General features: G+C 35.0%; 1 protein-coding gene across 2 annotated transcripts; it reads right to left on the minus strand.

The window, feature by feature from the left end:
* Nucleotides 1-16,949: 16,949 nt before the first annotated feature.
* KYNU (kynureninase) lies at nucleotides 16,950-107,560 on the minus strand. 2 transcript variants are annotated; one of them, XM_082658331.1, is made up of 14 exons: nucleotides 107,379-107,560; nucleotides 103,271-103,452; nucleotides 93,546-93,666; nucleotides 85,649-85,731; nucleotides 76,227-76,288; nucleotides 74,362-74,433; nucleotides 73,081-73,155; nucleotides 70,147-70,293; nucleotides 50,464-50,562; nucleotides 49,583-49,656; nucleotides 27,089-27,141; nucleotides 25,144-25,229; nucleotides 19,348-19,578; nucleotides 16,950-18,037 (listed from the first exon to the last, which is right to left on the minus strand). In XM_082658331.1, the coding sequence occupies exons 2-14, from the start codon at nucleotides 103,437-103,439 to the stop codon at nucleotides 17,891-17,893; spliced, it is 1,419 nt and encodes a 472-aa protein (XP_082514457.1). In that variant the 5' UTR covers nucleotides 103,440-103,452; nucleotides 107,379-107,560; the 3' UTR covers nucleotides 16,950-17,890. The 2 variants fall into 2 exon arrangements, with proteins under 2 accessions (XP_082514457.1, XP_082514458.1); XM_082658332.1 differs by lacking the exon at nucleotides 103,271-103,452.
* Between the last annotated feature and the right edge of the window lie 36,619 nt (nucleotides 107,561-144,179).

Genomic DNA, 144,179 nt, shown 5'->3' on the forward strand with positions numbered 1-144,179 from the left:
ACTCTAGCATTTATTGAACTATTATTTATCATGATATCCATTAGATACCTATTAGACTAAATAATGAAACCTATTATCATAGGTAAACCTAAAATAATTGGAAGTTTTTAACTTCTAAGAACTCAACCGAAATGAATAAGAAAGAAACAAAAGTAATTCTTGGTTGGACAAGAGTTTATTTTCACTAATGGAATTCTCATTTTTTCAGATAGTCTCCATATCTCAGAGATTGATCATTTGTCCTACTGTGATTCACTCATTCATTCATTCAGTATTTAAGCTCTGTGTTATCATTCCCAAGTGAATGACTGTATTGTAGAAGATACTCAACTTGGCCTAGAAGGAGAATCTTCCAGGCAAAATAAAGTCTCTATTGATCGGTGAAAGTGAATTGAAATTAACTAAAGAGAGAAAGGTAAAAGAGCAGTATTCCAAGGTATGGATATACCACAGTTTGTTTAACCATTCATCCATTGAAAGACATTTGAGTTGTTTTCAGTTTTTCTCTACTATAAATAAAGTTGTTATAAATATTTTTGTACATGTCTTTGCAGTAACATAGGTTTTAATTTCTCTGGTATAAATTTCCCAAAGTACCATTCCTGGGTTGTATTGTAAGCACATTTTCAGTTTTAGAAGAAACTGCTAAACTATTTTGCAGAAGTAGATATATCATTTTACATCTTAACCAGCAATGTACAGGTGATTAAGTTTCTCTGCAGCCTCTCCAAAAGTTGATATTATCTCTATTTTTTAAATTTTAGCCATTTTGTACATATTTTTGCATTAACATAGGTTACACAGCTTAGGTTTTCAATATATAGTGGATATGATAAAAATACCTACAGTATGCAGGATTCTATATTAAGAAATGGTTCTCTACTAAATTCCTAAAAATTCTAAGTAAAATGAATTCAACTTTCTTTATGACAAATGTTTCAAAAGAAAAGAAGCAGTTTACTTTCTCAGTCCTTTTAATCCATCTTCCTTTCTTTTTTCCTATATTATTCTTCTATTTCTTCATTTTCTCTATGTAATAAAACTATGAATATGATTTTAAAGTATTCCCTAAGCTATAACTAACTAAATACACTATGAGTTGAATGAACAGAAGGCTATAAAGATTTTTTTTATCATACAGTTTTCCTGTACTCAAACTTGCCATAGTAGAAATGTCATTAAATGTTGTCATATGTTTGATAGCAATGACTGGATTAAGTTTTGTCCTTCAGTCACTTCTCTCTTTCAGTCTTCGCATACACTTATATACAAACTCACTCAATTTAATCTTTTTTATAAAATGTATATTATTCAAAATTTTCAGGATGTACCTAGATTTGCAGAGATAAATATGTCTCACTGTGATTCTTCCTTGAGTTTCTGATATTCAGAATAAAAACATTTCTATTCCTGTGCTCAGATGTATGATATTGTACATTATCATTCCATATCTCTCCTCTTTTTCAGACTATGTATGTTAAACACATAAAGGGAAGAGTAGGTTTCTATTTATACGACACCATACCTCCTCAACTTGCTCAAGCTTGGATTACAGTATGTTGTCTAGCTTCTCCAGAAACCTTCCTTTTTCATTTACAATAATAAAAATTCAATTTTTTGTCCACATGTTTAAAATGTTTTAAAGCTGCCATTCACTAACAGCCTTAGTTTAGTTACACACAAACTGTTTGAATGTCATCGGAACTTCTTAAGTTACAGCTTTCTTCCAAATTATGAGCCATACATTATTGTCTATATCATCTATGGGATAAACAGCTTTTGTGTTTGCCAAAAGAATATCTGGAGGTATTCTAATTTACATCACATGTTGAAACTATAAATAAAAACAAAAACATGGTTTACTATATGTTACAATTAATAAAACCACCGCACTCAACACATTACCTGTTGTTTCCCCACTTAATAGCATCTTTTTAAACACAGTTCGTTTTTGGGGAAAAAAAAATATGTCCTTAATCTCTACTGAGGAGAAAAAGAAAAATCAGTATCAGTTTTGTTGAAATTTTGGACTCACTAAGTGTATATGAAAGAGTAGCGACATATCTTAAGATATATTGAGAATTTAGGATTTTCTGAATATTAAGTTGAAGCATAGAGGGCATACCTGATATTATGTGAAAATATCAAAGCAGATATAGGACCAGTGTTCGGCCAAAAAGAAGAAATGTTCGCATAAGTATTAATTAGTCTTCTGACAAGTTTTTATTTTATTTTATTTACTTTATTTTATTTTTTGGCTGCATTGGGTCTTCGTTGCTACTCACGGGCTTTCTCTAGTTGCAGGGAGTGAGGGCTTCTCTTGTTGAAGAGCACAGGCTCTAGGTGCACAGGCTTCAGTAGTTGCGGCACATGGGCTCAGTAGTTGTGGTGTGTGGGCTCAGTAGTTGCGGCTTGGGGGCTTAGTTGCTCCGTGACATGTGGGATCTTCCCTGACCAGGGATCAAACCCATGTCCCCTGCATTGGCAGGCAGATTCTTAACCACTGCATCACCAGGGAAGTCCAATGAATGTTATTATCAATTTTACTGTCTTCATTTCTTTCAGTGAATGAGCTTCTGATTTTTAGAAGCCAATTTCAATTCATATCTTATGCAATATGTTCATATACTGATAGTTACAATAGACACAAATTAATCTTTCATACGAAGCATAATTAATGAAATGCTCTTGTTTAGATATTAAACAGTAAGAAACATACTTTAGTAGTTTAAGATAGCTTTATTCCATTGATGGCAATTCATCAATTTTTAGTTTTTAAATATAATGATTCTTATTTCTTGACTAATTTCTATGTATTGCACAATGTGTTGTGTTTTCTTTTTAATTTTTTTTTTAACCAAAGTAACTCATGTAAATACTTAACAGTTACCTAGAACTGCCAGCACTAGTAATGTGTGCCACATACTATTTAAATGATTTTGTTTATTAAACTACTTAATCTGTAAGACAACCCTGTGAGGTAACGCTATTATTATTTAATTTTACAAAAGGGAAATGGAGGCACTGAGCATCTATGTCACAAGATCATATAACTAGTAGGTGGTAGACCCAGTATTTGAGCCCTGTATCTTGGTTTCAGAGTCTGTGAACGTAACTCTTATACAGCATACTTCTCTGCATGTTTCAACTTTTACGCCCAAAACAGTAGTCCTCTGACCCACCCAACACCTACCTTTAATTCCTGCTAACCAAAAGGCGACAGCTCTCAACTATTTTAGCTATTTCTATCTATATTTAGCCCCAAATTTTTAAATAATATGAATTTATAGCTATTTCTTCATCTTCAAATTCGCAACATTATTTTTTCCTACTGTGAAAATTGAGGATTTAGTTGTCATAGATCTCCCTCTCCCCCATGGCCCACAGACACATACATACAAACAAATACATATTCTCTTCCCCTATCCTCCACATATAGTGAAATTATTATTTAGATTGCCTCAATAGTCATTGTTTGCATGTTTATAACCACATAAATATTATTTACAGCTGGTGTTGTGTGCATATGAAAGAATCAGGACATATGTTAAAATATATTGAGAACATAGCATTTTTGTAATATTAAACTGAGAAATAGAGGGTATGTCTTCTACACCGCACGTTTTACTCTAATAATGTTTCTTTTATTGTACAATCTTATGTTTTAGAGTTAATAATTGCCTTCTTTTACATTTGCTCAGTATTGTTGTCTGTTTACTAATTTGAATTCTCAAATTAGCTCTGACAGAATTTAAAACTCTTATCAGAATAATGAAAAATATGAGGCATTAGGTATTTCATCAGTTTGTGTGTGTGGTGGAAGGACAGAGAGAGGAAGTAAATATCCACCTCCTGCAGCCCTCTGAGGATTTATTCCAGTCTGGAGTGGTTCTGCTCTAGGGCTGTCGGCATGAGACCTCTCTTCATGCCCTCTTTGGGAATCCTATTGCCTCAGTCTTTTCCAGTAGCTTCTGAGAAGTAGTACATGGAAAGTAAACATTCTAAAACCTTGCTCACCTGAAAACATCTTTATCTTCACATTTAATTGATAGTTTGACTTGCAGTCAAAGTCTTAAATGGAGATAATTTCCCATCTGAATAACAAAAGTATCCTCCATTGTTCTCTGTCTTTCAGATTTTGTAGTAAGAATTTCTGCATCATTATAGTTGCTGATTTTAATGTAACAATTATTTCTATAAAAGTTTTTAGAATCTTCTTTATATCCCCAGTGTCTTACATTTTTTCCCATAATGTGATTTATATTTTAAAAAACAAAACAAGTTGATCATGTTTAGTACTTACTAAGCCTCTTTCTTCTGAAAGCACATCTTTGTTTTGGGAAAAGTTCTTGGGAGGAGTTTTCTTTTTTGATAATTTTTCTATTGGGTTGGCCAAAATGTAACATGGAAAAACCCAAACGAACTTTTTGGCCAACCCAATATTTTCTCTGCTCTTTTATTTTGCAGCCACTGTTAGATGGGTGTTGACCTCTAGAATTAGCCTTCTAATTATCTAATCTATTTGTTCTCCTTTTGAGACAGTTCTTCAATTTTATATTCCAAATTTTCCTTTGAATTATTTCTGATATCATATTTGTTTTCATTTTCAAGAACTTTTTCTTGTTCTCTGAACCCTGTTTAATTGTATAGTATTCTTGTTCCAAGATTTTTCTTTTCTCTTGGAAGACTTTTAGCTGTAGCTTTTTTTTTTCCTTTTTCTCCTCTTTTTCTTCCTTTTTCATTGTATTACTTATTTCCTGTTTGTTCTTTTGGATTATATCCTGCACTTTAAATGTTATTGTTCAACGTATGGTGATACTCCATGTCTATTCATTTTAAACTTGGAACTGTAAAAATCAAGTGTGAGTATTTTGTGCAGGGGTGGAACTTTTTGATTGGTGGGTGACACTATACCACAATGAGACCCATGTAAAGATTTGTAGTTCGTATCAATTGGACTAGACAGTTTTCCCAGAGAGAACTCTATAATCATATTCCTGGGGTGGGCTGGAGGGTAGGTGGACATGGCCCTAGGCACATGCATAATTTCTTGGGAGACAAGTTAGGGGAAAGGAGTAAGGGCTTTCACCACTTAAAATGCAAAATTTTGCTAAATCATTCATCATTTAGTCAAATGGCTCATCCATCTCCTCAGCTGTCCTCATGGCCCCACGTCTAGAAGTACACAAGTTCATCCTTTCTAGAAAGTGAACTCTTGTCTTTGTGGTTGTGGGGAAGGTGTAACATTCCAGTTGCACAGGCTGAGGAAAGAATCTGTGGTCCAGCTGCGAATTATATAGACTTTCAACCATTTATTTCCCATCCCACTGTGTATCCTGATCTTCAGAAATAACAGGTACCTCCAATTCCTAAACATTTCAATGGCTTTGACCTGAATTAGATTAATACTCTTTGATAGCTTCCCCTCTCATGTTGGCAGTTATATTTCAGTTTTCTTTGTCCTGCTAAGTCAGTTTACTTTCCAGTTTTGAAAGTGTATTGACATCTTCCATGCACTCTTGACTCTTGTCATTTTAGGGGTATTTCTATGTTTATGCCACATTTATTCATTTACTATCATTTTTTGTGAGATAGGTGACTAATATTACCTGGAAGTATAGATTACTATACAGTAAATTTGCTCCCCTAAAATGATTGTCAACTTTCCCAGAGAAATTAATTTAAAACATTTAGTTTTCTTTTAGTCTTATTTTATTCTTATGTTTCTGACACAAATACACATTGAAATATTTAAGGAAGATGAAATTTTCTGATGGATAGGTAATCACACAGGTACTGGATATTGAACTGCACAGAAGTGCATGAGTTGATCACAATAAACGTACCAGGTCTGGCTGGATTGAAAGTCATTCAAAGGAAGTGTTCTGTAAGCTTTAATATGCTTTTCTTCAATCCTCCTAAGTATTGTTGAGAGAAAGATACATAAGAAAGAGAAAGATAACAAATATAGTATGTAAAAATATATGTAACAAGTTTGTTACAAAGTAAGTTAATATGGCCATCAATACAACCAAATAACAGTTATGAAATAGCAATATTACTTAGAATTCAGTGAAAAATGTGACATTTGGAGTCAGTTACCAGTTTCAAACAGTCTGGTTCTGTTGTTGCCACCTAAAAAAAGACTGTCTGTGATTCTCTCTTTCTGTTCTTTTTTTTCCTCTTAATTGCCGTTTTTTCCCAGACCAGCTGTAGCATCTACGTCCTGACTTTGATCCAACTACTTACTTTAACCCATAGAGAAAATGTCTCCCATAGACTCTGCATATATCATTGCAATGTCTCCATTCTTGACAAGCTTGCTGTTTTAGCACAATAGAGTGCAAGGAGAGCTGCATGAAATGAAGCTCCCACATACTGGGAAAGAGTAAATTAAGACCTCTGTTTAGTAAATATTGGCACCCAAATGCAGTTCTTTTCACCTAAAATAATATTATGAGTATATGTGATTGAAATTGCAACTGAGGCCCAGGAATCCAATGTTAGTTAGTTTCTTTGTTTTTCATGGGAAGTCATGCTTTAAAACACTATTCTCATTTGATTGAGGATATTAAAGTAGGAAGAAAAGACAAATATGCAAATAAGTGTGTGATATATTGTTCCTTTCAAAATCCATCATAAGGAAATTATGGAAACAACTCTTTGACACGTGGAGGCAGAAGGGATTGTTTCCATCATAAGAATATGTGGTGGGAAATATTATATACATGATACAATAAGAAACTCTTTCTATTTTTTTGGGGGGGGGAGAGGGAGGGAACAAAGGAATTTTAAAGCAAATTCCAGACTTCATCATTTTATTCCTATGTACTTGGTATATATACCTAGATATACTAACATCTTCTTACATCCACAGTAGCTATCACAGCTAACAAATTGAATAAAAATTCTTTTCTCATTCAGATGTCCTCAGTTCTCTCAGCAATATATTTTTATAGTTGGTCTTTGAATCAAGATCCAAACTAAGTCTACACATTGCATTTGCTTGCCGTCTCTTCAGTCTCATAATCCAGAATAGTTCCTTCTCCCTCACCTCTTCCCTATCTTATTCATGCTATTGACTTGTTGAAGAAACCCAGCCAGTTGCCATGTAGAATGGCTCATATTTGCTTCTCTGTGGGGTCTGTGGGGTCATTTAGCTTGTTCCTCCATTCTTCATGTTGTTATAAACTGGAAAATAGCCCTAAAGTTTTATTGGATTCAGGTTTATTATATCCTTAGTAAATAGCCTGCATCACAGGCACATAGTTACAGGTTGCTCCATTTTTACTGGTATTAGTGATGATCAGTGAGTTTAGGTGGTAACAATCCAATGCCCCCACTATGTACTTTCTCATCAACTTTTCCTATAATGTTTGATCTTTGCCTGAACCAATTATTCTAATAAGAATTGAAAATGAATTATTTTCTAATTCTATTATTCCTTAAGTATTAACTATAATTTTCTATAAAGGAATGCTTTTCCAAAGTGGAAGCATTTGTAACATGCTACTATATTTATTATATATTATATAAGGAAGGAGATATATATTTATATATATATTTACCTATATTTATATCTATATGTAAAGTAAAAGAAAGGATAAACCAAAGCATGAAAAAAAAATGTATAAATACTGGGAGGAAATAGGGTGAAGGGAATAGGGACAGAATCTAGAGTTTTCTGAGTATACCTGGCTTGCAGATTTGAAGTTGAAATTGTCCAATTATATGACACAATTCTGAAATAAATTTTATATTTAAAATGAAGTTTATAAAGATTGAAAAGATAATTCTAAAGTACTGAACCTAAATATGTATACAATTGGTGATGGAACCATACAGAGAAGAGTTATTACAAGTGCCTTTAAAACACAGTAATCTGACTTACTGTTCCTAGTCAGATGTATTCTAAGGACAAAAAGAAGTTTCCAAAAGATCTTAAACTGTTTTCATCATATTGTTTATGATAGCTTTAGTATTACTAATTCTGAAACTATATATATAATATATATGCATATATATGATAGTGTATATTATACATGATAATATTATTAGAACAAAGATTTTCAGCACAAGAGATATAAAATAGATTAAGTTAAATAAATACTCTGTTATCCTAAATTAAATTGAATGAATATGAAATAAAGATATAATTTCTCATAAAAATATATATTTCCTAATGCTTTTACTGAAAATCATGGATATAATGATCAACCTAATTATAATGAGCACTTGTACTGTTAGGATTATAGTTTCTAAATGCCACTTTTCTCCAAAAGAAATTGAATATTCTTAAAGAAATGAGTGATATCAAGTTTGAGGTAGGAAATATACAAAGTAAGCCTACATCTTGTCAGACCAAAAGCAATAAAGCTATCAAAAAATAGCTGAGGTAATGTCAAAAGGACTCAGGAGCCACTTTAAAGAGTCAAAAATCGGAACACTAGATCATTAATAAAAAGAATAATTGCAATAAGCCAAAACCACATCAGAAATGTTTAAATCCATTATAATGATCCTCTTTATCATTTTGTTCTTTGAGAGTACATCTTGCCGAGATTAAAAATACTACTACTAGAGGGCTGGGTACATATCCTGTACCTTTCTCAAACACATAGTGCAGATGCTAATGGCCCACACAAGCATCAAATCCATCATCTCAGTAATAGGGTGCCCTAATCCAGTGATTACCATGTTGTGCTTCATGGTGTGCTTTCAGGGTGTTTGCAAGTTTCTTTCTTAAGATTATGCCAAAATCCATTTACTTAAAAACCAATGCTCTAGCAACTTCAACTTGTGAAACAAAGACATAAAAAAATTTGAATGTAAACCCGTATAGTTTTGAACTCAAGAATAAGTAGAAAGTTATTGCGCAGAAAATAGCTGTAGAAAAAGTTTATTTCTTTAATTTGAAAATAAGTTATTGACTTCACATCCAGCTTTTTCTCCAGTAAGCTTTGTATAATAATTTCATGTTACACAAACAGACCTATGTATTACAATAGCACCCAAGGGCATCGCTATAAAAGAATTGACATTTATATAGATGTGCGTGAGTTATTGAGAAAGTGCAATTCATTTTTCACACATTCTACTTAAGAAAACAGGAAGTATATATATATATATTTTGTTTTGTTTTGTTTTCAGTCATAATCCATTTCTTGACAGTTTAGCATGTTGTAGGGGATTAGATACCAGAAAGAAAAAAAAAAAAGAAAAACGACAACAAAAAAGCCTTTTAAAATGAGATGGCACAGAAGTGAGAAATTCTCAGAACCCCAAAATGAAATAAAAGCAGGAAACTGGGAAGTAAGAAAAGATCAAAGTAAGCTTAGGATCAAGGCATGGCTTTCATCCCCAGAGTTTCTGCTGAATCCCAGAGTCACTGAGCTTCAGTGTTGATAACTAAATAGGACATGAGACAAGCCTAGGATTGGCCAAGGTAAGTAAGCTGATAGGAGAGCCTGGCATAATGTTGACAACCAAAGGCTATATAAAGGATCAGCAAGAAAAATTAATAACTTGTGAAGATTTGTAACTATTAATTGGTCCTCACATGGATTAATATATCTAGTTACATGCTGTTCATGTGATTTGAAAAACCTGAAAACAACTCAGAAGTGATCCTCAGCAACTGGCAGAAGCAAATGTGAATACCTTTCAAATAACACACTTTAACCCAGTTCTCAAAGAACGAGCACTTTAAAGTTAAGAATTACAATATATACAAGGAAACTAGCATTATATGTGAAAAGCAACAGAAACAGAACTGTAAATTCATTATATATTAGATATAGAATATAAAATACTTATGATTATTAAGACTAGTAAGGAAATGGTGTCTTAGATTTGGTTCCCTAGGAACTTGAGACAGGAATTTGGATAAATATGTTTTACTGAAGGAATTATACAAAAAGCCTGTGAAGGAGAGGATAGAAAGGAAAAGAGGCTGATCAAGTATAAAATTCAAGTAAAAATCTAGTTTTGGCTTAATCCACAAATTAAGGATGGTGTCCGAAGCATAAACTGATGTGTTTGTGTGTGTGTGTGTGTGTTGTGTGTGTCTTCATTCTTTTTTCCCTTTCTTCTCGTGTGGAAGTTAAACATTTATTCTCTGTTATTTTAATAATCACCTTGGCTATTTTTTTTTTTTTTGTGGTACGCGGGCCCTCTCACTGCTGTGGCCTCTCCCGTTGCGGAGCACAGGCTCCAGACGCGCAGGCTCAGCGGCCATGGCTCACGGGCCCAGCCGCTCCGCGGCATGTGGGATACTCCCGGACCGGGGCACGAACCCGTGTCCCCTGCATCGGCAGGCGGACTCTCAACCACTGCGCCACCAGGGAAGCCCCACCTTGTCTATTTTTATATGTATACTACTGACAAGGATAAGGAGCAAGGGAACCCTCATGTCCTACTGGTTTGGCGTGGAAACTGGTACAACCACTTTAGAAAAGTTTGACAGTACATAGTGAAGTCGACCATGTCTGTGGCCTATGACCAAGCACTTCCACAGTTATAGGTCCTGGACAAACTTTTGACCGTGTGCACTAAGAATGTTAATAGCAGCATTGTTGCAATATTACAAATATTTGGAACAACTCACATCTTCATCAGTAGTAGAATGAATTATAATTCTAATTATACAATAGAATACTGAGCAGCAATGAAAGTGAATGGAAAGCTATGTGTAACACATGAATGAATCTCAAAAAGCAGGATGCTGAGCAAAAGAAGTAGAAGAATATATACAGTATGATTACATTTATATAAAGTTCACACACAGGCAAATTTAGCTAATATATTTTTATGGGTACATGCATAGTTATAAAATTTTAAAGAAAGTAAGGGAATGCTTAACACAAAATTTAGTTCGATGATTATCTCTGGGTTTGGGGGAGGAGGGGGTGCAAGTAGGAGAAAGCAAGTTTCTTTTTTTTTTTTAATTTTTATTTTACTTATTTTTTTATACAGCAGGTCCTTATTAGTCATCAATTTTATACACATAAGTGTATACATGTCAATCCCAATCGCCCAATTCATCACACCACCACCACCACCCCCCTGCCGCTTCCCCCCCTTGGTGTCCATATGTTTCTTCTCTACATCTGTGTCTCAATTTCTGCCCTGCAAACTGGTTCATCTGTACCATTTTTCTAGGTTTCACATATATGCGTTAATATACGATATCTGTTTTTCTCTTTCTGACTTGCTTCATTCTGTATGACAGTCTCTAGATCCATCCACATCTCTGCAAATGACCCAATTTCGTTCCTTTTTATGGCTGAGTATATTCCATTGTATATATGTACCACATCTTCTGTATCCATTCATCTGGCGATGGGCATTTAGGTTGTTTCCATTACCTGGCTATTGTAAATAGTGCTGCAATGAAAATTGGGGTACATGTGTCTTTTTGAATTATGGTTTTCTCTGGGTGTATGCCCAGTAGTGGGATTGCTGGATCATATAGTAATTCTATTTTTAGTTTATTAAGGAACCTCCACACTGTTCTCCATAGTGGCTGTATCAATTTACATTCCCACCAACAGTGCAAGAGGGTTCCCTTTTCTCCACACCCTCTACAGCATTTGTTGTTTGTAGATATTCTGATGATGCCATTCTGACTGGTGTGAGGTGATACCTCATTGTAGTTTTGATTTGCATTTCTCTAATAATTAGTGATGTTGAGCAGCTTTTCATGTGCTTCTTGGCCATCTGTATGTCTTCTTTGGAGAAATGTCTATTTAGGTCTTCTCCCCATTTTTGAACTGGGTTGTTTGTCTTTTTAATATTGAGTTGCATGAGCTGTTTATAAATTTTGGAGATGAATCCTTTGTCTGTTGATTCGTTTGCAAATATTTTCTCCCATTCTGAGGGTTGTCTTTTGGTCTTTTTTATGGTTTCCTTTTCTGTGCAAAAGGTTTTAAGTTTCATTAGGTCCCATTTTTTTGTTTTTATTTCCATTACTCTAGGAGGTGGATCAAAAATGATCTTGCTGTGATTTATGTCAAAGTGTTTTTCCTATGTTTTCCTCTAAGAGTTTTATACTGTCTGATCTTATATTTAGGTCTCTAATCCATTTTGAGTTTATTTTCTGTATGGTGTTAGGGAGTGTTCTAATTTCATTCTTTTACATGTAGCTGTCCAGTTTTCCCAGCACCACTTATTGAAGAGACTGTCTTTTCTCCATTGTATATCCTTGCCTCCTTTGTCATAGATTAGTTAACCATAGGTGTGTGGTTTTATCTTGGGGCTTTCTATCTTGTTCCATTGCTCTATGTTTCTGTTTTTGTGCCAGTACCATATTGTCTTGATTACTGTAGTATAGTCTGCAGTCAGGGAGTCTGATTCCTCCCACTCCGTTTTTTTCCCTCAAGACTGCTTTGGCTATTCAGGATCTTTTGGGTCTCCATACAAATTTTAAGATATTTTGTTCTAGTTCCATAAAAAATGCCATTGATAATTTGATAGGGATTGCATTGAATCTGTAGATTGCTTTGGGTAGTATAGTCATTTTCACAGTATTGATTCTTCCAATTCAAGAACATGGTATATCTCTCCATCTGTTGGTTTCATCTTTATTTTCTTTCATCAGTGTCTTATAGTTTTCTGCATACAGGTCTTTTGTCTCCCTAGGTAGATTTATTCCTAGGTATTTTATTCTTTTTGTTACAATGGTAAATGGGAGTGTTTCCTTTATTTCTCTTTCAGATATTTCATCATTAGTGTGTAGGAATGCAAGAGATTTCTGTGCATTAATTTTGTATCCTGCAACTTTACCAAATTCATTAATTAACTCTAGTAGTTTTCTGGTGGCATCTTTAGGATTCTCTATATATAGTATCATGTCATCTGCAAACAGTGACAGTTTTACTTCTTCTTTTCCAATTTGTATTCCTTTTATTTCTTTTTCTTCTCTGATTGCCATGGCTGGGATTTCCAAAACTATGTTGAGTAACAGTGGTGAGTGTGGACATCCTTGTCTTGTTCCTGATCTTAGAGGAAATGCTTTCAGTTTTTCACCATTGAGAATGATGTTTGCTGTGGGTGTGTCATATATGGCCTTTATTATGTTGAGGTAGTTTCCCTCTATGCCCCCTTTCTGGAGAATTTTTATCATAAATGGGTGTTGAATTTTGTCAAAAGCTTTTTCTGCATCTATTGAGATGATCATATGGTTTTTATTCTTCAATTTGTTAATATGGTTTATCACATTGACTGATTTACCTATATTGAAGAATCCTTGCATCCCTGGGATAAATCCCACTTGATCATGGTGTATGGTCCTTTTAATATGTTGTTGGATTCTGTTTGCTAGTATTTTGTTTAGGATTTTTGCATCTATATTCATTAGTGATATTGGTCTGTAATTTTCTTTCTTTGTAGTATCTTTGTCTGGTTTTGTTAGCATGGTGATGGTGGCCTCATACAATGAGTTTGGGAGTGTTCCTTCCTCTGAAATGTTCTGGAAGAGTTTGAGAAGGATGGGTGTTAGCTTTTCTCTAAATGTTTGATAGAATTCACCTGTGAAGCCATCTGGTTCTGGACTTTTATTTGTTGGAAGATTTTTAATCACAGTTTCAATTTCATTACTTGTGATTGGTCTGTTCATATTTTCTGTTTCTTCCTGGTTCAGTCTTGGAAGGTTATACCTTTCTAAGAATTTGTCCATTTCTTTCAGGTTGTCCATTTTATTGGCATAGAGTTGCTTGTAGTAGTCTCTTAGAATGCTTTGTATTTCTGCGGTGTCTGTTGTAACTTCTCCTTTTTCATTTCTAATTTTACTGACTTGAGTCCTCTCCTTCTTTTTCTTGATGAATCTGGCTAATGGTTTACCAATTTTGTTTATCTTCTCAAAGAACCAGCTTTTAATTTTATTGATCTTTGCTATTGTTTTGTTTGTTTCTATTTCATTTATTTCTGCTCTGATTTTTATGATTTCTTTCCTTCTGCTAACTTTGGGTTTTGTTTGTTCTTCTTTCTCTAGTTCTGTTAGGTGTAAGCTTAGATTGTTTGAGTTGTTTCTTGAGGTAGGCTTATATAGCTATAAACTTCCCTCTTAGAACTGCCTTTGCTACATCCCATAGGTTTTGGATCATCGTGTTTTCATTGTCATTTGTCTCTAGGTATTTTTTGATTTCCTCTTTGATTTCTTCAGTGATCTCTTGGTTATTTAGTTACGTGTTATTTAACCTCCATGTGTTTGTTTTTTATATGTTTTTTTTCCCTGTAATTCATTTCTAATCTCACAGTGTTGTGGTCAGAAAAGATGCTTGGTATGATTTCAATTTTCTTAAATTTACTGTGGCTTGGTTTGTGACCCAAGATGTGATCTATCCTGGAGAATGTTCCATGCGCACTTGAGAAGAAAGTGTAATCTGCTGTTTTTGGATGGAATGTCCTATAAATATCAATTAAATCTATCGGGTCTATTGTGTCATTTAAAGCTTGTGTTTCCTTATTAATTTTCTGTCTGGATGATCTGTCCATTGGTGTAAGTGAGGTGTTAAAGTCCCCCACTATTATTGTGTTACTGTTGATTTCCTCTTTTATAGCTGTTAGCAGTTGCCTTACGTATTGAGGTGCTCCTATGTTGGGTGCATATATATTTATAATTGTTATATCTTCTTCTTGGATTGATCCCTTGATCATTATGTAGTGTCCTTCCTTGTCTCTTGTAACATTCTTTATTTTAAAATCTATTTTATCTGATATGAGAATGGCTACTCCAGCTTTCTTTTGATTTCCATTTGCATGGAATATCTTTTTCCATCCCCTCACTTTCAGTGTGTATGTGTCCCTAGGTCTGAAGTGGGTCTCTTGTAGACAGCATATATATGTGTCTTTTTTTCGTATCCATTCAAGGAGCCTGTGTCATTTAGTAGGAGCATTTAATCCATTCACATTTAAGGTGATTATCGATAAGTATGTTCCTATTACCATTTTCTTAATTGTTTTGGGTTTGTTTTTGTAGGTCCTTTTCTTCTCTTGTGTTTCCCACTTAGAGAAGTTCCTTTAGCGTTTGTTGTAGAGCTGGTTTGGTGGTGCTGAATTCTCTTAGCTTTTGCTTGTCTGTAAAGCTTTTGATTTCTCCATTGATTTTGAATGAGATCCTTGCTGGGTAGAGTAATCTTGGTTGTAGGTTCTTCCCTTTCATCACTCTTAGTATATCATGCCTCTCCCTTCTGGCTTGTAGAGTTTCTGCTGAGAAATCAGCTGTTAACCTTATCGGAGTTCCCTTGTATGTTATTTGTCATTTTTCCCTTGCTGCTTTCAATAATTTTTCTTTGTCTTTAATTTTTGCCAGTTTGATTTACTATGTGTCTCGGCGTGTTTCTCTTTGGATTTATCCTGTATGGGACTCTGCCTTTCCTGGACCTGTGTGGCTATTTCCTTTCCCATGTTAGAGAAGTTTTTGACTATAATCTCTTCAAATATTTTCTCAGGTCCTTTCTCTCTCTCTTCTTCTGGGACCCCTATGATGTGAATGTTGTTTCGTTCAATGTTGTCCCAGCGGTCTCTTAGGCCCTCTTCATTTCTTTTCATCCTTTTTTCTTTATTGTGTTCCGCAGCAGTGAATTCCACCATTCTGTCTTCAAGGTCACTTATCCGTTCTTCTGCCTCAGTTATTCTGCTATTGATTCCTTCTAGTGTAGTTTTCATTTCAGTTATTGTATTGTTCATCTCTGTTTGTTTGTTCTTTAATTCTTCTAGGTCTTTGTTAAACATTTCTTGCATTTTCTCGATCTTTGCCTCTATTCTTTTTCTGAGGTCCTGGGTCATCTTCACTATCCTTATTCTGAATTCTTTTTCTGGAAGGTTGCCTATCTCCACTTCATTTAGTTGTTTTTCTGGCGTTTTATCTTGTTCCTTCATCTGGTACATAGCCCTCTGCCTTTTCATCCTGTCTACCTTTCTGTGAATCTGCTAGTATTGGAGGGTCTCCTGTAAAGGCGGGGGGTGGCTGTGGCTCACGGTGGGACAAGGACACTGGCAGCAGAAGTTCTGGCAAGTACTCCTTGGCATGAGCCCTCCCAGAGTCTGTGAGAAAGCGAGTTTTTAATGCTTTTTCTTCACCTGGGTGATGAGGACAGAGTGCTGATGATGCTTTGAATGGTTTATTTACATAATTTGATGTAATTTTAATGTGATTAACATCAAATATTTTAGAACTTTAACTGATAGGCACCTTCATATACCTTTCCTTACTCAACTATCTAGTTAATACCCTTAAGATTTTTCTCTCATAGTATCACCGTTTATCTTTAATAGAAGAACTTACAGTTTGTAAATATATATTTACTTGGATGTTTATAGGTTTACTCTCTGTTTCCCCACTAAGCTACCTGTTCCCTGAGAGCTGAAATTATGTCTTTTTTGTTTACCACTGTGATGTTCAAAAACAATTTCTTCTAGATGAAGTCATGTATGGTCAGATTTTAAGGTTTTGAGAATTTTTCCATCTATGAAAGATGAGTTTTGCCAAAAGTGGAGATGGGAAAGTTTTCTAAAGCAATTATGCAACCACTCAATTAAGTGAGATAACATGTAAATAGAATAGCACAATACATGGTACCTGGGAAGTACTCAATAAATATCAGTAGTTGCTGGTGTTGGTGTCAGAGCTCTGCAACTTTTTATTTAACTCTACCACTCAAAGTGGTTGGCTAAGCTAATACCGTCATAGTCACTCTTTCTTGCTGCTTATGTATACAAATGTAGAGTATTTTGCCAATTCATGAATAGTGGTTATGGCATCAACAGCTGAGAACTAGGGGAATTTTACAGGGCTGAATGTAACTGTTGTGTTTTCATAGTGATTAACAAAGGTCCATAGATTTGGGATAGAGGTTGAGTGATGAAGCACTTATTTCCTAACCTTAATCCTCAATCACAAGTATCTTAGAGTGATTTATTTCATTATTTTAGAAACATAGTAGCATCTGAAGTCTTTTATCAGGAGAAATTCCCATTAAACAAAACCAAGAGATTATGATAACATTAAATAAGGGGACATCCTTGAAAAATGGATTAGGACCCTAGAGTGAGTAAAGAAATCAATTTAATGAGCTTCAACCACCATTAGTTGTAATGAGATAAAATAATAAATATGAAAGCACAAGCAAATAATTTATGCAACTTTTGTTGTTGCTATATATACCATTTTTAAAACCAGATCTAGGATGATATCTACTCACTATGAAAATCATGGTAATGTCAGGGAAGATAACATGAAAGAATGGCCAATGGCAATTGTAAGAAGCTGTGGAATGAAAACTGAAAGACATTTCTTCTTTACCAGATGTTAACATACGATTAAAAAAATTGTGTATTAGAATCAATGAAATAAGGCTTGTACACAAATTAAACTCTGATATTAAATGTATTCCTTAGTGTGGATTGTGACCAAAATATTTGAAAGCCACTGCCCTAGAAAATGCATTTTCTGTTCCTCAGATTGGAGTTAGATGGAACATTGTAAAAAGCATACATATATCAGACTGTTCAACTACAGTGCCTATAAGAAACTCTTTGGTAAATTAAAATTAAAGTAATATTTCTAAAATTGACACAAAAATTTCCACGTACATTGTGAAGTTGTCAGTCAAATTATAAATTAAACCAACAAAACACATTTCATTAACAATGAAATATGACAGCTAATCAAGACTGTGTACATAATACTTGCACCAGTAAAGACTTTGATCCACCAAACACCAAGAAATTGGACAGCCATGCAGATATCTCAAGGCCACAGACCCTTAAAAAATTGTCTTGTTTTTCTGTAAAGTATACAATTCATTGCCAGTTATGTGTAATCAGTTTTGAAATAATTAAAACTTGAATAATAGTAATAAAATAACCACAGGCTTTCCATATTATTTGCTTAAGTTGCTATGGAAAACTCGGCTATTTTTGTTTCTGCAGAGTCAAGTGCAGAAATGAACAGATTGATAAATTTATAAACATCATGGAAAGAATTGTAGAGAGGAACTGGAGCCACTCGAATCCCATTTGGATCCCGTTTGTCACACTGTAGAGGAAACAAAAAGTAAAACCACAATAATGTTGGCATCATTCATATAATGGAAATCCACATTCAAGAGAAACTTACATAAAACATTCATACTGATTTCCCTAAAACTTAATATATAAGCAATTTTTTTCACTTTAAATAAAGCATAGTGTTTCTATGTTATTTGAAACTCCCCTCTTAATAATAATTAAAATATTAATGGGTTGGTACATGAATATCCTAAGTACTTTCCTGAAGTCCAGTCAGCAATGATCCTTTTTAAGCAACCAATGGATCGAGTATACAGTTTATCTGTGGAGAGACCCTGGAGAGACTGGAACCCTTGCACACATTTCAATGATTGAGAACCTCACTGAGATCTGGATAGTTTTAGTTATATTTCCATTAAATTCAGTAATCCCTAATCTCATGAATTGGGCTCAGATAATTCAGCATAGTCTGAAGATCACTATGACTATCTTTAAGAAACACGCCCTATGGGCTAGACAATATAATAAATGGTTTATGTGTGCTGGCACATTTTATTCCATAACAACTTTTGAGGTAAGTATTTTTGCAGCAAAAATACAGATGAAGGATCTGAAGTCAGTAGTTGTTTACTAACTTCCCCAGGAGCACATGGCTTGTAAATGGTAGAGTGTGATTTGAAATGCTGATATTCTGATTTGTGTCTTCAGACTCTGGGGATACCTCTCCTAAAGGTTTGGAAGACTGAGTGCAGCAGTTTCTAAATCTGGAAATAGATATGTTATCACCATTTTTCCTGAAATTACTCATTAAATACTTATTAGTTCTCTTCAAGAGACTAAGAGGGCTACTTAGGCCCAACAGTTAAAAAAAAATTCCATACAACATTAACACTCTTAAGATGTGTCTACATATCTTTCTTGACTGAAGTGAAAATGTTGAAAATAATTTAGTTCAATCAAACAACTAAGTAAGACTGATTTCCTTTTTCTCCCTCTACTATATTGTATGTTCTTTAATTCCACTTATTCAATAAATATATAATATATTAGGGTTTTCACTAAATTTTTTTCTGCCCAAACTATAATGAAAATAATGGATAAATTACATAAAACTCTTTCCTGCAACCAAAATTTGTGGTTTCTTCCCTTTTTTCAGAAATGACAGATCTCTGTGCCCTTCAGTTAGCACAGTGCTGAATACTTAGTTGGCATTTAACTTATCCTCACTGACTGATGTGAAATAACATGGAAAAATGAATAAACAAAAAAATCCAAATTTTGTCCTCAACATGCAACCCATAGAGAAAAACCTGGTAGCAAAGCAAGAGATATACGTACAACCACTCCTCTTTTTTCTAGTTCTTGGAAAATATATTTAATTGGAATAGAAAATGTTAGGGTTAGCTGGCAGCCGCGATCCTCTATACGGGATGGAGTAATTATGTTCACAACTGTTTTCTTGGTTTCTGCTTTATCCTGGCTGAAGTGATGCTTGATCATGTATTCCAGATAACCAGTTAGCAAAATAGATTTCCTCCTCAGTGCTTTCATAGTTGCTTGCCTAAAGATCTGCAGAATGAGAAGCAATCAGGTTCACGGTTTCTTGTTGATTTATAAAGAAGCAAAATTTAACTGTAAATCACACATAAAACAAGGGAAATGCCCACTTTTGACCTTTCCAATAAAACATCCATTTTAGATAATCTTTTTGTGAAAACATGTCCTCTTTTAAGTGCTTTGCCATTAAAAATTAAACACAAAGTGTCCATGACAGAAAAACTGTACAAATGTCATTTAAACAATACTTGCAAAAGCAGAAAAATATAAGTGAACATAATGTTCCTTCAGAGTTATTTTAAATTAGCTTCATATAATTAGTACAAGTAAAACATACCTTAATAAATGCATTTAACTGTTATAAATGTCAAAAATTTTCCTCCAAACATTTTATACAATCATAATCAAGATTTTTTTCTATTCCCATATAAAGTTTGTTTAATCCACAAAACGGTGCAATAAGAGCTAAACGCTTATGTGGAAGGCAATGTTACCAATATTATTTATATTCATTTTACCAATTCCTAAATCTCCTTCAGTTTAACAGCAAGAAAACAAGTAGTTAAATAGTGATGGCTAAGTTTGGTCAGAAAAGCAAATAATGTTAGATAATGCATGTATTATTACTGAAGCATTTGGTCTTTCTTTTTTTCTTCTTTCATCATTTTCTCCCCTGCTAAACTCTAACACTGGTGTGAAAATACTGCCAGTTGCTGCGTGAGGTGTCTTATATTAAGATGAGTGACAAAAGGGCACAAAATAACTGGTATTGGAACATTAGGGGTCAGACAGACATGCTTTTCTAGCTTATCTCTTAAGGTCAAATAGAGTTTAAAAATATATTCTACATATAAGAACTGAAATAACTGCAAACAGAGAATGATGCACTGGCAAGCCACTTAATGTCCCTATTCTGTATCATGTTATGCCACTGAGCAAACATAGGGTCATTTGGTGATATCTATACTTTATGAAGTCTATGAAAATAGTTTTTTCTCTATATACACATGGCATGTGTGGGCAGGCATTCTACTAGAACTCAACCATTCAGGCATAGATTTTCTTGACCTATTGCATGGAAGCTATGGATGTGGCTGAAGGAGAGGATGGGAGTTGTACGTAAGGTAATGTCTTGAAGGAAGAGAGGAAAATCAGAGGATAGAAACCTATCTGCCTCTCTTCCCAACCAGACCTCATGGACTGTGTCTGCAGCCTGGGAAGAGTTCAGCTGCAAATAGAAGCTGAGGTCTTTGAGGTCCATGTCAAAAGGCATCTGACATATTCAGTGCAAAAAAATGCTACTTTAGGCCAGTTACATGGACTTTGGTAAGAGGCATCTCTTCATTTCCTGTGTAAAAAAAATGTCCATAGATTTGGCACAATAAAGACTCAAGGGAACACCTCCAAGTTTTGGATCAAGAGAGCCTGATCCAAGAATCAACATTTGTACAGAGGGCAGGAGCAGGGACAGGTAAGGTGTAGCCCACCAGTGGTTTGGCTGTCAGGTTTGGAATTAAAAAAAAAAAATGTGACAGGAATCTTTACAAGCTTCTCTTTGGAGATTAATAATAATTTGAGGATATTTTAATTATTTAAATAATTCTAGTACACTTTCTGGATCTGCTTTGGGACCCATAAGATGCAGATGGGGACAATGTGTAAAGTAGTACTTTTAATGGTATTTCATTTGTATTCATAGGTTAGTAAGACTTTGGGGAATATTAAGTTTATAGGGGGGTTTTTTTAATGAAGTTTTTTGCTCTTGCAGATTTGATAACAAGCAACCAATTTTTTTTCATGACAAATGTGTCAATTTTAACATATCATGACTCTTTGTTAATAATAAAATAACTTTTAAATGTAAAACTAATTTCCACATTACAACCACAACAAGAGAAGCTGCATTCTGAGGCGGTCGTAAATTCTTCTCAGAGTGTAAAAGTCTCTACTGAGGCCTCAGATAAAAATATCAAGAGGGGATAATAGGAGTTAACAGTGAAGTAGAATAAATGTCCCTTTTTTTTTTTTTTTTTTGCTTCTCATTATTTTCATGCTTTCAGTGCTGTGGAATAATTTTTTTTTAAATTAGGAAAAATGAAAAGTGTAGTTTGAAAATATTCAGCTTATAACAGAATTCTTGGCAGAGTTTCCATTATTTGGGTGAGTTTTCTTGCTAACTAAAATAAATGCAAAGCTAGAAAAGTTAGTTATGTTTAAATAGGAAAAATAAGTATAGCATGATGTTTTCAATTCTTAAAATTGGCTCCCTAATAACTCTGAGGAAAGACAGAGTACATTTCTTCTGACTTGCCCTGTATTTTAATTGAATGCTCTAATTTTATATATTTAAGCTATTTAATTATATATTTATGTACTGAAAAAGTCTAAAATTGTCTATATGACCCTTCAAAATACAATATAAGTATTGTTTAATTTCAAGTTAGTAATTAGAAGGTTGAGGTGACCTCCAAAGTCCAAATCTGGTCCAAACATCTTCATTAAAAAATTGAGGCAAATGAATTCAAGAGTAGTTGTCACTTGTTGAAGGTCACACTTAGTGTCCCAGTGAGGGATAGAGTATTTGCCTCCTGCTTCCTACCTTATTGCTCTTTCTCTTGATCCACAATATTTTTTAAATTATTGTACAAAAGATTAAATAGGCAGCACTATGAAGAAACAGTTTGAAACTAATTATAAGGTGCTATTTTTCATGGTATCCATCAATCAATCAAATACACATTAATTGTGAACAAAGCTATAATTAATCTTTTTTAAAAATTCTGTGTATTGCAAATCCGAAATCATATCCATGTACATTGATTCTTAAGTATAGAATCTCTTCTTCGGTTGGCATTTGACTGTGTAAGAATATTTTTTGAAAGGGAAGTAGAGATAACAAAGAAAGGTAGCTTGATTCATGTATTTATTTCTTTCATTTACTCAAACTTCAGCTACGTGTCTCCTATATGTGTAACTTTTAAATAAATTAGGTAAGTACTGAATAGGTTAATTCACTGACACATGGCAAACTCAGAAACATCTAGAAGGTACAGTGTTTTAACAGTTAAGTAGAGAATGGGAAACAATGAAATGTATTATTTTGTAATTTCAGAATTTTGTAATTTATAATAGGAAGCAAGAATTTCGAAAACACCTTCTTTAACACAAGGTTTGATTACTTAAAGATAATTTTGGTTAGAACATAGCCTCGACAGTGAATGATATAATAAGATATCTCCAAGAGGATGCAGAGAAACACTTAAGTGATAAGAAGCTCCAGAGCAGTGTACATACCTCTTCTGTGGCATTTAGAGTCTTTTTCTCAGGTTTAAGTTTAGATATTAAAGGAGAAGATAAATCAGTCTTCAGATTCCAGCTGAGAATAGAAACCATGTCTAGGTGACTATAATACAGTGTGGAAGAAAACTATTGGTAGGGAAAATAGGAATAAGACTTCCTGTGGCAGAAGAGGTGAATACTGAAGAACAGTCAGTCCACTGCAGAGAATACCAAAGTGATAGTGTCTAAAAGACATTTTCTAGATACGGCTAGGAAGTCATTTGCAAAGATAAAATCAGAGGAAACTTTAAGTACTAGTTTTTCCTAAGGTATTCCTTGGTGCCTTGTTTTTTCTTACTATAATTCATCTTCTCCCTGATATAAACTTTCAAAATAAGCAAAACGTTATCTTCTTTTAAAATGTTTAACGGGGGACATCCCTGGTGCTCAGTGGTTAAGAATCCGCCCGCCAATGCAAGGGAAACGGGTTCGATCCCTGGTCCGGGAAGATCCCACATGCTGCAGAGCAGCTAAGCCTGTGTGCCACAACTACTGAGCCTGCGCTCTAGAGCCCACAAGCCACAACTACTGAGCCCTTGCGCCACAACTACTGAACCCATGCACTGCAACAACTGAGCCCGCATGCTGCGACTACTGAAGCCTGCATGCCTAGGGCCTGTGCTCCGCAACCAGGGAAGCCACCGCAATGAGAAGCCCGCGTGCTGCATCAAAGAGTAGCCCTGGCTCGCCGCAACTAGAGAAAAGTCGGTTCGCAGCAGCAAACACCCAATGCAGCCAAAAAAATAAAATAAAATAGAGTAGAATAAAATAAAATAAAAATGTTTAACGGAAGTGTTCCTCAGGTTGGATATTTTGAAAGCAAATCAAATATCATTATTTGATTTGCCGAGTAGATTTCATCACCCCCCTTAAAAAGATTTTTTAAAATATGTATCACTGCCTGTGAAATCTTGTTACTGGGTCTATTTCAACTTAAAAAAAAAAAAAAAAAAAAAACCTGCCCAAAAGTGAAAACAGCACAAGCTCCATCTAGTGGTCATACCGAGTATGTGCTCTTTAAATTGGGATGAAATGAAATGAGTTGATTACTACTATCTAGTGGTGAAGCTGTATAAAAACAGCGGAACTTGACGCTGCTGTCCAGTGGCCAAAATGAGAAGCTGCTGTGAATGTTCACATAATTCTAGAATTTTAAGTTTGGAAGAGATTTTGGAAGTCTTTATCCGGTCACTCATGCCAGAATACGCCACAGTAGAATTTCCTAAACCTAGATGATTTTAGGAGGCTTTCAATTTAAAAAAAAACAGAAAATCAAAATTTTATTTGAATATCTATATATTTAAAATCTCTATTGGAAACATATGTGTATTTACTTAAAATATATTTTACTTAAATGTATGTATATAAAATATATTGCCTTAATATATGTATTAATAGTATTATTATATAGATATAATTATTAACAATATATATTTACTTAGATAAATTTAGTCTTAATCGGAAATTAATGAATATCCAATATCCAAATAATTAGTTAGGAGACATATATATGCATTATATGTGCGTAAAAATGAATAGATATAGGTAAGTACCCTATTATTTAGGGTGAGACTAATTTTAAGTAGAAGCATGAATGGACTTAAAGAAAAATATTGAGCCAATAATAGTAGAAATTAAACATGGATATAATGTTATAGAAACCCCAGTGAGGAAAAAGAAAATCCGCCCTACCTCATGGGACAACCTTACTCATCTTTGGTTTACTCTGAGTATTCATACTCTCCCCAACCCCCTGAAGTCTTCCTATAGTTTTGTCACATGGCAGTTTGTCAGTTCATTGACTCACAGAACTAGAAGAAACAGAGTCCCCAGTAATCACAACATCGTCCAGCACACAATAATTTCTTAATAAGTAAGTGTTTGAATGAGTGAATTAATCAAGACTTAAATATTGCATGTTTGTTTTGTATAGAGAGAGACCAGTAGAAGATTAAATAACTTGTTCAGGTTCACACAAATTCTAAGTGGAACTAAAAATATGTCACCCCATGTAAGTTTCATTGAACATTTATTAAGTGTGCCAAGCCTTGGATCGGGGGCTGAATATATAAATAAAAAGTGACATTAGCACACAGTCACTGTCCTAATGGAGAACCCTGCCCTTCCTCCATTGTTTATGCACATTGCATATTAATCTAGCTGATTAGCAGATAAACAACATGTCTCAGGTAAAGAGAAAGGTAAAGATGTGGGAAGGCTGAAGCATAGATCACTTACCTCTAAACTAGCATGTAAGGAACAGACCAATAGAATGGGAGGATTTGAAATTCGGAATCCATTGACCCCAGGGATTAACTGCAGTTCTGAAAAATTAATATCGTGTCATTTTTATAGAATGTGCCTAAAAAGGTATCCTTTATGGATTTTTTTATGACAGTAAAGTAGAGAGGAAAAATATAAGACTTAAAAACTTTTCTTCCTGAGATTTCTGAGATATTTAAGAGAAACGCCATGGACCTAAAATACCGGCATATTTCTCCTTCACCTACAACTTCCATCTCCTCTGCCCCCACCTTCATAGCAGCCTACCAAAAATTAGAGCCCTTAGACACAAGACAAACATAATGTCATCTAGAAGATTTTCGGCACCCCATCCTCTGCCCTCTCATCCCCAGCCAGCATTCCTTGTTCTGCTCCATGCTTTGCCTTTCTATTATGAAACCAGGTCAACAAGGGGAAGATATCAATATTCGAATGATTTGTAATTGTAATGTCACCCAAAGGCAGAAATATAAATGAAATGACCTAGGAAGGTGACTTTTAACATTAGGATTACTAGGTCAAGTAACTTCTCTTGGGAAAGAAGAAAAAAAAAGGCTTTAAAAAAAATGATCTGCCTAAATATGATACATTAAAAAGGTAAATTAATATCAGACATTATCCTAATTATAATTAATTAGATTGAATAGTTGCAAGTTAAATCCAAGAGTTAAAACTGCTAGTTAGAGATAAAGTTAAAAACTAATACTAAGAGTGAGAGAATTTTCTGGGTCTTTAGAGATGCATCTAATTAAGGCTAGTCAAACTATATCCAGTGGGTCAAATCTGGCCCACCACTTGTTTTTGTAAATAAAGTTTTATTGGAACGTAGCCACATTCATTCATTTATGTATTTTTGTGGCTGCTTTAGCACCACAATGGCAGAGTTATGTATTTACCACAGAAAAAGCATAGCCCCAAAAACTTAGCATATCTCCAATCTGACCCTTCACAGAAAATTTTTGTCCACCCCTGATCTAATCCAGCTCCCTCATTTACAGATAAGAAAACCCACTACAAACAATTTAAATAACTGGCATAATAACAGTTCATTATTTCAGCAGCCAAGATAAAACACAGCTTTCCTGATATGACTGAAGAGCCCATCTTTATTCTTTGCATCTTGGTTGGTGCAAATGTGAATATATTTAAAATCCTATCTCAGGGTTGGAAGCAGTCTGAAGGATCAAATTTAAGTTTAATTCTCACATTTAGGAAGTTCTCTGTATCCCATGTGATGGAAGAATAAAGTCACTCAGGAAAAAGAAATAGTGCAATTTGATAACTCCCTGTTCATGGTGTACTTTCATTTCTACCCATTGGGGTTACTATTTGGTATGTGATGAAAGACACAAAAGAAGGAATATTTGGGAAAATAGAGGGATAAAAATGAACATTTATTAAATAGTATGCTACTTGGTTTATAGCTTAGAATGTGTCCTGCCCTCAAACGAAACCCTGAAATAGTTATTATTATTCACATTAGATATGTGAGGAAAAAACCCCAAAAATCCAAAATGATAATTATGTGCAACATCACAAAACTATTAAGCAGCAAAGTGGGTTTGATACCTAAGTCTCTCTGGGTCTGACTCCAAGCCAACAATTCCTTCCTGTTTTCCCTGCCTGATGTTTTAGGTACTCCATATTGATGAGATCTGAGTACTTTAGATTTCACTTTTACTTATTTCCCTACAAAAGGATAGGCTCAAAATCATGCTAAAATCTATGAACACTTAGTCTTACACTGAAGAAATGTCATTCCTTATTTTAAGAATTCTCAGTGGCATTTTCAAAGTGCACTCTCCATGAGGCATGTATATTACATATCATACAAAGACAGACGAAAATTGAAATAAAGTTAAGACAAAGTGACTTGTGAAGTAAAATTGAATACACTTACTGTTATCCATCTTAAATCTGGTGCTTAATTCATGGCCAAACCATCCCACTAACCTGAAACATAAATAATAACATTTGATATTTTGGTCTATAAAAATAGTCACAATTAATATAGGACTCTAGGGCCTGCATTTTAAAATCATTTGTGATACGAGTCATCAGATACTTAAGCATATAAATACTATATGATATCATAAGGGAATTAATATTTATAACCTTCTTGAGATTGAGTATAAAATCAATTTATTCTTATTAGTTGTATTACCTTTGCAAAGTTAAATCATCTGGAGACCTGTACTTAATGACCTTGTTCTTATTTAAAATTAAATAAAATGAGCAAAAATGTTGGTTATTTTAGATTTTAAAACAAAGGTGAAAAGAAAGCTCCAAAAAAATGTGATTAATACAATAATGTATTTTTCTTGCAGTAAGCTCTCTAAGGAGAAATGGCATAAAAATAACCTATATAATTTTTGAAAAATTTTAAATAATTTTCTAAAGAAATTGTTACTTTCAGATTTTAATAAGAATGTTAATTAGCCAGATATAAAATACAGTATATATAGGAAAAATCATATGTATGTGTGTATGCTTATTAGATAAAAAAAATACAAAATATCTAAAGAAAAATATAAAATTTGAGAAAGAGAAATACAATATTCCTGATAATCAATTCTTCCTAAATAAATTGCTAGTTTTAATACTGCCAAAATTAAAAATTCCAAGTATGTTGTTTTTGGATTTGGCAAAATGTTGTTAAGTTTATATAGAATATATGAGTGAAAATAATAAATTTTGAAATAGAAGAGTATAAAGGTGAATATGCTCTTTATTATACAGCATATTACGAAATTCGTTAAATGAATGAGCACAATACTATTAAAAGAAGCATCAGGGAGACAAATGGAACATGGCAGAAAATATAAAAAACAGTCCTCAGATCATACAACAATTTAATAAGTGATAATTGTAACATTCCAAAAAATGCAGAGATGAAGAACATATGTTCCTATATTTATATGATTCTTAAGAGTAAATTTTCTAACTATGAAAACCAAAGAAAATATAAAGGAACATATCTATATATTCAGACACATTTCAAATTCTGTATTACAAAGAAAAAACAAATGAAAAACCAAAAGAAAAACCAATGATGGGGAGAAGGAAGCTGTTTGCCACATTTAAAAGAGTTTTCACCAAGAGTTTTTTCATCAGAGAAAGGGCAGTGCCCCCAAAACCACACAGCCACGAAGAATGGACAAGGCATTTATAAAAGGAGAAATGCATATGCCCCATGAATTCTGGGGGGAAAAAAAACCCTCAATCTCAGTAATAATTAAAAATATGAAAAAACAAGAAGATCAGACCATGCTTCACATATCAAATTGGCAAAGTCATTTAAAATTTATATGTCTATTTGTATCAAGGATTTAGTAAAAAGGAAATAAGCTCTTTGTCTAATAATGAATATATAAGTAATAAAGCCTTTATGGAGTACAGTTTGAAAATATAAATTAAATATTGTATAGTTTTCTGTCCCAGTACTTTTACTTGTTCCAGTTTATCCAAAGGACTGTTCAGATTACACTATTTGTAGTACGCTAAGATGTGTGTGCTAGGACAGTGAACACAGTACTATTTACAGTGTCACAGCAACCCCAATATCTTGTAACAGAGAAACAATAAAATAAATTATACAACTTTTATATGATGGAATATTATGTAGCCATTATAAAAATCATATTTGAAAGAATGTATATTCAAAAAGAATAAAATGGAGATAACAATATTTAAACTATGTTTCCAATTTTAGGATAAAATATATTGCATGCATTTATATGTAATTATGGCCAAAATGTTAAAATTTTTAATTTTTTCTTTATTCACATCCAAGTCAAACTTAGACGAAATGGAGAAACGCCAAAGTTACTTTCATTAGTACTAAGATTTTACAGTTATAATAATTGAAAAAAGAGGTAGTAAATTGTCAATTTACTACCAATTATACAATTATACAATTTTGTATACAATTCCAATTCCAATTATACAATTCCAATTATAATACAATTCCAATTATAATACAATTCCAATTATACAATTTTGTAGCTGGTATGAACAAAAAGATAATTTAGTCTGGTAATCTGGTACAAAATTAATATGAGAACTAAATATCTGAAGTTTACAATTTCAACAAGCTGATATAATAATAAGAAATATTCCAGACCTACATAAAAAAGTTTAAATACTTCTGAATCTGAACAACAAGAGCAAAAAGACTTGAATAATTTTCAACATCAGGAAAAACAATAGGACTTCCCTGGTGGTGCATTCATTAAGAATCTGCCTGCCAATGCAAGGGACATGGGTTTGAGCCCTGGTCCAGGAAGATCCCATGTGCTGCGGAGCAACTAAGCCCATGTGCTACAACTATTGAGCCTGTGAGCCACAACCACTGAAGCCTGTGTGCCTAGAACCCGTGCTCCACAACAAGATAAGCCACTGCAATGAGAAGCCCACGCACCGCAAGAGAGTAGCCCCCCATCGCCCCCCAACTAGAGAAAGCCTTGTGCGCAGCAAAGAAGACCCAACACAGCCAAAAATAAACAAATAAAGAAATTTATTAAAAAAGAAAAAGTCAGTTCTCCTCAAATTGATGTATAAATTTATATAACCCCAGTAAAATATACAAACAGATTTTATTTTCATTTGGTACTTGCAAGCTGATGCTAATGCCATATGGAAAAACAAATAATATTAAAAAATCCCTAAAAAATAACAGCTATGACATTGACATAACAGCTACGACATAACAGCTATGACAAAATATTACTATATTATAAAAATTCAAAATGAAAACAATGTGGAACTGTGTTAACAAATCAATTAATATACCATTCATCATATTAATAAAGCTGAAGAGAAAGTTATAGAATCATCTCCATAGACCAATGAGTCATAAGAGAAAGTTCTATCAAGTGATATTTGCAACTTATGTCACAAGAGGTTAATCTTTGTAGTATAAAAATATCTAGAGATAGGGCTTCCCTGGTGGCACAGTGGTTGAGAGTCCGCCTGCCGATGCAGGGGACGCGGGTTCGTGCCCCGGTCCGGGAAGATCCCACATGCTGCAGAGCGGCTGGGCCCGTGAGCCATGACCGCTGAGCCTGCGCATCCGGAACCTGTGCTCCACAACGGGAGAGGCTACAACAGTGAGAGGCCCGCGTACAGCAAAAAAAAAACCCAAAAAACTCTCCACTTAACTAATGATAAGAAAAATACAAATGAAAGCTACATTGAGATACATTTGCTGTCCTCTTAGATTAGAAAAAAATTCCAAAGTTTTATTAAGGACTCTTTTAGTATTAACATGTTTTATAAGTAATGCTCATGTATTATTGTGGGAATATGTATTATTGATGCACCCCTCTAGAAAACAAATGAGTAACAGCTATAAAATTTACAAATACATGTATTCTTTTACCTGGCAAATTCAATTCTGGGAGTTTTTTCTCCAGTAGAACTTGTACAAGTATGAAGTGAATTATGTATAAGTGTAGCCATTGCCTCCCTTTTAGTAATAGTCCAAGATTGAAAATAACCTAAACTTCCTTCAATAAAAGACTAGTTTTATAAATTATGCTAAATTTATATTATAAAATATCACATAGTCATTATATCAAAAGTGAATGAGAATGAGTTCTGGGTCCTGAAAGGGAATGATTGCAAGAGATAAGAAACCAAAAAATAAAGATATACAATAGAACATGTAGTATCTTTTATGAACTTGATAATTATCTTGCTTATCTTCATTTTTCTCCCCCAACTAGAATGTAAGCTCATGAGATCAGGGACTTGTCTCCTAGTGTTTGTAGAAGAGTGTTTGTAATGTGGATGTGTGACGAATGGTAAAAGATTGTTAGGAGAAGCATGAGTTCGGGCAACTGACTAGTGTGGTGATGGTCAGGGGAGGCTTTGACAAGGAAGCTAAGCAGAAGAATGAGTATATTTCAGCAAAAGAGGAAGGAAAAAGTGTTCCAGATAGTCAAATAGCATATTCAAAGGCCCAGCACATATGAAGATTATGAGGGCAAATTTCACACCACCTCCCTTTTCAACTTTTATATTTTTGTGTGTGTTATACTGTTTGACTTTAAATGAATTCTGCTGATGTTTTTATTGAGTTTACTAAATTTCTAGGTGTAGACTTAATATTCAACTTCAGAATTGTTTTCAAATGATTTTTCCAGAATAAAGCTCTAAAACTTATTAGAAAACTGATGATCCAGTTTGGGTTCTGCTCCTGCTATGTATGATATTTTTAGTCACATATTAATTGCCAGTTTCTCTTGACTTGAAAAATCTATGGCTTCAGGGACAACTACTGACATAATATTGTTTGGGAAAAAATGTTTGGGGTGGTAAAAAAAAAACTTTGAAGGTATTAATTAAAAATTTTCTCATCATTTGCAAATAATTTTCTAAAACTTTCTTCTCCACAATGAATCAATAAATTTTATTACTTCAGGGTCATTTGTTAAGTGGAGAGCACCAAAAGATGTATACTCCTTTTAGCTTTGAGTTCAAAACAAGCTATTGAAACTTATAGCAGAGTCAGTAGTCTTTAAAAGCCAAGGCTTTTGACTTGCAGTAGATAGACATTTTGGAATTCTAATTATCAAGTGTCTCATATAATAGCCTAGCATAAAGTTTATGCTGTAAGCAGCAAAAAGAAAAGAGAATAATAAATCTAACCCATGAATCAAATGACCTTTGTGAGTGCTGAGGAATGGGAAGCTTCAGAAAGGAAAATAGAAAGACTGGATTCATATTCCTAATACAGAGCTGGGCTGCACTCCCTACCCCCAGTTAAGTTCTAGGGGATGGGAGTTGGGATGCTTGAGAGGTCAGTGGGAATTCCAGATATGTTTGGGAGGATCTAATGATAGGAAATTCCTGAGCCATGTTCCCTCAGTCCTACGTGGCAATCCAAAGGGTTTGTAAGAATCCCTCTATGCCAGGTTGGTACCATAATCTTCATACAAAAAAGGTTAGCAGAAGGGCCTGTGATAGCACCTCCATTTATAATTTAGGATCATACTAACCCAAGAGACCCAAGAGAGTATCCTGAAATTCCTGTTTCCCCAGAGAAGGAAATCGAAGTGACTGAGAAAGTCAGCATCCCCATTGGAGCTTGAGATAAAGGGCATAGGGTCATGGTAGCTCCACAGACATCTTGGAGGATGTAGCAGTAATGGGAGCAGATGACCAAGGGAGTGCCAGGTACATTTTAATGGATTCCAGGAGATGGCTATAGACAAGATGCCTCTCCTTTATCTATGTCTGGGCACTCTGTACGTCACCCATCGTGCAACCTTAGATGCCATCCTAAGGAGAGAAGGACAAGAAAAGAACTCTGAACTGACAGAGCTTAAATTCTGAATTTACTGAGAAAAGTCACTAAGTATACCTCAAAGTTATAAGACTGAATTTCCTGAATCAAATGAGTTGATAGATGAAAATAAAGAAAATAAAATTATTTGTCCACCTAAGTTTATGGTCTGGTGACATTTACATATGTAACTTACTAAAAAATTATTAAATTTCTGATGACAACTGAAATCAATTATAAAATGAAAAGTATGTTTATCAAAGTTCTCATATGTTTTTGTATTAAATATCCAGAATCAGAACCTTTCTTTAGTTAATCTGAACACATAACTGAGCTATATGGATGAGTTAAATTGAGTGGGAAAACAAATCAGTGTACAATGTAATTGTTTATTTGAGGTGCTTATATTTATCATGGTGTATATTTATTGAAAACCCATTCTTTCAGCAGGCATAAAACTGTGCTGGGTACTGAGGGGAACTCAGTATCACCTTTTCTATTGAGGCTAAGATTATGTTTGCATAAAAAAAGAGGAATAAAGAAAGGAGTTCTAGCCTGAATGAATTAGATTCATTCACTATCATTTAGTACAGAGGCATATACTATTTTTTTATGTTATTTCTATCTTTTGAAAGAGAAGAAACATACTACAGTTTGTTAAAGAGAATGATTTCTTCTGTAGTTACAAATCAAAAACATAATGTATGAGCCCTTTTGCATGTAATGCTTTCTTTGGAAACGGATTCAAAATTTTCCTCTTGGCATTTTCTTTTTTAAAAATCTGAGGCAAATACAGTGGCTATGAGACAGGGTAATGGAAAACTGGGAATTTTTTTTTCCATCTTTTTTCAACAGGTTTAAAATAAAAATTGGGAGAGTACTTCAATACTTTTTTTCTTATTTAGCAACTTTTCCTTCATTTTTGTGTATTCATTAAAAAGACTAGGTATTTATCATTTCTGTTTGTGGAGTGCTATTAAAAATTCAGGAGTATGATTTATGATTGCTGGGCATATCTGACAGAAACATCAAAGACCTAGATACATGGTATCCAAAGATACCATCAAAGACCTAGATATGAACGTGGTATCATAGGAGGAAATTATAGTTCATGCTTAAAAGTACTGATGGCACGTTCATAGCCCAAATATAAAAGGAACAAGTAAATACACGGAGGGAAAAAGTTTTCTTCTTTAGGGGAAAAAGTACTTGGACCTGAGTCTATAACTGAGGTCAAGGCATCATTTTTTATGCTTTATTTACTGAGTCCATAAAAGTACTTTAACTTTTTATCTGAAAAAGTACAAATATGATATTGTAATTTTTTCTGAGTTGCCTCATTATTTGATGATAATATGCTTCTTTTGAATTTATTCACTAAAGAGATTATATTTTTCTATCCAATGGCTTAGTACAAAAGATACTGGGAGACTAACCTTTGGGCCAGCCGCATTGGAGATTCTAATTGTTTGCCATCCATCACCCCTAGCCACCACATCTATGTCACTTCTGGATGGGAATTATATAATCCTATAGAACATTTCGGAGTGATCTATCAAATCAAATTGCTTGTTCTTATGCCAACAGGAAATCCTATTCAAAAGGCATGGTTGGGCAAAGCTTTTGCATATTGAACTGCTAAGGGAAAAAAAGGGCAGAAACAAAGATATGTTTGCTGGAAAATGGGCAAGATCGTTTCATGTCATCTTACTTATTAATCTTTGCAACAACATTCTGAGGTTGGTATTGTTTCCATCATTTTATATTTGAGAAAAGTAAGGCTTACAGAGTTTGAGTGATCATCTAAAGGAATGTAGCTAGTTAAGCCCACATCCTGCCCAGTAAGTGAGCAGAAACACTGACCCACAGTGAGAAGCTGTGGTTGATATAACATCATCAGAAGGAAGTTGAAGGAGGGGGTTCAAAGCAAGTATCTTAACAAACCAATAAGCAAATAGAAGCTGAGATGGTCAGTCCCTGGAAGCTGAGTAGAAGAGCAGATGCTAAAAGTAGACTCAGGTAAAATAAAATAGTTTAATGGAAATTAGTGTGAAGTTAGAGTAAAGTTGATGCTTGTTATAAGGGACTCTATTTCTATCATTTATGTGACTAATTAAATTACCTTTCTTTTATCAAGCTTATTAGAGTTTTCCTACATTTCACTCTATAATTCTTCAAAAATAGTTGAGACACCTTGATAGAAGCAAGAGATAGAAATAGTACAGTGAGCTGTACTAGAAATGGTTCCTGCCCACAAAGAGCTTAAAGTCTATTGGGTGTGGGTGTGACTCGGGGTAGAAACTAATTAAACAAATATTAATTCAACAAAGGGTGGGTGGGTAGCCCCCCATCTCTGACTCCTGGTGTTCATGCCTTTATGTGGCTCACAATTAAGAATTGTGGGTGGGACCTGTGTCTCTTCCTCAAGAAGAATGGATTCAGGTGACATAGCAAAGTAGAAAGAATTGAGAGAGGGAAAATGGACTCAAACCTAGATGTCTGATGTTAAACAAGAGCTAAGGAAGACAGAGTTGCTGACAGATTCTGTTAGAAGTGAGACATTGAGTGGATTGAAACCCTGAAAGAAATGAAATTAGAGACTCAAAAGGTAAGAAGTTTCAGTTTCATCAACGTGAATATTGAACTCATTAAGAGAAGAAAAGTGGAGTAGGAGAAACAGAAGAAAGAAAACACGGCTCTTCAATAGAGGCTATTTATACCATAATTCCCTAACAAGTAGTAGTAAATTGGGTGAGAGTGCTCCAGAGCAGGAGGATAATATATATGGCAGTAAAGTCTGATATCTAGATGTGACAGTGACATCACTGAACTCTGTTACCAAAGCAATTACTTGAAAATTTTCATCAAAACAACTCAACAAATCATAGTACAAATACTCTTACAGTTATGAAAAAAGAGGATAGAGGAGCTATTCCATGTTGTATGTGCTTCAAATTCCTGAAGCCAATAGTGGTTAATTGTCCCAAACTGTCACTGATTTTCATGTGATGCTTTTCTTCCTCTATGTCTTTATTCTGATATAAAAGATTAATAATTACCATATTCTTTTAATCATTTGTGGTGTCTATAATCTTAATGAAATTCTAAATATTATTTCTTGTGGAAATAATTACAACTTTCTAAAATTAATTGCTCTATACTTTCACTTGATAAAAAGTAATAATTTAAATGGGGTGTTACAACAAGAGAATGACATTTTTATCGTATTAAAATTTATTTTTACCCATAATTCCTTGTAAAGTAAAAGGATCTTAGAATCTCTTCTTTAACTCCTGACATTTTTCAGGTTATCCTGAATATTTTCATGATAAATAACATCAATGATATATGTTAATATAAGAGCCCATACTAATATAACTTTTACCATAACTAGATTAAAATTTTGAAAATCATTGTTAATTTAAATAAGAAAAGGAAAAAGAATTCTGTTTATTAAAATAGTATGTTAAAAAGATAAAGTCTTTTCCTCATATTATTTTCCAATGCTGGAAAGTGAACAACATGAAACCAGGTGACTGACTCCTCAAACATCAAGCAAAGATCTTGTAAAAATACTCAAAAGAATTTGATTTGATTTTGTGGGTTCGTCCTGATTTAGGTTCTTGTAGTTGTTTTATTAATTTTGAGAGCAACAAAAACAAATGTTAATTGAGATTTCATTATGAATCAAACATTGTTCTAAACAATCAATCTACAAAAGAATCCTGTGATGTAGATATTATTATCATCCTCATTAAACAGATGAGAAAATTGAGGTTCCAAGATGCTGGATAAATAGTCAAAGATAGGGGAATTCTCTGGCAGTCCAGCGGTTAAGACTCTGCTTCGACTGTCAGGGGCGTGTGTTCCATCCCTGGTCGGGGAACTAAGATCCCACATGCCTCACGTTGGTGGCCAAAAAAATTAATTAAAAAAAAAAAATTAGTTGAAGATAATACAGTTATTAGTCCTTGAAGCCCAAATACAGGTATAGACCATCATGACCAAGTATATTCACAAACACATGCAAAATCGCCTGGGCAGTCTTTTTTTTTTTTTTTTTTAATTCATCAAGGAGTCTAAAAAAACCCCAATATTCCTTAGATTACTTAAATACTACGCTTAAGGTTCTGACCTGGCAAAATGCCAGGCTAGATGACAGCCACATTTTTTTATACACAATGTTTTTCCTTCCTCAAAAAAAAAGTTTTTTGACTCTGTCCTTTCATAATCACTGTAGTCAGTTTCTTTTCTTCAAAATGCATGGACCTAGGTATCTAATTTAATGAATCTGAGTATGTGTATCGATCATATATTACACCTTGAAGTCTTGACAGATGGAATGGGGGCTGTTTAAAGTAAAATAAAGAAATGATTATTTCAAAGAATATTTATTCAAACTCAAAATACATTTCTAAGAACCTAGGGGAAAATTAAATTCATTTTAAGACTCCACCACTTGGAATGCAGGAAAGGGAAAATCAAAATACAAAAGAAATGTAATATAAATGAAATCGTGGCATGAATTCTAAAGACAAATATTCTAAAGCTAATGCAGTAAAATTAAAAACCATTAAATTAGCTTATAAGTAGCTATTATCACAAGCTCATAAATCATATCTACAAATTGAATATGAACAATAACAATCAAGATGCAATCTCATCATACTAGGATAGAAATTTGAATCTTTTGCCATCAAAAATTAAAAATCAAGCAGTGAGTAAATTTACTTAAAATGAGGATGTTAACAGAATTTTGAGAGAAGGTGTTGGGAGAGATCCAATAAATAATAAAAAGTAAAGATTTTAATATGCTTTTTGTTCTTGAACATCATAAATTTCCTAAAAGGAGTTTCAAATAAGTATTATCAAATGGAAAGCATCACTTACAATAAAGGCATCTTTGAGCCATGATATTCAGGTTCAGTAAGAGGAAGCCACTAGGGATCCAATCAATATGATTTTGGATGCTAAGAGTTATGAAATGAAATATCAAAATGCTCCTTGATCTCCTTAGCAAGACTTTAATGGCAGAATCTCCAGTATGAATCCCTAAATATTTCATGCACTGAATTAATTTAACTTATTCTGCAAACCCCTTACCTCTCCTCACCCCATACCTCACCAAAACTAAACAAAACAACTTATCCTGGTTTTCTTAGCTTATGTTAAAAGTGCAATTATTCATTGGAGCAAAATCCCACATATAAAGAAATAGATCACAATCTTTTCTAAGGAAGTACATTTGCATTAAAAACTGCTTTCATGATGTCCTTTAATTTGGCAATTTATCACCACACATTTAATAATTTAAGTCTGTGCTTAGGAATATAAACCTGACTGGGAGTAAGTTTCTTTTTTTTTTCTTTTCCTTTTCCTCTTCTTTTCCTTCTTCCTCTTTCCTTTCTTCTTCCCTCCCCTCCCCACCCCTCTTCTCTTATTTCTCTCTCTCTCTCTCTCTCTCTCTCTCTCTCTCTCTCTCTCTCTCTCTCGGGCACAACTTAGAACTAAATACAATTGTCTTACTGCTTTCATGGTTTCAGAAAATGTGTTGAATCAACAAAACTGTTATAGCATTACAAAAAAAAAGGAACATTTGGGGTACAGCATAATTGTTTATTTTTAAACAAAATCTGTAATAGCAATTGTGAATAAGTTTGTCTGTTATCTCATATCCTAATGTCCTCTATAACCGAACCTCAAGTGAAAGTATATTACTTAAAATCCTCATCAAATAATCAGGTTTCACAGAATCAAAAGTTCCACAAAGGTTGTTTTATTGAGGATGTAATGAGAAATTTATTCATTCAAATAGCTTTTATATAGTCTTAATTTTCATAATAAAAAATTTGGTAGCTGAGCTTAGGAAATGTGAACATGGTACTCTTTCATACTTGAGAAAATGAAAAAGATGAGAAAGTTACAGTAAAGTTTGTTATAAATTTGTCTGAACTTACTGGGCATTACTGTATCCACCTATTACAAAAAAACAGAAGGGAAGAGGGTCATCAAACTCAATATAACCGATGATGCACAGATTTCCATTAAATTGGTTTTAATTTCTGAGTTATCCCTATCAGCAGTTTACCTTATTCGAAAGCTTCATGTTTATTACTGAAGAATCAGAGAGTTTGAAAACTGGAAGGGAATCTTAAAGATGCCCCGGCCTAACTATTTATTTTTCCCATAATCAAACCAATACCTGGAGAGGTGATGAGACTTGAATTTGCAGTCTTGTTCCATATGAGCAGTCAATGGCACCCCTTTGTTTTTAAGATAAAAATCAAAACTCCTTAACTTGAAACACAAGGACCTCGATGATCCTGCCTGGAACACCCCACCACTGCCTGTTCCCTTTCAGTCTGACTAAGAGTTAGGAGACTTTCTCCAACGTCTCTCTTCCTTTTCCCTGTCACACAGAATGATAAATCCCAAGAAAACAGGCTTATTCTTGTCTGTATCCCCAGGGTTTGCATACTGCTTTGCCTGTAGTAGATGCTCAAGAAATATTTTTTTAGTTGATAGTTGAAATAACTGTATGACATTTGAGTATTTTAGTATCATTTGGACAGACATCAGTCTGATTCTCCCCTCATTCTTGTCCCTCTAGCCAAACTTTTCTCTATGTCCTCTAATTTCCTAATAACTTTTAACTCTGTCCTGCTTTCTTTATCCCTCTTGCCATTACTATATTTTAGATAGTGAGTGGCTCACTTCTGTGTGATTGCAAACATCACTTAACTGACATCCACATTTCTGTTTCTGACCTCCTTCAGAGTGCTGCCACCTATCTTTTGTAATAAATCTAGAAGCCTACAACTTCTCATCACCTCCTTTGCTGCTCCCCTGCTTTGAATTGTTGTCACCTCTTGTCTGCATTCCTTAATGGCTCCCCAGCAGGTCTCCCAAAGTCTCCCAAAGTAAGGTGTCCCTTACCCTCCTACAACCTATTCCCAAGAAAGCCACCAGAATTATCATTTTAAGTTTGCTGTCATGTCACTTTTCAGCAAAATGGGCAATGTATCCCAAGTCTTTACATTGCCTTATAAGGGCCTGCATTTTCTGGACCACTTTGTCTCACTCATCTCAAGCTTATTCATTCTATTCCAGCCATGCTGGCTTTCTCAACACACTCTTGTCTTTGAGCTTTTGATAAAATACTCCCACTGCCTGGAGCCCTCTTCACCAAATAATTATTTGGTCCAGTCTCCACCTCATTCACCTCTTCATCCATATTATGTTTTCCCAATGGTGAGCTTTCCTGAATGCCTTTTTAATACTGTGCAATGCCAAGGATTCCACAGAGTATTCTTTTTCTTTTTTTCTTTTGTCTGCGTTGGGTCTTCATTTCCGTGCATGGGCTTTCTCTAGTTGCATTGAGCGGGGGCTACTCTTTGTTGTGGTACACGGACTTCTCTTCGCGGTGGCCTCTCCTGTTGTGGAGCATGGGCTCTAGGCATGCGGGCTTCAGTAGTTGTGGCACGTGGGCTCAGTAGTTGTGGCTTGCGGGCTCTAGAGCGCAGGCTCAGTAGTTATGGCTCATGGACTCAGTTGCTGTGCGGCATGTGGGATCTTCCCGGACCAAGGCAAAAACCCGTGTCCCCTGCATTGGCAGGCAGATTCTTAATGACTGTGCCACCAGAGAAACCCCACAGAGTATTCTTATACCTCCTTTTAATGTCCTGTTTTTCCAATTGTCTATAGGACTTATCAACTTCAAACATATCATACAATTTGCTCTTTATTATGTGTATAATCTATCTTTCTTTACTGGAATGTAAGCTCTATAAGGGGAGGAATCTTTGCTTTATTTGTCCATATATCCCAGACACTTAAAAAAAATGCCTGGAATATAGTAGATGCTCCATAAATATTTCTTTAATGAATGTAAATGTGGTACAAGGACATTATGCAGCTGTGCCTTAAAAGATTATAAGTCAAAATTCTTCCACAATGTTCAGTGACAATATTAACTTCTTTTCATGAACAATTGTATACTTTTTTCCTCTTTCTTTTTGGTTAGTCCAAGCTCTATTCATCTATAATCAGCCAAGGTGTTTCTTCAAGCCTCCACTGACAGTCTTTTCTAAGCAAGCCATCCAATAGGATGACCAAATGCAAACAAGGGTGACTTTGAGCATACTAAAATACTGCCTTCAGGGAAGTAATATCAGTTGGGTGGAATATGGGCAGGTTGCGTGGGTACATAAGTATCCCAGAAAGTCTTTAGGCCATTTCTCACAATGAGGCATTAATATTGCTAAACTACCATGCAGAGTGAGAAGAAAGGCTTGGGAAACAGGAACACAATTGCTAAAGTTCAAGTAGATATTGAAATTCAAAAATAACAGTAGTTCAGGCACATATAGGAAAGGTGGAGCTACAGCATAGGAATAAGGATCAGAGAAAACAGATATAAACTATAACAAAAGGCAAAAAAACAAAAGCTCAACTAAAAATGAGAGAAGGAGCAAGGAAAACCTAAATCCAGGCAGTTGGGGAACAGCATATTTGAAGGAAAAGTAAACTTACGGCTAAGTGATAGAAGCAGATTCAAAGGTGCTAGTGACAACAAAAATCTTGACAAAACAGGATGTTTCAGCCCGTGAATTGTGCATTCATCCCTTGATGTCAGCAACTAGTCCCTAAGCATGACCATTATAAGGCTCAATATGGCCATGACATTAGACAGGTAAAATATTACCAACTCACTCTTAGTAAAGATCTTTATCAGTTCCTATTTTCTAAAAAAATTCATCTATTCACAATTGCTCTGCTCTGTTCTAAGTCAGCTGATTTAACACTGCTTTGGAAAGGAGTTGTGGATGTATGGGGGTTCAATTCCTTTTCCTCCACTCATTTGCCCAATCATAATGTAAATATCATTAAGATAGAGTGCTTTACTTGGTTCTGTTACATATTCAATTACATCTTCAAATCTTACTCAAAAGGAGGCTTGTTAAAATATGTTCAGTGAGCTAACAGTATGATAAGCATAGTTATAAGAAAGTACTTCCTGTTATTGTAAGTTTTGGTTAATGAAAATTGTTTCCTGAAGATTCAGAATAATATGCTGTCCTTACAAGAGCTAAATCAATATTTTCTTGGTGTGAAAGCTTCATTAAGAAAAAATTTCTGCATATGATTCATTGAAATGTATTATTACTATAAAATATTGGTTTATAATCTGTGGTAACATTGATGCTAAAAGCACAAAACACATCAAGAAGATGTCTGAATTTAGGACTTTAGAAAGAACTATTTGCAATGTTGATTAAAATACTCATGAAGGACTTTTGAAGTTGTATATAGCTGGTTTTCATGGATATATTTGGTCTTTGTAGAAGCATATGGAAATGCATATTTAATTTGACAGTATTTTGCAAATCATACCCACTTCAGAATACCTTGCAAAGTAGAAATGCTTCCATATGCTAGAAGATGGTTTGTCTGTTATGCTGAGAGTAAAGAAAGAGCCATATATCCAACAACAAAATTTTAAAAATATTTTCTTGGGCGTTGTGCATTATGAAAGTAAAGGAAAATTCAAAGGACAATGTCCTTGTACTTAAACATTTAGAATTAATTTAGTCAATTTTTCAAACAATCACATTGGACATACTAAGATGAATTCTCACAAGGATCACAGGCCCCCTTTAAAAAAAAAAAAAAAGAATCAAATGGGCATTTTCTGCCTAGGTTTCCACGCCTGTGCCAAATCTTCTGAGACTCTGACGACATCTGATTGGAGCAAGGATTTATAAGAGAATGAAGGCAAGCTATCTCTACAAGACGTTACCATGATGGGGACAAACCTCCATCCTAGAGAAAATGATAACTCCCACTCAATCAAACCCTCTCCTCTGGGGTAGAGTTAAAAACAAGTGACCAAAGAGAAAATGGATCATAGGAATTCAGACCTCTCTTCTGAGTAATGCATTCCAAGTATTCCTGTGACCTGTGAAGTTGGCACAGCTCAGTCTTGGAAGCACCAGGACCCAGTGGGTCTGTGTGTGATGAGCAGTTTCCCAAGCTGCCCCGCACAACAGTATCATTGCACCGTGGCTGTTTTGACAGTCATAAAAAGTCAGATGGATACATGTGTTTTCTCAACAAGAACAAATAAAAGTTTAGCAGTAGCTCTCCATAGTTTATATTAAAAACCCTTGCAGATTCTGAAGGTTACTTTAGGGACAAAACTTGAAGTAATTAAAACAAGAGCAGAAGTTCTTTGACAAGTTTTACTTTTTGTGTTTAAAAGGTTCACTGACCTCATATATCTCCAGGGACACAAGTCTGCAATTTTCAAAGAGAAAATAAATTTTGAGGTTTCAAAGGACTTCAGTTTTCTCAAATTAATCTTTATGTCATCATTATCTGAGAATAGTGATTTGCGAGCAACAATGGCTTTAATGTATCTTTTTATACTGATGATTACTATTTTGGTTTTCTTTTAAGAGCCAGGATTCCTTTATCTCTTAAATTGAGAAAATCAGATTATTTACTGAAATTATTTTTAACTGTGATCATGCCTCAGTGCATAAACGTTATTTTTATGATCCCAGCTTAAATTCACACAGGAAAATTGTCTAGATGATTATGCACAGTAAAAAAGTGTCAAGCCAAGAAGATGAGGGATCCTTTTAGAGTTATTGATCTAAAATGGTTTGTGAATGAAGACAGGTATAGGTTATATGCCATGAATCCATAAATGAGTTTTCTTCAATCAAATTGTCTTCTTTTGGATCCCTTACAATGAGGCTTTGGGGACTAGGATTTGCAATAGGTGTAACCCACTCGTGAGCATGGCTCTGGAACTAAGTGTATGAAGCATACTTGATTTTACCACTGTTTATAATTTCTAAAATATTGTAGAATAGAGATAAAGAGCAATTTTATGATAATCGGCAGACTTTTAAATGTTAAGTCAATAACTCAGATTCCATAAAAATTCTACTAAAGAGTATAAAAAGATAAAGATCACCTGACATATCCCTTAAAGAAATGTCATTTAAGTAACTCTTCTTTATACTTCCTTAAATTTATGAAACTAATCAAGTGAAATCTCCCTCATAGGCAACAATTTCAACTTTCAAAGTAACAGAGAGAAAATTTACTCAGTTAACATAGCATTCCATTTTGCAGAGGAATTGTATCTGTAAGTTGGTGGTGAACCAACTTCTTCAAGCTTTTCCAAAGCAGCTCTGAGTTAAAGTTATCTATTCCTTCACTGTTCTATGGCAATATCTGAAAATTCACCCAGCAATTATTAAGAAATTGCCTTGTGGCACATATTCTATCCCTGTGTTACCTGTTATTTAAATTGTTTATTCAGCTATTGAAATGGCATCTCTCCAAATAGATTGTATGATTTAAAAATCATATGAAATATCCTATATTTATTTCTATCTATTAAAGTTTCTTGTACAAAAATCTATGTTGTTTATATTTGCTCATGCCTCCTCAATTGACTCAGGAACATTCTCTTTACTTGGTAAAGCAGTGAGCACCTTAGAAAGGATACTCGTTTTGGAGTAGGATAAAATGGAAGGTTCATCATGTTTAATTCCTAAGATTGGAAAGATGTATGAATATATTGGAAGTCCTCATTATTTGATTACAAATGGAATACTGGGAAAAGGCCATTTAAAATACATCTATTTTAAAACAGTAAACCATACTTTTTGAAGTAAATAATGGAGGAAAAAAGAATAAAAGATTTGATTGAGATGCTCTTGAAAATAAAATTTTAAATTGTAAAATAAATATAATTTGACAAAACTTACATTAAAATTATAATATGCTAATTATTAAAAAGAATAATAAATTGTGGGGTTTTTGTGTGTATTTTAACAAATGTGATAGCAAACTACAATCTTTTTTGTATTACATTTAACTTTTTTAGCATGAGCATAAAGATGATCATTTCCACAAAATTTTTGAAGCATTCATCATTTCCTTTTAATCCCTGATATTCTAGTCATTTGCTTTTGAAGTACCGTGTCTAATTTCGTCTACTTCATCTGTTAATGGTTCTGACTCTGACATATTCTCATTGTCCATGATTTTGTGATTCAGCAGTTCTTCAGTATCACTTGCATCATGAAATCCTGAATCTCTTGCAAAATGTTACTTTACAATTCATTTGCGTTAAGTTTTTATTGTGTTATGCTTATAACATTCTATAATCAGCAAGAGTCTAAACTTTTTTATGATAACATAGAGATAAATGCTAATACTAATTGGGAAAGGGTGTTTAGAAAAGGCTAATTTTATAAATGGGTAGTTCATTAGTGAAAATTTCCTACTATGACAGTTTTTGCTTCCCTACATTGTCATATATCTTGGGGACTGGAATAATGCTTTGGTAATCAGGAACTCTTGCAATTTGCAATCAGATGAAAGTAAGGGCTAGAAAGTAAGCAAGTGGTAAAGCTGGAAATGCAAATTGGTGTCTTCTACAAATGTCTGTTGTTGACATAATGACTGTGGATGAGAAACTCCTGGGCAAGAGGACCAATGGTTGAGGCATTGAGAGAATCAATGAAAAAGTGAAAGAGAAAACCTTATAAAATATAGAAGAATAATCACATACATTGGAGCAGAAGCAAGGGAAAGTAGCACACTAGAAGATTAGGGCTGTGGGAGGTACACATTAAGGACAAAGGGGATGGCCAAGTACATTTAATATGGCTGTCTGATAGGGCAGGAAGTTGTGGCTGAGAAGTCATCCATCTTAATTCATACTGAACATCTAACTCCAGAAACATGCTAAATGGGTAGAACAGATGCCCTGGGAGGTCTAGGTCATAGATCAACTAGGAATTCTGTGAAAACTCTCACTGAGAAATCTATTGATACTGGCCTGTTCCATTTGAAAGCATTTGGAGTCTTGTGAATTCACACACCTACACTTCCTTGTTCTCTCAGCGTTTAACAACAAGACCTTATGCAGGTAGTAGACAAGGATGTGATAAGTAGTAAGTCAGAAAGAATCACAGAAACCAAAACAAGGTTTAAATTATAGATGAGTTTTGGGCTATGGTATTCTCCAGTATCGCCTGGAGAAGTATGTAGAATCAAATATTTCAAGTCAGCACTCCCTAGAACAAATGTGCATTAGATGCTCTCTCCATATAACATTAATTGTACAGTTGGGTCACGCATGGTACCTGCTTATAATTTTTTAAGTCTTTTTTTCTAAATTTTCTTGATGCTTATTATTATCCTTTCTTAGACTTCCCTATATTGTTTTATAGGAAACAATGTTGTTTTCTTTTATTGTTCCTCTTTTTTTAAGTTCCCTAATAATAATAACAGCCTACATTTCTGAGTTCTAAAATATGCCTTAACCATGCACTGATGTCAGCCAGCCTCTTCTATTGGTTCTTTTTAACCTGCAAATGACTTATTATAATAAAGGAGATGACTCAAGTTCTCAATAAAGCTTTGAAAATGTTATCTCTACTTAAAGTCTTCAATCAAATACTTCTAGCTGTTTATGGAAATGTGTTGGCATGATTTGAAATTCCGGCATTTAAAAAAAATTATCAGTTGGCCCCATTCTTGGCCACTCAGAAAACTTAAAAAAAAAAAATTGTAGGAGAAACTAGCATTTCAAGAGATATATGAGACCATTTGGAGGTTTTTTATGCCAGCATGGAAAGTGAGGAACAGCAGTTTTCTTGTATGTGTTATTTCATTGGACAGGGTAAAAAAGTAAGCCATGGAAGGAATCTTAATAGCTCACATAATCCACTCCTGTTTTCATGCTAGAGTCTCTCTAAAAAAAAAGAAGAGGTGGGTGGTGGTGTCTTGAATCGCAGTCTATAGGTTCTCACAGAAGAATCTTTTTACGGTCCTCAGATATGCTTGAATCCCCTAAAACTAAAAGGTTAAATATTGATCTGAAGTCTATCAGAAAGGTCAACACTTATAAAGTTAAAAAGAAAAATTCAAGATTTTGAAGTATATTTTTTAAAGTGATACATTTCTGATTGTCAAATTCTTATAATTAAAATATTTTCCTTCATATTTCAGAGCAATAATTAACTGTGTAGACTAAATTGAAGTCAGCCCTGAAGGAAGAAGACACAGATAACATTTACTCACAACCAGTTCTAACTTTGTATAATTCTTAGCTACAGACAAGGTTTAGAATATGACACTGGAATGAGAAAAAGTGATGATAAACTAGGAAAAGGTCAAATTCTAGTTGAGAATGATAGCTTGAGTTACAATGCTTAATGCAGTGGACTGACTCTGGCCTCTACTCATTCTTTTTATTGACAAAGGTTCTTGGAAAAAGTCTTAGGTCATCATCAGGTTTGAACAATGGCCAAAATGCCTATTTAAACAAAAGAAGGAAGTGAAGTTTCTTGGTACAGATATAATTTACCAGTTGCTAATGGGAACATCATATAAAAGATACTTTGAAATTATATAATGAATATTAAACTTTTAGAATGCAGGATTACATGTTCCGGGATCCACTCACTATAGCAGGTAGGCCAACCGCCAGCCACTCCCATAATGCCCTTCTGCTCAGCCTTGATAGATATGTATGCATTATGTTGAACCATGCACCTAGAATGCCCCTCACTAACTTCCACCTTCGTCCTGTCCTGCCTCTTTATCGAAGGCTTTGACTACACAATCATTGCACTATAAATATGGGGTCAAATGATATAAAATAAAAAATGATTTAAATATATATACTTAAAAAATACTTGATAAAAGGATGAATGGACCAGGAAAAGTTATACGTACTCTTTATTTGAAATAATGTGTTTAGCCACTAGATGTCACCCTTTTTTAAGCGACAAAGTTTACTTGACAAAGTTTACAACATCAACAGCAGTTACGTTCCACTATAGGGTAGAAGTTGTTACCATCGGAATTAGTCCCTCTGATATCACATAAAAAGAAGCTTTAACAACAGACAAACGAAGAAACAACAAACAGGCTTTCCTGTAAGAAGGGCTACATGAGTCAGACTGAATTGAGTCGTCAGTCTCCAAAGCCAGATAGTTAAAATGCAACAATAGTTAATAACGTATAATTTTCAAAAAAGTTAAAAGCATGGCTCTCATACAAATATAAAATGAACACATATAAAGATCTCAATCAACTCATTAATTAGCAAGGGAGCCAATTAAGATGGTGAGGCCAGTACGAGAGAGAATTCAAGGAATAGAGACTTACAGGGTCAGTCTGAGCTTGGCAATAGGTACAAAACGGTTTAATGTCCCAAAGGTCACAAGCTGTAATCTTTAAGGCTATGTTTCCTGCTTGAGAGAAATGGTCTCTACTAGGCAAAATTCTACAAGTTAACATGCAGCTTCACATTGAGGCAACAAAATACTTAGCCTACATATATGGATCACCTGTCATGCTTCAGTGGCTATGCTAAGTGCTTTCCATGCATCATCCCATTTTAATCTCACAGTAATTGCCTATGAGGTGAATGCTGATGTTATCTTTATATAGAGGCTAGAACACTATGAAGTCAAGGACATTCTTCAGGTTATGGACCAGCAAGTGAGTGATCAAGCTGGAATGTAAATCTGGTCTGTCTGCATGGTCTTTCTCCTGGGAGCCTAGACTTAACAATTGCTTACTGGGTCTAGAGGATGTTGGGATTCTACAAGATGAGGCACATGCGAACACACTACAACCCCTCCACCCTCTCCAGTTCCTCATCCATGAAAGGCAAATAATGGTGAAAGAAATCTGAAGTTCAATAGAGATGCTGTAAAATCAGTTAAACTGCTAACACTTGCATTCTCTAGAATTTGTGTAGATTACTTACCCTCGCTTCCCTTTGCTGATTCCTCTATTGCAATAAATAAGTGGAGAGTTGGAGATGCTCAAGGTAGTGAGTCTTCACACAAAGCAAGCAATACCTTATATACTGTCTATATGGAAAACACTTATGCTAGGTAAAGTGTTATCAATGTGGTTTGCTAAAAATGAAAAAGAGACCTTTTAAAATATGTATCGTATTCCTATAATATAATATACGCTTTATATTCTTTTCAGAGAATTTGGGACAAGGGGAGAAATCTAATATACTGACAATATACTCAAGGAAGATGTCTGCCTAACAAAATACTTGCCTAAAAATGCTCTATTTAATTTTAAAACTTTAAAATCTTGTGGAAATTTTAGACATAATTAAATGAGCTATAGAAAATCATCTTAAATTTGTAAGATTTATATGCACAGAATCTCAAAAATATGAGGTGCTCCAAGCTTTATTACTAATTCACTTTCAATTCTTATAACGATTATACCACTCAACCAGTGACTGAGAAGATTCAGAAAACTAATCAAATGTCATTATATTACCTATTAGGAGTCTAGACAGTCTCCTCATCACCTACACTCTGATACAACTTTGAAAGGATTTTTTTTACAGGATATTATTTCTTTATCTCCATACCAGATTAGAAAAATAGAAACACTTAAGAGTTCCCCAGTCAAATAAAAATGTGTAAATTTGTTGGTGTATCACATTTGCATTTATACTTGCTCTAAAAAAATGGAGTGCTATATAAAAATTGAAAAGTATTTCTTTTTATGTAGTCAGTCTGTTGTTCAGTGTTCAGCTTCTTCAGTTTTCATGGATTATAAAATTTTTTAGGACAGAAGATACTCCTTACAAGACCATTTTATAAGTTTCCAGCTTTAAAGGTAGATGTAATTTTAATAATCACATACCACTTTGAAGCTCTATTAGGCACAGCTCTAGTTGCCTTTGATTTATTCATCAATGTGAGAAACCTGAAATTTTCTAAAGTCTAATTTTTGAAAAAAAGTTAAGTAGTCTCTTCGCATTAAACCATCTGCTCTGCATGATTACAGGGACTCATTTTTAGCCTTGAAGCTTCTCTTTTGTGATTAAATTTCTTGTTCAACCAAGAGAACTCTTTGGAAACCATTTATTTCCGATAAAGCATATCATTGTCCATAGAGTAGTAAAATAATTATAATCAGTCCAGATTCTTATTGGATAGCATCTTAAAGAGCTCATGTAAATTTAGCATATTATTAATGCAAGTTCATTTATTCATCACCAAAGAAGAATCTAAAGATAGTACTCACGCAGGTTTAATTGTATAGGCATGCTTTTCATGGACAAAGGCACCAGCAAGACCTCCTGCTCCTGCATTTAAATACTGGATTAAAAAAAAAATACCGGATTGAGAATAAATTAAACTGTATGGGTTTACCTAAATATGTATGACAAAAGTAAACAATGTAATAATTTGACTTTTTTGTTATGAAACCAACTTTTGACAAGATCAGAATGTGTGACTATTTGAACTTTTATAAAAAACAGAATTTAGAGTTACCTTGTTTAAAGAAAAAAAAATGAAACATAGCATTATTAATCGAGAATAAATAGCTATTACTTTTTTAGCCAAATTTTGCCCCAACTAGTAGATAATAGTTCCAGTGACATTTATCTCATTTCAGAGCTCATTCATTTCAATTATTTTGTCACAAACTATTTAAATAATAATAAAAGATTATATTTTTAAAACACTTAAATTTAAATAAAATTGGTTTTATATCCATGCTCCCTGTCAATTAACTTGTCTTCAAATGTCAGTACAAAGTTGATTCCATAAGAATTATATCTTTACTTATGTAGAAATTTCACAACATATCAACAAAAAACTCAGATCAATTTGAATTAAGTTCTAAGTGTGGAGCTTTTTTTCCAGAACCTCCTGACTTTTACAGAGCAGCCAGGGAATTGAAGGAATAGTATTCTATAGAGGATGGAAATAGCAAAATTTAATAACCTATACTATTCTATCATGTGCTCTACAGTTAACTAGAGTCAGAAAATACAGTAATGAAAGAAATGGAGGTAAGTAATTCAAATACTTAAAATTGGCCACTGATCCAGTTTTACATTTAGATTAACGTCAATATGGAATAAAAGAATAAAAATATATTAACTAGTTTGTTGATACCTTGTAGGAGCACCAGCAGGCAAAATCAACTCCCCACTCATGTAAGTGGAGTTCAACATTTCCAACTGCATGTGCCAGATCAAAGCCAACCAAACAACCCTGTGGAAGAACATAATAAATTTTGAATTCACTTAATGATTTGAAATAGTAAAGACAGTATACTTAAGAAAATCTTTGACACACTGCTGTACCATAAATATAGTTCATCCTTTGGTACAGTGACCCACAAAGTATGAGTCACAAAGTCCTGGGCATTCCCAAGACCCTTTCAGGTCAAAACAATTTTCATACCATGAAGAAGACATTCTTTGCCTTCTTCAGTGTGTTGACATTTGCAATGATAATACAAAAGCAATGATGGGTGAAATTGCTGGCACCTCAGCACAAATCAAGGTAGTGGAAGTTTGTACTGTCATTGTGTGTCAAAGCCATTCAGTTACAGCATAAAAAAGTTAATTTCACTTCTATATCTCCTTGATAAAAGTATAAAACTAATACATTTATATTAAATCTCAATATCTTAATTTTCCTGTTTTTAAGATTTAATGTGGGAATTATGCATAAGACATTTGACCATATCCTGAAGTAGGATAGTTGTCTCAAAGTAATGCACTTATGCAATTATTTGAGTTGCAAGCTGAATTAGCCACTTTAGCTTACTGGAAAACCGTTTTTGCATGAAAGAGCAACTTATATACAAACAATAGTAGGTCATACTTAGGTATTTGACAGACATATTTTGGAAAATTAAATGAGTCTGTCAATTTAAGGAAAATAACTCACAGGATTTGTTGCCAAGGAAAAAAAGTAGTTACCAAGATAAAGTAGAATTTTGGAAAACTTGTATCCACTTTTATGAATATGACCATTTCCCAGTATTTAAAGATATTTCTGATGAGTTTAGAAGTAATATATAATTTTTAAAAGAACATATACTGAAATATGTAAATACCAATATTTGTAAAATATGCATAATAATGAACCAATATTTTCCAAATGACCAACGCTTATTGTTACATATCATGCATGGATAAAAGATCTATTCAAAATGAAAAATCAGCCAATGGATTTTAATGTAACAAAGCGTAGAAAGATCAGTGGTTTGGTTTCACATTTCATACCACAACTCCCAAGAAGTTCTCACTTGTCAAATTCTGGTGTAGTATCAAAGATTATTCACAATTAACTGAAAAAGCTATTAAACTACTTTTGCTTTTTCTAAATATATATCTGTACAAGGTCCAATTTCATTCCTGTGGTTCACAAAGGAAAAAAAAAAATCAAGAGATTGAATGCAGAAGATATATAAAACCAGTTGCCTGCTATGAAGCCAAACAGTAAAGATCTCTATCTATATAAAATATCTGCCAAATATAAAACATTCCTTTTATTGTTTCTTTTAGAAACTACAGTTTTGCTTCCCTAACAATATATTATTTATGTCAATATGTAATGGGTTTGCCACTTTTGTCCTAAAATAAATAAGTAAATGTATTTTAAAATTCTGTTTTAATTAGAAATACAGTAAATATAGATAGATATAAACAATATTAAAACCTCTTTGAGGTGATCAGTGATTTTTAAGAATATAAAAGGTTTGCACTACTAAAAAGTTTGAGAACTGCTGCTTTAGTATATCCTGTTAACCTGAAGGAGTTAATAAAATTTTCAGTTTATCACTTAACCCCACATCATGTCATTTAATTTGATCAAGTCTATGCATGCTGTAGTAAATTGCCTTAGTGGTTCCGATTCTACGTCCCCTCCTGTATCCATGTCCCTTGCCACGTAACTTTTCAGTTCCTTCACTGAGAACAGGGTGCAATTCTCTGCCACTGGGATCAGTCAGGTGACTTGTTTTGAGCAAAGGGACATCAGCACATATAATACAAAGAGAATGTCCTAATCACTTGAGTGATGAGGCTTGCTCTCTCTTGCCCTCTGCCACCTATATGAGAAGGACTTGCTTCGGCCAACCTACTGGCCCAGATGGAAGATGAAAAAATTGTGGATCAGAGTCATCCTCCCCTGGGCTCAGCCTGGATTCTACTCTCCCACATTCTCTTAGTTGGCCAGAGATGCATGAGTGACCTCAGCTGAGATTAGCAGGATCCCTGCAACTAAGTCCTGTCTAGATCAGTTGACACAAAGGTGACCCATAAAAATGATGCTGTTTTTGACTCTATACTGTGTTCTCCCTGTACATTGACTTGAGACCCTAACAGTCTCTTACTGTCTGACTCTATTCTGTCTCAATTAATGACATGAATTTTTTAAAAAAGCTGATAGTTAAATGGGGGTGATAGTTCGCTTTGCAAACATGTCTTACCTCTGAGTTCTTCTGTTGTTAGCTTACTAAGAGCAAACATAATAATTACATTCTTAAAACTTGTAGACTTCCTGCAACTTCGAAGAAACACATCTATGGACTGAAGTTTTTGAAGTAAATAATTGCAGAGGTACCAATTTTAGATTGTTCTAACACCTCTTAAGAATAAATAACCCCAAACTGCTATTACAGGTACTTTCCCCAGAACAGAGGGATGCAAACCATGACCTGTTCTTTTTTTTTTTCTTCTTTTTTTTTCATGACCTGGTTCTTAATGAATAAAGTTGTATTTGAGCACAACAATCTCATTTGTTTAGATATTGTCTATGGCTGCTTTTGCAAGCACAAATGAATCACTGCAACAGAGACCATATGAACGAAAAAGTCTGAAACATTTGCTATTTTGCCCATTACAGAAAAGATTTGCTGACCCCTGCCCTATAGCATTGGTTTCCATAGAGAAACTCAATATATTGGGGAGTCAGTTAATTAGAAACCTTACTGTAATGTGGCCAGAACTAGAACATCATAAAAGAAAAAGTTCTTACAGGTATTTTGTTTCTAAAACACAAAAAATGAGCAATACATGTCATAAAAATATGACAGATGCTTCATGCTAACACAAATTTTTGAAGCAATAGAAAAGAAATACAGTTAATCTCCATCAAGATTTAGAGGTCATCAAAACTGAGGTTTGCAGACTAGGTTCAATAGATATATATGCAGAGACATACATATGTGCAATTAGTTTGTATTTTAAGATACACTTTTAATATTGAAATTAAATTTGGGGGAAAAAAGTTCTGAATTTAAAATTCTCTTTTTTCTCACCAACACATCCAATTAAAGTGCTTTTTTTATGAAGAAATTTTTACAACTTAACTTCTCTTAGACAAGTTTTTACAACACAGCTTTTCTTAGAAAACTCAAGGAATAAAAAGGCAGCACTTTTATTATCAATTATTTATAAAGAATGGCACAATGAAGAAACCATGAAACTTCACCTACAGTATCCTGTTATTAAAAGCTCTGTGGTCACATCTGTGGCACGATGTAAAATAATCACTTGTGGCTCCTACAGTATGTTTTAATGCATGTACAATTCTTTCCCCATGGGTGGCAGAGAACATAAATTATTAAAATGTGACTGTTTTTAGGAAATGACCGTAAGATACAAACTTGCATGAGATCATCACAAAGCAATTTTACAAAAGTTTCACTAGATGGCAGCATCTTAAAAATAAAGAAAAAACTAATAGTTCTCCAAAACCTCTGTATAGCCATACAGTTAACATTTTCATTATTTTACGAATAAGAGTAGGTAAAACAATATGAATGTGTGAAAACAGACCTCACTCTTGAGTGCATACTTTATGTAATTTTAAAAATAGAAATCAAATATTTTTCAACAGATTTTTATTAAAATTACCCACAATTGCTCAGACTCTCATTGATACAAGGACAGCAGCGATGTTCAGCCACCGTGTCACCTGGCTTTACAGTCAGTCCCCAAACTATGGCAGTAGTCTTCTAACCATTCGGACTACTTCCAGCCTGCCTTCTTCCAATGAACTTTCTAAATCATACATTTGGTTATAAGACTTCCTGTGTCCCTTCAAAGATCTCCCCATTAACTTGAGAATGTAACTCATTTTCCTTGGTATGGCTTTTAAAGACCTTTATGATCTGGTTCTTTCCAGCTTTCCTGTCCCGGGTGCCCTACACGTACTTTCATTTATTCGCATAAACTGTTCTCTGTCTCTGGGGTATTCTTTCCCTCCTCATTTGCCTGGGTAGCTCAAATTTTGATCACAAGATAACTTCCATAGGAAGATACCTTTGCCAAACCCTCTTGCTTCTCTCATCTTACAGCCCTGGTTGCATAAATCTCTTGTAGCAATTTTCCAATCTTAAACTGTCTTCTATTTTTATATAATATGAACTCAAATAATTCAATTGTTGAATAAGTAAAAAAACAAAGTCATACAATTGTCAATAAATATTCTGTAAACTGAAGCTAAATGTTAAAATATTATTTGATATCCTTTATTTCTGTTTCAATTTTATTGCATAAACCATTTATTCAGGCTTGGCATATTTTAAAATGAAGTTTCTTGGACAGTCAAAAGTAGTTTAAAATATATTTAAAATCCCTTTCAATAAAACAAGGAATATCATGACTTTTTGTCTTTGCCATCTTTACTAGCACAATACTAAAAATTTTTCTAACCAGTGGAATAATACACAGGGTCTGTGCTGAGATTTCCAGGTAAAGAGCTAGATCACTGTCTCTCAAATTTAGTTTATTATTTGTTTATTAATTAAAATGAAATATGGAATAGTACAGTTTAATTTTATCCCTTGTAGCATTAAAGTCCTGATAACTTTATTGATTTATTCTATAACAGATTGGCTTTAGACAGATATTATTAGTTTGTTCTTTCTTCACCAAAAAAAAAAAATCCTATAAATTATGAAGACCATCAATAAGTAGCAAATTTGGTGGGAAAAGGGTTAATTATATATTTGTAGCTATACACAGAACTGAAAGTCAGCTTGTATGCATTTGTGTGTTCAAATAATTGTTAAAATAATAAAATACTTAAGATAGGTAAGTAGCCTTTGTCTTTGAGCCAGTTGAGTAAGCGCCCAGGTTACTTAGGAGGTACCTGCAAGAGATGCCTGTCACACAGCCTGTGGTCATTCATACATACCAGCTGGGTGCATGTCCAGACTTCAGTGGATGCCCTTGGCAGTGGCATTAGCATCATGGTGGGTAAATTACAGGGGCCTACAAGTCCCTTCAAGGCTAGTAATTGGATACTAGTAATAGGAGTGTGACTTCTCTCGTGGCTGTTTATGGGAACTACAGTTTCCACACCATACTAAAGAGATCTTTATGTATTCTAAATATCACTCCTGTTTTGATCTAAAGTCACAGGAAACAACTGAAGAAGTACATTGCTATAAATTTGAACAATATTACCTTAAATAGAAAAACTGATGGGAAAATTTGAGGACAGTGAACAAAAATTTTTAAAAATGATAGGAGTGTGTGTGTATGTGTGTGTGGTTGTTCAACTCTACATAGATGATATGGACAAATGATGGATTAATAACAACAGGTTGGCTAGTTAGCTTTGATACTGGGATTTCCCAAGGAAGCTCACAGTTAGGGAGGTGTTGTTGACTTGTATTGGGGAGGGTGAAAATGAACAAGAAGCACATGAAAGGTGGTAGGGTTTCTTGCCATAGTCTTGAAGCACTAAAATTTGTAAAATTCATTCAAGTGCTATGATTCAAAAAAATCCACAGATGCTAAGTTAAAAGAAAAAAAAGTAATATCTAGTAAAGATCTCTGTAAGAGATCTCTCTACCATCTCTGTAAACATAGTATATCATTTCAGAGTGAATTTTTATTGTGAAAGTCTTTCCTTTCATCCTAAAATTTATTGTGGTCTTCAAATATCCTTCTCACTTTTTTTTTTTTCTTTTCATCCAACTCTGGTTATAAGCAGGAACTATGCATTATTTCTTAATACTGTGTTTACTCTGCACTTAAAGTCAATATGTAATTTGTATTACAGTTTCCTTCCCCAAATTATTTAATACAGCTGTCTACTGTTTTTTGAAATACTATGTTAAGCCTTCACTTATTTATATCAATAGTTTTATGGGAGTAACTGTTCCTCACTATTAAAGCATAAAGCAATACAAAATGAGAATGAACTTTCACAAGTTAAAAGGGACAAAACACAATCTTCCAAGTGGAACTGCAGGGAATATTTTAGAAATCAAGTAGCTTGGCAACCAGAACCAAAACTTAAAATTTTCTGTAAGGCAGAACCTGAATGCTACTCAAAGTTATTTTAGTCCTGAGGCTCTTATAGATAATATATGATACCAGAAAAACATAAGTAATCAGCATATGTACTGCAGGAGAAAAAAAATACACACAGTATTCCATCCAGGAAGCTAGTGACTTGATAATTCTAAATGTTCATATTAAGTTCAGCAGCAAACACGAACAGAAAGAGGAAAAATTGGGAGGGTAGACAAGATTCTACCCGAGACATATGATGAATTACTCCAAGGTTAAGGTCTAATAATTTCAAATGTATCTTCTATCAAAATATTATTTTAAAATGCAAATGTACAGAGAAGGATGGTATCACAAATAACCCTTAGTCTACATGATAATTTGAGTAAGAAAGCTCCCCCATTGTCCTAGAGCTATTGATTGATGGTATTTATGCCAAAATGTATATACAGCAGAGACAACAAGCCGTGATAAAGTGAACATTGTTCTGTGCCTCTCATGTGGGCTATTGCTAGGGATTTGGGGAGCCATGACTATACTTCTCGGTTTCCAGAGAGCTTAATTTGGAAAAAGATAAGATATCGAATAAGAGAGAGTTTTGAATCAAGAAAGAGTCTTTCATGACAAAGGTTGTGCATAGATATCAGGGAATTAATTAAATTAAAAACGAGTACCTTTAACTTGAAATCAAAATGAAATCAGAATGAATGCTTTCACTCAGTGACTTAAAAACTCTGGTTTGGATTCAAGGGTAAGCTAAAAAGTGAAAGTAGAATCAATTCTGAAATATTCATTTATTTGTCAACCTGTGCAAATTAGACTAATACAGTATTAGGGTTTTATTACCCACTTATATCAAGCCATACTTCCATATTTTCAGAAAGTATAGTAACTTATAGTTACCCAAAAGAAAATATGAAGGAAGTATCCTGTTGGAAAAGTAAAGTGACGGGGTGGAAATTTGGGAAGAAGATGATGGACACAGGAAAACTAAGGAGCTTGTCTTTGGATGGAAACCTTGGAGTCCTGAATGGGGTGGTAGAACTCTACTCAGGTGCTGAAGATGGCCAACCTAGTGCATTTTTGGAGGCCTTTCTGGGCTCTGTTTATGTCACAGGAAATGGAACCTGAATGTTTTTTTTGAAATTAATGTATAACTCAAGTTGCCCTTTGTTTAAATTCCAGAAGTGTTTTAGCTGTGGAACTTACACAGCAGGCCACGTAGCCCATGGGGAACACTGGCAACCAGAGTCTGGAATACTAGCTATGTCCTAATAGCTATGTCCCCTAGTTCTGTGAACAGATGCCTGGAGGAAAATGATAGCTTCCGAACTTGAGTGGGAAATTTTCCCCACACTATCTGACTTCCTCTTGAATTTGCAATATGTGGTTTTGACCCAATCGTAAGGTAAAATGAATTGGAGCATATATAACTCTGTTTTTTGTGGTATTAGACTGGATTGATTTTCTAAGACATTTTCATGGATTTGTTTTTACCCTTGTCGAGCATTAATACAGTCTAAAGCAGTTTTCTATATATATGTCTCTATGTCCCATATGATTCTTTAAAGGCAGACACAGTGGGGTTTTTCTTAATCTATTCTCTCTCTGTCTCCCTCGCTCTCTCTGTCTCTCTCTCTCTCCCCCTCTTAAATCCTGGAAACTGATATTAAGTGAGGGGTCAATATACCTGTGAAACAATGAAATTTCTTGAGAATACTCTGCAACTCAGCTACCATTAGAAGGTTCAGTGGACTTCCTGTTGAAATTCTCCCTATTGTCATGTAGATTAGCTTCCCAGTCATATAGGAGTTTGTAAGCTCTTAATTAGAGGGAGGGCACCTGCAAATACATCTAAAGGCCCTGAAGAGCTGCTAACAGGAATGACAATGGGACAATCATTGGTGGGAGCTATTGCCAATAGAACTACCTAAGAGAACCATCAGAAGGAGACCCACCAGTGTCTTGGGGCATCTCTGAAAAAGAGCGGTTGGGAAGAGTCAGTTAGAGGTTCCGAGTTGGGCCACTATTGAATGCTGGCACTGAATAGAATCTTATTCAGCAATAATTCTGTTCCTTATACTTGACATCTAGGGGCAAAGTAAAAATTGTGGTTTTCAATATTCTCTAAGCTGAAGAGACAGTTATATCAACCATAAAGACAAAGGTTTCAGGCTCCCATGGAGAAAAATAACCAAGAAAGAGGGCTATATGTATTTTCTTTGACTTTCCAAATGTTGAGACCTCTTTGCCCTTACACAATCAGTTTACAAATAAAAAAGGAGAAAATATAGTGGAAAGAGAGGTATGGTATCGGCGCCAGACTCCAAGTCTAACCTTTACTGGCTGGCTAAGTCAGCTTGAGCAACTGCTTAACTTCTCTTGGACTCAGTTTCCTCAACTGAGCCATGGGAAAAGCTCCCTATTAGGGTAGCTGAGAATATTGTAAATACTACATGCCAAGTGCCTGAAGCACAGTAGGTCATCATCAGCACCTAGTATTATTCACATTTGTACAAAGCACTATTGCAGAAACTAGATTCATCCTTTTAGCCTGGCTTTTTAAAAGTAAATATTGATGGGACTGGCAAATCCAGAGATGAGAAGTAGAAAGTGGGGAGTGTTAGGAGCATTTTGCTAATGAAATTTAAGGAGGGAGGTATCAGTTAAGAAGGTTTGAGACAGAGCTAAGAGCTAAGAGCTACATGGGGAGAAAGAGTAAAGGATTTGAGAGAGAGGAAAAGCAAAAAAAAAAAAAAAAAAAAAAAACCTTGAGACCCTAAAGTGTTGTGTAATTTACAGGTAGAAATGTCTTACTATCTAATAGAGTGTGCTTTCAAGAGTAAATTTCAGCTGTTTCTTTTACCAGGAAAAAACAGCAATTGTCTCCTCTGTTTATGGTCAGAAGTAAGTACAAAACCAAAGAAGAAAAATAAAACAAATCAAGTAACACTGTTCTCTTCTGGAGTCTTTCTCCAGCTGGCAAGGATCTCACACAAAATATAGTTTGTTTGATTTATTTCAGATACTCAAGATGGGAAAAATAGCTCAAGGTAATTTTTCAAGCTTAATTTAGTTCATTTAATATTTAATAACTTAATGGAGCAGTCTGCATGCCCTAAGTGTGTCAAAGAGTAGAAATGGAGTTTGAAAAAGAACTCAAATTTTACAAGTATTTTGATTTTTAGAGCAATTGACCATTATAAGTAATTCTTCAGAATTTTCTGATTCTAATTAAATGGGAGCATAGTTATGTCTTTTATGCAATGTGTGATCCATAAAATCAGCCTAATCCATTCTTGCTGATAACACACATTTATCCATTCACTGGCCAAACAGGTATGCACTTAATGATAAATGACTATGTATGTGTAAAGCACTAGTATAAGCCTGTGAAGTTTGTAGGGTCCACCCTCAATCAGTCATTGAACACACTATTGACAAAAGCTTCCTAAATTTCATAGTTAAGATAGGCATAGAAATAATTACAAGATACTGCAAAAGAGGACCAATAATACATTTTCTGTCATGCTATGGAAATACAGCAGGAAGACAGATTTAGCCTGACACAGAGGAGCAAGAAAAATTTTATGATGAAGGTGAAGGATCACCCCCTCATGTTTCTACAGGAGTTAGTCAAGAAATATATGAGTTGGGCCTATAAGAAATACTCCACTTTACCGTTTTTGGTAAGAATGCTGCAATGTAAGCAGAAATATATACACCAGCTGTCATTCTGCTTCAGTGCTGAGATCAGTAGGTAGACATGGCAGTTGTGTTGAAGAACCGAAGTCCCATCCAATGGGCAGAGCTATGATTCAGGCTTGCCACTTGTTATCGTACAAGAAAGATGGTCTAGTGTTGCCAAACCTGTAATTTGAAACTAGGAGTTTTTATATGAAATCTCTTGATCTGTCATTATTGGCATGTGATTAAAAAAATGTTTAATGTATGATGTTTGCATATACAAAGAGGGTTAAACAAAGCAATTCTCTAGGACAGATCATAACCTGTGAAGCAGGTAGTGGTTGAGCTAAGCTGGAGGAACAGAATCTTCATATGTGGGAATTCTAGGAAGAGGGAAAGCTAAGAAAAAAGGCCTGGAGACTGAAAGTATGACATCCGGACAGAAAACATTCAACACATTTGGTTTAGTTTAACTATTAGTATGTGAAGGAGAGCAGAGGAAAATACGATACTGATAACTTAGGTATATGCATAATCATAAAAGACTGAAGTGTTTTTTGTTTCTTTTTTGCGGTACGCGGGCCTCTCACTGATGTGGCCTCTCCCGTTGCGGAGCACAGGCTCCGGACGCGCAGGCTCAGTGGCCATGGCTCACGGGCCCAGCCGCTCTGCAGCATGTGGGATCTTCCCGGACCGGAGCACGAACCCGTTTCCCCTGCATCGGCAGGCGGACTCTCAACTACTGCGCCACCAGGGAAGCCCTGAAGTGGTTTTGACTCTATTCTACAAATGGTAGAAGAATGATGGTCATAATTTGGGAAAGACATGAAGCAAGGGATCAAATAGGGGATACATGGGCCTAATCACAACCTTCCCAACAATGGGCAGTTACTTTTTGCATGGGTGGTGACTTTTAACCTTTACATATCTACTTTTATCTACCTGTCTTGTTATAAAGTGGCGTTAAAGCAACTATTTAATTTATCCATCACATGAGAATGGTACTGTATATCAAAGAGAGCCCCATTTAGATGGGAAATGAAAGTACACTCTTCCATAAGATATTTTACTAGTGATTACTATGCCAATCTAAATGGTCAATTTCTCAACCAAATTTGCTTATATTATTAAGTTTTACTTACATACTGAACTTGATAATCTTGCAAAGAAGCTTATGGGATAGTTTCTGAAGATGTCACTCTTAAATTTCTTCCCTTAAAGCTACTTTTTATAGACAATGTGATAGTTATCTTCTTTGTTTACCACCTTACTTAATTTGCTAGGAAAGTGAACATTGTCTCTTCAACTGAACTAAACTTTGATATCCCTAATCTTGTTTGCATAAACAATTTAACTGATTAAAGAAGGGGGGAAGTCCCTGGTGGCACAGTGGTTAAGAATCCGCCTGTCAATGCAGGGGACACGGATTTGAGCCCTGGTCTGGGAAGATCCCACATGCCGCGGAGCAACTAAGCCCGTGCGCCACGGCTACTGAGCCTGCGCTCTACAGCCCACGAGCCACAACTACTGAAGCCCGTGTACCTAGAGCCCGTGCTCCACAACAAGAGAAGCCGCCGCAGTAAGAAGCCCGTGCACCACAATGAAGAGTAGCCCCCACTCGCCGCAACTAGAGAAAGCCCGCACACAGCAACGAAGACCCAACGCAGCCAAAAATAAATTAATTTAATAAAACATTTCTTAAAGAAGGGGATCATGAAGAAGGACATTAAGAGAAATCTCTCACATTTTATTGGGGATTTTTTTTTCTGGGGTCTTCTGAAATTCCACCTACCTTGATTGCCATGAGACACACTTTTTCCTTTCCATTCTTATGGTGATTAGTGAATAAATTAAAACGGGTGTGTACATTTCATGTTGTAACACTTTCATTTTTCAGCTTAACAAAGACTTAAATCAGCCTTTTGTTGGTCAAGTGGCATGAAAAATATGGGTTTTAGCCTGGGTCTAAGACAACTTAAGTATTTTATAAAATGTATATCATCTAAAAAAACCCATAAATATAATATTTCACTTGGGGGACCCTGGGTTTAGATGAGGCTAGATCTGGAGAAATAATTGTCCACCATGGCTTTGATGAGAGTGGTTGCCAAAGCAACAATCCTGATTGACAACTGAGAGTCTTGCTTTTCTCAAATCTGTAATTCTAAAACATCTTGAGTGCAAATTTCTCTTCTGTTGAGAACTACTTAGTCTTTCTCACATGGTCCATTTAATGAAAAGCTTAAATTAAAACATCTGATGAAAACTTCTTAGAGACAGCTCAAAATTTTTAGATTCTTGGGCACTGATCCTTACCAACATATTTTGACTTAGAGACTCCAGGCTTCTGCTTGGATAACCAGGATAGTTTACTTTATATTTCTAAACAGAATAATCCTTCACTATTCCCAGAGTAAATGATGTATAGTTAATGGGACATTCCATCTAAACTTTAGGTCATTTTTCTCTTCTCTCTCTCTGTCTCTTTGTCTCTGTTTCAATCTGTCTCTGTTCTCTCTCTCTCTCTCTCTCTCTGTCTCTCTCTCTCTCTCTCTCTCTCTCTCTATATATATATATATATATATATATATACATATATATATTTAATCCTTGGATTCTGTGGCTAGAACTAAATCTGGGTGGGATAGCAAGAGCTCAGTACAGATCCTTCATTTCTGATGGTTATACAAAATCTGTCTTTAATAACAATAGGATGATAAGATTAAATAAGAACAATCTCTTAGGAGATCAGAAAAATATTTCATGTATTATGAAATGGATCTGCTCTCTGGTACCCCTATCTTTTGAACTGTATCATGATAGCGAGTTTTAAAATTCTTGCATAGAGACTGCAACTGACTCTTTACTTTTGCCTACTCATCTAATTCCTACCCATTCCTGTAGGCAGGGAAAATCTTTTTAAAATTAAAACAAAACCTAGTTCTTCCATTGTCTAAAAGCTTTTAGTGGCTACCTGTGGCACTAAAGAGAAGCTCAAGATGTATAATATGGCTTAGTGGGCCCTTCTTTACTCAGCCTCTGTCTGCTTTATAAACTCATTTCTTGTCATATCTTTTCTAACTATCAAATTATAAAATCTTTTCTACAATCAAATTATACTGAAATATTTGCTTCCTTGTAATTCTGTCATTTTTTAACACTATCTAGAATGGCCCCACCATACTGTCCACACCCTGGAGGGGATTTTACCTAGTTAACTCCTACTCATAATGTTAGAATTGGCTCTTGTCTCATCTTCCCTAAGAAGGTCAGGCTGACACTCCAGGCTAAATTAGGCATTCTTATTTAGAATTCCGTTATTATAATTTACTACTCAAATATTTACTGATAGAAAGAATGTATAAAAAATTAAAATGCATATCGCTCTGCTATAGAGAATATAGAGATAAGATTCTTTTTATGCGCTAATGATAAGATCCTATTTGGTGAACTGGCAGTGACTTTAATGAAAGAATGGCCGTATCAGTATGATTTCTAGTAAAGATTACTTAATATTGAACATCTCAATGTTAAACCTTTTTGGAAAAGGTTAATTTATTATGCATAAAAATTTCATACAACATGCCAGTTTATATTATAGTTATATACAAAAGCATCAGGTACTGATTTTTCCTAACTGATTGATTGCTCAAATCCTGATATCTCATGCAAATATTACTGATATTATTCTGTTGTAATAGTCCATGAGACTTGACTCCCAATCTTCAGTACTGGAAGCAGCTCAGCCAAGATAATGTTGAATTTTGAGGCTTGATCAATCATTTGTCTCCTACAAAAGTCTGAAGACATTTTTAACAATAATTTAAACTTTCCCTGAAGGTAAATGGGTGGATCAGTGAGGTGACCATTTATATATGAGTGTTATTTAGATACCTCAGTTTTTATTAAATGATATTAAAGCTAAAATGTCTTTCTTTTTTATAATGATGTCTTTATTCATATTTCTGCTTTCGTCTAATGTTCTAGATCCAGAATTAATTCATTTTGTTTTTAAAATTGTTTGAGCTGTAATTGTGATTATTATTTATTAATAATTTAGGCAACTTATAGTTAGGTCTAAGAGATGTTTGTACTCATACCCAGTAGAGAGTGACCCATAACAAGGTAGAAGCTAATAAAGCAAAGCACAGGTTTGCAAAATTCAGTCTTCTTTTTGGCTGTCATTTGCATTTCAATTTTCAGTAGGCTAAAAGAAAACTAACATGCCAGCATCCATATAAGGTAGAGCAAGATAGTATAAAACATGTGATAAATAAGAGAATCAATCATTCATTCACTCAAAAATATTTATTTGGCACCACTGTCTGCCAGGTACCATGAATTCCAGAGTGCTGTAGGCCATTTTATGTGGCACTGGAGAGGGAAGGTAGAAAGCAAGCAGTTGGCACTGAGTTTTTTTAGGGATAAGATTATTAAAATTTTTATCAGTCCATTACCCAGTCTTTAAAGTTTTCAGTCCAGTCTATTGAGTCCTAACCATACTGCTTAGATTATTGTTTTCTTTTATAATCTAGAGTAGGAGTGTCTAATGAGAGTCTTTAGTTTAAAGTTCTTAATATTTCACTTTCTAAGGATTCATTATTTTTTTGTAGGTTGGATATGCCAATGTGATATTTTTATATATTGATAACATTTACTGATTACTTACAATGCACTAAGTACTAAGTGTTTTAGGGATAGTTCCTTGTTTCTCAGTAGAACAAATCAATGAAGTAGGCACTATTACCTTCCCCATTTGTTAAGTGGAGAAATGAAGTCATATTGGTAAATGAATTAAGCCATTTAAACTATTCTAGAAACTAATGGAAAGATGTGGGTTCAAGGCCAGGTGTGTCTCTGTCTCTACTATCGAAACATTTCATTAATGCAAATGCTATACTGCATTTCAGAATAAGTATCCTACTCCATCAGCAACCAAAAACGCCTGAATTCCAGGTGTGGCAAGGCTAATAACTGTTCCTCTTTAGCACACAAATATACTTAATTTCCCAAAAATGACCATGTGTTAGTCGAGGGAATATAAGTGGAAATAAATTTTTTCATTGTTAAGCTAATGTTTTTAAGATGTTAGTATTCCCCTTTAAATCCCTTTATCCCATTTCTTTGGCTGAATAGTGACAGAAGCTCTAGGGTATGAAAGCCATAGGATACAACCCTGAACCACTGGTAACCTGAATCATTGCACTGGAGAAAGCTGATCCCTGACTGCTGCATGAGCAACACAAAAACATCTATCACAGTGAAGCCATTTATGGCTCTATTTAATTGTTACCAAGACTTAGTCTACTTTATACACCAAGAGTTTCCATTGACAGTAATTTCTAATTACCTATTTCTTATCATAATTCAACTTGAGAAATTATAATTTGTGGGGAGTCTATTCATTTCACCAGATGATATAGATTTTCTCTTTATTTTGTTCTCTTTATATTTCATTATGGAGCCTAATCAACTTTCCATGAATTTTTTTCAAATATTTTGTGAAATGAGGCAAAGAAGAAAATAGAAGAAAGAAAAAAAGAAGGGAGGGAGGGAGGGAGGAAGAAACAAAGGGAAAAAAAAAGGAAAAAAATTAAAGAGGGCTAGAAGAGGAAAGAGGGAAACAGATTAGAAACAATGATGCTCCACGGGGGTGTAATTGGGAAATGCAAGAAGTACTGTCGGTAAATTAACCCCAACCCCTCTTCTCAGCCTCTCTTTAATATAGGGCCATAAAAGCTAAAAACTCCTTTACTCATGCTTCTTTGAAACTACTACTTCAGAAGGCAATGAATCATAAACAGGAAACTGCTAAGTTTTTCTGGGAAAGACTTTGCACTTTGGATGAAAGGGACAGGTAAAGCTGTACTGCTACTTCTCCCTTCGTCTTTCTCTCTGCTGTAAATAGAATTGTGATATCTGGATTTGGGACAACTCTCCCTGTGACCATGACATGAAAAGACTGAAGAAAATATAAGAAAGCCCTGGAGATGTCACACAAACACTACTCAGTTGCTGAGTGCATCCTAGCAGCCTCCTGCCTCAAGTCTTCTGTGGTGAGAAAAATAAATCCCTAATCTTTGGCTAATTTTTCTCTGGGATTTTGTTTCTTGCAGCTGAACACCTTCATAAGTGATTCAGGAATATTAAAGGAAAGACTAACCCTGAGGGTAGAATTAAGAAGTGATTGGTTGAAAAGGTAAAGAACAGGAAAATGTCAGAGTTGAGTCTAAAGGTCTATAACGATGGTGGCATGAAACAAACAGTAGGGATATTCTGGAGGGAGACAAGTCTGGAATATACTGATCTCAAGGTGCATATAGGACTTCCATGTGTAATAGGCAGATGCTCATAAATAACAATTTTCAAGTGTGTGAGTAGCCTGTAGCTTTTACTTGACAGTGAGAGCTGAGTCGTGGCAGTGGTTAAAAATCTTTAGGGTTAGTAATTCAAAGGACAATGGGGAGCATTCAGTGAATGTAAATAAATTATTAGTAGAAATAAGTAATAGTATATGAAAAATATATAAATATAGAAGCAAGGCAGAGCTCCAAGATGGTAGGTTGGCCAATAATATAAAATTAAGTAGATGGCTTCTAAGACAAAATATGAAAAGTGTGTCTTCAAACTGATGTCTCTTTTCACATGCTGGCCTTCCCTTATAATATGGCTCTCTAGCCTGATCTTATGCTTAATTTTCCTTGGCCTCTCACACTTGTCACCATCCCAGGGCTTCTCCTCAGTTAAAAAAAGTCTCAGCATTCTCTAAATTCATTATGTGAGTCAGAGCCGTCCTACCAACTGTTCTTTTATTAATTTATTTATTTTTCCCTTTAGATGATCACTAGAAATCTTATATTTTCTCTTTCCATCAGAGTCGATTTCTATACCACTTACAACAAAAAGTCAGATAACCAAATACAAAATTGGGAAAGACACTTGAATAAGCATTTCATAAAAGAAGATTCTGAGACAGCTAGTACACATTTGAAAGATCCTCAACCTCATCAATAGTCAGAGAAGTGCACATTAAAACTTTAATGAATTATTATTACAAACTAATCAGATTTGCTATTGGTGAGAATGAAGAGCAACAGAAACTGATACATGCTAGTGGGAGTATATGACAAATTGATACAAACCTTTGGAAAGTTGGCATTGTTGATTAGGATTTAACATATACATACTATATGTTCCAAGGATTATAATTCTAGGTATGTATTTAACAGAAATGGGTATGAAGGCATACCCAAAGAAATTTATAAGAATGTTCACAGTAGAATTTATTGTAATGGCCCTCAAATGGAAATGAAACTCAAATATCTATTCTGATTAGAATGGAAAAAAATAAATTGTGATCTATTTCATACACTATAATAATATAGTGAAGTGGAAAGAAAAACAGGCAAAACTGCTACATACAATATGGATGAACCCCACAAATATAATAGCAAATAAGCAAGACACAAAAGAATATATGTTAATCCATTCATATACAGTTCAAAGATGGGCAAAGCTTATATATATTTTATATATGTATATATTTTATCCATATATATTTATATATGGTTAGAAGTCAGGAGAGGAGGTAATAGGCAGTATTTGGGAGAAGGAGGATTCTGAGTGTTATAAATGTTCTAGAAGTTTCTTGATGTGGATGATGGCTATAAGGGTTCAAAATAATTTATCAAGCCACTTATGATTTCTGCTTTTTTTGGTATACATGTATTTATTTAACAACATATTTTTCAAAATTCCTATCCCCACTTCCCTTTCATATGAAGTTTCTACTTCAGAATCTACTCTTGTTGACTTTTATTAATCCATCATTTTTGGTTCCAACCATACTTCTGGAAACGTTCGTCTTTTTTATGTCACTTAGCCGTTCCTAACAGAGGCTCTTTTATGGCTTTTTTTCCCCTCGAATTTCCCAACTCTTTCTTGATTGACACCTTTAATTTTCTCCTTGTCTCTCTCTTCAGCTTTATCTTCATAGACCACCCAAGAGAGCTATGTAAGTCTACATTATAAAGAATTTTTCTAAATCTCCATTGACAATGGAGGGGATTGTCTAGCAAGAGTATAAATGTTAAAATAATTTTGATAATGGATAAATTGAAGTCTGCTAGATCGCCATTTCACTCACATAGTATCCATCACTCCTGTGCAGTTACATTTATATAGAACTGCTCATTCCTACCTACCTTTCTTTGACTGAAAACTCAATGAGATTTTTACCTGGTAGGCACTTACCATATTTTTTACATAAAAGAAAGCGTGCAAAATACTGAGAGAATGGTTTTAGTAAGCAAGGTAGTTAAGAATAAGAATTACATATAACATCTACTAAACAAGTTTATTTTGCTTTTAATGGGAAATGAAAGAAAATTTATATTTAAGCCACTTTCTATAACTTCATATTTGTTGAGGACAGTGGAAGGAGGGAGGGAACCACCATTTAACTGTAGAATGTGTACAATCCAAGAGATATTTTATACTCTTCATAATCAACACTGCATTTATGAATTGGGTCCTGTTATCCCAAATTAACAGTTTTGAAAACAGAAATTCAGAAAAGTCAAGTAACTAGCTTGCTTGAGATCATGTAAGAATTAAATGACCTAGCCAAGATATGAATTTCAGACTGAGTGATTCCAAAACCCATGATCTTTCTTCTTTACCATCCTGCCTCATTTCTATGAAGTTTAATGAGACATGCGTGTATACTAAGGCAATCAGGGACTTCTGATTACTTGCATAACATTTAAAAATATGATATTTTATTGGCCTCCCTTTATTTTGGTGCTTAACATTTAATATCTAAATTAAGAAGACATTATCTTTATATCTTTCATAATGCACCACTTTCACAGTTATCCATCAAACCAGTTGGAAGTCTTGGTTGGAAACTCCTAGAGACTGCTGATAACGGTGCTAAATTTTTTTTCATTAGTTCCATTCATTAGCTTCAATAACTGAGTACATTAACTAGATATCACACATATATTAATCGCATAACTTATTAATGTTCAGAGTATAATTCAGTTGTTACCTTTTTAAATACATGATTTGATTGCTGAATCAAATAGAACTGTTATTTAAAGATTTTAAATACAAATTGTAACTGTTTAATGTTCCTCTGATTTTTTTTTTTCAGGCAAACAAATACTAAAAACACTTTCTTACAAGCACTTATATATAAAGAGCTACTCTTTCACAATAGTAAACTATGTAAGTGTCATTCAGTAGTATTGAGGGAAAATTGCTCGTTATAGGCAGTATAATGGCTTCCTAAAGTAAACTGGGTAAAACTCCATCTACTGATAAACTTTTATTCTCCATCTCCCCTTTTTCAGGTACATAGTGTTAATGAGCATGAATTATATATAGAATGAGTTATAATATGACAAAGCACCAGAGTTGAGCTTCTAACAGTCCTAGTATATAGTTACTATCCTAAGTATTGTCTGCTTCCTGCTGACTGAGCAGCTCTGTACCAATGACATCACTTACAGGAAGCTCACCTATACTGCTGATTAGAGGTAGACATTGGGAGAGCAGATGCTAATAAGGAGGTAAGACCACAGAAGTGACAAAAAGAGGTTTAAATAGAGATGCCTAAAGCAAAATATATATATTTTTTCAGATATATTTAATATATTATTTGTATGTCATATATCATATATATGTCATATATCATATATATGATATATATCTTACTCTTTTTTTAAACTCTTTAAATAATTTTACACAGACACAAACAAAGATATTTTACTAGAAATACAGTTGAATACTCCTATAGAGTGATGTTCTGGACAAGGGGCAAAGGAGGAAATGACGTACATACCTTTGCTTGTCCGGCTTTTGTGATGGCAGGCATATTAAAGAGCTGGCCAGTATAAAAATGCAGACCACTGAACAGGATCACTGCAATAGAGTCACCTTCATTCTCAATTACTTCAAGGATATCCTCTAATCTCAGTGTTTCTTCCCCCTAAAGTCACGTTAGGCACAAGTTACATTATATCCACAATAACAAATTTGTCCCTTTACATTTCCCAATCTAAAATTCACCTTGAGATCTTTCCTACCATAAGAAAAATCAAAGATATTTTTTTTCAAATTAATAATCTTCAAAAATCAGGCAAGAGCATGTATTTGAATATCTTTTTGTTATTAAGAAATGATAATAAAATAGTAAAAAAGAGGTTTATAAAGTATCTTTGCAAAACCCTACTGCTTGATTTTAGTCTTCAGTTTTTCACTTAATCTTTACTATTTACATACTTACAGATTGTTTCCTTCTTATTCCCATCAAATAAAATACCAGAAAGTACAGGATGTCCATAAAATTTAAATGTCAAGGTAAATTTCTTGGAAATTAGTATTTTACTTATCAATCTAATACTTTTTTCCAGAAAAAAGAGGCACGTATACATCATTCATCTGAGTGTAACTTAACCAATATTTTCTATTAGTTTAAGAGTAAAATCTCCTCCACACCAATCTAAAGATCAAGATCCAAACATGAAGAAAATATCAATAAAACTCAATATTATCAAAGTTACTTTTCCCCTACAACTCCCCACCTAAGACTAGTGATCAGTGACTTTCTGAAAATTGTGAATGAATTTAGATTTGGTCTTATAAACAACTTGAGTAAAAATAACTCACCTAGATACATATAGTCTATTTGTATCCTGATAATTCTCATCTATTTATGAAGTCTTCATGTATTTTCTACAGTGCTAAATCTGACATGATTATGAAGTCAAAGCATCATTAACTACATTAATATGTGGGGAAAACTCATTAAGGCATTAATGAATTTTCCTTCAATTATTTTTAATTTTTGGTAACTTACTATTTGCCAGTTACTGTATCCCATATTAGGCATATATAATATGTATCACAAATATAATAATACTCTAATTTCTGCTAATAGTCTGAGACTTGTTTACAAAATGATAATCTATAAAAATAGGATTGACAATGAAATCTTTGAATTACTAAGTGATGCATACTTTATACATAAAGAGAAGGATTTCAGTGATTCTAAGAAAAAATTCAGAGTAAAATTAATAATATCATAACCCCAAACTCTTTTTTTCCCTTAGAGGAAGCTAATACAATTTGTCCAGCATAATTTCAAAAAAAAGTAAGGAAAGTGTTATATCTACTAATACTTTATTTCTTTAAAGAATCAGTATTAAGCAAATAAGAAATATATTTTTCAATGATAGATATGGTTCTCTCTCATGTTGATGTGCCCTAATCCAGTAATGCTAAAGAGTGGTCCCCAAATTATGATTAACTCATACAGCTCTACAACACTTGTCACTTTTATTACTTTTTTATTTTTTTATTTTTTAAATATTGAGTATATTTCCCTGTGCTATACAGCAGGTCTTGTTGGTTATCTACCTTATATACAGTAGTGTGTGTGTTAACCCCAAACTCCTAATTTATCCCTCCCCTCCGCCCTGTTCCCCCGCCTTTCCCCATTGGTAACTGTAAGTTTGTTCCCTATTTCATTTTATTTATTTATTTATTTATTTGGCTGCATCGGGTCCTGGTTGCGGCACGCGGGATCCTCGTTGTGGCATGAAGGATCTATCGTTATGGAGCGCGGGCTTCTCTCTAGTTAGTGGCGGGCGGGCTTAGTTGCCCTGCATCATATGGGATCCTAGTTCCCTGACCAGGGAGCGAGCCCGTGTCCCTTGCATTGGAAAGCAGATTCTGAACCACTGGACCACCAGGGAAGTCCCCACTTGTCACTTTTAAAGTAAAAACTTGTGATATATTAGTGGCTATGCTCATTTTTGCTGGAAATAAGCAATTTATATACAACATATGAAACAGATGTTGTTCCAAAGCTGTGAGAACTTTCTATTCCATTAATTTATTGCATGTTGGCAAATAGAAGTGAATAGAGTAGACCTTTAATTTCTCAAATTAGTTCTGGGTGGAAAGAAATAAATGTTCAAACACTGGTTTAACAGCCTGGGAGCATCGTACATATGTGAAACCTAAAATTTATTCTGTGTGGATCTCTTGGTGCCAAAATTACACAAGATGCAGGGTTTATAGGTCAAAACCTGTACAACTTAGCCTTATATCTTTATTAATGTAAAGTGCACAGTATTTTAGACCTTGAACATATGGTCAAGCCTGACTAGGTATTTCCTTTGTTGTCTGTTTAAATATAAAGGAATCTCAGATATAAAGTAACTATCAGAAAGTCACATACCCAGTATGTTGGTGGGTCTGGGATTTCCCTGGGGAGTAATAGCGAAGTTCTAAGCCTAGTTTTTTTCTGCTACACCACATCCCTTTCTATTCCCCAGGCCAAGCTCAGAGGAAAATATTTGATCCTTAGATTAAGAGGGGCATAAAAGATAGGCATCATTCAATTTCAACAAGTATCACTAATTTTTAACATGATTTCAATGGCACCCACAGGCAATGGCATTTAAAATTGAAAATGATGTATGCAATTTGTCATCTCCTCCCATCCCATTGAAGAAAATGGCAGACTCCAGTGGTATTAATAGGAAAATAGTTTGCTTGTAATAGCCCTTGAAAAATTAAAATAAATACACTTCTGAGTTAATTCTCTATTTTAAGCAAAATGACCTAACAGTAACAGAGTATAGGCCTTTTATACTTTCTTGAAACTTCCATTAAAGTAATGAAGATAATAAACTTTTGAAGAAAATGAAGAAAAAAAATCAATACTCAATAGAAGAATGATTAATATTTATTTATCTTTCTCATATACCTCTCTTGGTTTTATAAGCCGCATACTTTTCTCAATGTTAAGTCCATGAAGTTGAAGCTGTGACTCAATAGCATACTGGAAAAGAAAGATGATTTATTAAATCAAGTCCAGTGTACAGAAGTATATTGAAATAACTCAGAAAAAAATAATAAAATACCAATAAAAGCATATTATTATATTAAATTCAAGGTCAAGGTTAAAAGTGACTAAACAGAATATATCAGAGAAGAATTGCTTAACATAATTTACATGCAACAGTCTGAACATTCTTTGAAACACAAAATATTAGAAATGGATGGAAATGTAGGGGTCATCTAGACTTTAGGAGTACAAAAGATTTTTAGAATAAGATAGTAAATCATCTAATGCAAGTCAAAACAGAATTTACAAAATAACCAAAGTGAGCAGGTGGGGATTTGCTAGGCTCCAACAGAGAGTACAGAAGTGGCTTGTCCTAGAAAGAGTAAGCTAGTAAAAGAAAAGGGCATCAAGAAGTTCCCTTCATTGAGAGCCCAAGATATAAATGGGAACAAGAAATTTTGAAACCCTGAAGTTTTTCAAAATAGAGGTTTGATCCTTTTTAGTAAGATCATGGTTATTAATTTGCATTAATTAAGTGCCTTAAAATTACAAGGTGTAGGCTAGAATACTTAGAAAAGACAGAAATCAAGTTTCTCCAACACTAAAACTGAAATACAGCACTGAAACTGCAATATACTTTAATCTGTGTCTGTCTGTGTCTGGAACAATCATATTTCTTACCAACTGTGATTCCTGAAAAAGTAGCATGATTTTTTTTCTTGAACCACAAAAAATTCTTTTAGTCCTTAATACATTTTTTTAATTATAAAGCATCAATAATTATGTTAGTGTGCTATGAAAACAAATGGACAAATAAATGTTTATATTCCTATTTTATGTACCTAAAAGGTTAAGTACTGGTATATGTATTGATTTAATTTCATAAAATAAAACAGCAACAAGAATTAATAAAACATTTATAACTGCACTTGATTTAGACCAGCGGTTTGCTCAATGTCTTTAAAAAGACTAATAAATCAATGTTCCCATTCAATTCTTTCTTCCTTTAACACGTTTTACTTGAACCAAAGAAATAAAGCTACAATCTATAAAAAATGCATAAATCAAAAGCATTTGACAGATCTTTTTTATTATAAGGTTACTTGGAAAAGACTAGTGAATAAACATTCAAGTCAGGCAAATGATATGCTCCTTTAGGAAGAGCAGAAAGAATATAAATATAATTTGAAGAATCCTTACATGATCTGAAGGGAAGGCTTTAGCTTCTAGGAGAATTTTATACCGTTTGGGTGTAGGCTTGAAAAACGATAACTGCAATGAAATGGATTTATTGAGAAATGCGTTAATGCACAACTTAGACATTTCTTCATTTTATATATACCACACTTTAATTTTATAATCTCCAGCATTTTAAAGGCATTAATTAATTACACAGCTAGATGTCTGTCAAAGGTACCTTCTCTGATTAGCCTTGTTTCCAGTAAATTCTAAAATGGAAGAAGATACTTGCTCATTATATTTATCAATAGGAAAGCAAATTTGGGAGAAAATGTGATTCAGATAAAAACACATTCTCAAACTTTACTTAAATGTTAATTGAAAAATTAACTTCCCAATGCGTTTAATGGCAATTTCTCTATTATGAGACAAATATCATGTTCTGTGTATATTTTATTTATATTGGTTTATCTAGCACTGCAGATTTGGTTTCTAGTACATAAGATTTCTACAGTTTTATGATTTTATGAAATCTAATTTTAGGTTCAACTAGAAGTACCTTTGCCCTAATGAAACATTTGGCATTTCTAGAGACACCAGAGAGAAGTAGCTCATGTGTTCAGTGGGGCCTTTTCATTTCTCCACACAGTTCCTGGAGAAGCAATACTGACTGACAATAATAACAATGAGGATGATTACTACTGATAATTAGATGTTGACCACTGGCCAGGGTGCTAAAGCAATTTTCACATATTATCTTGTTTCATATGTACGAGGTAGGTATTATCCTCATTTTTACAGAGGAAAAAATTAAGATTTAGAGATGCCAAAACCCTTGTCCAAAGTCAAACAGGTATTAAGTAGCCTAGCTGGGAGCCAAACCAGAGGTGTCTGAACTGAAAACTATGCTGTTTACCATCATAGTTAACATACTCCGCAAGTACTTTCCTTCAGGCATATTTAATAATCATGTCTATATTTTATCAAAATAAAATATCAATATCTTAATTGTGCATCTTCGTCTTGTAGACATGTTTTCAAAATCTCACTTAAAAATGAAATACAGGGCTTCCCTGGTGGCGCAGTGGTTGAGAGTCCGCCTGCCGATGCAGGGGACGCGGGTTCGTGCCCCGGTCTGGGAAGATCCCACATGCTGCGGAGCGGCTGGGCCCGTGAGCCATGGACGCTGAGCCTGTGCGTCCGGAGCCTGTGCTCCGCAACGGGAGAGGCCACGGCAGTGAGAGGCCCGCGTACCGCAAAAACAAAAAACAAAAACAAACAAAAATGAAATACAAATTTTTCATAGCATCAAACAATTACTATAGGTACCATATTTCAAATCAATAATATATTTGACATTCTAAGGCATACACATTATTAAGTTCTTAGGATGTAAGAAACACCTAAACACAGTGACTCATTTAAGGTACTAGGTTCTTTTTCTCCAATTTAGTTTTATTTTCTAATTCTTTTTTAATCTACTCTCCCAAAATTAGCCTACAAAGACATACTAATCCATAGTCCCACCCTACTAAAGCCCAGCATATTGGAAAACTGTCTTTCTGAAAAGCTCACTGTTTGCTACCATTCATACATCATTGTTTTGTGTGTGTGCAGCAGTTTTGCTTTTTACCCACTGTGACTCTTATTCCTTATGTTCTGATATAAGAGCTATTCATTATTCTAAAGCTCTTTGCAAGAGTCAACTCTCCCATGGTTACGAAGAAGCCATTCTGTCATGGTCCAGCATTTCCTGGTAGAAATGAAAACAACCTCACAACTTATTTTTAAATAAGTAAACCTCCAAATGCTCATGGATTAAAGATTGAAAAATGTCAGATTCTGTAAACAGTGTATACTAAACATTGGTGGAATAGGAAACTTACCAATAGGAGATGTAAATTAACAGTCAAACCATTCATCAGGGCTATTTCTTTCTCATTGGCTCCTGCAAAATAAATATATCATAATTTAGATTGTTCTATTAGTTCTAAGAGTACCTGGAAAAACAAACTATCACTCCTTCATCCTTAATGTTTTTAGAGATAAGGACACATTTGATGTGTCATCACAAAGAAATGGAAGTTTTCCCACTTGACTCATTTTATCAAACAATAGCTGGACTCATATGCATATAGCTAGCTAAAAATTATATTTCCTTTTTGACATAGTAAATAATAATAACATAATAGTGAAGCATTTGCTAAACTAAAAATGATTTATCCTATCATCAGCTACGTTGCCAAATTCCCACAGAGGACATTTTTGTGGTAAGTGTATCTCCAAAAGGAATCTAAAAAGAAATGAAAGCCCATCACATTTTTAAATCTGGTTGTTTGTAACATCAAATTAAAATGCATCTTTAATAAAAGAAGGCAATGTTACTAAACATAATTCACTGTTATTACAGTGAGATATACAATACTGTAGTTTATAAGACAAAAGAGCTAGGAGCAAAGTACAAAGAGCTAAATAGCTCTTTATACACACTGATATAAGATAATTAAGATAATTAATATAGATATGTATTGTCTGATGAAGAAAACACACAAAATTAATATATCCACTACACAATCATAATCTGATATAATTCCTGTTAACAAGGGTTTTGCCACTGGAAACAGACCCAGAGACAAAGCATACATTGAATACTGAAGAACTCAGAGCGCAATAACAAAGATAATAATACTTTCCCTATTTTTAGTTCTTATGACGTCTCTTAAAGGCAATTAGACCTGTTTAATAGGAATGATTTCTCTTTACTATCACTGAGAAAAATGGGCTGTGAGCTTTAATGTTTGTAAGGCTGTACTAGGTGTTAGAGAAAATGCATCATACAAGTCTTGCACTTTGTATCCAATGAAATACTTCTGATAGAGTCCCATTTTTACTAAAAGAATAGACAGTAAGTAGAATAATTAATCTAATTAATAGATGGATTTTAGGTTAAGTTCACTTGAGGGAAGGCCACTGGAAATAAGTGTATAACTTAGGAATTTATATTTCAACATAGCCATTTAAGGAAAGGCCTGTGTCTTCATTTAGTCAAGAAAAACTTTTTGTTGCATTTGATTGATGGATTTCCCCATTTGAATGCAAGGTTGGTAAATAAATGGTGGCTGTTAGGAGATGTATCTCTGGTCATTGTAATGTGAATAGTGTCTCAAGTCAAGGGACAATAACGACAACCTCATTCTGCATTCCTAGCACTAAATAAAATGTCTCAAACATACTAGAAAGCTTAATTTGTATACAGGGGCATATGTCTTCTCCTACGGTATAAAAGTCTTTTAGAAATATGGTGAAAGAAATGCTGCAAGCTTTATTTTATTCGTTTCTTTGCATTATGGTATGAATTTTTACTGTTATTTCTAAAACAAAACATTATCTATTATATTAATCTTATATAACTCTTAACTCCCTGTTAGCTCTTTACACACATCTTTTCTGAACACTATTCATTTTAATAAAAAATATTCTGGCAGGGAGCGTGGAAGGAGAAAAGGAAGGAAAAATAATACATTTGGCCCTCCTTATCTGTGGATATGAAACCTGCGGATATGGAGGACGGACTTTATTCATGGCACGACTCACTTTATATTAGGGACTTGAGCATCCTCCTATTTTGGTATCCATGGGGGAGCCACGCCCCAAACATACTGAGCAAGCAGAATTAGTAGAAAGAAAAGCATTTGAAAGAATGTGGTGGGAAGAAAACAAAAGAGGAGAAAGTTCATAAATTTTATCACAAAATGAAAACAAAGAAATAGAAGAGGCAGGAAGGGAGTGAGACTTTCTATACAAGGTCAGGCATTCCATTTTTGCTTAGTGATTACCTTCTGATTAAAATAATTATTCATTCCTCAGGAATGTTAGTCCTTCAAATAATAGTGTTCACTTTGGATCACCTAAAATTTTTCTTGCATGGATTGTGATGAACCACAAGTGCTAGGCTGAATTAATCTAGACATACACGTGGCCTTTCCTCCCCTCACTCTCAATGGCATGCTAACATTGGATCCATTCTTTGTAAATAATCCCTCACTGACTTGAATAATTTGCCCGCAAAAATTATCCCGCCTTGGCACACTTTAAATTCAATCAAGCTCTTCACAAAATGCCCTCCTCACCTGCTAACGAACTTTGTCAAGGAGAGGTTCGGTGTACTTAACATGTACGTGCGTACCTATGTATATCTAAGGATGGTGCAAATATTAATGCTGCAGAACATTAACAGAAATGTTTATTCCAAATATGACCTAAAGGCACTAAAGAAACAAGCATTGTTAACATGAAAGGGCCACCAGTCAGACTGATTTTTAGCCTATTTTCCAAAGGAAATATATCTAATTGACCTATCTCTTTTGGTCTAATATGTATTTCTGAAATCAACATTTGCTGTTTTAAGATATTTCAATATTATCAGCATTCCATAAGACAAAAATTTTTTTTTAAGCAAGCTGAAATTATTTCAAGTTGCTTTTCTTTGTACCTTTTCTTTCTCCCAAGAACTTTTTGTGAAATAATGTTGAAACATCAATAACTATAAGTATGAGCTGTAATTCCCTGTGCTGTACAATATATCCTTGTTGCTTATCTATTTTATACATAGTAGTTTGTAACTCCCCTGTTTGGCTCCTCCCTCTTCCCTCTTCCCTTTGGCAACCACTTGTTTGTTTCCTACATCCATAACTCTGCTTCTGTTTTGCATATACCTTCTTTTGTATTATTTTTTAGATTCCACATAGGTGATATCATACAGTATTTGTCTTTCTCTGTATGGCTTCTTTCACTAAGCATAATATGCTCTAGGTCCATCCACACCCCTGCAAATGGCAATATTTCATTCTTCTTTATGGCTGAGTAATATTCCATTATATATGTATACACCACATCTTCTTTATCCATTCATCTGACTAAAATTCAATAAAAAATAAAAATAAAAGAAAGAACCACAAGTATTGAGGGCAAATTTACTAGAGGCCAAGGTTTTTTTTAAAAACTTCATGAAAACTTATCAGGATTTGAAAGAGTCTTTATTTTAGAAGATCATATAAAACTCACTGCAGTAAATGTAAAAATTTGAATTATTTCATCTGAGATGGGTGTGAGCCAGGGTTCTCATTTGAAGAGTGCTTTCTTGCTTGCTTATTTATTGAACATAACTTTTTGTTTACCAGAAGGTGAAAGTTATGTACAAGCACTGCCTTCTTATCTCAATGCCTGGCATGCTAACGTTTATTGAGCCCTTATTATGTGCCAACACTTCTAATGTAACTTGTATTATTTTCACAGTAACTTGATAAGGTATCTACTTTGATTTCCATATTTATCAATGAGGAAACTGATGTGCACAGAAATGAACTAACTCGCTTAAGTTCTCACAGATAGGAAGTAGGAGACAAAATCTTATAGAAAAAAATATTAATTAAAATCTTTGTTCAAGGTAACATTTGGAAGTGTTGTCTACATTATCCACTCCCTGTAAGTCAAATATAGGAAGCCCATGTTCATTACTAACATCCCTCTGCACCTTTCTAATCTTCATTTAATTTCAAATATTTTGCAAAGTGAGGCCAGCAGGGTTCCAGGCTGCTTAGTGTTTGATAAGAAGGTTAATGATGGATCTCATAACTGCCATACCATGTTCTGTATATTTTATTAAGCAGATGCAAATGTTAATTGTGGATTTTGTTGTAAGGTTTGTAGTTCGGCTAAGTCCGAGAACTTTCCACTCTGTTTTTCAAATAGCAAATTCCTATGGCCTTGGAGGTGGCTAGTGTGTGGTTGAGGATTTATGACTTTGGAGAGAGCTCCCAGGGATTATTGCTTCTCTGAGGGTCAACCACAAGTTTCATAAAGCAAATTTATGTTCACATTACAACATTCTTATAAGCCGAAATGTATGTATCTAGCCCTTTGTGATGTTTATGTACCCAGGGAGAAGTAGGCTTAATAATAATACTAATAATATTCTTCAGCAATTCTATTTCTAGCATCTTGATAATATGACATTAACTATAAGGGAAAGTTATTCCATGTTTTGCAGAATTGTTAGCTCCATATAAAATGTTTTATTAATGGTTTTTCTTCTCATCTGAAATGGAAATTCTTTTCTATGTCTGTGGACATAGAAATACAGGGCTGCTCACTGTGTCTTCCGCTTCTCTATCCACTCTATCAATTTGTACACATAATAATTTTTATTATACTCCTGTTACTTCTTTTTGAGAAATTTTATGGCAAAATACAGGTTGTGGTTTTAAGAACCTGGAAGATTCAGTCATAGTCCAAAATATACAACTTATCTGTTCATGACACATTTAGACAGCCCACAAGTAGCAAAAATCAATTTGACTTCTGCTGCTCTCTTCTGTAGTTACCACATAATTTTAACATTTATTTTGTGATTTATACAATATCTACTTCCAAAGAGGATTTTAGGTTTCTTGTATTACATGTGAGAAAGAATGATTTTAAAAAATTGCAACAGAGTACTATATATGTGGATGAGAAACAAATTAGGAGCTATTAAATATATTTTTTTTTAACAAAATATTTTTGCTACTTCGAACTCTACCAAATTTTCTCAGAACTTACTATCAACCAAGGCAAAAGGGAACCTGCATGGGATTTGCAGCAAAGAAAATAAACATGAACAGACACACAATACCTTCTAAAAGAATCAGTTCCTACTAAATCGAACAAAGTGAACTCATTCATTTTTCAACTTAAGAACCATTTCTTGGACTAACATATACAGTTTTAAAAGTAAAGAAATTTGGGGATAGATGATAGCTACTGAAATTAAAAAGAAAAACAAGCTTTTAAAATATTGCTCATAATATACTTTTGCAGATACTGTCAACAACAAAAATGTAGAAATATTTCTCCTGATACAACATAAATTGTAGAGAACAAAATAAACATTTAATAAACTAATCATTAAACTATTTAGTTTAATGCACTGACAATATTTCAAATAAAATATGACAATGCATTTGTCATATTAAGGCTTGAAACTTTGAGAATATATATATACTGTATATATATAAAATAAACAATACATATACTGTTTATTGAGTTTCATATGTACAAATGTGACTTTGCCCATTTCAAGACATAATTGTTATTTTTATATCCTGTATAATTAGGATCAAATGTAATTTAATTTATACAACATTCAAGGACAAAAATCACAGAAAACATAAGGAAGTTTGTCCCATACGTTACAGCTTTGTATGGTATTTCAAAGACACACAAAAATCCCTAAAGCTAGAACTGATAAATATTCTTTAAACATTTTTAGTAAGCTCAATCTTCTTACTTATCTAAATAAATTTGAGTATTTAGTTGTTGTTGTTGTTTTTTAATTTCCTTAGTAATCATCATGAGAGGTGAGCTGGTTTAAATTTCATTGATCATTCTGACATATGTGTATTTGCTGGGCAACAAAACACATGCACATTTAATAAGTTGCAATAGAGCTATAAACTTTTAAACGATCAAAGGAAATCTTTTTGCAGGTTTTATGGGCTTCATAAATAAATCTCACTAAATGATAGCCTTACCACTTCCCTGGCCTGTATATAAACATCTGAACTCCTCTTAAAGGATAATAAATACTAATCACAAAATAATAGGATTAGCATGTAATTTATGTTCTGAAAGCAAATCTAGCAAAGAAAGAGACAGTCCACATCTAAGGAAAACATACATGCTGAGGTCAAATTAATGCAGGATTTTTTTCAGTTTTTTTTTAAATTTACATGTTAGGCATTTGAATGAATATAATAGGCGTCTAAAAAATGAACATAAATGAAAGCATTGTCAAACAACTAATTAATACACCCGTAAATGTAGTCCAGGATTGTTCAGGTGGGAATTCCCTCCATGAGAATATACACTCCTCTGGATAATGCTGGCAGTCTGATCAAATGCTCTGTGCTCCCAAGATCCTGACTGGTTTGGCAGGAGTTGCTATGTTTTCACCTTTACCCACCCTGGCTGACAAGGTTCTGGCCTTGAGTTTGAGCCCCAAGCATCCAGGGCTCTGCAGGTTCGCCCTGGGGCTTGTGAGAGTCCTGCACTCAGGCCCTACACACTCCTGGCTCCATGCACTACCCCCCAGATATTGTGCTTCCAGCTTTCAACTGCTTCTTTCTCAGCAGTTGCTATATTTCTGGTCAGTAGGGATTTCTATTTAATTTTTTTTAGTGTTGCTATATGTTTGTTAATCTAATTTTTTTTCTATCATTTCTCTGTTTTTGGAATAGAAAGGAGCATTTTCAGTTTGTACTTAATGTGTTATCTTAAACTAGAAGCCAATCTTCTGATCCTATAATATAACCACATAAAACAGAAATGTGTGTAGTGTAATGATTACTCAGTAATAACTAGCAGCAAACCGAGCTTGTTGCTTTTGCTTGCAACTCTTCGATGGAGTGTTGTTTTTTTTTTTTTTTAACTTGCTGAACGGAACAGGTTACACATTCATATAGTTCATAAACTAAAAACAGGTTTTCCTTAAAGTCTGGTAGTTTGGGGTGTGTTAAGCACCCACTGTGTTCCCCGCTGTGCATGTGGTGGGGTTTGTCGTGCTATGAAAACCCATGTCAGAACCTTCAGGCTGCCCAAATATCGCAGAGAAGACTTTTCCAGTCTCCTGCCTAGATACTGGGAGCTAAGTTAGTGTAGAGGTGGATAAACATTTATTTAACTCTGTTTTCACAGGGAATATGTTATGGATTGAACTGTGTCCTCCTTGCCTTTACCAGTGAGATTTTAGTCTAATAGAGAATTCTAAGGACTAATTTTTAGTTGACTGAATACCTAAACTTGGGCAGTAGTCCTGCAACCTGGGCTGGGCCATCTAGGCCTGGTTCTCTACCATGTTGAGGCTTTCTGGGAAGCCAGCCACTTTGGGCAGGAGTAAAATGCAAAGTTGTTTACTGAGGATCTGGTTTGTGGGGGTTGATTGGGGCAGAAGACTATATTTATGCTGGGGTGACTCCCAGAAATACATAAGAAGAAGCTAGAAAAACAATGTCCCTAAATTCTTTGTGGTATGTTTGCAAACTGCCTTAGATTGTTTTGACTATAATAAGTTTGAATTTCTCCTTGTTAAACATAGTACAAAAGCTTGAGGTTTCCTCTCCCTCTTGCAGCCAGTACAGAGGATGTAAATGGTGGCTGAAGACTGAGTAAGCTTCACCTGATTGATGTGGGTGCTGGTCTCTTGTCAAATGTGTCCCTAAACTTCCTTCTCCTCGCAGGCAAGCCCCCAACCAAACATCTAAGATAGGAAGTGCTCCTTTCTTCCTCTTCTCCCTACATGGGGTTACCAGCAAAGCCAATACAACCACTACTTAGATAGAGTAATGACTTCTGCAAATTCAAGGGTGTTCCTTCTCCCAACCTCTCCTCTTTCCTTCCCTTACAAACCCTCTACCCTAGACAACATCCTCCCCACCACACACACACCGCCCCCCGCCCCCCCCAGGATCTCTGCTTACCCTTCTAGTGTGTTCTGGTAATATCACCACCTTGAATGTGAATTGCTATCCTTATTGCCCCTATTCAAGAAGAGCCAGCTGGCATGTTGTCAGGAAGCACTATTTAAAATGTGAATTGTTACAGAGCAAATGAATACTGTGTAAGAACATTAAAACAGAGAGAGAGATTTCTAGTTGTGGCCTTTTCTTTTCCACTTACAGAATTTTCTTTCACATTTCTTGTAAAGCAGATTTAGTGGTGCTGAACTCTTCTAACTTTTGCTTATTTGTGAAACTCTTCATCTCTCCTTCAAATTTGAATGATAGTCTTGCCAGGTAGAGTATTCTTGTTCATAGGTTTTTTTTTTTCCTTCACCACTTTAAATATGTGATGACACTCCCTTCTGGCCTTGCAGAGTTCCTGCTGAAAAGTCAGCTGACTGTTTTATGGGAGTTCTCTTGTATGTAATTACTTGCTTTTCCCTTGCTGCTTTTAAGATTTTCTCTTTCTCTTTATTTTTTGACATTTTAATTACAATGTGTCTTGGTGTGGACCTCTTTGGTTTGATCTTATCTCTGTGATTTCTGGACCTGGATGTCTGTTTCCTTTCCCAGGTTAGGGAAGTTTTCAGCTATTATCACTTCAAATAACTTCTCTGCCCCTTTCTGTCTTCTCCTTCTGGGACCCCTATAATGTGAATGATAGTACACTAGATATTGTCCCAGGGGTCTCTTAAACTGTCCTTATTTTTCAATTCCTTATTCTTTTCTCTGCTTAGCTGGAGTGATTTACACTACTCTGTCTTCCAGTTCACTGACACGTTCCTCTGTATCATCTAATTTACTGTTGATTCCATCTAGTGTATTTTTATTTCAGTTATTGTATTCTTCAGGTCTGTTTGGTTCTTCTTTATATTTTCTAACTCTTTGTTTAACTCCTCACTGTTTTCATCCATTCTCCCTAATTCATTGAGCATTTTTATAATCACTACCTTGATTTTTTTATCGAGTAGATTACTTATCAACACTTCACTTAGTTCTTCAGTTTCATGTTGTTATTTGTTTGGAACATATTCCTCTGTCACCTCACTTTGCCTAATTCTCTATGTTTATTTGTATGTTTTAGGGAAGTTTGTTACATTTCCTGATCTTAAAGAAGAGGCTTTATGTAGGAAACTTACTATGGGGCCCAGAAGCACACTCGTCTCTGGTCATCAGAGCTATATTTTTTGTTTGTTTAATACCTTAAATTTCATATAAGATTTTAGGCAATGCTGAACAATCAACCCAATTAAACAGATAACTTTTTTTGAAATGTTAACACATTTACCATCTAAAACTATCTTGAATAGTTTTACCAAGAGTAGATAGAATTCACTTTAAGGAATACACTATATACCAAAAAACAGCATCAACTATATTATTTTCAACAGCACTCAGCCTAATTTTAAAAGATCACCATGAATTAAGTTGAAATGAACCAAAACATATTGGTGTTTTAGCATGTTAAGGTTAATGTTTATTTTACCATATAATAAAACCTTATAAAAGTCTTTTAAGATGATTTTTATGAAACTTATTTAATTATAAATATGTGTGTTTCTCATTGGTGAGCAAATACTAGTCCTAGAATATATAATAAAAAATAACATTAGCAATAAGTCTTAATTAAAGGCATGCTTACGTCTTAGTGTTATGGATTAAAATAGAAAATCAGGACATTCTTCAATAAAATTTTTACCGTATAACCTATGTGTATAACTAAATGATCATATCTTTATGATTCTTCTGGAAAAAATTCATTTTATACTTACCTACAATGTCAGTCATAAGTCCTAAAATAGTCTCATCTCCTATAATCCAAGGACGTTTCCCTACATCATGACCATAGGCTCCCCTGAAATCGAAAAGGGAGATGAACAATCTTAGTTTATGTGTGTGTCTGTGTGTATCTGTGTGAGTGTGTGTGTGAGAGTTTTCAGATATCAGCATTAGCAACTGGACATTTCTAAATGAGTCTTTGTAGTGTTTTAATAAAAAGCATGCTTTTTTGAAAACCAAAAGTAATACTTGAGAACTTTGCTTTTTAACTTGTCATTTAAAAAAATTTCTTTGATTTCCTTTCTGTTGGGGAGCGTAGGGGCGATTACCCATATATTTCATTATTTTTCTCTATTTTGGAGTCTAAGATGTTATTTTTTTCTCTTTTCTTTTGAAAATTTCAAGACTATTTGAATACCTTACTTGTATACCATACCATATAGTTGTACCTATACTAAAACATATTAACTGTTCTTTGAGGCTAGAGATTAAAATTATTATTAATTAAACATTAAAATATAATTACAATCTGTAAATTAAATAGAAGTGTATAAAATGTGACCATACTCATGGTAACATTTTAAGTAGATAGTAAAACTTGGCAATAATCAAAGCCAACACTATTTCTTGACCTATTTTCTAGCAATTTCATCTATCATGTTCTAGCTCAATTTTATTATTCTAGTAAATATGCCAGTAGGCATAATGGAAAAAACACAAAATACATAAGAGAACTTCAACTCCCTGGTAGTTTCTATCAAATGAGGAGGCAAAATATTTGAAAAATATAGGAGAAGAAATTAAAACAAAGGATTAAGAAGGGAGTGACTTTGTGTACTGTTACAAACATATCTTAGGAAGCTTTGAATTAGATTGTTTTTAATTCTTTTGGAATCCAAAGACTATTTAAACTTGGAAGAAAAGAATGAGCATGTGCTCTATGTATAGTGCTAATTGTGATGAATACATACTCTGAAATTAAGTAAGCTGGCAGTGGTGAGCTGGTAAACCTTCTCTCAGAGGTGAAGGGTAGCAGAACACACCACACTAAAATGTAGCATAGTGGTATATTGATCATCTTGAGCTGTAGGCACTTGAAAAACAGAAAATGTATGGAGAAGCTTTCTCTGAACTTCCCTATCTGCCTAAAGACAGATCCTTCAAAGGGAATTCAGTTGTCATAAATCCCCTCCTCAGGAGTTTCATCAACCAGGGAAAATTGATTCTTAGCACAGAAGAGATTAGAACTCAGTGACACCCCAGATAAACTTTGTCACAAACTATACCTCTTATCTATTCTTCAAGGACCATCTTTCATAGAAATCCTTTACTCTCCTCTAAGAGGCCTTCATCTCTCCTCCTCTTTCCCTTTTAACAAGGGATTTAAGCTTGAATTCTAAGCCACTTTTGGGAGTTACTCATTTTTCCCTGGGTGTTTCCTATGTATACATGAGGTATTCATGTTAATACACTTCCGTTTGTTCTTCTCTTGTTAATCTTTTATTACAAGCTCTCAGGTAAAAACTCAGTAGGGTAAAGGAAAATATTTTTTCTCCTCTACACAGCAGTGGGGAACTGGAAGGGAGGAGCCCTGTTTTTTAGCCCTTGCTGTTTTTTGCGGTATGACTACCCCCATTCACGTGGCCAGTTTGGTATCAACAAAAGTCTTGAATATTTAGCAATTGGCTCCATCACCTGGGATGAGACAGGTCCAGGGCAATACTGGGCCCGAGGCTACATTTATTAGAGGTTTATAGGGCCTAATTTTCCACTTTTATAAAAGTAAATGGGTTACAATATATAACTTAAAGGATAGCTATGAAAAACAAGCAACATGTGAAAAAGATTGGTACATGGTACCCCTTTTCTGAGTCTTCTTTCCTAATGAAAATCTAATGTTAAAACTCACTTCACCAGCATGAGGTGTAAAACACAACTTTTAAGCTAATATTTCAATTACCATATAAACTGAGATGAAGGAAGAAGACTTTCTTTGAGAATAAACAGACTATAAGAACTAAGGAGGAAAAGAAGGGCAACTGTTAGTGCATATTATTCATATTATTATTAGATAGCCTGCAGCTTGCCTCTCTCTTGACTTCCAATATAAATACTAAAGACAAAAATCATTATCATTAAATAGTATTTAAAGGCAGATACTTGGATACATTTTTATTTTAATCATATAGAGCTCCATGGCCTTGCTGATAGCACAATACATCTTAATACATTTAGGTAGTAAAAGTCTATGTTCTGCCTCAGAGAATTTATATCTCAGAATATGATGCCACCTACTTCTCACTCTGGTAGGCACCATGATAATAATCTTTAAGGATACTTTCTTCTTGGAATGCTTTTGTCATATTCCTCCCTTTAAAATATCACATGCAGAGTCAGCTTCTTCATTTTGTCAGTCTCCTAGCCTGAGATAGTGAAATGTATTTAGAAAGTGTTACCCAAATAAACTCAAAGTAAAGTGGCCTGTCATTAGAAAGAGCTGATGTGGATCACACTGCAGTCATAACGTACATATTCAAGTTAAGAGAAAGATTATGTTGTTCTCATTCAAAACTGCTTAAAATAGTTGCAGTATAGCTGCAATCTTCTTTTACAAGTGCTGGAAAGGAAAAGAGAGCATAGGAAAGCATTCACTCACTACCATAGCATCAATCATTGCCTGAGTGGGCTGTTCTCAGAGAAGTCTACAAAGCAGTATTTGCTCAGAAAATTAAATTTCAGAATATAAAATCTAATTAGGAAGTTAATAGAAATGTGGATCCTCTTTGAAATATGACTGTGCTTTAACCATCCTACAAAATGAAAAGTTGCCCTGCTTTTAAAAGCTCCCCCCAATAAGCGAATAAATAAGACTTCACAGTCTTCCTTAATGATATCACAAGTTTTTTTCTGTGATCCAATTGTTGATTAGCCAACAGAGATGTCAGGAAAAGCTCTGTCACATGTCATACCATGTATTTTCTTATTCATACTGAAGGGTGGCAGAATATGCCACACTAAAACTGGCCTCTTTGGCATAAGGATTATTTTGCACAAAGCACAAAGAATGCACTTGAGGTCCCTAGTGGTGCAGTGGTTGAGAATCCGCCTGCCAATGCAGGGGACATGGGTTCAAGCCCTGGTCTGGGAAGATCCCATATGCCGTGGAGCAATTAAGCCCATGCGCCACAACTATTGAGCCCGTGCTCTAGAGCCCACAAGCCACAACTATTGAGCTCAGATGCTGCAGCTACTGAAGACTGCGTGCCTAGAGCCCGTGCTCCACAACAAGAGAAGCCACCACATGAGAAGCCCACGTACCGCAACAAAGTGCAGCCCGCTCTCGCCGCAACTAGAGAAAGCCCGCGCGCAGCAACAAAGACCCAACACAGCCAAAAATAAATTAAATAAATTAATTAATAAAAAGGAATGCACTTGAAAAACAGCAAATACATGGGGAAGATATCTCTGAACTCCCCTTATCTGCCTGAAGACAGATCCTCCAAAAAGGACTCAGTTGTCATAAATTCCCTCCTCAGGAGTTTCATCAACCAGAGGAGATTTACTCTTGTCACAAGAGAGGAAACTAGAAGTCAGCACCACAGCCAGACAAACTTTGTCACAAGCTATCACACTTCCCATCTATTCTTCTAAAGTTCCATTCATCCTTCCTAAAAATCGTTTACTTTCCCCAGAGTAGCCTATATACCCCTCCTCTGTCCCTATTAAGACAGTACCTAAGCTCTCAAATCTCATTGCTTTTTTGGATATTCACTTTTTTCTTTTTCCTGTGATGCCCTCATGCACGTAATGTTAAAAATGTACTTTTATGCCTTCTCTCTCGTTAATCTGCCTGTTATGTTTATTTCATAGACCCAGCTAATGGATCTAGGAGAGTAGGGGGACAGTCTTTCCTCCCTTACAATACACTTTTTTTTTTTTTTTAAAGAAAGAAACCCATAAATTGAACCACTGCAGGTCTGCAGGAGCAGACCTCTCCCATGTGCTTTACCAGTACCTTTTCTGCACACACATTGCCATGTAAGTTAAGTCACTGTCTGCAAACCAGGCCTTTTGTTCCTACTATGTAATTCAGCGGGCTATTTTTCTCTTTAAATAATTCTACCTAATATATCTCAGTTCTTAGAAGAATGCCTATAAAAACACAAATGTGGCAAGTTTTTGCTCCTATGAAAAAGAAAGAAATTTATTTATCTAGCAGATAAGACAACCCAGAAGACCTAAGATATAGTGATTATATCTTAGGGACACAATATACATTTCTCAACTTACAATGTGCTCTTTAGGACTGACATATCTTTCCCTTCTAGCCGAACTTTACCGCTATGAATATTAACCCATGTTATTCTCCTTTAAATAATCTCGGCCATTGGTAAAATATATAATTTTAAATGTTCTCAAAAATTATTTAAGTTTATTGCCTATCCATCCTAGCAGACCCACAATGAACAAGCATATGATATTGTTGCTTCTTATTATGTTAGCTTCTTGCTGATAACTAATTATTATATATCAAAGAGTGAAATTACCCTAAAAGTTTTCTATTTCAGAATATTAAAATTATCTAAATATTATCATTTCACCAAACAAATAATATATTCTCCAAAGTAAAGTGTTAATAACCTACTTTAGAAATCACATACAGTTGAAAATGACTTTGGAAAATAATGATAATCATTTATAAAAAACACAGAGGTAAGTATTTTATTTTCATAGTTTTGCCTTAAGTAACTTGAAGTTTTAGAAGAAATCATTTGGGTCCTAAAATATTTCTAAGTGTGCCTGTATCCTTGACTTTTCTTTAGTATAAATAATCAAATATGGTAGCCATATGAATTATAAGATTGGATGGCATTGTGACCAGTGATGGTTTATTTTGTAGATAAGTAGGTAGTATGTCTACAATAGGCCATAAAAGATGATGACATAGAAGATGAAAACCATGAGCCAAATGTCATTTCCTACATTATAGGTCATGGATGGCCAGAGACTTGACATCAATATCCCAGAGTAATATCTTGCTTAGAGCACTCAAATTTCTATGTTACTCTTAAGATTATAAATTTTTAATATTATTTTTTTTCCAACTAATTTCAATGTGCATTAGAGTGTTTAGTGACTGTGTAGCTCTGTTTGACTCAGTTCTTCTCAAAATCTCTCAGTGATCTAGAAGAGGGGGAGGCACTGGCCTGGCTTGGGTATCAGCTAAGAAGTAGGGCAGAAGTGGGGTTGGAGGAGATGAAGAGGAACAGATAATCGGATAAAACTCACCACAGTAATGGGAGGCCCTGGATCTAGAGGCAAATCAAATATATGCAGGGGAGATTTAAAACAAAAGCAATAGCCAGAAAGGGAATTGAAGTAACCAACAGGCCACCAGAGTGGCATGAAGATTACTTTAAACTAAAAGCATGTGGACAAACAGCAGCCTAAGAAAGAAACATTATCTAGACTTAAGGAAAGCCTCCTGAAAATGCCATTGCCATTGACCCACCGTCAGAGAAAAATGACGCTTAGCACTAGGAGTTACAAATTTACTTCTCCTCCATCTTCCTCTTGGGGGGCTTCCAGCCCGGAAAGATACTGCCCATTATCATCAGGATGGAAAAGCCCAACAGAACCTTCCATACTTTCCTACTGAAGCCCTAAAACTCGCCCCTTTTGTTAAGTTGGTTTTAAACCTTTACTCTGGCTGATCAGTGAATCACTGTTTGTAGAGTGCTTCTGCACACATGTGAAATAAACTTTTCTCCTGCTAATCTGTCTGTTGTCAATTAATTCTCATGCCCCCAGCCACTAGAATGTAAGTTGGTAGAGGAAATGTTTTCCTCCCAACACAACCTTAGCTGGAAAAGGCCAGAGTGGAATTTTAAGCTAAATATTTAGGAGCAAAAAGTAATGAACAAACCCATTTGAGATGAAAGATCAAGGGTGGGATAGGGGAAAACAGGATTGCGATCATGCACCTAAAACACCACTGACGTTGAGCTGGCAGGGCTATGATGTTGACTGGGCCACCACAGTTTACAGCAAAAAGACTAAATAAAACAAACTAGCTACCTAATCTTTTTCTCAGAAGAAGTCGTCTTTTTAAAATTTACTTTACATTGCTTGAAGCATTACAGTGCACCTCCTTGCTAAATCGTCTGTCTGATGAAAAATAGGTAGAACGGTTTAAGATTATGTAATTTTCTGTTGTCACAAGGTAAAATATAAAATTGAAAGGTAACAACAATAGAAGGGCATTATGACAGAGAGGCACTTTCCTGGAACATAACTGGAATACATGTCTTGAGAATAATCAACCATTCTTTTAATAAAGTAGGATAATCATAAGAATATGAATAGGATAGAAGAGTGGCATCTTTTTAAAATACCTGAAGGATAAAAATGCACAGTCTTGCTGAATGAATATCCAAGAGTCAAGGACACTCTCCAAAGTTGAAATTCAATCTACTTCTTTGCTATCTTTTACATTAAGGCCAAAAATGAATATTAACCATTTTTATTAAATATGACCCTCATTTTTTAAATACTAAAGCTTGCTAGTGCAAAATGCTTCCAAATGTGGTGATATTTATTTTTCAATTTATGCATAAATGTTACGCAGGTAAAGTTATAATATGCCTAATAAACTATATAAAACTCTATTATTCTTGCATTGAGTTGTGAACTTACATTCTTAACCACTTAAATTAAGAAACTTTGCAATGTTATCTAATAGCCATGGTAGTAATCATTGGCATAGTCAGTGTAAACTAAACTTTATAGAAGAGGTTTTGGTCTCAATGTAAAAGACCACTGACCTGAAGAATATAGAAAGCTGGAAAAGACTTTCTGAGTTTCTATAAGAACCAAATATCTTGCTCAGAATTCTTATCTGGTTTAGTTTCATCTTCCTTCCTGAATTTTTTTTTTTCCTATCCTTCAGGTTTAGCTTCCCCTTCATATCTATTTTTCAGATTCTAAGAGTCAAAAAATATTTTTAAAATAGTTGTACTATTTTTAATATTTTAAATATAAAATGTTTAAATAGTTAAAAATATTTTAAAATATTTTCAGTTCCAGCTTTATCAGTAATCACTGGGGAAGGATAAGAAGTACATAAGATTAGGTTATTTTCCTTAAGGGATTTACAATATAGCTGAGAATATGAAACTAATGAAAGTAGACACCTCTAAACTGCCTATTGTAGAGCACTGATTATTAATGCAATAGACATTCAGGGAGGGCTAATCAGTGGTTGAGAAGGTTGATATTAAAGAGGGTAATCATTGAGGTAAGCAGAGAGTATGAAGGGTTTCATAAGCAGAAGAGTAAAAGCAGAAAATAAAAGAAGGAGAAAAAGATGAATCCTAATTTAAGATTCCTGCATGGTTAGCTAAGCCCAAATGGAGCATCTTCTCAATAATCATGTTCAATTTGGGGAGGGAAGCACCTTCTCTTCCACTCAACCTCCTCTCCCTACCTCAACAATTTTTATTTTCTTATTTATAAAAATTAGTGTGGTAGAGTTTAGCCAAGAACTAATCATGAAAACACTAAATTGAATCCTAAATATTAACTGCTTTGTTAATCATTTAGAAAATAAAATAATTGCATACGATGTAGATGTGTCATTTCAAGGGAGAAACTTAAATTTTTAAATATTTCAAAAGTTTTACTATTGATTCTGCAACTAACTTGCCATAATACCTTATTTACTGATCCTCAGTTATTTCATCCAGTGTTGAATGACACAGTCCCTCAGGTTCCCTCTGCTCTAAAATTCTAAGATTCTACTATACACCTTTCCAAATATTAGACAACCTGGTGTGATTTTTAAAATTCTTATATGAGATGTTGAATGATAGCTTGTGAAATAATACTTACATTTTGGCCCACTTATCTAGTTCTTCTTCCAGATATGTTTTAACCATTTTTGGTTGAAGCCCAAGAGAATTTCCCAAGAAATAGATGGCTTCTTCATCCTTATTCACTAAAGATAAATCAACTGAAATAGAAGAAAAGGGAAAATATACTTATTCAATTAATTAACATTCTTCCATTTGGCATTGTTAATCCACTACAAACAATGAATGTAATTAACTCCAAGAAAGATGATACATATCTTAAAATTCCTCCCAAGGATAACATCAGGTTCTCTGAAAAATAATCTTTTACATTTATATTTTAAAATACAGTTTAAACAGATAGATGCTTTTGTTCAGGTCTGTCATATTTATTATGCTCCACGAGGAAATCTAGATTAACAGCTACTCCCAATCATAAATAGCCAATAGAAAAGAGTTAAAACCAGAATTTTTACAGAAATTATATCAGCCTATCTAGTCATAGCAGAAGGTTACCAGAATTTAGACAAGTAATAATCCTGGTGTTGTAGATCAGGCAAATTAAAAAAATCTAAATGATTACTTATATATCTGAAGTAGATATATTGAATTTATAGATTTTTGTTCTTTGTATGCATATAATATTAATACATATGTAGGCAAAGATTGTTCTCTATATCTACTTTTTATTCAAATAAATCAGAACTTTAGTGATTTGTTTTATAATTTTTCCTTGATTGCAGTAAATGCAATTTCATTAGCAAACCAATCTATATGCTTCAAGTATCTTCTAGAAATGCACAAGTTTATAATTGTGTTCTACTAAGTTTTATCTTAATTCTATGGGAAGAAAGATTAAGCTTCTTGCTGAAATTTGAATCATTTGGTAGTATACTTGTCTTTATTTAGACTACTTAAATCTTTGCAGGCTTTTTAAAAGCATACCATCTAATTCAACCTACTTTTATAGATCCTGTGTCACTTTTTCATTGGCATTTCTTAAGTCAGACCCAATCAAAGAGGTGTAAATACTGTTCACACATTTAAATTTGATTAATTAACAGTTCTTTGTCGATCTAGAGAACAAATACTGAAGGATTTTTTTTAGAATCCAGAGGTTTTAATTGGTGTACCATGGCTCAAATTTCAACTAAGCATTCAAATAAGTAGTTTAAAGACTAAACATGTTCTGTGTGTGTCAGCCTTATCAACAACCCAGGAAGAGGAGGCAATCACCCAGATCTCTGCTCCCATTTTTTTTTTTTTTTTTTGTCTTGTTCTTTCATTGGTGACGCTTTTACAGATATATAGGTATTGGGTTACTTTTACTTAGAAAGTCATTTTTAAAATGTGTTCAGTGTGAAAAAAAAGTGGAATTGTAAACTGAATTATCTCATCTCATGCCTCCCCAAAGTGTGGTTCCCCATCCTAAACTATTTTCCTTTTACTTGGTTGAGGTTTGGGTTTTTTTGTTTGTTCATTTTTTGTCTCAAAGCACATCAAATGTCACCATGTGAGCATTCATTTGGCATTATGTAAATAGGTAGAATAGAGTATCAAGAAAGTGCTTTGGTAATTATCCACAAGAATGAAGAGATAACACACCACTCTCCAACCTAATGCCATCAGATCTTTACAACATGAAAGACAAACAGGACTTTAAGCTGTGGGGGCCTAGGCTTCTCTTCTCTGAAGAATGATAAGAAAATTTCTTATTAAAAGTTGGTACTCTTGGCAGTCATGGGGTTCAGGACATGCTACCTCAAAATGTGGCACCTTGGACTTCTCTGGTGGCACAGTGGTTAAGAATCTTCCTGCCAATGCAGGGGACACGGACCTTGGTCCGGGAAGATCCCACATGCCGCTGAGTAATTAAGCCCGTGTGCCACAACTACTGAGCCTGTGCTCTATGAGCCCACGAGCCACAACTAGTGAGCCTGTGTGCCACAATTACTGAAGCCCTCGCACCTAGAGCCCATGCTCCGAAACGAGAAGCCACCACAATGAGAAGTCTGTGCACCGCAATGAAGAGTAGCCCCTGCTCACCGCAATTAGAGAAAGCCTGCACACAGCAACAAAGACGCAAAGCAGCCAAAAATAAATAAACTAATTAATTTTTTAAAAAGTATTTAAAAAAATACGGCACCTTGGCATATTGGATGTTTTAAGCTGAAGGAATTTGAGAAATGGCTAGTGTAGGAAGAACTTTCTGACCTTCACCTAACCAAGTCATGAGATACTCACATCATAAGATAGCTGCCAGCACACCCTGGAAGAAGATGTGACTAGTATCCATATCAAATCCAGCTCTCCCACCAAAAGCATTGGGCACACGCAGTCTGCACAGGGATGCTCCAACCTAAGAACATCCCTTCAAGACCACAGAAGGTAACTGTTTCATGTAAATTCATAGAGGCAGAGTTAAGTGAACTGAAAAGTCAGAAGAACTATCCACAATTGAAAGAACAAGAGGAAGCCGTTGAAAAAAGTAATAAAACATAAATAAATAATTTACCAAAGAATTCAAAACATTGAAAATAAAAATGTTAACTGAATTAGAAAAAAATAATTGATCTAAACACTGATATTTTAACAAGGAACTAGAAAATATAAAAAAGACCCAATCAAAAATAAATAATTCAGTAGCTAAAATAAACACATTAGAAGGAATGAATAACAGACTAAGTGATACAGAAGAATGCAAAAGTGATCTGAAAGATACAATAATGGAAATCACCCAGTTGGAACAGCAGACAGAAAAGTAAATTTTTTAAAAACAAAGCAATTTAAGAGATGTCTACGATAACATTAAGCATGCCAGTATTCACATTATAGGGATTTTAGAAGACAGAGAGAGAAGGGGATCAAAAATGTAATGAAGAAATTATGGAGATTGGTTCAAGATGGTGGAGTAGAAAGACGTGCTCTCACTCCCTCTTACAAGAACACCAGAATCAGAACTAACTGCTGAGCAATCATTGACAGGAAGACACAGGAACTCACCAAAAAAGATACCCCACATCCAAAGACAAAGGAGAAGCCACAATGAGATGGTAGGAGGGGCACGATCACGATAAAGTCAAATCCCCTAACTGCTGGGTGGGTGACTCACAAACTGGAGAACACTTATACCACAGACATCCACCCACTGGAGTGAACGTTCTGAGCCCCACGTCAGGCTTCCCAATCTGGGGGCCTGGGAACGGGAGGAGGAATTTCTAGAGAATCAGACATTGAAGGCTAGTGGGATTTGATTGCAGGACTTTGACAGGACTGGGGAAAACAGAGACTCCACTCTTGGAGGGCACACACAAAGTAGTGTGCTCATCAGTACCCAGGGGAAGGAGCAGTGACGCCATAGGAGACTGAACTAGACCTACCTGCTAGTGTTGGAGGCTTCCCTGCAGAGGCAGGGGGTGGCTGTGTGTCACTGTGAGGACAAGGACACTGGCAGCAGAAGTTCTGGGAAGTAATCCTTGGCGTGAGCCCCCCCAGAGTCTTCCATTACCCCCACCAAAGAGCCTGGGTAGGCTCCAGTGTTGGGTCACCTCAGGCCAAACAACCAACAGGGAGGGAACCCAGCCCCACCCATCAGCAGACAAGAGGATTAAAGTTTTACTGAGCTCTGCCCACCAAAGGAACAGCCAGCTCTACCCAGCATCAGTCCCTCCCATCAAGAAACTTGCACAAGCCACTTAGATAGTCTCGTCCACCAGAGGGCAGACAGCAGAAGCAAGAAGGACTACAATCCTGCAGCCTGTGGAACAAAAACCACATTCACAGAAAGATAGACAAGATGAAAAGGCAGAGGGCTATGTACCAGATGAAGGAACAAGATAAAACCCCAGAGAAACAACTAAATGAAGTGGAGATAGGCAACAACCTTCAAGAAAAAGAATTCAGAATAACGAGAGTGAAGATGATCCAGGACCTCGGAAAAAGAATGGAGGCAAAGATCGAGAAGATGCAAGAAATGTTTAACGAAGACCTAGAAGAATTAAAGAACAAACAAACAGAGATGAACAACACAATAACTGAAATGAAAACTACACTAGAAGGAATCAATAGCAGAATAACTGAGGCAGAAGAATGGATAAGTGACCTGGAAGAAAGAATGGTGGAATTCACTGCTGTGGAACAGAATAAAGAAAAAAGAATGAAAAGAAATGAAGAGGGCCTAAGAGACCACTGGAACAACAATAAGCACAACAGCATTCACGTTATAGGGGTCCCAGAAGGAGAAGAGAGAGAGAAAGGACCGAGAAAATATTTGAAGAGATTATAGTTGAAAACTTCCCTTACATGGGAAAGGAAATAGCCACCCAAGTCCAGGAAGTGCAGAGAGTCCCATACAGGATAAACCCAAGGAGAAACACGTCAAGACACATAGTAATCAAATTGGCAAAAATTAAAGACAAAGAAAAATTATTGAAAGCAGCAAGGGAAAACCGACAAATAACATACAAGGGTACTCCCATAAGGTTAACAGCTGATTTCTCAGCAGAAACTCTACAAGCCAGAAGGGAGCAAGATATACTTAAAGTGATGAAAGGGAAGAACCTACAACCAAGATTAGGATCTCGTTCAGATTCGATGAAGAAATCAAAAGCTTTACAGACAAGCAAAAGCTAAGAGAATAAAGAACTACCAAACCAGCTCCACAACAAATGCTAAAGGAACTTCTCTAAGTGGGAAACAGAAGAGAAGAAAAGGACCTACAAAAACAAACCCAAAACAATTAAGAAAATGGTAATAAGAACATACATATTGATAACTACCTTAAAAGTGAATGGATTCAATGTTCCAACCAAAAGACACAGGCTTGCTGAATGGATACAAAAACAAGACACATATATATGCTGTCTACAAGAGACCCACTTCAGACCTAAGGACACATTCAGACTGAAAGTGAGGGGTTGGAAAAAGATATTCCATGCAAATGGAAATCAAAAGAAAGCTGGAGTAGCAATACTCATATCAGATAAAATAGACTTTAACATAAAGAATGTTAAAAGAGACAAGGAAGGACACTACATAATGGTCAAGGGATCAATCCAAGAAGAAGATATAACAATTATAAATATATATGCACCCAACATAGGAGCACCTCAATACATAAGGCAACTGCTAACAGCTGTAAAACAGGAAATTGACAGTAACACAATAATAGTGGGGGACTTCAACACCTCACTTACAGCAATGGACAGATCATCCAGACAGAAAATTAATAAGGAAACACAAGCTTTAAATGACACAATAGACCCGATAGATTTAATTGATATTTATAGGACATTCCATCCAAAAACAGCATACACTTTCTTTTCAAGTGCACACAGAACATTCTCCAGGATAGATCACATCTTGGGTCACAAATCAAGCCACAGTAAATTTAAGAAAATTGAAATCATATCAAGCATCTTTTCTGACAACAGCGCTATGAGATTAGAAATGAATTAGAGGGAAAAAAAACGTAAAAAGCACAAACACATGGAGGCTCAACAATACGTTACTTAATAACCAAGAGATCACTGAAGAAATCAAAGAGGAAATCAAAAAAATACGTAGAGACAAATGACAATGAAAACACGATGATCCAAAACCTATGGGATGCAGCAAAAGCAGTTCTAAGAAGGAAGTTTATAGCTATGCAAGCCTACCTCAAGAAACAAGAAAAATCTCAAATAGACAATCTAACATTACACCTAAAGGAACTAGAGAAAAAAGAACAGACAAAACCCAAAGTTAGCAGAAGGAAAGAAATCATAAAGATCAGAGCAGAAATCAATGAAATAGAAACAAAGAAAACAATAGCAAAGATCAATAAAACTAAAAGCTGGTTCTTTGAGAAGATAAACAAAATTTATAAACTATTAGCCAGACTCATCAAGAAAAAGAGGGAGAAGACTCAAATCAATAAAATTAGAATTGAAAAAGGAGAAATCACAACTGACACTGCAGAAATACAAAGCATTCTAAGAGACTACTACAACTAACTCTATGCCAATAAAATGGACAACCTGGAAGAAATGGAAAAATTCTTAGAAAGGTATAACCTTCCAAGACTGAACCAGGAAGAAACAGAAAATATGAATGGACCAATCACAAGTAATGAAATTGAAACTGTGATTAAAAATCTTCCAACAAACAAAAGTCCAGGACCAGATGGCTTCAAAGGTGAATTCTATCAAACATTTAGAGAAAAGCTAACACCCATACTTCTCAAACTCTTCCAAAAATTTTCAGAGGAAGGAACACTCCCAACCTCATTCTATGAGGCCACCATCACCCTGATACCAAAACCAGACAAAGATACTACAAAAAAGGAAAATGCAGACCAAGATCACTGATGAATATAGATGCAAAAATCCTAAACAAAATACTAGCAAACAGAATCCAACAACACATTAAAATGATCATACACCATGATCAAGTGGGATTTATCCCAGGGATGCAAGGATTCTTCAATATACATAAATCAGTCAATGTGATAAACCATATTAACAAATTGAAGAATAAAAACCATATGATCATCTCAATAGATGCAGAAAATGCTTTTGACAAAATTCAACACCCATTTATGATAAAAACTCTCCAGAAAGTGGGCATAGAGGGAACCTACCTCAACATAATAAAGGCCATGTACAACAAACCCACAGGAAACATCATTCTCAATGCTGAAAAACTGAAAGCATTTCCTCTAAGATCAGGAATGAGCCTAGGATGTGCACTCTTACCACTATTATTCAACATAGTTTTGTAAGTCCTAGCCATGGCAATCAGGGAAGAAAAAGAAATAAAAGGAATACAAATTGGAAAAGAAGAAATAAAACTGTCACTGTTTGCAGATGACATGATACTATGCAGAGAAAATCCTAAAAATGCCACCAGAAAACTACTAGAGCTAATCAGTGAATTTGGTAAAGTTGCAGGATACAAAATTAATGTACAGAAATCTCTTGCATTCCTATACACTAGTGATGAAAAATCTGATAGAGAAATTAAGGAAACACTCCCATTTACCATTGCAACAAAAAGAATAAAATACGTAGGAATAAACCTACCTAGAGAGACAAAAGACCTGTATGCAGAAAACTATAAGACACTGATGAAGGAAATTAAAGATGATGCCAACAGATGGAGAGATATACCATGTTCTTGGATTGGAAGAATCAATATTGTGAAAATGACCATACTACCCAAAACAATCTACAGATTCAGTGCAATCCCTATCAAATTACCAATAGCATTTTTTACAGGACTAGAACAAAAAAATCGTAAAATTTGTATGGAGACACAAAAGACCCCAAATAGCTAAAGCAGTCTTGAGGGAAAACAGTGGAGCTGGAGGAATCAGACTCCCTGACTTCAGACTATACTACAAAGCTACAGTAATCAAGACAATATGGTACTGGCAGAAAGACAGAAATATAGATCAATGGAACAGGATAGAAAGCCCAGAGATAAACCCACACCCCTATGGTCAACTAATCTATGACAAAGGAGGCTAGGATGTACAATGGAGAAAAGACAGTCTCTTCAATAAGTGGTGCTGGAAAACTGGACAGCATCATGTAAAAGAATGAAATTAGAACCCTCTCTAACACCATACACAAAAATAAAGTCAAAATGGATTAGAGACCTAAATATAAGACCGGACACTATAAAACTCTTAGTGGAAAACATAGGAAGAACACTTTTTGACATAAATCACAGCAAGATCTTTTTTGGTCCACCTCCTAGAATAATGGAAATAAAAACAAAAATAAAAAAATGGGACCTGATGAAACTTAAAAGCTTTTGCAAAGCAAAGGAAACTACAAACAGGATGAAAAAACAACCCTCAGAATGGGAGAAAATATTTACAAATGAATCAATGGACAAAGGATTAATCTCCAAAATATATAAACAGCTCATGCAGCTCAATATTAAGAAAACAAACAATCCAATCCAAAAATGGGCAGACCAAAACAGACATTTCTCCAAAGAGGACATACAGATGGCCAAGAGGCACTTGAAAAGCTGCTCAACATCACTAATTATTAGAGAAATGCAAATCAAAACTACAAGGAGGTATTACCTCATACCAGTTAGAATGGGCATCATTAGAAAGTCTACAAACAACAAATGCTGGAGAGGGTGTGGAGAAAAGGGAACCCTCTTGCACTGTTGGTGGGAATGTAAATTGATACAGCCACTATGGAGAACAGTATGGAGGTTCCTTAAAAAACTAAAAATAGGGCTTCCCCGGTGGCGCAGTGGTTGAGAGTCTGCCTGCCAATGCAGGGGACGCGGGTTTGTGCCCCAGTCTGGGAGGATCCCATGTGCCGCAGAGCGGCTGGGCCCGTGAGCCATGGCTGCTGGGCCTGCGCGTACGGAGCCTGTGCTCTGCGACGGGAGAGGCCGCGGCAGTGAGAGGCCCGTGTACTGTAAAAAAAAAAAACAAAACTAAAAATAGAATTACCATATGACCCAGCAATCCCACTACTGGTCATATACCTGGAGAAAACCATAATTCAAAAAGACACATGCACCCCAATGTTCATTGCTGTGCTATTTACAATAGCCAGGTCATGGAAGCAACCTAAATGCCCATCAACGGACGAATGGATAAAGAAGTTGTGGTACATATATGCAATGGAATATTACTCAGCCATAAAAAGGGGAAAAATTGGGTCATTTGTAGAGATGTGGATGAATCTAGAGACTGTCAAACAGAGTGAAGCAAGTCAGAAAGAGAAAAACAGATATTGTATATTAACGCATATATGTGGAACCTAGAAAAATGGTACAGATGAACCGGTTTGCAGGGCAGAAAGTAAGCAACTTTAAATTGGATACTAGGCTTCCTTTTATTTTACACTTCCATAATTTTACAAAGTGCCATCCTGTGTTACATAATAAAACATAAACCAAATATGACAGCTATGTGACCCAATCTCATCTTAAAATCATATTAGCTAATGCTCTTGGATTATGACTATCCAAAATTGTACCCGCCACAGTTAATCTGAAGAAAAAAGGAAATTAGACTGAATTATTAAGTATGTGAAACCCATTTTGGTGGATCAATTCTATTCAACTTGTAAACGTTTTCATCGATGGAAAATGGAGCTAAGCCAAATATGAAAAATTGTTTCATTTTTTTTACCTATGCTATCCAGTTTTTTTTAAACAGAACATCCTCCAAAACAAGAACAAAGTCAGTTTACTGTATTAAATTTTTGAAATGCAATATGCATTTCTTAGGCATTGATTTTATTTATTTAATTATTTTTGTAAGTCATACATGCCTCAACACACAAAGATGGCTACTTATGTAACATCCTTCCTAATATGTCCAAGTCCCAAAATAATATTCTCTCTTAGACAAATATGTTATCATGAACTAGGTGCCACAAAACAAGAGGTATTCTAATACTGTATTGAAAAAGAATTGTTTTGAGCTCTGAGTGCTTAAGAGAACAAGTAAATGCATCTGCTACAATTTTCAATCAGTAACTCTATTGTTCAGAGAACTAGATGACAGTATAAGAACCCTGTAAGTATTTTCTTCAGAAGAGGAGAGGAAACACATAGAATCTGAGACTAAGGTAGGCTGACAGGTTGAATTAATACCACCAGGAGCCTGCTGTTTTGTGGACACAATTGCAATGGCTCTATTATGTAACAGAACAATGATTTTCAAAGATTTATGATGAACACATGCAGTAGCAAATATGTTAATAAATTAATTAAGAAAAGTAAAACCCTTTCCAGTATTCTTACTTGGAGGCAGATCCTGCATTTTAGGAATATAAAAACACTCCCTGAAGTGCCTCAGCTTATCTTCCTCATCGAGGCGGAGGGCAACCCTCTCATCTGTTGGGTGACATCTAAGTTCAGATGCGATGCGTCGGACTGTGTTAGCTGGTAACTCAAGAGGTGAAGGTTCCATTATAAGTTCTCCTCTAAAAATTAATTTGAAAAAAATTAAAAATAATCTAGCCACCATCATTTTTTTTGGTAGAAAATTAGCTTTTAGGTAAAACACCTTTTGTTTTAACTAAGCTTCTCATCTTCCCAACCTCACGAATAATATAATTAACAATCAGCATTAAACCCCATGCCTGAGTTTTTCTCATGCACATAATAATGAAAATAATAGTGACTTAGGGATGCTGAAAGGACTGAATTAGGTAATGGTGCTCAAGACAAAGTAAGCTCTCAATCAGTGTTAGCTCTTTCCATTTTTATTTTCTGAGAAGTGGTCCAAATTAATATTGTTCAAACATATATAATGTCAGCACTTTTTCCTTTAGGTGTCTTACTAGGAGGTAACAGTAAAGATGCTTTTGTGAAAAGTATAGAAGAGCAGTGCCCCAACTAGCTTATCCTCCTTCTCCCTAGCCCACCTCCACTCTCCCCTCCCCAGTGATTCTTGGATCATAGTTTTAAAAATATGAACATATATACAATAGAACCTTAACAAATTCTTTATTGTGAATAAAAACAATATCGATGAAAAAGTATTTAAACACCTTAAATAATGTTAGTAATTTTTGCCATATGAAGACCAAAGAAATCTACCTGCTGCTGCTAATGAGAAACTTCTCTTTCACAGTCATACAGAGCATCTTTTTTTTTTTTTTTTTTTTTTTGCGGTATGCAGGCCTCTCACTGTTGTGGCCTCTCCTGTTGCGGAGCACAGGCTCCAGACACGCAGGATCAGCGGCTATGGCTCACGGGCCCAGCCGCTCCACAGCATGTGGGATCTTCCCGGACCGGGGCATGAACCCATGTCCCCTGCATCGGCAGGTGGACTCTCAACCACTGTGCCACCAGGGAAGCCCCCAGAGCATCTTTGAACAAAGCAGGACCCTTTCTTGAAACCACATCCTGCTTCCTTTAGTCATCATCTAACAGTTCCCACCCTTTTGGAAAGAAAACTTAAATTTTGGAAAGGGATAAATGACAATGGAGTTTTATATTTATATTTATTTTGTAATTAGTTTTTATATTTGTATTTTATTTCCCAAAGTTTTAGTTTTTTGAAATTGAGCAAGAATAGGAGAGGCTTCCTGTTTAAGATGGCAGTGCAGGAAGATACTGAACTCACTTGACCCCACAGACACAATGAGTCTACAACTACATATGAAGCAGTTTCCTCTGAAAAAACCTAAAGGCTGGCTGAGCATCAACTACACATCAGGAGAACGAGGGGAAAACCACACTGAAGTGATTAGAAGAGGCTAGGACACAATCTAGCCTTGACACCCTCTTGCCCGTGTGGTGACCCACAGTCTGGAGGGAATCAAAACCTGGAGCTTTTCTATCAAGTGTGTCTTTACTATAAACCCATTACTTATGGTAGCTTGATTGAGTTACTATTGAACTGTATTCTACCTGGGCGCCTGAATCTTGTTTAATTTATCTTTGTAGTCAACCCATTCCTGAGAAGTGCCTTTCAGATAGAGTGTTCCGCCCGAAATGGCAATTGAATAAGATTCACAAAATAGCTTGGTGAATTATTTGACAGGATTAATGACTGTTACTAGAGGAATACCCTCCTCATTCCAACCACAGAGGAAATAATTAAAGGAACATTTTCAATGGGATTCAGAATCAAGAGAGCTTGCCTTGTATTTGAGACTTCCTTTGGAGAGTCAGCACTTTCAGAGTTCATCAGGGTTGACTCTAAACTCTGACTGGGTTATCTAAATCAATACACAAATTAATTTTCTACCATCATATTAGCAATAAAATTCAACTTCATTTAAAAAAAATATTTGTATTAACTCATTAGCCTCTTTATATTTGTTTCTTATTTAATCCCTGTAACAATTCTGAGGGATCGGAGTCATTTTCCCCTATTTTGAGACCAAACTCTGGAATCAATAGAGTAGAAACAAAAATGAAAGAGAAGGATAATAGAGCTCACAATTTGGGACTGCACTTGCCTGAGGAGCTGAGTCAAATTGTGCTTGTCTTTGACAGGGCATGTGGGTGGAATGTGCAGAGAAGAATTCCTGACCCAAGACTTGAACCTCTCACTTCTTTTTCTTTCAATCTTGTTTCTTGATTTTCCTTTCGATGTTTCTTTGGTTCATTCCCTTTCTCTCCCTTTATTTCTTTTTTCAGCCCTGTACTCAGTCTGCAAAGCACCACAGGCTATTACTCTTTTTAATCCTTTCAGTCCCAGCCAGGCAAAGGTTAAAGTGCTGGTCCTACTTCTGGGCCTGTCATAGCCCAGGTGTCAAAACCTCACCTGCACTGACAGTAAGATACCTGCTGGTGAAATAGTCTTTCCAGAAGAGCAAACTGGGTGCCACCCTGCCAACAGGCACAGCTTCCGACAGAAGTAGGGCTTCCCTGGTGGCGCTGTGGTTGAGAGTCCGCCTGCCGATGCAGGGGACACGAGTTCGTGTCCCGGTCCGGGAAGATCCCACATGCCGCGGAGCGGCTGGGCCTGTGAGCCATGGCCGCTGACCCTGCGCGTCCGGAGTCTGTGCTCCGCAACGGGAGAGGCCACAGCAGTGAGAGGACCGCGTACCGCAAAAAAAAAAAAAAAAAAAAAAAAAATTCCAAATTTTATACTTCATGTATTTAGTGTTAATTTTATTTTAAAAGTGGACATGTACACATATGGTCTTAGGCGAGTCTCCTAACATTTCTCTGCTGCAATGTTATGTAAAACTATCTTAAATTCTACTTCAGAAGATCATGGTTAGGATCAAATAAAATTATTTAAGTAAATTCCTTTCTAAAGAGATAAAAGATAGTCTCATAATATATTTTCATATTAGTACCTTGTGATGGAAATTGCCATTTTACTGTCAATTTAGCTTTTGAAATTTTGTAAATTGTGTTTTCAATTTTATTTAGACAGCTAAAACTTTAAAGCTGAAACTCTTAGAATCATAAAAATTTTTTTATGGAATTATGGAATTCAGGATCTCCCAAGTTGCCCACAGGTCTAAGGTTAAATAGTTAAGTAAATGACAATGAATACCCAGTAGTTAATCTTTACACAGTTTCAGGTTTCATGCCTGAAATGAGCAAATTATTCACTTGAGTCCAAAGATTAGAACCTGGTAAAGCAAATTATGAAGAAAGTGTGTAGCTTTTCATTGAGAAAGAAAGTATTACTTAATATATGTGCATAGAACAGTGTTCTTTAAATATATCATTGTTTGAGGAATGAGTGACATCACTGACATAGCTGTATACTTCATATCTAAGCTTATATGAATTATATGCTGAGTTTCACATTAATAAGTTCAATGCATTTGCTCCAATATTACTACCTAAAAAAACACCCCTCCGTCCTCAAAGTAAAAGCAGGAAAGAAAAAAGAAACTCTTTTAGCTATATAGAAAAAATGTGTATCAACTTTCCATTCTTAGGCAAACATTTCACAGAGTGAAAGGGGAAGAAAACTCACTCAAGAAATAGACATTTTCACTTCTCTAAACAAAAATTGAGTATGACTAACAGCACTAAAGACAACTAGAGTTACCAGAAAACAAAAGACCTAAAGCTAATTTAATAATTTGAATTTTGATCAAATCTTACCATTTAAACTCAAGTACCAAGATTAACTTATTCAACTATAACTATCTTTTAGTAGATGAATTGCAGTATACTATTGACATCAATTCTTTTTTTTACTATATTGGTAAAAATCTCTTCATTTAACTTGCAATTTTAAAGGTGAGAACACTTTTAGAGTGTTGCACTGTTTTTATGAAAATAATTTGGAGGAGAAAAAGAGAAGAAACTGGCAGAAGAAACCTCTAAAGCATTATGACAAGAATTCTAGCAGAATATCCCTTTAGAAAAATCACTGAATGTATATTTGTGTACAGAGTATATATATCAGTGTCTCAGGGCTTACCGGCTAGGATTCCAATGGGGTCCACAGCTCCCTGTGTTTCTGCTTCAACAAAAAAAAAAACCTCTCAAGAGTTCCTTAAAAATTTATAGGCCAGACTTCTGGGTGAGAAATTGAAAGCACTTCTGCTCAGACTCCACCCTCTGGGGAATCTGTGAGCTAACTTTAGTTCTTCCCACTCTGTGTATGCTGATTGTAAATCTCCAATCACTGACAAACATCTAAACAAAATGCTGCTTCTGCTCTCTATTTCAAACACTAGGGGCTCTGCTTAGGGCAGTTCCCTAAGGGGCTCTGACCTTTACACTTAGATAAACACTTCTTTGTCCTCCAACTAAGACCTTTGAGAATGTGAGCTATATCCTATAATAATCCTATAGAGTAAATAGATTATCCTCATTTTTTTGTGAAATGAACCAATGAGTTTGTCCAGGAACTAAATCCCCAAATTTGCAATCCTTCCTTGCTTTGGGCTATGGAATACACTAAGGACTGGAGAAAAGTTCTTTCCCAACTCTGGGAGATAAGGAAAACTTAGATTTTGAGGCAGTACCCCACTGTCAAAAGCACTGTAAGTTTCTAGTCTGAAGGTAGAGTTTGATATTTAATGAATTAACATTTTAGTCGAAAGTTTAATATTGGCCCACAATTCTAGAATATACTTTATTGCCCAATAGGTGGATTTTAGAAAGTCTTAAATTAACAGTTAACAAAACAATCAAGGAAGAAAGAGTTAGAGTTTGAAGATCAAGTGGAAACTAGCCTAGGAAACTTCATAAATGGAAATTATTCCTTTAAGCCTGTGGGCTATCTATTGTTCTACCTTCATTATCTCTTTATGCTTATTCCTGAGCTTGGGTCTTTTAGTGAATATCCTTTTAGGTATCAAAAACCAAGAGCAAAATGTTTCAGAATGAAGACCAAAGATAGAGACTGGGCCTGAATAATTAACTCACTTGTACATCTGCCCCTTGTTGAGCCCCACACCATACCAGGTATAGCATTATTTGATTCAATCAAATAATTATTTGATTCAATCTACCATATGTTTGCTGTGTAACTCTGGACAATTTACCTCACCTGTGGTGAGTCTCATATGTCATCTATCAGATGGAGACATAAAAGTACCTTTCCATCAAGATTACTGAGATATAAAACAATGTACCTAGAGAGCCAGTGTACCAAGGCACATAAGTTAATAAGTAACATGTCCCTATTTTTTTTTAGTTAACCAGACCAAAAGCATTACCCTCCAGTGTATGAGAGATGGGGATAAAAGACATGAAGTCACTTTCATACAAGTAATTGAACAGTGAAAAAAAAATGTATTTCATCTCATGAACCTTATCATTACAATAATACTATAGAGTAAGTAGAGTGTCTTAATTTTATTAAGTTGGAAGAGTAAAACTTTGAATCCAGAGTATCTCAAATTTTGTGGGTTTTTTTCTATTTTGCTTATTCCTTATGCTGTAAGAGTGTTAGACAATTTGTCCAGTTCTAATATCCAGGAAGTGAGCCTGAGGGTGAAGTCTGTTTCATTTTTGGTAGGAGAATTATACTCCTTTATCTACAGGAGACAGATATAGGTACATATAGAAGTAGAGATAAAGTGTCTTACTTTCACACTACTTCTTCTAAAGTCTTTTGATAATTTTAAAGACCATGCCATAAAAATATTATCTTAAAAACTATTGTTTAACATAGCCACTTTTAAAGAACTTGCTTGGAGGTCTAAGCTGTCATTCTAGTTCTTATATTTTGTATATCTGTCTTTTTTAATCTGTTACCTTTATTCATTTTTTAAAAAGTATTAAGAATATTCTTTGTTCCTGGGGATATAATGGTTTTCCATTATAAAATCTTTATAATACTCACATAAGCCCCTAAAAATATAAAGGATTGTGAGATAAGTCGTGACAGGAGTGGTGAAAGAAAGATCCACTGCAAGGCCAGCTATGGCGGGAAAAGAAAGAACAGAGTGAGCTTCCATTTCTTCTTTTTTGGAAACAGAATGAGGAAACATGTTGCCAGGATAAATGTACCAATTCAGAGTTGTCTTTTAATTTCCATGTATGTCGTCTGGCCTGTAACATGATATGTCTCTGAAAGGCAGAAAATTTGATTTTATCCTCTTCAGAGTTTGCCCATGAATAGAGCTAAGAAAATATCTGTTGAATTAGGTTGGTTTTTTTTCAGAAGATGATTCATTTCCTTCCATCAAAATTGCTGATTGGGGATATGAGGGAAAGTCTGTTCTCAAAAACTGATTCTTAAACAGTGAATTTTATATTTACTCTTCAAGGCTTATTCACTAAGGCTGGACCAGTGTGTGGCATAAAGTAGTAGACTTCAGTCGGGACTCACAGTATTATTAATCAAATTAAATTCAGTGTAGCAACTGTTTCTGTAAGAATCCAAGGCTACAGATCCAACTAGAAGCTCTAATGCTAAATGTTCAGTAAGTAAAAACGAGTATGTGACTAAGGCAAAGATGCTGGTTGGTGGCCAGTTCAGGTCCAACTATTAAAAGTGTTCTGTAGAAGTAAAAGAGAACCTCGGGGGCCAGTGAGGACGGACTGATAAAAAGCTGCAGTCTCAAACTTGGGTGTTGAAGGGTAGCATAATATGCCACCCCCAAATAGAACTGTAGTAGTTCAGGACATGTCACCACAAAATATGCCACTGTGGCATATTGACTATTATGAGCTGTAGGCACTTGAAAAACAGCAAATGCAGGGAGAGGATGTCTCTGAACTCCCTTTATCTGCCTAAAGATAGATCCGAGAGGAACCCAATTTTCATAAATGCCCTCCTCAGAAGTTTCATTAACCAGGGGAGATTGAGTCTTATCACAGAAGAGACTAGAAGTCCACACCACACACAGACAGACCTTGTCACAAACTATTTCTATCTCTCATCCTTTCTTCTAAGGGCCCATTGATCTTTCCTAAAAATCGTTTATTCTCCACGAAGTGGCATACATTCCTCTTCCCTTCCCTATTAAGATGGGAATTTAGCCTGAATTCTAAGCCAGCTCTGAGAGTTATTCATTTTCTCCTGGATATTTCCTATGTATACATGAGGTATTCATGTTAATAAACTTACTTTTTTTTTTTTTCTCTTGTTAATCTGTCTTTTATTACAGGGATCTCAGCTAAGAACTCAGAAGGGTAGAGGGAAAATTATTTTTCCTCCCCTACAGTATATAGGAACTTTCACATAGATCTATTTTTTCTAATTAAATAAAAACATGTAGGAACTCGCTTCTCACTTCTGTGCAGGGAAATTTAATCTGAGTCATTATTAGGATGCTCCTTCCTTCTTCTTCCAAGGGGATGTTGGAAATACCCCAGACGTTTTACACATAGCAAAATACTCTGGGGCCAGCCTAGTAGCTTCCTTCTCTCTCTTCCCTTCTGCCTCTCCTTTCCCAGCCTCATCACTTTGCACTGCCAACACTCTTTCCCCTTCCTCTTAGGGTTAACCAACATAACATAAGTTCTCTCAAATCCCAGGTCAGGGGGTTCTTGTCAAGCAATTTCATTCTGAAGCCAAGGAATGCCAAATCTTTCATGGGTAGGGGAAAATATTGGAACAATATCAAGAACAGAACACCACCTCCCCAAATATTCTCTCCTCTGTTCTTCCCCCTCCCCTTTCCTTTTCTCCCTCCTTTCCTCTCCTTCCCTGCCTTCTTCTCTTGCCTTCCCTTTTTATCCTTCCCCCTTCTTACTCCCTCCCCTCCCCCCTCTTCCTCTACTCTCCTTAATCCTCCTCCCCTGCCTTTTCTCTCTCTCTTGCCCCTCTCCCTTTTCTTCTTTCTTCTTCTCCATTACCTCCCTCCTGTCCTCACCCCTTCGCGCCCCTCCTCTCCTTCTCCTCCACTCTTTTCCCCTCCTCTCTTCCCTCTTCTCCTTTCCGTCACATCTAACAGGGAAAGCAAATAACAGTAAATCACTAGGCTAAATAGGTAATCTGTTCTGTCTTTCCTATGAGATATATATTCTGGTTATTAGAAAAATTCCCCAGTAATGAGCACGGGCTTTCCTATCCTCTATATGCAGTATCTTAGTTTTTTTAGTTTTTTTTTTTTTTGAGAAAAAATACAAGGGTTTATTATAAGCAAATGACATTTTGCCAGTTGGTACTTAAAATTCATTTGTAGGGACTTCCCTGGTGGCTCAGTGATTAAGACTCCAGGCTCCCAATGCAGGGGGCCCAGGCTCGATCCCTGGTCAGGGAACTAGACCCTACATGCATGCCACAACTAAGGAGCCAGAGAGCCTCAACTAAGGAGCAGGTGAGCGGCAATTAAGAAGCTTGGCTGCTGCAGCTAAGACCCAGCACAACCAAATTAATTAATTAATTAAATATTAAAAGAATTCATTTGTAGACTAAAATTCCTATAACCCACGCACTTTTTCCTAGATCAGATTTTCCCCCTCAGTGTTAAATTCAGAGGCATTCAAGTCAATCTATATGTTGTGCTCTAGCAGGGGAAGTTGAATATTCTCTATTAGATATGTTTGCATATCGATTTGTCCAAGTATATGATTGTGTATATGAAGAACTGGAATTAACAAAATTATCTATTTTTTCCTCTGTATTCAAATAGTAAGCAGATAAAAGAATCAGAGCTGAGCTACAAAGAGTTTCAAAACAGTTTTGAAATAGGCAAATGCTTTTAATATTGCTGGCCCTATTTCAATGAGTCATCACATCTGAATAGAGGGAACTTTAATGAATTAGAAAATGACCATTAAGGATTTTGAAACTCCCACTCTAGAGCAAGGGCTTGCTTTCAAATAAACCATTTTGTAGTAGTAGTTATGCTTTTACTGTTTGTTTATTTAATAACTGACTTTCTCAAAATAATGTTACTGCTATTATCCTCTTGATAAGGAGAGGTTTTCTGAGGTTTTGTTTTTTATATGCCACATATGAGTGAAATCATATGTTATTTGTCTTTCTCCATCTGACTTACTTCACTTAGCATAATAACTTTTAGATCCACCCATGTTGTTGAAAATGGCAATATTACTTTTTTTATGGCTGAGTTGTATTTCTTTGTGTGTGTGTGTGTGTGTGTGTGTGTATATATATATATACATATATATATATATACACACCACATCTTTCCCATTCATTCCATAAATGGGCACTTAGGTTGTTTCCATATCTTGGCTATTGTAAACAATGCTGCGATGAACATAGGGGTGCATATATCTTTTTGAATTAGTGTTTTTGTTTTCTTCAGATAAATACCTGGAAGCGAATTAGCTAAATCGTATGGTAGTTCTATTCTTAATTTTTTTTGTAATCTCCATATTGTTTTCCATAGTGACTGCACCAGTTTACATTCCCACCAGCACTACACAAGGGTTCCCATTTCTCCACATTCTCTCCAACACTTGTTATTTCTTGCCTTTTTGATCGTAGTCATTCTAATGGGCATAAGGTGATATTTGTGGGTTTGATTTGCATTTCCCTAATAATTAGTGATGTTAACCAACTTTTCATGTGTCTATTGGCCAACTGTATGTTTTCCTTGGAAAAATGTCTCTTCAGGTCCTCTACCCATTTTTTAATTGGGTTGTTTGTTTTTTAGTTGTTGTTGAGTTGAATGAATCTTTTATATATTTGGATATAACCCCTTATCAGATGTATGACTTGTAAATGCCCCATTCAGTAGGTTATCTTTTCATTTTATTGACAGTAGATTTTGCTGTGCAGAAGCTTTTTAGTTTGATGTAATCCCACTTATTTTTGTTTTCTTGTTTTTTTCCTTGCCTGAGGAGACATATCCAGAAAGACATTACTAAGACTGCCATCAAAGACCATACTGTCTAAATAGTAGTTTTATGGTGTAGGGTCTTACATTCAATTTCAATCCATTTTGATTTTTGTGTATGGTGTGAGATAGTGGTCTAGTTGCATTCTTGTGCATCTGGCTGTCCAGTGTTCCCTACACCAGTTATTGAAGAGACGATACTTTCTCCCTTGTATGGTTCTTTGCTTCTTTGTCATAAATTAATTGTCCATATATGTGTGGTTCTATTTCTGGGCTCTCAATTATGTTCCATTGATCTATGTGTCTGTTTTTCTGCCAATATCATGCTGTTCTGATTACATAGCTTTATAATATAGTTTGAAATCAGGAGTATGATATCTTCAGCTTTGTTCTTTTTTCTCAGGATTGCTTTGGCTCTTTGGGGTCTTTGGTGGTCCCATATAAATTTTAGGAGTTTTTTGTCCTATTTCTGTGAATAATGATAGGGATTGCATTGAATCTGTAGATTGCTTTAGGTAATATGGACACCTTTAACAATGTTAATTCTTCCAATCCATGAGCATGAAATATCTTTCCATTTATTTATGTCTTCTTCAATTTCTTTAAACAATGTCTTGTAGTTTTCAGTATATAGGTCTTTTACCTGTTTGGTTAAATTTATCCCTAGGTATTTTATTCTCTTTGTTGTGATTGTAAATGAGATTGTTTTCTTAATTTCTCTTTCTGTTAGCTCGTTGTTAGTGTACAAAAACACAACAGATTTTTCTATATTGATTTTGTGCTCTGCAAGCTTACTGTATTGGTTTATTATTTCTAATAGATTTTTTTGGTGGTATCTTTAGAGTTTTCTCTATATATAATCATGTCATCCACAAATATATATAATCATGTCATCCACAAATCATGTCATCCAGTTTTACTTCTTCTCTTCCAGTCTGAATGTGTTTTATTTCTTTTCCTTGCCTAGTTGCTCTGTCTAGGACTTCCAGTATTACATTGAATAAGAGTGGTGAGAGTGGGCATCCTTGTCTTGTTCCTGATATTAAGTGGTAGCTTTCAGTTTGTTACCATTGAGTATGATAGCTGTGAGTTCATCATATATGGCTATTTTTATGATGAGGTGTATTTCTTCTATACCCATTTTATTGAGAGTTTTTGTCTTGTCAAATAGTTTTTCTGCATGTATTGAGATGAACATGTAATTTTTATCCTTCATGTTGTTAATGTATTGAATTATGTTTATTGATTTATGATGTTGAACCATCAATGCATCCTGGAATAAATCCCACTTGATCATGGCAGTTTCTACTGAGGAATCTGTTGATAGCCTGATGGGAGTTCCTTTGTAGTTTACTATCCTTTTTTTTTCCTGGCTTCCTTTAAAATTCTTTTTCATTGACTTGACAGTTCTCCAGAAAACAAACTTAAAGTCACAGAATCTAACTGAGAGAGAGTTAAAAATAGCTGTCATGAAGAAACTCAATGAGCTACAAGAAAACTCAGAAAGGCAGTTCAATGAGGTCAGGAATAAAATTAATGATCAGAAGGAATACTTTACCAAAGAGACTGAGACTCTAAAAATGAACCAAACAGAAATTCTAGAGCTGAAAAACTCAATAAATGAGATGGAGCACTGGAAATAGAGCAGACCATAAGGAAGAGATTTATTAAGCTCAAAGACAGAAAGCTAGAAATGATTCGGGGAGAAGAGGAACAAGAACTAAGTTTTTTTGTTTGTTTTTTAAATGAATAAACTCTATGAGGACTATCTGACTCCAATAGAGAAGGCAGTATAAAGATAATGGGTATTCCAGAAGAAGAAAGGGAGAAGGGAGTAGAGAGTTTATTTAAAGAAATAATAGCTAAGAAATTTCCAAACTTAAGGAAAGAACTGGATATACAAGTCCATGAAGCTAAGAGAACACTTTTGTTGAGTTATGGATGTTTCCTTGGTTGTAGTTTGTGTGTAGATTGAAGGGGTGAGACAAAGAAAGTGTCTTCTGCCATGATGCTGATGTCACTCGTGCAAAATTTCCATTAAAAGGCAAAGTTTTATACACTAGAATTTTTTTCACAGTACAAGTACAAATACAAGTGCCCTCCTTTTACTTTAATAACTCACTTCTCCTTAAAACATTTTTAAAATATTAAAAGTGACTATCAAGAGAGGCAATGAAGGGTGGATGTTCATAGGTGACTCTTCAAGATCCTCCTCTAGCATTTGACTTTTCTTCCTGTGATTCTCTGGCAAAATGGTTTCTAGCACCACTAACAAATGCTGTAAAAATTCTCATTGTGCATGTGTCCATTATCTAAACACCAGCTTTGCTGGTTCCTACTCATTTACTTCCCACAGCTTTTATAGTACACATCCACCAAAATATAGCAATTTCCTAAATCCCACACTGAACATGGGAGAGATTTTATTAGTTAGAATCCAAAGAATGTTACAGTAAGTTCCTGAGGGCCAGCAGGAAATGCTTCTAAGGGGCTCTTCTTTAGAAAAGGAAAGTACATTGTATTAGAGAAGAGTTAGTAAGAAGTAGAAAATAACATTCATAAACTTGAAATTTTTTTTTTTAAACTTGAAATTTAACTTGCATTTATATATGAGAATAGTATCCTGCTTTATAGAAATATTTCTATAATCTGGAAAAAGATTATTTTTTAACACGATACACATTTTCAAAATTGACTGAACTGGAGGAATACTTGAAAAGAACAATTCCTTCAGAAGAGGTTAGAAATGAGTTTAAAGAGCTATCATACAGAAGGCAATATGAAGTTTGAATACTTTTGTACAACTATTGTTAAATTATAGTTCATCTTAAAAGAATAGGAGATTCCCATATTATTCAAACTATTCCAGACTACTGGGGGAAAAATGAGCTTTCCTGTTTATTTTCTGAAGTTTTTCTAATCTCAATTCCAAACTTGATAATGTAGGAGTCTAAGGTACAAAAGTCTGTTTTCATTAAAAAAAAAAAAAAAAAGTGTTGATAAAGAATCATGTTGCTTAACTGTTTTCATTAGAATCATTTATCTTTATTCATGATATATTAATTCTGTTTAAAATAAATTATAGCTATTTTCCACTGCATTGTTTTAACATATTTTGTTCTTTGTTACATGGCTTTCAACTGTTTTTTTTTCTTCTTCAGCTTATTTATCTAGTTTTTCTTTTTTATTTTCTTATATAAGCTTTGCTTTTTAGAGCAGCTTTAGATTCACATCAAAAGTGAGCAGAAAGTACAGAGAATTCCCATATAATACTTCCTTCTCAACTTATTTTTAATATTAATTTTTCCAATCAAATTTCTTGCCTTAACTTTTCACTTTTGTCCAATCTGATCCTTGTGTTTCCTTCTTATTACTTATTACTCCAATATTGATTCTTTTAAAATTTTAACTCTTTTTTACTTTTTAAAATCTCTTTCCCTGCTTTATTTCATAACTCACTTTTACATTTTCAATTTTTATTTTATTTATTTTAATCTGTTATTTTAAATTATTTTCTTTACACAGATGGACCTTTATTATTTCTTGTTATGCCATTTTAATTTATTTTATTATTTATTGTTTATTATTATTTATTTTTACTCAACTTGTTTGTTTGTATTCTGTTCTTTCATTTTATTTCATTGGTTTTATTTCATAATTCTTTAATTCTTTCCCATTTATTTCAAATATTCACTATTAACAATTGTAATTGCTTTTAATTTTATAAGTTATTTTCCTATGAACAATAAAAGCTAGAGAGGGTGTGGAGAAAAGGGAACCCTCCTACAGTGTTGGTGGGAATGTAAATTGGTACAGCCACTATGGAGAACAGTATGGAGGTTCCTTAAAAAACTTAAAATAGAACCACCGTATGATCCAGCAATCCCACTCTTGGGCATATATCCAGAGAAAACCATAATTCAAAAGGATACATGCACTCCAGTGTTCATTGCAGCACTATTTACAATAGCCAAGACATGGAAGCCAACTAAATGTCCATTGACAGAAAAATGTATAAAGAAGTTGTGGTATACACATATACAAAGGAATATTACTCAGCCATAAAAAGAATGAAATAATGCCATTTGCAGCAACGTGGATGGACCTAGAGATTATCATACTAAGTGAAGAAAGTCAGAGAAAGACAAATATCATATGATATCACTCATATGTGGAATCTAATTTAAAAACGATACAAACAAACTTATTTACAAAACAGAAGCAGACTTATAGATATCAAAAACAAATTTATGGTTTCCAAAGGGGAAACATGGTGGGAGGGATAAATCAGGAGCTTGGGATGAATACACGCACACTACTATATATAATATACATGACCGATGGGGACCTACTGTATAGCACAGGGAACTCTACCTGTGATAACCTATATGAGAAAATAATCTAAAAAAGAATGAATATATGTATATGTATAACTGGATCACTTTGCTGTACACCTGAAACTAACACAACATTGTAAATCAACTATACTCCAATAAAATTAAAATATTAAAAAATAAGTTATCTTTCTATGGTATATAGAAAACCATTTAATCTGGGTGGCCCAAGCAGGAAGAGTTTGTGATGGACAAGGAGATAAGAAAAAGACAAAGAACCTTAGTGATTGTTCATGTTACTGTTCTGCAATGTAAACCTTTTTCTACATAAATTTCCAGCCAAAAGCCTTGTGTCTTATTCTTGATGGAAATAAAAAAATAGTGTTGGTGTTCAACACATTATGATTTGGTAAAGAGACAACCTTTAATGGACTGAGATAGTCTACAAAATTAAATAAATTTGTTCAAATAGGAATGCAGGAAAGAGGTGATGAAAAGTGTATTCTCCCCCTCACCACACATATCCTTGGAGCAAGGGAAGGCATTCTGAGGATGAATATCCTCAGGTATCATTAGCATTTAAAGGAACATGGTGAAATCGTGACAACTGGATGACTTTTGAGCATCTTCAGACTTTACCTCAGGCTGCACAGTTGAACCTTATTGCTTTTAGCTCTTAATGAATTTGGATCTTATAGAACTCCAATTTGACTTTCTGCTTCAGTGTGACTTGAGAGGAGTAAAAGGAGCAGAATCATGCATTTCACTTTATATATATTTTACCTCAAAACATGATTTTGCTTTGAAAAATTATAGGAGAAATATCATTCAGGTCTTAGTTTTTGAAAAACCATGAAGAATTGTGCTACTCTTTGCTTTGGCTGCTAGGGAGGTTAAAATCAACTTTTTGCACTACCTTTAGTGAGACTTTTCATTTACATCACTGAGTTCTAATTTCCTCTTGTATTTACTGTACAATAATCTTTCTATGGGATCAGTATGTTTATTTATTTTTCAACGTACATGTGGCCTTTTAATTGATAATATAAATTCACCACCCTGGTTAAATGATAATGGACAAATAAGTAATTAAATAAGAAGGTGATTATTACTCCCATACAAATTTACCCTCTCTCACTTTGACTGGTCCCTAATTGCTGCTCAGTAATCCAGTTACGCCTTACCTGTTGATTTAGTATTATATGCTCTAGAGAATCCATTTAAAATATTCACCCTCATGGTCCTTCCTCTGAGGAAGCCTTCAGAATGCAGGGTCAGATCTCCATAGCTTTCCCTGTTGGATCAGAGCATCCCTAGGCTATTCTATGAGACAAGGAGCCTTTATGGTCTGGATGTTTGTTGTGGTGTCCAAGCCAGGAAGTAGCTGTAGAGTAGTCAGTAACTAGCTATATGTCCTATGCAGTTTACTTAGGACCTACTTTCAACAGGGCAGTTTATAAATCCTCTGACTTCTAACTTTTCAGTTATCTTTGTTCCTTGTTCTTTATAATTATTCCTAAGGAATTCCATGTAACTATTACACTCACAAGAGGCTCCTGTAACTTTATTGTGCCTACAAGAGTGGACTTTTGGACTCACTGCCCTAATCCAGTACAGATGAAATAGGAGGTTAATGTTTTACTAACAGCAATTAGTAGCCAAGTAGGACAATCTGAAATTTAAATTTATAAAAGAAAACTAATAGAAAACAAAAATATCATCAGGGCTTCCCTGGTGGCGCAGTGGTTGAGAGTCCGCCTGCCGATGCAGGGGACACGGGTTCGTGCCCCGGTCTGGGAAGATCCCACATGCCGCGGAGCGGCTGGGCCCGTGAGCCATGGCTGCTGAGCCTGCGCGTCCGGACCCTGTGCTCCACAACGGGAGAGGCCACAACAGTGAGAGGCCCGCATACCGCAAAAAAAAAAAAAAAAATATATCATCAATAGGAAAAAGATGTGCAAGAGGAATTGTCCTTAATTTCCTTTTATCTGTGACTCTTTATGAGATCGCAGAATCATCATCCTATAGGTACTTCACAGAAAGCATGGAGTCCTCAATTTGCCCAAGTACTGTTTAGTCATTCCTTCCGCCCCTTTCTACACTCACTGCTTGTCCGAGTCTAACATGTTCTCACTTTATGACTTCCTTTTGACTTCTTTTGGACAGTCTCTTAACTTGCTTCCCTGTCTCTATATTTCCCCTGTAATCTAAATTCCATGTCATTCACAGACTAATCTTTCAGGTCATGTGTTAAATGCTACTTACAGGACTTTTAAAATTGTATCCAGGAAGGATGAAGTTATTGACATGACATAGAAAGTATTTTATGGTTTGGACTGTGCCTACCTTTGGAGCCTCATTTTGGGCCCTTCTTCCCCATGGATGCTATAATCCAGCCATGCTAAACTCACTATGAGAATTTGATGCCCAAACTCTCCATCCACTTCTGTTTTTCCCTATGTTGTTACTTCCCTCTGGTTGAAATGTTCTTTTCTCTCTTGATTGCCCTCTTCCAAAAATGAACTTAAGTTTTCACTTAGCTCAGGATTTTCTTTATATTCCAGTCAGAGTTTATTGTCTGTTTTATAATGCTTCGTATGATATTTTTTTAACTGAGTGATTATGCTTTGACAGAGTTAAAGTCAGAAGCATGACTGAGGTATCCAGGAGGTGTGAGGGGATTTATCTACCCAGTATGGTCCAATTCTTTTTTGTTGTTGCTGCAGCAGTAAATCAGCATGGCTTAGCATTTGGGCCCAGGTGACACAGGTTTTTCTGTTGTGAGATGACTTAGCTAACTCTTGTCATTGTGGGTAAAGTGAATTGCTCCTGCTCTTTCCTCCCACTACCATAATGACTGCAGTTTCTCATGATGGCGGCTGATCTGTGTACTTCCTCCACTCTTATGTCTCTTTTCTATATTCAGAGTGGAATGGAGTTTAGAGATTGTTCTCTAGCCTGTCCTATTTTCCAGAATTACTTTTCTGGATAAGATATTCTTTACAGTTTCCCATAGGACCATGCCACCTGCTTTGGAAGAACTCCAGGGCTCACCATGTGAGATATGAATGCACTCTTCGCACCCAGACATGTTAGGTCTGAGACTTTATTGTATTCAGCAGCTATTCTTCATAATTTGTCATTTGCAATTATAGCCATTACCCATTTTAGTAAAGAGAGAGTTTTCTTCTCCGTTTTCTAAGAAGTTTTCTTTTCAGTTTTCTCTTGGCTTCAAAGAGAAGAACGGAGTAGAAATGCCTGTAAAGTGCCTCCTTAACTGCAAACTCCCCTTAAATCTTACTTCCACTTCTACTGTATTACTGAACCTCTTCTCTGGTACAGTTCTAATGATTTGCTAATTGGCAAATTCAAGCTGGTTTCTCTGCTGACAGCCTCTACATTGAAAGCTCTTGTTCCTATCAGTTCTTTTAGAGTACAAATCTCAGTTTAATCTTTTTTCTCATTCTTCTTTGTCTCTTCTTTTCCAGTCTCATTCTACAGTTTTTCCCTCTGTTGCTAATAAAAATACATGCATTCATTTTTGTACCTGTAGCACTTTCTGTACTGCTGTTAATAGCCCTTAGCATAGGCTGAGTTCTTAATATACCTGTATGCACAATTTTCTTCCTTTCTAGGGTACTTGTTACTTGAGCATGAAGTTTTATCTTTCTGTACTTCCTTTTGCATAGTAGATAATAAAATGTTTCCTGAATTCAAGTTGTTAAATTATTTTATTAGTTAGATTGCCTCTGCATTGTTTTTATTCACCAAGATCTATTATTAACCAGTTAAACTGATAAATATATTAAAATATCATTAATAGTGACGAGAACAAAAGGAAAAAGCATTATGGCAATGGAATATGAATCTAAAAAAACAAAACTCTGGACCGTAAGTCTGAGGACCTGTTTACCACATAGACCCAGCATTATCAGAATTGAACATGAGGTCTTAAGCAGGCACAAATCAAGTTGATAAAGGTGAAAGTTATATTTATTTTTAAAATGTTAATTTTTAAGGTTTTTCTGATATTCAGAGATCTACTTTTAGTCTTCAGATAGAAAAGTATGTTGAAATACTACCAATTTTTGGTCAATGCTCTGTAAAAACTATTTTAATGTATATATCATTGTCATAAAAATTATAAATAAAACATGGTAGAGGTATGCAATTTTTTTTTTTTTTTTTTCAGTACGCAGGCCTCTCACTGTTGTGGCCTCTCCCGTTGCGGAACACAGGCTCCGGATGCGCAGGCTCAGCGGCCATGGCTCACGGGCCCAGCCACTCCGCGGCATGTGGGATCCTCCCAGACCGGGACACGAACCCGTGTCCCCTGCATCGGCAGGTGGACTCTCAACCACTGCGCCACCAGGGAGGCCCAAGAGGTATGCAATTTTAATTAAAATATAGGAAAGACCCACCAATAAAACAAACATATTCTTTGAGAAGCCATCAGCTTAATAAAAATACCCAAAACGTACTAAAACTAGCTGTGGAAGCACTAGAAAAAATATGCTTTATCAGAGCTTCTTTCTTCATTATCACAACCTCACAGCCAACCCTTTCAAAAATGAAGTTGCCTCTATTATGAGCAATTTTAAGTTTGGTTGGGGAAATATATACACACATATCGACAGAGTTAGAATTAATCCTTTCCCTTGTTTAACCACAAAAATGATTGTGCTTACATTTTCAGCTAAAGAGATTTTATGAAAAGCTTATTTTTTGCAGCTCTGCCTCTTAGCCTGAGTTGACCCAAGGTCTTTGCTTATTAAAAGAGTCCTATTCATGATTTATGAGATATGACTAGTGCGTTTATTACTATTGCTTCTTGTGCTCTACATCTTGATTACAGTATAACTACATAATTAAAAAAAACACTTCTTACTATGATTGTGAAACTTGGGTCCATTAACATAGAGTTTACAGAACAGTGTACAATACCTTCTTAATAATCCAAACACCATAAGAAAACACATATATTGCTCGTTGAATTACATAAGAGGGTTAACTCAGTTTAGATAGCCCTAGCATATGCACAGTCCTTAAATACATGATTTGTACATGGTAATCCACTTGATTAATTAATTGAATTTATTGATTAATGTAATAAAGGTGAATAGCTGATCCAAAAACTTCCAAGAATAGTAGTTATTTCATATCTACATTTTATCTATTAAATCTCCAGAGAACATAATTAGAATTTAATTATTCAAAGTATCCTGAAAATACATCCCCATGGAATTGGGAAGAAGCAATGATGTTTCTGCTTGGGGAAGTCAGAGAATATTCCAAAGAAGTGTCTATACTTACCTGAAGCTACTCCTTTCTTCCTTGCCTGTGGCAGTCCCTGTTAATGGAGCTCACACTGTACTCTTTTCCTCTGTGCCTAGATGTGGTCTTTCATGTTCTTTTTTTTTTTTTTAATTTTACTTACTTATTTTTGGCTGCATTGGGTTTTTATTACTGTGCACGGGCTTTCTCTAGTTGCGGCGAGCGGGGGCTACTCTTCGTTGCGGTGCTCGGGCTTCTCATTGCAGTGGCTTCTCTTTGTTGCAGAGCACGGGCTCTAGGCATGTGGGCTTCAGTAGTTGTGGCTCGCGGGCTCTAGAGCGCAGGCTCAGTAGTTGTGACGCACAGGTTAGTTGCTCCACGGCATGTGGGGTCTTCTCAGACTAGGGATCGAACCCGTGTCCCCTGAATTGGCAGGCGGATTCTTAACCACTGCACCAGCAGGGAAGTCCGGTCTTTCATCTTCTTAACAGAGTACTCCAGAAACTAATTTTAAAAGGGATGGAATGTTTTTACCAACCTAGGCTGAGCATCTTAGACAAACCTGACATAGACAAGTGAATATAAAATGCTCCCAGAACTCCTTGCTAGTAAAGAATCTGGCCGAGAACAGAGGTATTGGTTGAAGGAGCCACGGATGGACACTGGAGTGAGAATTTATCAAACACTAGCAATTTACTTTAATGACCATTTCCTGAGAAGTTCTAAAATATTTTCAATGTTTAGAGAATTTGTTTAGTAACTAAATGGAAAAGTTTCTACTAAGAGAAAACTCCATGCACTTATAAGAACATTCTACTTGCCCCACTGTTTTTCTTACCTATCTCTGTTTGCCAATATCTATAATACAGATTTTGGAAAACATATTTTGCCTCATGAATTTAAGAATGATTCCATTTTCTATCATGACATTGGCAGTGCTGTTTTTTCTTTCCTTTCTAAGTTTGTTCTTCAGTAAAGAAATCAGATACAACTTTGACTTTGTATTTCCTGATACCTTCCTCAAAATGGTTTGACATGTTGTGTGATAAATCGTGCACTAGAGGCAAGAGTGATGGTGATGAAAGTGTTGCATTTTGAGACTATAAATATATGGATTCAATAGATACATTTGGCCCAAATGAAAAGATGAGAGTTCCTCCATCATTAGCAGGTCAGATGCTTGCTGCACAAAGGCAGGTCAGCTTTAAGGGCAGGGTCTGCTTCCCACACAGGCAGGAGTGCCAGGCTAATGTGAGTTCAAGAGCAGAGTTATGGCTGCTGATTTCCCAGCTACATCCTCCTCCATTTATCACCATACTGTACATTCTCAGAGACTTTGGTGAGGGAGTACATATAGGACAGAACAAATTATTCAATTTCAATTTAGACTAAAATTAAATTTAAATCTCATTTTATATGTGTATCTAAGTCCCACAAAAATGTAAGTTCAATTTGAAACAAGATTAATAAATAACTAGTATATATTTAATCCTATCTAAGCGTCAAGTATTGTACTAGGGTTTCATTTGTATTATCTCCCTTAATCTTTAGAGGAAAGAAAAAAAGAGTTATAAGTACTATTACTGTTTTACTTTACAGAGGAGGAAATGCGTCAAAGGAAATAAAATAAAATGTGTGTGTGTGTGCATGCGTGTGTGTGTGTGTGTGTGTGTGTGTGCGTGAGAGAGAGAGAGAGAGAAGAAGGGAATATTCCATGCAATATAGACCCCCAAATCCACACTAGTAGATACTATAGTAAAAGAGAAAAGCAAAACAATTGTAGCTGGGATCAAAAAATAAATAAAAAGGCAAATATTTCTGTGGATAAGAAATAGAAAAACAAAACAAAACAAAAAACCAAAGCAGTGAGTAGGGCTGAAGTTATGGTCCTGCAAGGCTGTGGATCTGGGTGAAAAAAAGAAAGGCTACATGTTTGGCTGCTGTAGGAAACAAAAGTGCCAATTACAGGTTGAGCTAACAGAACTATGACTGCTGCCTTAGAAAAAGAGAGAGGGGTGAGTGGGCTGGCATGATTCTGATAAGGCAGTTAAAGTGGGGGAGAGAGAGTGTAAATAATCACATGATATTCTCTTTTTCAATATAAGTCTGCATATTATATTAAGTAGTATAGTACTAAGAAAGACATACTCAGTGATTAAATACTCATGATAAACTCACTCTGCATACAATTATAATAGGAATAAGTATGTTTTCAATTATTTAAAAAAACATGAAAACCAAAACAAGAAGATATGAATATAAAAGAAATATCAATTGAAATATTGGTAATAAAAATATAGACACACAAAAATCCATAGCTATAATAACCCTAGGCTGAACACAGTTGAATAGAGAATTATTATAGAGCAGGACTTCAGCTGCTCCCTGACGTAAGCTGACCAAACTATATACCTACTATATTGTAGTGAAATTCACTACAATTTCGCTTCTGGCAACCCCAATCTTTTCCCCCAGATACATAATTCTAAACCTGTGCCCATGGACCCAATTCAGCAATTCCGTATGCAACTGAAACACAGTTACCCTATTTCCAAAGAGAGACAATCCAAACTTCATCCAAATTAAAGTTTCCCTCTAAAAACAGGAACTTTAGGATACGTGTTGTTAGGAAACTTAGGATATTCTTGTTCTTTATAAATACGGTTTCTCATTATTCTGGCATTCATGACTAATAATAAAAATGAACCCAGATACCCATTCCCACTTTAAAGCAGTGGAGGAAAACTATTATAAAGAAACGTCAGTGAAATGAGAGCAATAGGCCCTTGATATAAAACATACACAAATACTACAGGGCAGGGATAACAAAACTCACTTTTCTTGTTTGAAGGAACTCTCTTGCCCATCATCCTCCATAATGATATATAAGGATACTGTTCCACTTATTTGTTTTTTGTTTTTAAATCCATTCTCGAGTATTTCCTTTGATGGATATAGAATAATCTGGTTTTGAATATTTGCCTATCGACAAATATGTTTCTTTTTTTTGCAGGTGAATGATTCTAAGCTGGGTGTAGATACTTAGGTTCCAATCCTTTTCTTTCAATAGCCTATAGATGTTATTCCATACACTTCTTCCTTTGGTATTATAAGGGAAAAGCTCAATACCAGTCTAATTGGTTTTCCTTTATAAAAAACAAAAATACAAAAAAACAACTTGTTTCTTTCGTGTGGAATCTTGTTAGAATTTTTTTTCTATTTTTAGAATTCAGAAGTTTGGCCCCAAAATTTCTTCATGGGTGTGCGCATGAGCATGCTCGTATGTGCATATGCATGGGAAAATTCTTCCCTATCATTTCTCTAGCAATTGTCTCTCCCCAACCTCTTTGTTCCCTTTTTCTTTAACTCCTATGTTTCAGGTGTTAGACTTCCTGGATACGTCTTACAAGTTCCTTGTCAGTCTCTTTGCATTTTTATCGTTTCAAGATTTCAGGATACTGCCTCATTTTTAACAATCACCATTTACTTTTTCAGCATTTCTAATATTTTCTAAATTTAAAAATTATGTTTCCATACCTGAAAGCCTTATTATGATCATTGAATTAATCTCAGTGTTCCTTTTTATTTCTCTAACAGTTTCATCTGTTTCCTCCAGATTCAATTTCAAGGTGAGATTCAAATTCAAATTCCAGATTCAAATTCACTGGAAGAACCTACTTGTTTGGATTGTTTTCGTTGGGTGTTCTGTGTTATGTGCTAAATTTCCTTAAGCATATATTTGCTCTTGGCTTTATTTGCCTTTATGACTCAGATCAAGCTATTGAGCTATCATGAGGGATACAAGTGGTGGGAGGTTCTACAGTATTTACAACTGGGCATTGATGATGTACCACCCTCAATCCATCTGCCCTCTGTTGAGGCTCCATCAGTAACGCTTTATTCTTCACAGTCTCTTTCACTGAAAACTTTGCTATTTTATGAGATTTAGGTTAAAGTGTGTCCAATGGTATGATGCTCCAGCATTTCTTCCAAGGCTTGAGTGCTCTTAGCACTACACACTTGTTCAAATACCAACATCTATGGATTTCTGCAGATTGAGTTTTCTCTAAGAACCTCAGAATTTAATTCTCATCCCGAGACTGTCTACCCTCTGTCTCCAGGCATCCTTCTGGCTAAAAGAAGATAAACTTTCTGCATATAGCTTCTCTTTCTTTCCAGATCCAAGTTCGGGTTTGGGTTTGAAGGCAGGAGTTCTGTTTTTCTGGCCTCAAGCTTTCATGTGGAGAAGCTTCAGCTTGAGTTACTGTTTTGCTCCAACCACGTCTGAGTTTTCTGTATTTTAGAACTGATCATCTGTGGAAAAGTTGCATTTTGTATGGCTCACCCATGTAGTCAGTTTATCAGGACAGTGTTGAGCTCAAAAAGGGCAAAGGCCTATGTTTTTACTGGGAGAATGGATTTGATGCAGTGCAGAGGGGTAGGAGCCCACTGCTTCTACACTTCAGACCAGTTTTGAACAGTAATAGAACTATCCTGAACTTAGAGTTTAGATAGTGGTATGCTTAATTATTTCCTCATTGCCTCAATACCCAACAAAGCCTAAGACTTTTACAATCTATTCAGTAGTGCTTCATATAAGAGCAGTAGTTGAGGATATTGGAATTGAGAGGGTTGGATGGTCAGAACATCTATTGAGGAATCATTTTTCCAGAATTTCTTTTGGTTATTACATTTTTACTTGATGTTTGTGGAGCTCCAGCTCTTTTTCTAACAACAACAATACATGGTCTGTCCATTTTCAATGGATATGTTACACTGATGAATTCAACTACTTCTTTTGCTCATCATTGCATAGAGAGATCATTCTAGTATCTATATTTTCAGATTTATCAGTTTTTCTTCTCCTAAGCCACCTTACATTCATTACAAAAGATCTATTGAAAACATAACCAATGAAAAAGTACCACCATCATGCCTCATTTATCTTCTTCAGGAATAGCTTCAGAAAAAAAACCCACACCATCCTACAGCACATTCCTATAATTACAGACACTCACTGTGGCCCCCACAAGCTTTAACTTAAAACTGTGATTGAAATCAACTTGTTCTTACACCGTTGGGCTTATTCTTTATTACAAAGTTGTTCGTGTAAATGCCTCTGAGTTATAGTTATATTGGCCATCAATTTCAAAGGAGGCCTCTCCAGTGTTTTTTTATATATAATATCCATACCATTCTTAATGATGGTAATCATAGGCAGTGTTATAGAGAAGTCTTGATTACTAGGTCACAAATGGAAATTGTTCAGATGTGCACTCCATATAGTAAGAATTTGATCTTACTTCTAAAATTCATTATTCAAGAACTCTTTGTCCTGGTAACTCACTTTGAATTCTTTTTTTCAATTTCAAATTTTGATTTTTTTCCTTACCATTTAAAACATACCTAAATGCCTCTGTAGATAAAATCATAATAAGCCTGCATAAAATGGTACAAAGAAAGAAATTGCATTGAGATACAGAAAAATCCCAGCTATAGTTTATAAAAATCCATTTCCTTATAGGCCAGATTTGTTACAGACTTCATGGAATATTTCACGGAACTCTCATTAGAGGAAGAAAATTAGTTTTACAACTCAGGAAGATAAAACAAAAATATATAATCCCTTTGTATCAATATTCTATATAATACTTTCTCTTAAAAGAAAACAATTTCCATTTAAAATACACAAACATTGAAGGCACCTGCTTTGTACCCTGAAGAAATGTACTGTACTTTCTTCTAATCTGTATTACAGTCTATTATCTAGTTCCTGTATGAAAACTATTTCAGCTGTATTGTTTTAAAAATTAAACTATTATAATGTAGCTCAAGCAAATGATAGATCTTAAATTCAGTATTCAGTGTATAGCTCTCTACCAGTGATAGAAATTGATCATTATAAATCTCCAAAGTCAGAACATATTCCAGGGCGAAAAGCCTCAATTTGACTTTTAAAGCAACATATTTCATTCTGCCTAGACAATAATTCTCTGGTATTATTTGGACACCTCTTATGTGCAGAATGTCAACAGACCATCAGTAAGAAACATGATTTTAAGGCTGTTTTAATTGCTGAACATTTTTTCAATACCTTTTACACTTTGTCCCTTGAATTGTGGCCCTTTTGCCTATGCTGAGTGATTCATGACATTTCCAACTGCTTAAGAGCTGGTCTTCTTGTTATTCCTGACTCTGTCTTTATGAAAGCTTCTCTTGAGTGAAATCTCACTATTTCCAGAATATTCCACCTTTAGCCTTTCCTCACTTTCTCTGCTTCATTTGTTCCCACTTCTTATGATACTTACATATTTGTTTCTGAAACTCCCTCATCTTAAACCCTGCTACAAAGTCCTACCCCCCAAAAATCTTTCCCTGAACACTTCAGTCCTAATGGTTCCATATAACATTAATATTTAACTATTTTTAATGTCACCATTGGCTCTTACAAGTTTAATTATTTAATAAATATTGGAATTTTGGAACATTGGAATAAATATTTGAATGAATATGGGATCTCTAAATCAGATCTTGTAAGGCAAGGCCCATGTTATCTCTTCCTTTAATGCCAGGCATGGACTCTAGTAGGAACACCATATATCCATGTTGACTGATTAAATTGGTTGTTTCTTCTGTTTGTCCTGCTATCTGTCATTCCCATTTCACTCCCTGCCCAGGAGCTCGCTAGTTTCATTGCTCTTATCTATCTTTAGAGCTATACCATATGGTGAGACTGGGTGTGCAAAGGATTTGCCCAGCACTGTACGGCTGGCACTGAAGGTTCTCATATTGAATATTATGCCTAGGCATGGAATGAAATTATATAGCCATAAAAATTTGCAGAGAAACTCACAGAATTTTGGAATTAAGTGATGTGAGGGAGGAAAAATCTCTTTTACCCATCTTAGGTTCTCCAGCTGGGGCCCTATAAATTAGACAGGCCAAAAACAAATCAACAAGAGAAAACCGAAACAGAAGTTTATTAACATGTACATCATACATATGGCACATGGGAGTACCTGGAGATGAGTGACTCAAAGATTTGGTTAGAACTTGGACTTATACAGCATCTTAACAAAGAAATAATACATTTTTAGAGAAGTGGAAAGGTCCTGAGTCTCTAGGGGCAGGAAAATGTGGAAAGGTAAACATATGAGAAACTAATGGTAGATAAAGCCTCATTAGTAAATCTCATTATGTAGATTCCTCTGATGCTGTCTCCAGGCTGTTAGGATCTAAAATTTTCTTCAGTAATTAACTTTTTTTTTAATTGAAGTACAGTTGATTTACAATATGATATTAATTTCAGGTATAGAGCATAGTGATTCAGAGTTTTAACAGATTATACTCTATCAAAAATTATTACAAGATAATGGTTAATTCCCTGTGCTGTACAATATATCCTCGTTGCTTATCTATTAAGGGGAGGTGCAAATTAGGGGTATGGGATTCAGAGATACAAACTAATGTTCAGTGATTAACTTTTGTCCTTCCTGTTGGAGAGGGGAGGAGAGACACCTTCCTAAATTTATGTTCTACTTTTAGAGAAATAGGAGGAGGGCAGAGAACTTTTTTGTATCTAATTCCTCTCAATTAACTTCAGCTCAAAATAACCCCTGTGCTAAAGTGGCATATTTTGGGGGTGGCATAGTCTGCTACCCTACAGTGATTAAGTACTTTGCCCTGACCGTTTACTTATAAGACAGAGTTTAAAGTATAACAAGTTTCTAAGATTGGGATAATTCAAAGGTAGGAACTCAACATGTATAAGTGGCATATACACTTCTTTTTTTTCTTTTTAGATTGACTCTAGTCACAAGATCCTCCAGGAAAAGTTAAAAAAAAATCCTCTCTCTCTCATTTTAGAACACTGCTACCCAAAGGGCAAGACCACACACACAAGTCACTGAAGTTAGAAAAGCAGAACTAAAGCTTCAAAAGTGATTGAAGGAATTAACAAGAAAATACTAAGAACTCAGCTTATCTGATGAGTAACAACAATCCTTAAGCAGGAGAGAGATGGCAGTAAATCCAAACAGAGCATCAGAAAAACTGGCTAATTGTTTACATGATTTCTTTAACATGAGCAACTAAACATTAAAACAAAAACCCCTGGGTGGATGTTAGAGTTCATTGCATATAAGTATTTACAGTAACATATACTTGACTCTCATAACAGATATGCGTTCACCTATTTTCTACATATTCTTTCTTGCTCTTTATACAATCCTTCCAAGAACACCTCAAAATTTTGCTATAGATGGAGCATCCTGGTCTGGCTGTACACTGACTTTCTGTTAGGTATACTATATTTCTGTTATATTCTGGTATACAGAGGATGAAGAAGTACGAAAGCCACAGCCTATACAGAATGCTCACTTAAACATAATTATTTTTTTCTCCATGTGCTATAAGTGCTACTGTGCTGAGATGTCAAATGTGATATAAAAATAAACCCAAATTATGGTATTCAATAATGTCACTGAATTCTACAGTTTTAAAATGATCTCCTGTTAGTACCATGAACTATTTTAATCAGACTAACCTTTTAACTTTGCAAAATACCTCTCCTTTTTCTTCCACCACATGCAGCCCCCTCCAGACACAGACACAGATGTCATGTGGTTACACTGCTTCTGTACTATGTATCCCTACTCTTGTTGGATGGCTTCTTCTTTCCTCTCAGCCCATCCATATCCTGACTATTCTTTGGAAGTCGTGGGTCAGGTGACACTCACTTGCCAACACTGATGCCTCTCTTCTCTAATGTCTTTTTATTGTTGTCAATTATATCAAATACAGTCAAGCACATGTACATAGGACACACTCAGTCAACTTTATGATGATTTATTTCTCTGAAGATGGCATCAAGAAATCAGGGGCCATGCATATGAGCCAAAAGTATGATATTTGTTACTCTGAGTCAGTTGGGCACTGTCCCTATCAGAATCCTGCCACTTACTAGGGCAATAAAGAATTGCCATGAGGAGATGTGGTTGTACATGATTCTTACTTGAATGTTAAAAAAGACCTCCCAAAACACCACTGTTTCCCTTGAAAGCCTGTATGGAACTGTCATCAGTGCCTTTTTAAAGACATTTATGATGATATTTATGTCTCTAACTCATACAACTTCATTTATGAGCAAGATCAAATATAAAGAAATAGTGAAATGGAGAGGGCTTTTTATAGGTATCCTCCTTCATTCTCCTCTTTCTCCCACTTCAGTTTCTCCAGTGCTCCCATACTGCTTGCCTTTCCAATTACTTAAGAAAATTAAATATGTGACACTAATTTCAGTGCCCCACTTGTTCCAGAGATATTTGCAACTTGAAGCATGAGAAGAAAATGCCTAACATGAATTAATAGAGTAAGATTGGTGGAATTCGAAGCTGTCAGGGGCAGGCCACTGGAGAATATATGGAAACTTTTGAAATTTTTTTAATCGAAAAATTATATACATTACCATTTACTGTAATGGGCACAAGACTGACTCTTACTGTTTTCTACCTTTCTTCTTTCTTTTTTTTTTTTCTTTTCTTGCAAAGCAAGAACTGGTGCTGTATAACCGGGCCAAAAAATTCTTAGAGAGCAGAATAACAGAACCCAGTAGTTCATTGTGCTTTGCAGGCATTGCCAGCTGTGCTGAGATCTGCTTTAGGGGCTACATGATGTGGACAGAATGTGGACTTTAAAGTCAGAACACACAGAATTCTTAGTGAGAAACTGCCCCTTTCTAGTATGTAGCCTTTGCAAAAGGCTGCCTCTGTGAGTCTCAGGTTCCTTATCTGTAATAATATATCATGTCTCCCTTCCTCACAGAACTGCTGTGAGGATTCCATGAGATAATATTCATGTAAGAATATTCCTACAGGAGGCTCACTAGATGAGTCATGGCCCAGGAGCAGCATGCACATAATAACCTCCTGGGGGATTATTTTTTTCTCCCATATCCCATCCATCTCTTAATGGATACGGAAGATTAGAAACATCAGTCTGGATGGAGAAGGGTTGTATCTGGAAAGAGCTCACCTTCACAATGTGAGTAATTATTTACTGTAGTCTCCTTTGAATAAAGGGGAGTGTGCTGTTTTGCTTTTAATAGTATGAAGCCACCTTGAGACAGGAAACTGCTATGCTACCACCCCAACACTAGTCTATATAAGTCCATAGCAAAGTGAGGGAACAAATAGAAACAAAAGATACGTGTACAACTTTTCATTATTTTTCTCAGTGTTTCAGGCTTTCCCGTGATCATGCCAAACCAACAGATTCCTCCAAATCCACTATCACTTAACACACACACACACACACACACACACACACACACACACACAAACTTATAAATATGCATACTGATAGGTGACAGGTAAATAGTGTTTCTAAGAACCATACACATCTCTGAGTGATTTATAAATTTTGTCTTTTTGAATGTAAACTTAGGATTTCTAACAAAACCAGCCTTACATATAGCAAAATATTTTAAATTTAATCGAGTTAAAAAACAGCATTTGTAACAGGTATGTGCATTTTTTATCATTGATTTATGTAATCAAGGAATTCTCTGAATGGGTGGTGAATTTTACTGTATAAGGTGTTTTTCTCCCCTAATTTAAGAAAGGTAAAAATGGATGAACCAGTATATAAAAGTTCTGATAAACTTTAATAGACATACTGCAGTAATTTTAAAGAAAAAGTAGACAGTCAGACCAAAATTAAAGTTCAATGTTAAATACACTCAAAATATTAAAGAGTTGAATGAGTATAAATGGAAGGAATAGCATAGAAAAATGCTACAGAAGGCATCAAATAGAAGAACCAGAGGCTAGAGAGAAACAAACTACAATAAATATGGAAGAACAAAGGTAGAAATGTATTTAAAAACTGCAAATTTTAAGACAGAAAATATAAAACACAATAGCTAAATGCATAAGTAACCAAATTAATATTGATTAATAGTTATTAGGGTCAGCCAGATTTGAATACCTTTTGCCAGGGACAAAATGTACTGCACATTTTTCATATAATCTTATTTATTCCATTTTATGTTCTGAAAGTATGTCCTATTTGTCAAAATGATTATGCTCTTACATAACTGTATGTTAAATAACCTTTACAGAAAACTTTTCAGAAAATGAAAACTTGTTGTTTCTCTGCAAATTACTCTTGAAATTGTAATCATGCAGACAATCAAAATGTGGGAAAAACTATCTGGAGTATTGTTTCAGTCTTCCACTTTATTTTTTGTCTGTAGATACTGGCTAATGTTACCCATAACACATGGGTGATTGTCATGAATCTTGTCAGGAAGCTCAAATGCAAAGACAGTACTAAATCTAGATCAAACACTCCCAAATTTGGTTGGACACTAGTCATTATAATGAAGACTTAGAGTTAATCCTGCACTTAAAGAGGTGACTAAAAAGACATTAATATATTACACTTAATTGTATTTGAATCACAAGTTGTATTACCTCCTTTGTGAGTCTGTCACTGGAAGCTCAGCGACCCCAATTCCAGCCTTCATTATAATTAATGATGGCGGTTTTCCTATATCTATTTGCTGATGCCATCTACTGCCTGTGATGTCTCACTAAGATAAATGACTTAGCCAATTGCAGATAAAAATGTTTTCTATCAGAAGTGGGCTGTGACACTGCAATGGAGAACAAGCTCAGCCTGACTTTATGAATGGTTAAAATTTCCTTGCCAAAATATGCAATAGTAAATTATATTGTTAATATTGATTTCTATCCATACAAGGGTAGCGATGTCAACAAGATCAATTCTTTTAGTCACATCTGTTGTTGTAGGATAAAAAATATCTACTAACTGCCAAAACTGAATTTAATACAACATTGTGGTTTAGATTTTAAATTTACTTTAGCCCATCAGGCTTTAGTTTGTTAGGAGGAATAAGAAGTGGAATATTGATGATTTTTACCCATTGCAACCTGCCAACGTTAATGTGCAATTTCACTGAAAAGGACTGAAGTAAACCAAGATTTATCAAAAGTAATATCCTTGGACTGGAGTAACTGTCATTAATTTTTTTCCCCCACATTGTGGAGAACTTAAGTTAGTTCTAAAGAAGTAGACACCTTTTAGACAAAAATTAATGATCAATTTAAAAAAAATTGTATTTGTGGTGCACATGAATAAAATTTCAGAACTGTGACTTTTAAAGTATAAAAGGCAAGACGCATAGAATTGTAATAGTAATTCAATGTACTATCTTTCCTTACCGAGAGATTTCATAGGAAAAAGAAAGTTACACATGAGGAAGATATTTTCCCCCAGCAGTGCTGGTCATTTTCTATACACAGCTAGGGATATTTTTAAAACTGAAATAAATCAAATTTTGTTACTTGCAAGATGAAACCTTCCAGCGAAGTACAAGTGAACAAGAAATAAAGGCCAAACACTGTCCGTGTCAACAAGGCCCAGAGTGATTTAGGTCCCTGAGACCTTTCTGACTTCAACACACATCATATTCTTCTTTTCTCAGTGGCCTCCAGCCGTACTGGACTTCATTCCTTTCTGTACCTGTGCTCATGTTGCCTCCCTCTAATCTCACATACTTGTTCTCTCTGCCTAGAAAACTCTGTTCTTCCACGTTCCCATAGGGTGTGCAGTCTCTGCATTCTGGTCTCAATTCAAAAGTCACCTCTGATGGAGACTCTCCCTGATTACCTTGACAAAAACAAGATCCTCATCCCTTCTCCATTTTAAGTTTTCACTGCATTTAGCACTGTCTGAAATAACTCAGTGTGTTTACTACTTTGCATGTGTTTCCATGAGTTCAGTAATATTGTCTTCCTTTTTCAAAGCTATACCCCTGACACATAGCAGATGCTCAAAACATATCTGTTGAACTAATGAATGAATATATTGACCGTCATATTAGAATATTTTTAAAATCCCTATATTTGCTCATATGAATTATTCCCCCAGTGTTTTTCACATTATTTTCTTATATTTTAATAAAACATATAAGTAATCAAAATTAGAAATACTACTCAGCCATAAAAAATAAAATGCCATTTGCAGCAATATGGATGCAACTAGAGATTATCATACTAAGTGAAGTAAGTCAGAAAGAGAAAGACAAATACCACATGATATCACTTAATATGTGGACTCTAAAATATGACAGAAATGAACCTATCTGTGAAACAGAAATAGAATCAGGGACATAGAGAATAGACTGGTGGTTGCCAAGAGAGAAGGGTGAGGGAGAGGGTTGGATTGGGAGTTTGGGATTAGCAGATGCAAACTGGTATATATAGAATGGATAAACAACAAGGTCCTACTGTATAGCACAGGGAACTATATTCAATATCCTGTGATAAACCATAATGGAAAAGAATATGAAAAAGAATGTATATATATGCATAACCGAGTCACTTTGCTGTACAGCAGTAATTAACACAACATTATAATTCAACTATACTTCAATAAAAAATGTCATGAAAATTACTCATATGTAGAAATTATACCAGCTTTCTATAGGAGAAAGGAAAAATAGGGAAGATTAAATGGGTCTACTTCAGAGAGCTTTAAAAGACAAAAATGCAAGTTAATTTTAGAATTCATCCAATATTATTCATTTTGAAATTATTAGATTCTTTGTTGGTTCATTTGTACACTCATTTACTTACATATTTCTTGATTTAACAAATATTTATTTAACCCTGCTATGCATAAAGTACTATTCACGGTGCTTGAAATTCATCACGCAAGAAAACCCTGATCTTGTGGAATTTACAGTTTATGGGAATAAATGAGCAATAAACCTGGTATATAAGAAACATATATAGGATTATTGGATGCTTGTTAAAACTCTGGAATAACAGAGCAGATGGGGGATGAGGGAAGACAGCTGACCACTCTTGCTGGTTATGGACTTCTGCATATAATGTATGCTTTGCTACTTTTTCCTCAGAATCTATATTATTTTCAAAAGATTGATCCCTGACATGCCAAATTTGCCATTTTCTTTACATATTTAATTATTTTTATTGCTACCACTTTTAGTTTCACTATAGCGAAACGCTTTTTTGTAACACTTTTTTGTAATATTTTCAACTATTAACCCAGCTTTTGTACTTTTTAGACGTAACATAGACAATGATATTTTCAAAAATAAGATCATACCCAGAAAACATACTATTGCTGAACAAGGCACACAGTGACTGAAAGGATGCCATATCATCACTAATGCCATCTGCCATTGTTTTGCACAGATCCCTGTTTCCTTCATGAAACTTACAGCACTCTATAATAATATTTTGGTTTTTAACTTATTTATTATTTCTCTAACACTAGATTTTTAGCTTCAGAAGACAGGCTCATGTTTCAAAATTTTTTTCTTAATTGTTTTTATTTTCCAGTGCCAGGCATATCATTAGCAATTAAAGCAATTTTTGAAATAAATTAATGAGTGCGTCTGTAATTGTTCATGGCATCCCATAATGTACCCAACTGTTGTTCTGTGGGAAGAACTGACGTGTCCCTTTACCGAAATGCAGATGATTTAGATGAAGAAGCTAAATATTCAACTTTGCAATATAAAATTGTGTACATTTGGCTGAGGGAGAGTTTCTGTCCCTGTTGACTTTGTTGCTGTATTTGCCTGGATGAGAAGGCTGGAGGAAACAGATGGTAGAAATGCTTCTTTTCTTTAGAAGACTTAGAATGGATTACACTACGTTAAACTGCATTGTTATATTGTAGAGATGAGAGTTTTTGTTGAAAATGATTCAGAGGAAACAGCAGATTCTGGGATAAACCAGAATCTGAAGAAATGAGAAAATTGAGAAACAAGTCTTCATTTGGGGTAATGGGAGAATTTTTTTCTCTGGGTATCATAATTATTAAATGCCTTTTTGATAATGAAAGCTAAACTGACCTTACTGCTTGTAGGCAAGTTGTCATCTAGAGTGCCAGACTGTTAGGAAATCCATGTGGGTAATCTTGGGCTAGAGTGCTCTGAAATGAACCACATGGATTGGCACTTGAAAATAACTGCTGATTGTGTACCCCTCTGTTAACCATGAACTTTCAGTTAAATCTTTTGTAAAGTTGCAATTTAGTCACAATCCTGCTGAGAGAGTTTTAGGGGAGGACCTATTTTAAGTCCCTATGTCAAAAGTTAAAGTGGAGGGCTGTTCCTTCCCTTCCATCATGCCCTGACTCCCATCTGCTTTCTGGTTCATATCTGCAATGGTCCAGAGGATATGGGGGCTGGAAAGGGAATGGGAGGGTGAGGCAGTCATGCAGGCTGGCATTCAGTACTGGTAATTATACAGACAACAGCCACAGCAAGAAGCAAAAAGGTCAAATTATTAATGCTCATTGAATGCTTACTTTGTTCTAAATGCTATAATGTATCAATTCATTTAATTCTCCCAATACTATTGTTGACCTGAAATAAGCAGACTGCCCTGTATTTCTCCAGCAAAGATAGGTTTATTTGGAATCAGCAGAGAATTACAATTTGGAGTCTGCAACAATGGCAGCCACATGCAAGTTCCCACCCCACAAGGGAAGGAGAAAGCTTTTATAAAGAGGAAAAGGAAGTTGGTAGTTCTATAGTAAACAAAGAGTCTATGGCTTTTTATTGACTGAGTCCTTGCCAGGAAAGAAGAGGAGTTTTTCTACCATCGGGCTCTGCTACCGTCACAGGGCATGAGAATTCCCCTTTCTGATCTTGCAGCTCTGTTTAATTGAGGCTTCTGTTTATTAATTTTTTACACTATGAAGTAGTACTATTCTTAACATGTGAGTCATGACCACATTGAACGGAGAAGGAAAAAAACATTAAACAAGAGACTGCCACTCTGACTGTGGTTCAGAGTCATCATAATGTTGACAGTAACTGATATACACATCCAAGTTGATTCTCATTAACTGATGAAAACCATCACACTTGTTGTAGAAGTCCTATTTATTGAGGGCCCCTTTGAAACAGCTTATAGGCAAGGTTAGACTAGAACAGAAAACTGGAAAAACTTCTATTAAAATCTAAGTGTTGTGAACTATCTACTAGGATTAGAATATTTTTCCAAAAAGTTGAGAAATCCAAAGGACTTTGTTTTACTTATTGGACACTCTATATCTCCCATTCTCCCGGGAGCTTCTTTGCTAAGAAGAACACTAACAGCAAGGGTGCAGTTTATGAAGGGATTTGCAGGAGCATAAATTGTTATCTGTTTGCTCACAGGGCTTTCCTGCAGAGCATGAACCTTGCTGATCAATTCACCCTGAGTATAAGAAGAGATAGTTGGGAGCTAAATGCCTTGGTTACTCCATTTTCAGTCATTACTACATATCAAAACCAAAGTAAAGTTACTGAGGACACTTGAGTCTCCCTATGCCCCTTCCCATCTTGACCTAGGTCTAGGAGTGAGAGAGAGAGAGACCTTTTTACTTTTATATTAAAACTCTTGTGTTGGGACTTCCCTGGCCGTCCAGTGGTTGGGACTCCACACTTCCACTGGAGGCGACATGGGTTCGATCCCTGGTTGGAGAACTAAGATCCGGCATGCCCTGTGGTATGGCCAAAATCAAACCCCAAACCAAACAAACAAACAAAAAACCCCTCTAGGGTCAAAAGTGGGCTATTTTCTATAAAATGTTTGAAGATAAAAGAGAACTAACGAAGGGGAGAGTGACAGAGAAAGTTCAGTATCTGGAACCATGGCTGCCTAGCCTGAACAGCTGAGCTAGGACGCAATATAATTGGGGGAATGATTCTGTCTTTACTTATTTACATCAATCACTATTGTCGAATGGATCTGGCAGTGATCTCCACTGAATATTAAGGTGGCTTTGTAAGCAGAATCAACTAAGCTTTAGTGATGTTTTGGTATACATCCATAAATCCACCTGTTTATTTTCATATTCTTGGCATTTTATCCGAGGGAAAATACGTGTTTATTTTCTGCATATGGTGAACTAGTTTAACCTTTTCATAAGCAATTTCAAAATAAAAGCATTTATTGCTGAAAGATATAAATATCAACCAACAAGAACTAAACTCTAATATCAATGGGCTTTCTAAGGTTATTGGGGTGAAGACTTAATGGAGCAGAGATTTCATAAACATTCCAGGATAAAATATGAAATGTGATCCTTACGTTGACATATCTGTTGTGAAGCTTTTTGTTTTGAATTTATTTCTCCAAGCAAACAAAATATTACAGATATTTTAAGGATATATGATACATACACACTAAGAAAAACATCAGCAAGTATCATCTAATTATGTAGGTTCTAATCTTAATAAATTTTTTCACTAGCTCATTAACTGCTCTGCTTTTTTCTTGCATGTGTCTTGGCCCAATGCACCAAAAATCAGAACTGTTGAAGGGCTTGATCTTTGTATTTTCATGTGGATTCCTAACATCATGTCTACAGGCACAACACACAGTGGGCTTAAATATATTTAATCCTTTTTTCCCTTATTTCCTTTGTTTGTTGTATATGCAGTTAACAAAAATAAATATGTAGAAAATAGATAACCTAAATGTCTGTGTAGTACTAGGAACTGGAGAATACAGAACTGAATACTTACATTAATACCCTCTGCCAAGAACCCAAGCCTTTTGCCTGAAAATGGAATTTAAAAAATGAAAGTAAAAAATAAAAAAAAGAAAGGAAAATGCACACTATGTGTAAAGAGTAAAAAAATCATATTTTACTTTTTTCCAGTTAAGTATATTTTCAAAAAGAATTCCATCTAAAATAATTGGCATAGGACTCATGAAGTCTACTTGCTTCATGGGAATAGTTCATCAAAGCTCTCACACCAAGATTCCTGGTACTAGAGGGGAGGATCTCTTCTGTGTTGACATTTTCCCTGCCTATTGTCATGTATCTAAGGTGAAAGGCCATCCATCCTTCTTTAGCCTTCTGTAAGGGAACCTATGCGATTCCAGACCTTACAAACTTCCTTCCCCTAAAAATTCTTAATTTCCTCCTAGTGGTTAAATACACATTACGTTTCCCCATTTTATTGCCAACTATTTGAAACAAGAGACTCATTACATCTTCTACTTCTTTGTATATACCGTAAAAACAATTGAGACTTCTACAAGCAGCCAATAAACATGTATTAATTGTTAATTCAAGCTGGTTGAAAACTCATGTCTAATAAAATTATAAAGGGGAATTTTTTTATCTGTGTAATTTTATTTGTACAGCTTGGACAAATAGCTCACATTTGAAACGCCTTCAAATATGTTTTTCAATGAATAAATATTTACTGAAAGGTTTCTATGTACTCAGTAAGGCACTGGATGAATCAAAATAAGGTTGAGCAAATCTTTGAAATCTAGTTTTATCCCAGCTCTGTAGAAAACATTTCTCTCAGTATATTTATACCAGTCTCTAGATGACTCTTTTTTGCATCAAATGTGACATGTTTTTCTAATGTGGTCTGAGATGATCATTTCATATTGTTACTTTAAGAATAAACAAAGTAAAATATTCAATAACTTTTGAAAACAAGAGTAAAAAATAGTGCTTTGTTTTAGAACATATTAAAATATACATGTAAAGTTGAGATGCTATATTTAATTTGGTTACTAAATAAATATTAAGTAAAAATTTAATGACTAATTAATATGTAATTTAATTCTATTTATTTAACAAATAGTCATTAAGAAGCACTATTATAAAGGTTAATGGATGTATCACTTAAGCAGAGCAAAATACCTAGATACAGGGGTGTATGTGTGTATGTACTGAATTCACACGTATTCATATAATTGTAAATATTAAGTATTTTATTATTGACATCTTAAAGCTATGGGGAAAATATTATCATATAGTATATAGTGATGATTGACATTTAGGAAATGATAATTTAGATTCCCTATTTACAACATAAATCAAAAGAAATTCTAATGTATTTAATACATACTAACAATAAAATTTTAAGATGACTTAAAAACTTGAATGCATCTTAGGGTAGGGAAGTACTTTCTAAGTGTGACACATCAAGAGGAGTGATAAAGAAAAAGACAGATTTAACTGCAAAAATTCAAACTTTGATATGGCAAAAAAATTATAATAAATGTCAAGAACTTTTAAAATATGTGCAACAGATTTAATAAAGATTTACTAATCTTACTGCAAGATGAATACATAAAATACTTTGAAGACAGTTTTTAGTAGAAAACAAAAATCCCATTAATTGTATGAGTGAGTTGAGAACAAAAGACACCACTAATGTTAATTTTTTTCACTTGCATAGAAAGAGATGAGGACACACAAAGCAAATTTGGCCTAAGTATTGATAAAAATAAAATAATTTCATGGTTGTTAATTGTTCATTTCACAAGTCAATCAAATCTTGCAACAGTATACAAAAAGTGACTTGACTTTTTAGTAAAAGCCTTACATATTCACTTCCCTTTTATCATCTCCCTTCCTGGGACTTGAATATTATTACTAATCTCTGCATATAAGTGACTTTGCAGATGTTGTAATTGTATTCTCTTTCTCTGCTTAGCTAAATCCTACTTATTTCTTCTTCACTTTCTCCATTTCTTTGGGTATGATTTTGCTATGTAACTTTTTATATTGTGATGCGCACTGAAAGACTAAAGTGAAAAAGAGTGTACAGAAATAGTGAATAACAAGGGAGTATGAGATTACATAATGTCATTAAGGAGGGCCTCTCTGAAAAAGTTGCATTGGGGTCAATCATCGTCAATCATGAGAAGAAATAAGCTAATAAAAGAGAGAAGAGTGTTTCAAGCAGAGGTGAGGGGGTAGCCAAAATAAAGGCCCCTGAGCCACCAAGAGGCTTGTTATGTTAGTTCTGTCTTTTGTTTTTAATTGAAGTATAGTTGATTTACAATACTGTGTTAGTTTCAGGTGTACAGCAAAGTGATTTGGTTATATATAATATATATATATATATATATGCTTATGTTTGCATTCATTTTTTTCAGTTCTTTTCCATTATAGGTTATTACAAGATATTGGACATAGTTCCCTGTGCTATACAGTATGTCCTTGTTGTTTATTTTATATATGGTAGTGTTATGTTTCAAGAGTTGCAAGAAGGGACATGTGGCTAAGTAACTCTGAACATAATGCAGCAGTGGCTCTAGGTGAACCAGGAGAGATAGACAGGGTCAGATTATGCAGTCCTTTTAGGTCAAGGCTAAGTATCTGAATTCGTTCAAAGTGTAGTTGGAAGCCATTGAAGGATTTTAAGGTTGGAGAGTGGGGGTGACTTGATAAAATTTATGTTTTTAAAGATGCACTCTGCTAACCTTGGTTCTAGCTGTGATGTCCCTGAAAATAATTACTAAATATGGACAAACTACACAAAGCAACTTTTGGAAAGCCCTGGAGAGCAACTGAGACAGGCTGGGTATAGGGCTCCTTTCTTTAAGAGAAAGGAAGGAAAATGATGTTACTCAAATATTTTGACTGTTTCGTCTGAAGATATTTTTTGGCTTTCAGTTCCTAGGAATAGAGCCAAGGCAGAAAATGGCCTATTTTACAAAAGTGAGCTTGGAACTGAGAAAATGGATGGGACTTGAGGGAGAAACATCTTGGCGAGATGAACTTCAGCAAAGTGGATACAATAATCTGTATGCAAATTTTCTCTCAAGTAGTTGGCTGATTCTTCAGCTATGCCTGTGTAGAGCAAGATTTCAAGAAACCTGGCAGAAAACAGTGGCTAACAGCCAAACAGGTGAGCAGGAATTTCAGGTACACAGTGCAGGGAAGGCAGACACTTTATTCAGACCCTGACAGGTTGGAGGGGCCTTGTTTGATTCCAAGTGCTTCCAGCCATGACCCAGAAAGGTCATGAAGAGCAGTAAGATTCTGTTGTAGGAGTATAGCCATAATGACTCTGGTCCTAGAGTAGGGACAAATTGAAATAGCTGCTAAGAAATAGATTACATGGCGGATAGTGACTCAGAACCTTCAGGAAGGAGAAAGTTGATAGAATGAAAGCTCAAACTTGATTTTCCCAGTAGTAGGATTATGCAAGATTCATAAAGAAAAATAAACAGTATTTTTGGCTACCTCTGAGATGTGGACTCTGAATCTGGCTTGGAATGGAATCTACTGTCTTGGAAGGATTTCCTTGAATTAGCATATTGTTTCTGGAGAATTTGCTTTATACTATTTTCTGGATTTGAGGTACATATTAATCATTGTTTGCCAGAGAAAAAATAGGTTGTGTGTTTGTGTATATGTATATATGAGAGGTAGAGAGAGAGATTTGCTATAAGAAATTAGCTCACACAAATATGGAGGCTAGCAAGTCCAGAATTGGCAGGGTAGGGTGGCAGGCCAGAGAGCCAACGGTGCAGATGAAGTCTAAAGGTAGTCAGCTGGAGGAAGGCAGTCCTCTTGCTAGGGAGGCCA

Source organism: Grampus griseus, assembly GCF_964374135.1.
Source record: "Grampus griseus genome assembly, chromosome: 7".
Taxonomy (NCBI): domain Eukaryota; kingdom Metazoa; phylum Chordata; class Mammalia; order Artiodactyla; family Delphinidae; genus Grampus; species Grampus griseus.

Coding starts and splice junctions, on each gene's coding strand:
- KYNU (XM_082658331.1), bottom strand. CDS start 103,439: ATGGAACCTTCACCTCTTGAGTTACCAGCTAACACAGTCCGACGCATC. Junction 93,667..103,270: donor AATGCAGGATCTGCCTCCAA/GTAAGAATACTG, acceptor CTTCTATTTCAG/TTGATTTATCTTTAGTGAAT. Junction 50,563..70,146: donor CAAAAGCCGGACAAGCAAAG/GTATGTACGTCA, acceptor GTTCTTCCACAG/GGTTGTTTGGTTGGCTTTGA.